Source organism: Rhea pennata, chromosome 5 (genome assembly GCF_028389875.1).
Source record: "Rhea pennata isolate bPtePen1 chromosome 5, bPtePen1.pri, whole genome shotgun sequence".
NCBI lineage: Eukaryota > Metazoa > Chordata > Aves > Rheiformes > Rheidae > Rhea > Rhea pennata.
Window position 1 is genome coordinate 42,987,603 of NC_084667.1, and position 137,163 is coordinate 43,124,765.

General features: G+C 50.4%; 10 protein-coding genes, 1 long non-coding RNA gene and 1 pseudogene across 16 annotated transcripts; 6 read left to right on the top strand and 6 right to left on the bottom strand.

The window, feature by feature from the left end:
* Window positions 1–2,624: 2,624 nt before the first annotated feature.
* On the top strand, window positions 2,625–40,958 carry CTNND1 (catenin delta 1). Of its 6 annotated transcripts, XM_062577727.1 has the most exons (21): window positions 2,641–2,703; window positions 4,234–4,363; window positions 22,897–23,015; window positions 23,883–24,199; window positions 25,257–25,328; window positions 25,629–25,787; window positions 25,989–26,521; window positions 30,558–31,021; window positions 31,133–31,316; window positions 31,610–31,727; window positions 32,371–32,524; window positions 32,927–32,944; window positions 33,190–33,258; window positions 35,082–35,209; window positions 36,348–36,498; window positions 36,775–36,967; window positions 37,080–37,194; window positions 37,904–37,991; window positions 38,342–38,389; window positions 38,521–38,618; window positions 39,047–40,958. In XM_062577727.1, exons 4-21 carry the CDS (start codon window positions 24,005–24,007, stop codon window positions 39,056–39,058), a joined length of 2,799 nt encoding a protein of 932 aa, XP_062433711.1. In that variant the 5' UTR covers window positions 2,641–2,703; window positions 4,234–4,363; window positions 22,897–23,015; window positions 23,883–24,004; the 3' UTR covers window positions 39,059–40,958. The 6 variants fall into 6 exon arrangements, with proteins under 6 accessions (XP_062433712.1, XP_062433711.1, XP_062433715.1 ...); XM_062577728.1 differs by lacking the exon at window positions 4,234–4,363 and having other exon boundaries at window positions 2,625–2,703; XM_062577731.1 differs by lacking the exons at window positions 2,641–2,703; window positions 4,234–4,363; window positions 39,047–40,958 and adding exons at window positions 6,771–6,927; window positions 38,773–39,038.
* A 1,288-nt stretch (window positions 40,959–42,246) lies between these two features.
* On the bottom strand, window positions 42,247–45,439 carry LPXN (leupaxin). The gene is made up of 9 exons (XM_062578034.1): window positions 45,343–45,439; window positions 44,738–44,844; window positions 44,538–44,593; window positions 44,210–44,315; window positions 43,967–44,122; window positions 43,703–43,876; window positions 43,542–43,623; window positions 42,915–43,063; window positions 42,247–42,784 (listed from the first exon to the last, which is right to left on the bottom strand). Exons 1-9 carry the CDS (start codon window positions 45,353–45,355, stop codon window positions 42,518–42,520), a joined length of 1,110 nt encoding a protein of 369 aa, XP_062434018.1. The 5' UTR covers window positions 45,356–45,439; the 3' UTR covers window positions 42,247–42,517.
* A 977-nt stretch (window positions 45,440–46,416) lies between these two features.
* On the bottom strand, window positions 46,417–49,468 carry LOC134141671 (uncharacterized). The gene has a single exon (XM_062578032.1). The coding sequence runs from the start codon at window positions 49,201–49,203 to the stop codon at window positions 47,251–47,253; it is 1,953 nt and encodes a 650-aa protein (XP_062434016.1). The 5' UTR covers window positions 49,204–49,468; the 3' UTR covers window positions 46,417–47,250.
* A 782-nt stretch (window positions 49,469–50,250) lies between these two features.
* Window positions 50,251–70,847, top strand: ZFP91 (ZFP91 zinc finger protein, atypical E3 ubiquitin ligase). The gene is made up of 11 exons (XM_062578033.1): window positions 50,251–50,606; window positions 51,305–51,330; window positions 61,129–61,344; window positions 61,596–61,632; window positions 61,983–62,072; window positions 62,548–62,670; window positions 65,213–65,263; window positions 65,745–65,823; window positions 66,165–66,279; window positions 66,810–66,909; window positions 67,254–70,847. Exons 1-11 carry the CDS (start codon window positions 50,296–50,298, stop codon window positions 67,762–67,764), a joined length of 1,659 nt encoding a protein of 552 aa, XP_062434017.1. The 5' UTR covers window positions 50,251–50,295; the 3' UTR covers window positions 67,765–70,847.
* Window positions 70,848–71,774: 927 nt separating this feature from the next.
* Window positions 71,775–74,036, top strand: CNTF (ciliary neurotrophic factor). The gene is made up of 2 exons (XM_062576189.1): window positions 71,775–72,246; window positions 72,408–74,036. Exons 1-2 carry the CDS (start codon window positions 72,133–72,135, stop codon window positions 72,882–72,884), a joined length of 591 nt encoding a protein of 196 aa, XP_062432173.1. The 5' UTR covers window positions 71,775–72,132; the 3' UTR covers window positions 72,885–74,036.
* A 2,381-nt stretch (window positions 74,037–76,417) lies between these two features.
* Window positions 76,418–79,093, bottom strand: LOC134140667 (uncharacterized). The gene is made up of 2 exons (XR_009958472.1): window positions 78,981–79,093; window positions 76,418–77,108 (listed from the first exon to the last, which is right to left on the bottom strand). It is a non-coding gene; the product is annotated as an uncharacterized LOC134140667 (long non-coding RNA).
* DTX4 (deltex E3 ubiquitin ligase 4) lies at window positions 78,347–86,330 on the top strand. The gene is made up of 9 exons (XM_062576188.1): window positions 78,347–78,801; window positions 79,701–80,391; window positions 81,390–81,451; window positions 81,613–81,774; window positions 81,864–81,925; window positions 82,060–82,212; window positions 83,080–83,241; window positions 83,589–83,678; window positions 84,421–86,330. Exons 1-9 carry the CDS (start codon window positions 78,591–78,593, stop codon window positions 84,652–84,654), a joined length of 1,827 nt encoding a protein of 608 aa, XP_062432172.1. The 5' UTR covers window positions 78,347–78,590; the 3' UTR covers window positions 84,655–86,330.
* A 375-nt stretch (window positions 86,331–86,705) lies between these two features.
* MPEG1 (macrophage expressed 1) lies at window positions 86,706–89,209 on the bottom strand. The gene has a single exon (XM_062576187.1). It carries the CDS (start codon window positions 89,175–89,177, stop codon window positions 87,063–87,065), a length of 2,115 nt encoding a protein of 704 aa, XP_062432171.1. The 5' UTR covers window positions 89,178–89,209; the 3' UTR covers window positions 86,706–87,062.
* A 7,993-nt stretch (window positions 89,210–97,202) lies between these two features.
* Window positions 97,203–97,973, bottom strand: LOC134141416 (olfactory receptor 5G29-like; annotated as a pseudogene).
* A 6,272-nt stretch (window positions 97,974–104,245) lies between these two features.
* Window positions 104,246–105,190, top strand: LOC134141417 (olfactory receptor 8D1-like). The gene has a single exon (XM_062577654.1). It carries the CDS (start codon window positions 104,255–104,257, stop codon window positions 105,188–105,190), a length of 936 nt encoding a protein of 311 aa, XP_062433638.1. The 5' UTR covers window positions 104,246–104,254.
* A 5,387-nt stretch (window positions 105,191–110,577) lies between these two features.
* Window positions 110,578–111,522, top strand: LOC134140720 (olfactory receptor 5J3-like). Its single transcript, XM_062576274.1, has one exon. It carries the CDS (start codon window positions 110,587–110,589, stop codon window positions 111,520–111,522), a length of 936 nt encoding a protein of 311 aa, XP_062432258.1. The 5' UTR covers window positions 110,578–110,586.
* Window positions 111,523–120,392: 8,870 nt separating this feature from the next.
* Window positions 120,393–121,334, bottom strand: LOC134141644 (olfactory receptor 2D2-like). The gene has a single exon (XM_062577977.1). It carries the CDS (start codon window positions 121,332–121,334, stop codon window positions 120,393–120,395), a length of 942 nt encoding a protein of 313 aa, XP_062433961.1.
* Window positions 121,335–137,163: the final 15,829 nt, after the last annotated feature.

The window sequence follows — 137,163 nt, forward strand, 5'->3', positions numbered from 1 at the left end:
GAGACGGAGAGCGCGGCTTAGAGGCTGCCCTGTTCTGTCCATGTGCAGTACGTCCCCAAGGTTTGGGAGGCTCTGAGGCCTCAGGATCTGGCAGAGATTAGGCTGCAGATGCCTTGGAGGGACAAAGTCACGGCTTCAGAGGCGGTAGTTACACTCCCGCTTTGGTAAGCAGCTCCTATGTGACCTCCCGTTCTTGCTGCTGCTGGCCAGGGAACAGGAAAGCAAAGCGTTAAAGGGCAGAGTCCACTCTTTCTGTGTGAGCCTCCCAGGCCAGCAGAAAACGTCCTTCGTGTGGAACCAGGCACAGCACCTTGGGCTCCGCCATGGTTTGCAGAGACAGACCCCAGCGGCCCCATAAACTGTCCTGTGTGTCTCACAGTGGTGACTGGGATGGGACGCCCAGTGGTCGCAGTGGAAGGGGCGAAGTCACGTTTCCCGTGGCAGAAGGAGAGAGCACACAAAGCAGTCAGGGTGCTGGCAAACTGGGCACAGGACACTTTAGGCCAGCAGACAGAACTGGCTGCCTTTGAATCACGCTCATTATTCACTGCCTGCATGACTCAGATGGGTGCTCTGGCCTGGCACACTGACAGAGCCGCTTTCAGATGGCAACAAAAAAGCCAGGGTCCAGCACAGGTGACAGGCCCTTTGGTTTGAGGTGTTTTCAGTATTTTGCAAAGGCAACAGTGCTAATCCCTGTCATGCAAAAGCCCTCAGAGCCTCACCACCATGAAACTCCAATCATAGCAGCCTCAGTGCTACCTCTCCCTCCTCTCCGATGGCCTTGTCTGCCCTTAAAAAGTTACTGATATATGATCTGGCAGTACCAGCAAACACTCCCATGGTAGATACAGCCTGCACACAAAAGAGGCCTTTTATTAGTGTAACTTTTACCAGTACCCAAAGCCAAATAATGTTCACTGGAAAAAGCACCAACACCCTCTTGCCCCATGGCCCCCTCTCTCTGTGTAGCCATATGCACAGGGCCAGAATCTCAGGCTAAATATACATGGCTCGCAACTCTCATCGCCATGCCACCAAAATGCTTAAGACTGATTCTTTCCTTTAGGTGTCCAAAAGTTAATTATTTGAGGTTGTACCTAAAACGTGGGATGCAGGAGCAATCCCTCGCTCCTGGGAGCAGGAAGGCACCCCACCTATCCCCCAAACCAGACTGGGATGAGATCCATATCTCTAGCAGTGCCCCACTTCCTTCCTAAGCTTTACTTTCTATGGAAAAAAAAATGCAGTAACAAGGCCTGGAAGATCGTGTTGGTGTGCCCCAGCCAGCTCCCTACTTTGCTCGGCCAGGACTGTAGTGCCTGTGTCCTCTCTTGTGTCTGTCTGCGGCCTGTGGCTGAGCAGAGCCCAGGGGACTCAGTGGATCGGGAGAGTTAGCTGGGTTTACCTCCTCATGGGACTCAGAGGGGGTGGGAAGGGACAGTATCTCTGTCTGAACATGGCCTAAGCGTAAGCTGGTTATCCAGGCTCTGCAGTTGATGGGTAGAGAAGCACAGGGTAAGTCCCGTCTTCCCCATATTGCTTAAACCCTTCAAATCAGTAGATTCTGGGCTACTTTCCTTAAGAGAAAGGAAGTTCTTAATCTTGAGTCTCACAGTCATGATTGTCTTCAGTAATGGCCTCTTTTGTTTTCTTTGATAGACTCCAATGCAGGAGCTACCTCTGTTTCCTGTTCTTGGGAGGTTTCTCTGATTTTGCTGCTTCTGCCATGGAAGGGAGAGGTGAGGGCTGGGGTCCATGGTGGGGGGAAAAGGCTGAAGGTAGAGAGAGGAAGAAGAGACTGTAAATAGTGGCATATCAGTGCAGGACTGGGAGGGGAGGAGATTTCTGTGCATGCTTCAGTCATTCAAACATTTAAGGGAAAGATGTAACAGGAACTTGATGGTCCGAACGCACAGTAGGGTGCAGCCAGGTCAGATTTCAAAGGTTAGCAGGAGGCATGGGAGAGCTTGGGCACAGCAGGAGACAGGCGGGATGCAGATACCACGCTTGCCTCTGACTCAACACCATGCAGGGTGTGTGGAGCTGCTCGGTGCTGCCCAGGAAAGATACTGGGATTGACTGTGCTGAAATTTGAATTGCTTTCTTGCCTGGTATGTTAGAATTAGGGCTGAAAAGCTAAGGCAGCCGCAGCTTCCTTCGTCTGTTTAAAGCTGCTTTCTGACGGATGAGGCATTTCAACCTCCCCGGAGCCGCACTTCCCTTTTGCAGGGGGAAGACAACAACCTGTCAGGATTCCCATAGGAAAGGGGCTGCGGAAGTGCCTCGTTATCCTGATTTAGAACAATGTAGGCGTTCTGAATCTTTCTGAACTGCCTGCTCTGGACTTGGAGACAGCAGCCTCATCTTCCTCCTGCCCTTGACCACTGTGGAGCATTGATCTGTCTTGTAAACAAGTCGTCTTGCTCTATTCCGGTGGTAGTTGCGTTTTCTGGGCGTCTCGTCTGGATAAGGCATTGACAGCACGGTAGGATGAAAGGGGATATGTAAGATGTTATTACACGTAATTACTGAAAAAAAAGGGGGGGCAGAATTTCCCATGCTACTAACACATCTTTTCTGTCCTTCCCAGGAAGTAGCGGGATGGGACTCATCTGCCACAGTACTTATGTTCAAACAAGAGCATTATCTGCTGCTGGTTGAACTGAAGCCGGAGGATCAGGATTCAATCTGCCTTCAAAAGTAAGTATGCATTAACTGGGTGTTCTGGCTGCTGCCAAGGGACTACTGAATCAGGACTTGGAAATGAAAATGCTCTATTAGACCCCATCCATGTCAATCCTGTAGCCCTCAGGACAGCAGAGGCACTCATCCAGGCTTCAAAGAGGTCTGACTCTAGCTGCAATTCAGAGCTAATGTAGGTGTGTTCACCATGGTGCATTTCTACTATTTAATCTTTGAAAAAACTCTCTAAAGACTTTAAAAGCTGTTAATTTTGGGGGGCAGACTGAAACAGCAACAATGCAGCCATGTATCAGGCACGCCAGAAGGATGCCCCAGGCTTTCTGCACTGGTGGCCGCTTACCTGTCGTCCGTGTCAGAGCAGCCATCTGCTGTGCATGCTACCTTGTCATGTGTCAGGTCATGCTGTGTGTGTGTCTCGTGCTTTTTCCCATGGGTAAAGCCTAGCATGATTTGTGAACCCTGCTCTTGGCCACCCACTCTTCTTAGGGGCAGAGGTGTGTGTTGGATGACCTAGCTCTCCCCATCACACAACTAGGGCAAATTCGGGCAGTGATGAGGGAGAAAGAGGGGCACTGGAGGCAACACTTTAAATTCACTTGTGGATTTAAATAATTTGTGAGCTGGTGTGGAACAGCTCCATCTGGTGACTCCCACCATAACAATGCTGTAGACTTCACTGCTGGCTTTTTAAGCCTGGCTTCCTAAGGGCACAAGGTTTGTGTGATCATGCCTGTGCCCCAGGAAGCGAGAGCCTGTTGTTCCTCCCCTTGTATCTTTGAACTCCCTGGCCAAGTCTAACCAACCTGGACAGAGGCTCTTAAAGGCATGTCATAGCAATCAGTGCTGGGATGGAGTGGCAAGGTCTCCTTGATGCTTTTACCCTGAGGAAAAGCTGCCTTCAGAAATCCCTGAGACAAACAGACCAGGCCCTGTATCCCCCTTGTTCCCAAAACAACTTGTGAGAGCATCTCCTCTCCCTCCTTGCTGAGTCTCGGAGGAAAAAGGTGCCTTCCTCCAGAATGCAGAGTGGCTTGTGTGGAAAAGAGGAGGGCAACGAAGGATTGTCGGTGATCCAGGAGCAGTCCTCACTAAAGCCACAAGGCTGAGGGGGTCCTTATTCTGACTTTGGGAGACAAGGATCAGGCAGGGGTGAGGATGAAGATGGCATGAGGAGAAGGTCTCCGTTTGCCTGCACTGCGGGACAGAGAAACCTCTTGCTGTCTGCTGTTTGCCTGTTTTATTGATGTAACATCAGGGAGGGTTTGGGAGTCCTCCACCCTGATAATCTCCCTAAATGTATCCTTCACATTGATTTAATCCAATTTCTCCTCATTACGCCTTTTTGCACCAACCTTGGCAATCCCTGCCCCAGGCTGGGGGATTACCTTCTTCAAACATTTGTGGGCTGCTATCACATCTCCCCCACCTCCTCCTTGCTTAACCAGGCTATGCATATTTACTCCTAGAATCACTCATCCCCACTCAAGACATTCCTCAGCTCTTTTCCTCTTGTCATTATCTCGCTAGTAATTTGGCAGTCAGGACCAGGCAGGATTCTCCTCCAGCCCCTGAATCTAGGCAGCCCAGAACCAGAGACGAGGTGGATAAATGTCACCTTCGAGGAGTCTGGATCTTCGAGGATCAGGACTTCTCTCAGGTGAGTGGCACTTAACCTGGAAACAGGCAGGCTCTGTATGATTTCCAAACCTTTGTAAAGAAGAGGAAATTCTCCATTGCTGGAAGAGCAGAAAAGTGAGTGCAAGAGTGCTTACTGCAAAGGTGAGGCTGCCAGTCTCCCATTTAAGCTATCATTACAGACTCGATTCAGCTCCCATATAGTATCAGTGGCGGAGCCTGGGCCGTGGGAAGCGGCGCCATTTCCTTGCCAAGATGAGTAACCCTTCTTTGTGGAGTACGGCATTTTGGAATTGTATTTCTCCAGCTGCATTAGCTGTAATTATTAAATCTGATGTTGCTATTTCCTGCCCTGGGTCTCTGTATCTACTCAGATGCCCTTGTATTATTTCTGTGACCCAGCAGTGATTGCAACACTGTTTGATTTAGTACCTTGGAAATGGAGCAAAACAGAATTAATTTAGCTGGTTTGCTGTTTGCATTTGATTTCTTCCAGGTCTACTGTGAAAGGCGCGATTAGCGTAGTACCTCCTGAAGACCCTGCACCTTCCCCCCTAGACCCCTCCCCATGGCTTATCTTATCTCCACTTTTATCAAACTCGTAACAGCCATTCCCTATGTTTGCAGTCCTTCAGCTGTCCACATGGCCTTGGCCACACAAGGGGCCTTCTGAAATCGGCCACTGCTCCCCTCACTGGTGACACGCATGCTGGTGCTTGGCCTTCTTGTCACCCACATCTAGACTGTGCTTAGCCCCAGGTACCTAAACTGTGCTCCTCAACCTGTGGTCTCAGGGCGTCACACCCTGGCAAGGCAGCCCCCCATTCCTGGTGCAGGCTGTCTCGGTTCCTTGCTAGCCACATCTTCCCTTACTCGGCTCACTGTCAAACCCTTGATTTTGTCAGGGTGGAGGCAGTGGCTGGGGGGAACCAAAAGGAGCCAGGATGGAGTAAGAAACTGCTGAAAATTTTAATGGGAAGACCAGTCCCTGGAAGTGTTCCTGAGCCAAGGATGACGTAGGGGCTGCCAGAATGCAAGCCCATGGGGCAGGGCACTGCTGCATGCAAATTTATGAGGGCAGCAGAGAGGATGCAGCGGGGGGCCTGATGCCAGGATGGGAGAGAGACTCTACATGGGATGAGCTCCTGGGCTTCGGAGGCAGCCTGTAGGGATAGCGGTGGCTCACACAGAGGAGGATTTGTGGGCTCTCTGGGGAGGCAGCATGGTGTCAGCCCCCCCCCCCCAACACGTTTTGGAACTGCAGGGGGCAAGGGTATTGCCCCTGGGGCAGGGTGGGTTCGTAGCCCTTCTCCGTTTCCAGAGCCCCATGTCCAAGGAATTTCCCTCCCTGATTACTGTCACATTTCTTCCTCTGCTCCTACCCTGGGGGGCTGAAGCGCACTGGTCCCACGTCCGCTCCTTCCCCTGTGGGGCCCGTGGGCACACACGCCACCCCAGCAGGTGGGCACGGCCAGGCCAGGAGGGGTACGTGCTGCTGCTCCCCGAGGAAGGAGCTGCGGAACTGGGGAAGGGCCTTGCCCAGTCGCCCAGAGACCTCCTTGCCCTGCCGCTCCCCCGGGGCGGACCCCACTCCGGGGAGCGGTGGACCCCCCCCCTTGAGGGCAGGCCCCAATGGGACGGCAGATCCCCCCCTCCCTGGGGGCAGATTCCTGCTGCCAGGGGCAGATCCCCCCCTCTGTGGGGGCAGATTCCTCCCTCTGTGGGGGCAGATCCCCCCTCCCTGGGGGCAGATGCCCCCTCTGTGGGAGCGGATCCCCCCTCCCTGGGGGGCGGATCCCCCCTCCCTGGGGGCAGATGCCCCCTCTGTGGGAGCGGATCCCCCCTCCCTGGGGGGCGGATCCCCCCTCCCTGGGGGCAGATTCCTCCCTCTGTGGGGGCGGATCCCCCCTCCCTGGGGGCAGATGCCCCCTCTGTGGGAGCGGATCCCCCCTCCCTGGGGGGCGGATCCCCCCTCCCTGGGGGCAGATGCCCCCTCTGTGGGAGCGGATCCCCCCTCCCTGGGGGGCGGATCCCCCCTCCCTGGGGGCAGATTCCTCCCTCTGTGGGGGCGGATCCCCCCTCCCTGGGGGGCGGATCCCCCCTCCCTGGGGGCAGATGCCCCCTCTGTGGGGGCGGATCCCCCCTCCCTGGGGGCAGATGCCCCCCCACCAGGGGCGGATCCTCCCCCAGGAGCAGCCACCGCCTCGGGACAGGCCCCGCCCCCGCCATTGCCGCCCGGCCGCCCTTCCCTCCCCCCCGCCATGGCGGCCGCCATTGGCGCGCCGGGCGGCGCCGGGGGCGGCGGCCATTGGCGCGCGGCGCGCTGACGTGCGCGGGGGCGGCCCCGCCGCGCCGCACCGCCCCGCCGGAGCAACTTCCATTTTAGGTGCGGGAGCGGCGCGGGGCGCACGGCGCGGCCAGGCCCGGCCCGGCCCCCCTCTCCCTGCCGGCCTCGGCCCCGCTCCCGGCCCCGCTCCCACCCCGCTGGCCCGGCCCGGCGGGGCACCCGGGCCGCCGCTCCCGTGTCTCCTGGTCGCCGCCGGAGCGGGGCGCGCCACCGCCCCTTGCCCCGAGGAACCGGCCACGGTAAGTCCCGCTGCCGCCTCGCCGCCGGGGCGAGCGGGGCCGGCGCCGCTCGGCCTTCCCCCTCCCCGCGGGGAGCGGGGGAAGGAGTGGCGGCTGCGGGGCCGGCGCCTCCCGCGCAGCGCCCAGCCGCCGGGGGGGAGGAGGGCACGGAGCCCCCGCTGGGCTGCGCGGGGGCGGCGGCGGCTCCCGCTTTCCCCTCCTTCCCCCCCCCCCAACCCGGTGCCCCCAGCCGCGGTGGGCGCCGCGTCGCGCGTGTCGCCGCTGCCCGGCTCAGACAAAGGGCGCGCGTGTGCCAGCTCCCCGGGGAGCCCTCGCGTGGGGGCGCGGGGCGGCGGCGCGGCGTTGGCAGCCGCGCGGGAGCGCTTGGGGCTGGCCGCGGGGGGCCGGGCCGGGAGCGGGGAAGCGCCGTCCGAGGCGCCCTCGCGCGCTCTGCCTGGCTGGGAGCTGTCTCATCTCCCCTCCTAGCCTGACTCCTGGTATCTCGTTTGTCTGCGCCTTTGTTCTAGGGGACTCTTGTGTCTAGGGAGGGTCAAGTATGTGGGGTGGAGCAACCCCCCGCCCCCCCGAACGGGTCCCGGGAATAGAATAGCACGGGCCTTAGAGCATAGGTGGATCCGCCTCGGTCACAGGCTAACAAGTGACACCACAGCGCTTCAGGGAGGGGAATGACTCTGCTGCGGTCAGCTCCCCGGGGGCCCGGGTTCGGCAGGCCGTTTTTCTTCAGCCCCCGTTGGCCGCACTGTCGTTTAGCAGTAGATCTGCTTCCTCCTCCCACCCTCCAGTGTCTTTTGTGCTAGGAGTCGATGACCTTCTCTGATACCGCCTTCTCTTGCAACGTGGGGGCTCTGGCTCCTCTGGGAGTCTTGCAGAGAAGAGACTTATCTGGGGATAAACACAGTGAAGTTTCGGTGGCCCTCAGGTGGGGACAGCGGCAAGAGAGGCACAGGCGCACTTGCCTCCCCTGCGGAAGGGAAGCTTGGCGTCTCGGTTCTGCCCCCGGTCTTTGAGTGAGGGAGCCTGGACAACAACAGAGCTTCCTCTGATTGTTAGCGAGAGGGTGGATGTCCTGGAGGTGCCTCCCTCATCACGAAGGGCTCCATGCCCAAGCTCTTGTGCAAAGCTTGTGGCAAAATTGGGGCTCAGAGATGGGGGGGGAGTAGGGGCTTTATCTAGAGGGCTGGGATTATCTTTCCTACTAGGAAAGAGTCTGCAGCCTGCTCGTGGCAGAGCTGAATACCCTGCTCCTGGGGCTGTGGCACCTGGCCTTGTCCTGTGCTCTTCTGCCTGGCTCTTGGAAATTAAGAGGGGAGAATCTGGGCACACTGCCAGCTATCTGGGCATCTGGAGCATTGTGGTAGTATCTGAAATACAGCTGTCTGCTGCTTGGTCTTTTACCTGTTGTCTTGTCTGTGTTGTTGGACTTGGCTGCTATGTGGAATTGAAAACAGGCTTTTCCTCAGCTTTGCAGGGAGCAAAATATTGAGGCTTGGCACCACCAGGATCCAGGCACCATGGGAATCCCATACTCAGTGTTTACAGCTCAAGTCTGAGGTTTCTGTTTCAGTGCCTTGCTCTTTTTTTCCCCTGAGAGGCTGCTGTGGATGTGAGGAGATAAGGGGGAGCGGCTGGTGACTGTCACGGGGTTTGGTGGTAGAAGGTCTTGCTCTCATCTTGCTCCTGTCTCCTGATGCCTACAGTGCATGTTTCTGTGTGTCATGGAGCCACACAGCCTGCTGTGGTTCCTGCTTTCAGCTGGAACTGCAGGGCAGTGTTCCTGGGCTGGGTAGGAGAGCTGTGGAAAGCTGTGTATCAGAGCCCTAACGGGATATTTTAGGCTTTGCCAGTTACCTTGTCTGCACCATCCTGCTCTCCACACTTTCTGGAGGCAGGTTCTCTTACTTGCTTCTGTTGCTGGCTGTTTACTCATGCCCTTAAGGAGAAGGGGGAAGCGCGCTCGCTCTCTCTCCCCCTCTCTGTACACTTGATTGAATTTGGCTGGAACTCTATTGCATGCAAATGACTATCCTTCATGATGTGCAGCATTTGCTGGAATTTTTCAAGGAGCCTTCCTGGAAGGTGTGGGAAGATGAAAGTGGCTTGCTTAGTGGAGCGTGCTGGACAGCTTTCCTGGCCTCCCTTGGGCTGCTGCAGTAGGGCGAGCCTCTTCCCTTCCAATTCTGAGGTCAGGCCCAGATCTTTGTGGTTTGGTAGCCCTCAAGGTCCTCCCTTCTCTAAAGATGGGCTAAGAGTTGGAGACAGATGCCCAGACTGTACAGCTTGCAATCAAGTGTTCCTGGATTGTCTCTTATGTTCTCTCCCTCCTTCAACCTCTGTCATAGAAGTAAGACCTTGATCTATTGTATTTGTATTGGGGTGGTTTAGGACACTCGAAAGGTAGTGTAACTTGGATCATGCCTGGAAGACTGAGTCCTCAAAATAGTTTACTGGTGTCTGTAACCTTAGGAAAGAATTCTGGTTAAATCTCTTGGTTTCTCTTCCCAACAACCAGTCATAACTGGCATTTACCACTGGCAAGTACAGAGCCCTTAATCAAGATTGTGGTGGTGATATTATCTCAAGGGATATACAGAACTCTTGTCCTGGCTTTAACCCCTCCCAGTCTTGCGTTGTTGTTGTTTTTTTTTTTTTTTTTCCTCTTATTTCCGCCTTGTTGGCGGTTAGGGGCAGAAGCACCAGGCTGGGTTGGGTCCATAAAAGGCAACAGGTGTTGCCTGGATGAGGTGACAAAACCAAACCTGTTGGGTGATTCAGGCAGCTTCAGAGCTGTGTGTGACACAGGGCTTAGCTGGTAGAGGAAATTGTCCTCTGGCAGAGAGTGCAAAAATGTGTCTCAACATGAGGCTGTTGGAAAGGGGCTGGATTTACAGGCTTTAGACCAAAGTCCTGGAGTTTCCCGAGGTGGCCACAACCTACTCTTTTTATTTTTCACTCTTGTACAGGCCTAAGAAGCTATTTGGAAGAAACTACTTTTTCAGAGCTAGTGTATTGGGGACTTTGGCAGCCAGTTGATAGTTGCTGCTTTGTATTGTGAGTCAGTCTGTCTCCTGCTTATCTTGTGCCTGTTGCTAATCTGCCTTGCTTCCCACCCAAAGCTGAGGCCTGTGCTGCACTGCTGGCTGCCACTGTGGGTTCAGCATAGGGATGCAGATCTCTGGATTTACCTTGTCTAGTGACTAGTATGTGGGGGCAGACTGATTGGGGCAGCTGACCAGTGGCTTAATGAACTCTTGTGTTTTCACATGACCTCAGCATGCTGAGTGATATTCAGGACAGTGGTGGGTGCCATGTGACGTTCCTGGAAGAACTCTACTTCTCCCTGCCCCTGGTCCCCTATAGAGGAAATGGGGTGGAGAGAGGCTTCCCTATGAGTGTGAACCACTTCCTCGTTGTGGCCCATATCAAAACCACACTGAGGAGAGGGGTGAGACAGGGTGGCTGCTGGGTGTGGGTGGCGGGATAGTCAGGAAAATCAGTGACTAAATGGCACAAGCTGCCAGGCAGTGTGCCAAGACAGATGAAGCCTTACTGAGGTGCCCATCATCTCTGCCTTCACCTGCATTCCAGCCTGGAGCAATGAGCAGCATAGATCAGGTACCAGGATGTCCAGAGTGTGTTCCCTAGGCTCTTGCTATGCTGGATGGGCAGATGTGTGAGTTTGGGCTGACAGAAGTGGGAATGGGCTGTCTCAGCTACTCTGGGCAGCCTCTGTGCAGGCTTCTGCCTTGAGGGAGAGGCTTCCCTGGGAGGGGACAGAGTGCGCGAGCAGGTGGTAACTGCAGAGCAGCTTGTGTCAGAGAGCTTATCCCTGTGCCCATAACCTCTTGCTGTTGTTGCACAGTGTTTTGATGCTGTTGCGCTCTTGTTTGTCCACTGCAAAAACGCTTGTGCCAGCTGGGGCTCAGGATCCTGATCCAGGCGAAGTGTTTACCCTGCCACGTTTTAGTTTTAACAGTGATCTGGTTCATTGCCCCAGTGCTTGAGCTGATGGGAGGGCAGGATGTTTTTTGCCAGCTAGGCTGGACTAAAGTTGTTGTGAAATCCCAGCACTAGCCTCTGCGTGGCAGAAAGCATGGGTGGCTGTGGAGCTAGAGAAATGCTGTTGGTGCAGGCTGGTAGGTGTTTAGGCATCTTGCCTGGCCTCTGAGATTTAGCAGAACAGTCTTGGGGCTTCTCCAGGCCGGGAGTGACTGGCTTATTAGCGTGTCATGCCAGGCTGGGAGTTGTCTGTGAGCCTTATGGAGACAGGAGGAACAGGCATCTCTGGTAGCTGCTCTGTGCCCTAGTGTGGGGACTGGAGCTGATCTCTTGATTTCTACTGCCAGGACATGGCTTCCTCAGCTGTCATGCTCCTGCTCAGCCTTGCTGGTTGTGTGGCAGGGAACCGCACTGGGAGCCACAGATTAGCCAGGCCAGGTCTTGCGTAGGGCAGCTGCTAAAGTAGAGGCCTAAGGAGCTGGGTGAGCAGATGGGAGTAAGTGTGCCCAGAAAATAACTAATTCTCAGCCTGGCTGGAGCAGCAGTGCAGGTCTTAAGCACCTGTTTAAAATGTCTGTGACTCCAGGACTGGCATGAGGGCTTGCTGTGTTAGACCAGTGCTGGGTGGGCTGGCTTTGGTGGAGGCAGTTTGCTGGGTTTATGCGTGCAAGGGCAGGAGCTGTTATCATGTCTCCATCCCAACCTGACTGCTCCTATTCCTCTGGGCGTTGGCCTCAATTAAAACAAACGCTGCTCAAAGTTCACCAGCTTCCCACTGCTGGCCCATCTTGAGCAAGAGGAACCTGGAAGCTACGTGTGCCTTACCTGTGTTTGCCACTTCCTTGAGAGTTGGGAGTGCAGACAAGGGTTGCCTGTGTGATCCATAGGGTGGGCTGGAAGGCAGCTAGGATGTGGGCGGGGGTAGAGGAGGGAGTAAGCAGGCAGCAAGACAAGTTGAGTTGCTGTCCTGTTACATGCAGCTTTAGCAATTGCAGAAGTACCTCCTCAGTAGGAGAGTGATTACCTGGGGCAAGGGGGATGGGCTCCCTCTCAGAAGTGCAGTGAATTAGTATGGGAGTTGAATAGCCTCAGAGTAGGCGAATATGGAGAACTGATTCCCACCTTGGTCAGAAGGGGGAAGGCATCTCTGTCCTCAGCTGATGCATTTTCCTCTCGCCCCAATCTCATGTAGTGCTCTGGCTGCTCTTGTCTGAGGTTAGCTCTGGGATCTCTCCACTGCTTCCCCTCCAGTGCTCCCAGAATGTCTCCTGCTGGCTCAGTAGCAAGGGGGAGATGGTGGTGCTGCTCTAGCCAGGCAGATTGTGCATGTGGGTTGCTACGATTGGTGGGAGGGAGTGTGTCGAACTGCAAAGACAAGTTTTTCCTACCTAGAAGGGTGGGTCGCTGGTCGTGTTTGCTTGTTCCTGGCAGGCCCCTTGCCCAGTGGAGTAACACATTCTTCTGAGCATGTTGCTGCATGCACAGCTGTTTGCCCTGCCTGGCTCTGGCTTCAGGCAGGCTGACTTGCTTCAAGGTGTGTGGGGGGAAGGAGGAGAGAAAGAAGGTTGGGGGGGGGAGAAATGTCATCCTTCGTGCTAACTGGAATCTGACAGGAAAGGTGGGGGACAGCCTGGGGATGTTTCTGAGAGAAATCCTTTCTGATGTGGGAAGGCCTGTTCCAGGACTGCTCTGTAACTTTCCCTACTGTGTTGCTCTTCTGTTTGATGCTTTTTACCTGTAGGAGGGAGCTCCCAGGGTCCTGTAGCTCCAATTCAAAAGGACACTGGCAAACAGGGAGCCTGCTCTCTCTCAATCCCTGCCTCTATCTCTCACAGTTGGCTTAGGTAGAAAAACATTTCCCATTTCCGTTTTCTCCTTTCTTTTGTAGCAAGAGGAGCAGCCCTGGGCAAGCCAGATGAGCTGTGGCTGCCTGGCAGGTGGATGGGAACAAGGCTGTGAAGCAGCCTCATACCGTGAGGGGCATTTGCAGCACTGCCTGCCAGCAGAGCCGCACTTGGCTTCCTGGGCCTGTCCTCATCCTGCTTCCTTGAGCCTTGGAAACCGTCTAGTGTGAGGTAACCCTTTGCGTCCCTGTTGGACAGCAGGCAAGGTTTTCCGCCTGAATATAAGGAAGAACTTAAGTGATTCTGTGAATGCTTGTGTCCAGCAGAGCTGTATAAAGGAAGAGGGTGAGATGGGTGAAGGGAGGCTGGGGAGAAGCAGCACACCCTTGCTAACAGCCTTGGCGAGAGGATGTTGTGCAGGGAGCATGATGCTATTCTCCTCTGGCGGGGGATCTCATCTTTTGGGCCTGCTGGGTGCAGCCAGGTCCCCATGGGAGACTTCCAGGGGTGGGAATACAGCCTCTTTCACCCTCCCTGTCCTGGGTGGGAGCAGCAGATAGCTAGTCCTCATGCATGTTTTCTGGAGGTAGGATGCTTCCTAGCGAGATGGTGTGCTTGTGGCAGCTGCCTCCTTCCTTCGGAGAGCTGGCTGGATGCCTGGTCTCCTGGATGGACAGTGCTGACCTCCTCGCTGATGGGGCCAGCTGAGACAGGGTGGCTGCTGCTTGGCACAACCTAGGCTGGTTGGGAGGGTGGGGGGGTGCTTGTGGCTGGTGTTCCCGGCCTGGCTCCAAGGTGGGAGCGGCGCTTGGCAGGACGTTGTGTTTAGAAGCTTACGGGAAAGGGAAGTCACGATGTCACTTCCCGTCTCACCAGGAAACGCAGGTTTCCTTCCTCTTGGCCTATGCAGGAGCCTGGGAAGCCGCTCCCTGGCGAGTGGGGGGATGGGGTGGGGAGAAAGCAATGTCCAGATATGGTGCTAGGAGGCAGTTCAGACAGGGGCGAGGAGATGAAGTCCTGCCTGTCTGAGCATGGGCCTGGCCTGCTGTCTTGTCTGTCCTGTGCCACCTGTGTGGCACCAGGTCATGGCAGCCCACACATACGCTTGGGCACCTTACCCTTTTCTATTTGACTATGGAGCACTGTACGGAACCTCCTGGTGCCCTTTTATAGCCCTGAAACAATGCAGTAGCCCCCTTTTCACACCCCCCAGGAGTGAGTCAATCCTTGGCTCTTGCCTGATGCTTCTCCCATGGCTTTCCTTTACCCACTCTGAGAGAGAACTTCTCAGCTTAATCTCGGCAATTCCCTCGCCACTCCCATGCTAAACATGACTTCACCACCTGCATGTTTGCTCAGCGTGGGGAGATGAGGTGTGTGACTTGACTGACTTGAGGATTCATGTAAGGGATGGGCAGAGGGGAAAGGGCACCTTGTCTGAGTTAAGGGGAAAGGATGGGAGCTACCTCCAGACCCTCCTGCTTTGTGTCTGGGCAGGGATGGATGGGGAGATCAGTGGGATGGTGGGGGACCCTTTGCAGTCCTGGCATTTGTTGCTTGGTGACTTGAGGCGCTCTTGAGAGAGAAAAGTGTGGTGGTGAATAATGCAGCTCGGAGTTCTGGCTGGGTGCTGTCTGGACAGGTCAAGTGGTGTAATTACTGCATGGCATGCACAGTTTGTGGTTTGATTCCCAGCTAGTCCTGCTATGCTTCCAGTTCCCCATGCCTTTGTGCCTTGGTCAGCCTTTGAAGGCACAAGGAATGCAGAGCTGAGACTGGGCTGGATATTTGAGGTCTTAGTCTGGCCACAGGTGTTGAGAGAAGGCATGATCTGAAGTGGCTTTAATGGAAGAGGGGCATGTGGTTGGAGCAAGGGCTCTGTTACAGGAACATGGGTATGAAAGCCATGCGTCTGTGTGCCAGACTGACACAGAGCTGGCCTGCAGCTCTGTTGCAGGTGTTACTGGCAGGGGCTGTTTGGGTGGCCACTGGCTGTTGATGCTTGCACCTGTGGCCTGTTGGAGGGCGGTTTCCTGTAATCCTGCTGGGAATGCTGGCCCCTGGGCTGTGGCCCCTCTGTTTGGGGGCAGCTGTGAGCCCTTGGCAGAGGGATTGGGGTTCAGTCTGCCTCCCCAGAGGAGCTGTCAGAGCAGTTCTGCTGTGTCTGCTATGCCCTTGTCTCCTTCCTAAGCTTGGTGAGAGGCAGCGCCTGTGATACTGCAGCCTCAGACGCTTAACTGAGAGGGACTTTGCTCCCTCTGCTCTGCTAGCACTGCCCTTATCTCTGCAGCACCAGGGTGATGTTTGTTTTTGCTGCAGGAGAGAGGCAGCTGAATGGGAAAGTTCAGCCTGGCAGTGGGAGGGGGAAGAGATGGGGTGAAGGCCGGGGACGCTGCAGGGGGGGGAAGTGGCAGCAGCCTGGAGCAGGACACCATGAGGTCCGGCAGGGGCTGTCTCATGTGCATCTCACTTCACCAAAGTGCTTGCTGTGTCCAGAGTAGGCGAGCAGACAGTGAGCTGCCCTGCAATTCCCCTGGCTCATCTGCCTCCCGTTGAGGTGGGGGCATCAGGCTGGGACAGTGGAGCCGGGGGCTGCTCCTCCATGGCGCCCAGGAGCCGCCCTGGTGAAGCGGGAGGCCGTTGGCCGCCGGATTGCGGCCTTCCCTGGGAATGTGCTGGCCTTGTTCCCAGAATCCGGCACTTGGTGTTTGTTTGTTGCTGAGCCCCTGAGGTCTGGTGCTACTGTGACAGGAAGCGGGAATGCGGGGTGGGGGTGGGGGGAAGGGAGGCCGTCGCCCGGCTGTGGATGTGCCTCTGAAATCCCTTTGTCCCTGGAAAGCTGCTCAGCTGCAAATTCCCACAGAGAAGAGAGCTGCCTTTGTGCTGCTAAAGGGCTCCCAACATGTGAAACTCCTGTGCCCGGGGGCTGGGAGCGTGAACAGTGGTGCTGGTGCCTGCCGGGAGAGGAGGCCTGCTTCCCCAGGGTGGGGGCTCCTGTGGGGGTGCCTGGCCACCAGGTTGCTGTGGAGAGGCTGGATCCTGTGGGGTGCTGCTACTGGGAGGGGGGTATGCTTGCCCCGTGGCTGTCCAGCTTGAGTGTGTGTGTGTAGGGGAGTGCTGTCTGCCTGGAGTATGGTGGCTTGGCTGCCTGCCTGCTGGGAGGGCTGCTCGTCCTCTCCAAAGGTGCTGAGGGAGGCTCTCAGTCTGCCTTTATGTGCTGGGGTGGCAGCTGCTCCCTCTGGCTGCAGCTATAGCTTTCCTGCCAGCAACCAGTGTTTCCCTGGCTGGTGCCAACCACGGGGTCAGGGTGGAGAGTCTGCAGCTCTCTGGGCCCCCAGGAGTGCTCGTTCCGTCTGCACCGTCTCCATCAGGAGCAGCCCCCGGGCACACAATGAGCCGGCAGCCCCTTGCGTGCACACAGCCCCCACCTTTGAGTGCCCAAGAGGACAGCTGCCCTGGAGCTGGATTGCTGACATACCAGCCCAACAAGCCTTTCTCTCTGCGGCCAGCTTCACGCTGTTCCTTTCTCCTGCCAGCCCCGCTTGGCTGCGCCTCCCTCTTTGGAGGGAGCCCTAATGCCCCGTTGGGGTGTGGAGGGAAGAGCTTGACTTTGACCTGCTGGAGTAGCAAAAGGCGCTGCTTTTGCGATCTCAGCTGAGCAAATGTATGCTGTGCTCCCTGGCTGTGGGCCTGTCCCTTCCCTGATGATAGTCTGCTGTGGTTTCCCAACCGCTGGCTATGTGTAGACCTGTCCTTGGGACCTGATCCGTATCGCTGCATTCTTGGGCCCCGCTCTTGCGGGGGCGTGGGGGTCGTGTCTACTTCCTCACCTTCTGTCTGGTGCACTAGCCCCACCCTGCCCCTTATCTCCTCCCTCCTTATCATCCTCCTTTGGCTGCTGGCCCTTTCCCTTATAAGGTGTGGTGTTGTGTCCCTGCTTGCATCTGCACAGGTAACTCCCCCTCTCTGGAGGGAGTCTCTCCTAATTTAAGTATGTGGCCTTCATTGCTGTGGGAGTGGAGGCAGAGGTAGACCAGGCTGTGATCCTGCTGTCAGTTGGACCAGTTGCGTGTGACAGCCTGCAGTCGGAGGAGAGCGGTTCTCTTCCTGCTGCAGCCTGAGGCTGGTGCTCCTTGTAGTCTGCCCTCCAGCCCAACTCTTGCCAGGGGCTGGTACTTCGGGCCTGGCTTTTGGCTGATCAGGGTGGGGTTATGCCAGTGTGGGTAGACACCTAAGACAGTGTCCAACTAGGCATCCACTGGGACGGCTGCTGGCTCTGTGCCAGCATGTCCAAAGTCCAATGTGTGTGCTTTCTGCAAATTGTCTTTGTGGAGAGCCACTGGGCTGGGAGGGGTGGTGGTTGTGGGGCTGGAAACAGCAACTGAAGTAGCATCAGGATTGTGGAGCACTTGGCAAGGAGGGAAGAGAGATCATCTCATAGTTGTAGCTGCTCTTGGCAGGAGATGGTGTCCTTGAGATAAGAATCTAGCTGGCTCTGATGGGGCTTGGGCAGAGTGGGCCCAGGATCCTAAGCCCACTCCTGGCTTACCCAACCTAGATGCCAGGAAGCGTCTGTCTGGGCAAGTGGGTTCCCCCTAGATGGTCTGGTCTGTGGTCAGAGCCATTAGCATGAAGTATGGGCATGTTGCTGGGATGGTGGGTGAGAAATAGGTGTAGTTGAAGCTCTCCTTTCCCCTGAACAGGGATGCAGGAGCTGTTTCCTGGGAGCTTCTGCATAAACTGTTATGGTTTCCCTGTGGCTCTTCTGTGCCACTAGGGTCCTCTGTGTTGTGGTGGGAATGGAGGATGTGTCCAAATGAGATTGCTGTGTGCTTTTCTAAACAGAATGTAGAAGCAATGCAAGATGGGGCTGGGAAGAGCTTGGACTTCACCTGTTACCATGCTGATTTTTCTGTGCCTTGGCTAGGATTAGCATTGCCTCCTCAGGCAGGGTGAAGTTTGAGGATTTATTTGTGCCTACTTGTGAGCCTGGGCTCTGCACTCAGGGGTGTGGAAAGATGCCAAAGATGTTGGTTCATTTAGTTTTAGTTAATTGGGACTGACCAGGAGCCTGTGATGAATTAGCAGGGATATGAACCCATACAGAGCAAGCAAGTGTGATGCACTGTGAGTGCTCGGACAGTTGCAGGCTTGAATTATTGATGGGCTTTATGTTTTTACTAAGTACATCAGGATATGCAATTAGAACCTGGAGAATTTGTTGCTTTCTCTTGAGAGAAGATGAGTCTGATACTGAGAGCTGTTGACTATTCCCTTCTGCAGGGCAGCCAGCCAGCTGGTTTTCCTTTGTCCCCCAAATAGATGGGGCAAGGCTAATTACTTGAGTGATTTTGCTGCTTTTCTTGTTTAGTAAATGCTGGGGGTTTTATTGGAGTGGGAGCAAGTTCTCTCTCTCTCTCTCTCTCTCTCTCTCTCTCTCTCTCTCTCTCTCAACCTTTAGCCTAGCAGGTCTGTCTGGTTGGCCTGAGATCTGTGATCTCCTCATGTCCCTACAACTTATCATCTAGCTGTGTGATCTGAACCCCATCAAGGGGCTGTGTCCACCCTACACTGCCAGCAGAGATGTGGCTCCTGTCTCACAGCAGTGTGAGGGCTGCAAGTGGTTATCTTGCAAGTGTTTAACAGGTGTGGGGGCGAGGGGGAGGAGGGGGTGGTGTGAATGAGTGGGAAAGCCAGGGGAGTGCTGAGACCCAGCTGTCTGTGCTGATGCAACTCTGTTTGTCCTCTCACCAAATGACAGAGGGCTGTTATGAGCACCTGATGCATCAGAGCTCAGCAGGGATGATGCAGTGGAGGTGGATTCTGGCTTTGAAGGTGTTTGGACTGAACTTTGTCCAAAGCCCTCTGCACTGAGGGAGTGGCTTAAACACAGGCACCTTGGGACCATTGGGTAGTAGCCATCCAAAGGCGTTGGTTGAAGGACTCTTCAAGAGCTGGTCCAGCCCCACACTTGTGAAGACTCAACCACAGGGCTGTGCGCTCAAGTTAGCTGGTGCTCTGTATGCTGTGGCAGATGCTGCCTATCAGGCCCCCTGCCTGCATCCTATCTGCAGGATCTTGTCTGTCCTCTCTGACCTGGGGTATGATTCCCTGTCTGCTGGCTCTATCATGGCCAGTGGGGAAGACTTCAAGGGTTGAACTCCCATCCTCCAGCAGAGGAGGGTGCAAAGGGAACTCTAGATGGGCTACAGCTGTGGTCTGGTCCTGAAAGTTATTTTTCCAGGCAAGAGATTTGGCTTGGAGGAAGGTAACTCCCTCGGACACAGAGGAAGGGGGTCTAGGAAGAATGCTCTGCCCTAAGGCTGCCTCCAGGGGAAGAGCTCTGGACTGCTTGGTTAGGGTGAAAAGTGGGGTTTTTGGCTATTAAGGACTCATTCTTTAGTTTACCCAAAGGCTTTTGTGGGTATCTGCAGTGGCTCTGTGCAGGCAAATCAGCTCATGGCCTGCCTCCCTAGAGACAAGGGAGAGAGTCCTCCCAAGACATCATGTCTTGGACATCTCTTATAGGCATGCTTTAGCACAGAAACCTCTGGGCTCAGCACAGGGGTATGCTCATGCAAGGAAGTTGGGAGATAAGGCTAGATAAATTGGATATAAGGTTTTCTGGATGGTTGTGTTGGTCACTGGGGTCCCGTCTTGCTGACAGTAACAGGGGAAATGCTCTGATGCCTCTTCTGCCTTGAGGGGGGTAGAAGCTGCTCTTGGGTGTGTTTGTCTCTAGGCTTTTTGTTTTGCCCTGAACCAAGCCAACTGGAATATTTTTGACTTGCTGGGGTTTTTAAGTAATGGGTGTGTCAGCAAGTGCCTCTGTCATGATGAAAAGGCTTTCTTGCAGCCGTCCTCAAAGATGGTCAGGGTCTGGCTCTGGAAAAATGCTCTTCAGAAGCTGAGGAAGGAGGGAGGATAGGGGACGGGCTCAAAGCGATCCCTGGAATTTCCCCTTCTGCCTTGTGGGATCCAACTTACTTGGCTTTGAGCTGTCATAAGTCATTTCTTGGTTAGTGTGATCAAACTGAGTAGCTGGGGGTCTTCTCTCTCCCTCTGCTTTTTCTATTGAAAATGACCAATGCCTTGAGCTGGCATCAGGAGGTGGTGAGGGGCTGTGCTTTGTGCAGGTCTTGAAATGCTGGCATGTGTGCCCAGAGGGGACAGGCTAGGGGGATTTGGAACAGATCCTCTGCAGCTGGGAGGGTGTAAGGCTGTTTGGGGTTTGTGTGCAAGCCAGCTGTAAGGGTGAAGACTGTGCTCCAGCCTGCAATTGTGCTGGCGTGTGCTTGTGGGCAGAGTTAGGGAAGGCTCTTGCTAACCTCTCTGGACCTGGCACTGCCTCATAGCAATTAGTCTTTAATCCTGAATCGATGAAGACTAGATGACTGGGATGAGAATGGAGGGAAGTTGCACATCCTCGTGGCAGAGGCTCTGAGGAGGAGAGCTATTAGAGCCCCTCAGACTGTTGGCATCATCTGGCCTTGCTGCATTCCATGCTTGCACCTCCTGCCTGCAGTGAGAACTGTGCTGGGCAGGAGTGACTTGTGCAGATGAGGTAGGCTTGAGCATGCTCACAGGGTTGACATGGGTTACAGGATGATCCTGTGGACAGAGCCTCAGGTGGACAAGGAAAGACTCTGGAACAATCCTCTGGCATTAATGGATCTGCAAAGTGTGAACTGAAAGCTTCTTGGCTCCCCTCCCGAAGGCTTTCTACTCTCCCCTGGGGACAAGAAGAAGGAGGACTTGTGTATGTCTCTGCATGTCCCCATGCCTGGACTGGAGGGGCATTTGTGAGTCCAGCGAAACAGGGAGAGGTAGCAGGTGAGGAACTGGTCATCCTGTTCCTTCCCTCTGCTGCTGTGTATTTAGTCCCTGTGGAAAGAACGGGAAGGAAACAGCCTCATGGCTGCTCTAGCCCCTTATCTGAGGCCCTCAACGGCCCTGTGAGTTTCATTGTTAGTGTCTGTGTTCTCTGGGCCATGTTCCCAGGGGATATGTGGAGGTGGGAACCCTGGGCTGGAGAGGCATTGCTGGCTGCCTGGGGCCTGCCTGGCAGCCGTGCAGGGATGGAGGAATCTGCTGCCCTTGCTGCCTCTCTTCTACATGCCTTCCTGCAGAGGCGAGGCCTGCCAGCCCCTGCTCACTGCTTAATATTGAGGCTACTTGTGTGCACATTAGACTATTCACAAGATCTAGGAGAGCTGAGATGCAAAGCCACATTGGATGGAAGCCAGTATGCTGGTGTTGTGTCCTAGTGCACCCCTCCCTCCGCCCCAAAAAAGCTGCTACTTCTGTGTGGAGTTAGTCATGGAGAGGCTGGGGAGCTGTTAGATGGAGCGGTGGCATAGCTGTGTGGGCAATTGTGTCACAGGTAGAGGATTCCTTCTCTGTCCAGCAGCGTCCCTGTCTTCTAGAGGGCTTGGCAAAATAGTACTCTAGAAACAAACACTCCAAATTGGAACAAGCCAGTCTGGCTTCTGGCTGGGACTTTGAATGCCCCCATTGGGGGTCTGGATGGTAGGACTGTCCTGGCCTGCTGAAAGAGCCTGGACCTTGAGATGTGGTGAGGAATTCTGCCCCCTCTTGGAGAGAGGAAGCAAGCTGGCTGGCTGGGCAGTTTGCCCTCAGCACCTTGCTGGCTAGATCTCCTGGATGTGAGGTTGCTTTCAGCACAGCCTCTTTCCAGCAGAGTCTTTGGGGTTGGGGTCTGCAGATCTGCTCCCATGTCAGTGTGGGTTGTCACTGAGGTTCAGTGAGTCCCTAAAGACTGAGTAGCTGTGTCCCTGCTCTGCTGGGTGGATGCCTATCAAAGGTGGGGAGTGTTTGACTCACAGGTGAGAGTTGGGATGCATCAGCACTCTCAGGGTGGCACCAAACCTCCCCTGCAGAGAGAGGATCTCTGGGAATCTATGAGGCAGGTGAGAACTTGGGGCAGCAAGGGTCAGAGCTGACCTTACACTCCCTTACAAGGCTTGGGGAGACTGAAGATGCCTTAAGGCACAACACATTGCAATGCAGGATAAATGGGAAGCTGTGTGCCTGAGCCAGGAGCAGTGTCTGGGAACATCCGAAAGCCTGCTCGGGCTCCTAAATCAAAAGGTGGTGGGCCATGTTTCTTTGCTGGGTGGGGACTTGGCCAGTGAGCATCCAAACCCACATGGGCTGGGGCAGAATGCTGGGATCTGAAGCAAACTGGTGTGTGTGTGCAAGAGTCATGGCTTCATCTCTGCTGGGCACAGCATTGGCATGAGTAGAACTGTATTTTTTTTAATTGATGAAGGCAGATTACAGGGTGGAGGTGACCAGATGTTTACATGTGCTGCAGGCAGCCTCCAAAGCAAATTGAAAAAAAAAATCTACCCTGCTCTGCTGGACTTAGTGCCACAGTACCCAATAAAAACCAAGGCAGAGTGGTGGTGTGCTACCTGTACCCAGCAGAAGCCTTGGGAGCACTAGAGCCACAGATGTGGAAAGACATGCTGGATGTCTTTGCAAGAGGGGTTTGCTTATGGGTTCATTTGGGATGGAAAATACCTGCTTTGAGTTCCTCTGAGCTAGCATCTGCCATGGGCTGGAACTGAAGGTCCATGGGAAGAGCAGGGCTGCCAGGGATTGCAGAGCTGTTGGAGATGGCTGATGCAGAGCCCTGGAAGGGCAATGCTCTATGTGAGCTGAGTCCTGGTCCCAGATCACTGTTACAGCCACCACTGGGGCAGCAGTACTGCTAGGGGAACGGGCAGAGCCGATGCTGTGTTGGAGACCGTGAGAAAGCAGCTTCTGTGCTGGCTGCCTAGCTTGAACAAGCTGCCACAGGCCTGCTGTGACTGCATAAGTTTGGGAAAACCTCTTGCAGGCTTGCTGGGACTTGACTGGCCTGTGCAGCGCAGGTGGAGGGCTCTCTGCTCCTGGGCTGTTAACTTACTGGCAAAGTGTCGGGGACACAGTGCCGCATCTACGACCATGCCAGCTCTCTCTGGACAATGCCCTGTTCCTTGTAGGGATGGAAGAGTTGGCTGTGGAGATGAGCCCCTTCACCAAATCTTGATGTGCCTTTCCCTACCTTCTATTTCAAAATTGCTTATGTAGTTTTGACCCCACTGTCCTGCTGTCTCTGCAGCTCTCTTCCCTCCTGCTTCCTCACTGTGGTGGCTGGGCTGTTTCTCCCATGACTCTCTGCGACTAGACCTGGCTGCCCTGTGCCTTTGCCAATCAAACCTGAACCTCCTCCTCTAACAGGTCTGTATGAAACAAAATTGCCTTTCTCTGTCAAAATATTGATTGCGGTGCTCTCTTTTGTTACTTTATTTTGGGAAGGGATACCTGAGGTCCAAGCCACTGTCTGCCCCTGGACTGGTGTGCCAGAGACCTCCTGGGAGGGCTGCAGCATTGTGGGAGCCCTGGCAAGGACCTGGAGGGTGGTGGGTTTTGATAACTGGCAAAGAAGCTTGTGGGGTCCCCTTTAGGGTGATCCTGTTCCACTTCCTACCCTCTCCTAGATAGGAGGGAGATGTGGAGCCTGGCAAACTGAAGCTGGGGTTGTCCCCCTTCTCCTCCTCCCTGCCCCAAACTTTGCATTACATCTCACTCTCCTCACTCAGGGAAAGAGGGAGTGGGGAAAAATAAGTCATCTCCCTCCGTACCTCCCCAAAGGAAATAGTGGAATTTGGGTTAGTGTTCATTCTGTGAAACAATGTCCTGTGCTTGCCCAGGTCTGTGATGTCCCTGCCTCTCCTGCTAGCAGCTGTGTGGGGCTCTTTCCACGTAGGAGAAGGCTTCCCACAACTTGATGGAGGCTATTACTGAGGAGCACACCCTCCTCATAACAGTTCTCCTGAACCTAACTTGACCCTGTATCTTTTTAGGGGGTGCAGGACCTTCTGCTGCCAAAATGCTAGTTCTCCAGGCTTAGATGCCAGTGGGAGCTGTTTGAGCCATGCCTGGAGCTGTGCTGCTCCAAGACTACCTTCCCGCACTTCTACTGGGTGGAAGTGGGTGTTACTGGCATAGGATTATTTTTTCCCCCTTGTTCAGAGAATTTGTCATAATGAAATCTGTCTCTGACCTCTTGTCTCTCCTCCTTTCTTTTCCATAAATCATATGCAGTGAAGAGTGGCTCCCCCGTTCTGGGTTATTTCTCTTCCCCTCACCCTGACACCTAGCTGCCTTCACTTGTGCCTCCCTGCACCCTTCGCCCCTTCCCTGTCCACCCCGGGCACCCGTCACCCATGGACGACTCAGAAGTGGAGTCGACCGCCAGCATCCTTGCCTCTGTCAAGGAGCAGGAGGCGCAGTTTGAGAAGCTGACCCGGGCGCTTGAGGAAGAACGGCGCCATGTCTCTGCTCAGCTGGAACGAGTCCGGGTCTCCCCGCAGGATGCCAGCCCGGGCTTGGCCAACGGCACACTCACCCGGCGGCACCAGGTAAAAAACCCCTTTGGCAGAGGCGGGTGTGGCGGCTCCTGGAGCCCCCATCTGTGCTGGTCCTGCCTCAGTGGGGGTAGCCCTGGGCCAGGCTCTTCTTCAGCCTTCCTAGGATATGTGATATGGAAGAAGGCTATGTTGGTCTTGCACTTGTAATGCTGACAGTGCTGCATGTGTGTTGGAGCTGAAGGTGATCTAGGGATGTGCGGATTGACCTGGTGATCAGTCTTCCTGGGATGATTTGTGAGCACTTCAGGCTGGTTGCATTTAGTGCCTGGGCATCTTCTCTTCCCGCTGCGTTCAGCTTCCTGGAAGGTGGCCTAAATGCAGGGACTGGTGTATAGTTGTGGGGATGTCTGTCTCCTTCTCAGGTGGCAATGGTGAATCTCTGAAATCTTGGTTTATCCCCCAAATGGCCAAACCGGGGCTGGGAGAGGCCTCTTTCCTCTATAGGAGGGGGCACTCAGAGGGCTGGCATGCTGTGCCACGCGGAAGGTGGTTAACTCTCTGGCTGTGAAATGTAGTGCTGCTAGGAGAGATGTGTAGGTCAGGCAGGAAAGGAAAAGGAGAGTACAGAGGGGAGTGTAAGCAAGTTAAACTAGTGCTCTGCAATCAGCTGTTGAGCATCCACACTATTCCCTCAGCCTGTGGGGGCTATCCCAGTAATACCTTCTCTGGGATATGACTTGGAGTTCCTGCATTGGAGGATGGGGAAGGTCTCTGGGGTAGTGTTGGAGAATGGGGACTGCTCTTGGCCTGTTTTGTCAGGGGACTGGATGTCTGCAAGCTGGATGTAGATATAGTGGGAGAACTAGGGTGGGTTGGGTGGTACAACCTTTGTTTTGCCAGACTGGACAATGGTTTGCTGTGCACTGCACACTTCTCTGGGCAGCTTGCTGTTCCTGTGGGAGCAAGATGTTGGGCATGTGTTGGTAGGATGCTGGAGATGGCTTCCCCAAAGGCCTAGGGCTAATGGGAGAGGTAGGTTTTACAGGATCCTGGGAGGGAGAGAAGTGGCAGCCCAGTAATGGGCATGCTGTGGTGATGTGCATTTCAGAACGGCCGTTTCTTGGGCGATGCTGACCTAGAGAGGCAGAAGTTCCCAGATCTGAAACTCAACGGGCCACAGGTAAGGGGAGCTGAGCCATCTGGGTGTGGGCAGCCTGCCTGCTGGGGGATGAATGTCCTGTGGGGGATGCTTGGGGCAGGGCTGGCAGTGTCTCAAACCTGGTCTGGAGAGGGAGACTTATTCCCAAATGTGTCCACCTTGGACTAGAAGGGTTGGGACAAGAGTAAGTTGATATCCTCCTTCATGAGTGGGGGCAGCAGAGCTTCCTGGTGGGTGAGAGCTTGTCCTCTCTCAGTCACCTGGCCACAGGGAGGGCTGTGCTGGCAGTGGAGACTGACTCCCTCCCCCTTGCTCCCCCAGGACCACAGCCACCTCTTGTACAGCACAATCCCCAGAATGCAGGACCCAGGCCAGATTGTGGAGGAGACGTACACCATGGAGGAGGACCCAGAAGGGGCCATGTCGGTCGTGTCTGTGGAGACATCAGATGATGGGACGACTCGGCGCACAGAGACCACGGTATGAGCCTGGGGCAGAGGCATGGATGGGATGGGCTCTGGCTGAGGTGTTATGGCAGCGATGACTGCCACTTACAGTGCCCTGAGCTGAAAGGAGGTGTGAAAGCATGGCAAGATGCAGTGCGGGAAGTAGAATCTGGGGACACAGGTGTAGTAGGGGACAGGACTTTGATTGGAGTGTGCCCAATGTCCATCCCTCCAGGTGAAGAAAGTGGTGAAGACTGTGACCACCCGGACAGTCCAGCAGGTCCCCATGGGATCTGACGGTTTACCCTTGGAAACCTCCCCAGTCACTACCAACTATGTCCAGACCATGGACAGGAACTTCCGCAAGAATGGCAATGGCGGCCCTGGTGGCTACCTGAGCCAGCCAGGCACAGCCACCCTCCCTCGTAACTACCACTACCCCGATGGCTACAACCGCCCCTATGAGGATGGCTACCCAGGCAGCGATCACAGCTACGGCAGCCTGTCCCGTGTCACCCGCATTGATGAGCGCTACCGTCCCTCCATGGACACCTACCGGGCCCCCAGCCGCCAGGACATCTATGGCCCCCAGCCTCAAGTGCGTGTTGGGGGCAGCAACATGGACCTCAACCACTTCCACCCTGAGCCATACGGCCTGGAGGATGACCAGCGCAGTGTGGGCTTTGAAGATGTGGATTACGGGCTTATGTCTGACTATGGCACAGCCAGGCGGACAGGGACCCCATCCGACCCCCGGCGTCGACTCAGGTATTGGGGGACCAGGCGTGTAGCAGTAAGCATGAGGGTGGGGAACACTAGCATAGAATCTCTACAGCTTCATCCTCCTCAGAAGAGATGGTGGAGGCAGTACAGTGAGCAGAGTCACCTGTGGCTTGTGCAGGAGAAAGCTTGCATCTGCTCCTAATTGTGTGTTTAATTGGTGGTTAAAACTTGGTGCTAATTGAGCTGGCTGTCCTGAAGCAAGAAGTTCCACAGGGCAGTTGGATGTAGCTGCAGGCCCTTCTCTCCTGTGCTGCCTGTTCTGCCAGGATGATTGCAGGCTTCCAAGGGAGAAGGCAGCTCTGTGGCTGGGTGGGATTGGGCACTGTAAAATTCATCGTGTCTTGTTTGTCCGGCTGGGAACAGCACCTGGTCCAGGCTACACAGCACAGCTCTGTGTTTGGAGCAGCAGTAGCCTCGCAGTTGCAGCCCTGACCAAGAAGGGAGCACTGGCCAGCCCCAGAGGAGCCTTTGTTCTGAGCTGGGGGCTGGCGTGAGCAAGGCTCAGCCCTACAGCGCCCCAGGGAGCGTTCTGGCAGCGCAGTCTTCTTGCAGGGCAGAAGAAGCTGCTCAACCTGTTTGGCAGTGAGCAGCTTCTCCCCCTTGTTTGGCTGTGGGTGATCACCTGCTCCTCCAGCTTGACTGCCAGAGTGACTGCCCTGCTAGCCTGCAGCTGCCCGGGGGATGCCAGAGGAGGTTCTTGGTAGTCCTTCCACTGCCCTTTCAGAGGTGCGAGCAGGTGTCCCAGGATGTTATGTGCCTCAGGCTGTGACTGCTAGACTCCAGTGTCCTGTAGCAAATGAACACTGATGATTTAAGCCTCTTAGCTTGCTCTGCTTGCTGCCTATGCAGTGGGGTGAGGACTGGGAAGAGGCTAGCAGCTGGATGGTGGGTGGTAGGAGTGCAGCAAGGGACTAGGCCTGGATTGCAGAGATGGGCAGGAGGCCGTGTCAGGGAGCTGAGAGGGATGTGTCTGAGAGTGCTGGGGAGGGCAGGACAGACTGATCACAGGCTCTCTGAACTCCTAGGGCATGTACACAGAGGCAGGAGGGAAAGGAGGTGCACACCAGCACCTGCCCAAGATCTGCCAGTATCCAGATGTGTACTGTGAATCCACAGTAGCTCTTGGCTGCTGCAGTCACTAAAGGAGGAGCTTCGTCCTTTCGGCTGGTGCCAGCACAAATGTTACTGTTGCTGTGTTGAACCAGTCTGGGCGGTTATTTATGCGGGTTGATTCCCCAGCCTGCCTTGCCTCATGAAGCTTGTGCAGCTAGAGGAGAGAACAAGGCAGCTGCCCCTGCTGCCTGCACTGAGTCAAGTGGCTCTGAAAAGCCAGCGTTAGCAGTTTTAAGCACGTGGCTTTCATGGTCGGTCCCTCTGTGAGTAACTTGGCAAGAAGGGGTTAAACAGGCGTGCCTGACTTAGGGCTGCTTTGCTCCAGCTTCAGGCTGTGGAGGGGAGCAAATGCCAAAAGGCAGGAGTCCAGCCAAGACGGAAGGCTCCAGCTTGCAAGCCCTCCCTAGGCTCGTGTCCTGTCCAGCGTGTGGAGGCAGGAATCCTCCCTCCCTCCCTCCCTCATCTGAATGGCTCTGCTTTCAAGACCCCAAGGTCTTGCTGCTGGGCTGAGTGGCAGCTGTTTTCCTTCTGTCCTTCCAGGCCTGGAAGGAAAGGAGTTGGATGAGCTGGAGGTGGAGCCCAGGCATAGAGGAGAGCCACAGCTGTGTGAGGGTGTAGGATCCTCAGGAACTCAGCATGTTTGAGGGAGAAGGCGTCATCTCTGAGCCCAGCCTGACAGGGCACAGTCCTGGTGGAGCCTGCCACCTTGTCCTGCAAGGATGCTGCCAAATACAGGGAAGAGCTCTTCCGCAGCCCCATAGCCAGGCTCTCCCTTCCCACACAGGCTGATAATCATCACAGCAATCTGTGGAATCCAGGCGCTGTTGAGTTTGGCTTGGCCCCTGCCTTCTCAGTTACCATCCTCACTCAGCTGCCTGGTTTGTAGGAATGAGAACAGGCGAGATCAGCATCCCCCCTGCCTCTGAGATGTTTGTCTTGAGCAGGGGCCTGGCTGTTAATGACTTCCTTCAGGGAGGCAGCTTGCCAGGCGCATGGGAGACAAAAGAGCGCGTTGAGGCGAGAAGCGCAGTATGTGCTGGCCGTGATCTGCTGTGAGTGTGTGGGTCCCTCTTGTGTGGCTCTTTTTGGAGCTCCCTGCCTACCCAGGAGGTAGAAGGGAGCTCCAGCCGTGGTGGAGGACATGCTTCACCCACCTTTGCTATCTCCATCTGCTCTTAGATGAGGCTACAGGGCAGGGTGGAGTCTGGCACTGACTCACCTCTACTCTTGGGCAGGTGCTCCCCTTCCAGCTGCTCAAGCCTTGGTTGACCTTGATCCTGTGCTGTGGTCTGTATTGATGAGTGTCGGGTGGCTTGCTTGCCATGCTGGCAGTGATGAGCTTTTGGCTCCTGCCTCATTCTGCTGCCATCTGCAGGGGCCTGGGGCAGTCCTGCTGGTCAGCACAAAGCATCAAGTGCAGTTCCTTGCAGTAGCAAAGGACAACTCCCCGGAGAGGCTGGACTCCTCAGCATCTCTCGGTAGCCAGGCCATGCGACTGCTGCCCTGGCTGGCCGTGTGTTGCACTGCTGAGACACCTTGAGGCCAGCCTGGTGGCATGCTGCTGCCATGCATTCTATCCTCCCTTATGTCTGACTGTACAGCAATACCTGAGAATGATGTGGCTGCAGAGTTTGTGTGTTTGTTTTGTTTTTTGGTAAGTCCTTCACTGGAGGCTGTAGCATGAGTGGTTGGCATAGAGAGCAGAACCTGTCCTTTATTGCAACCTATGCTGCCTACTTGATGGCAGGAAGCTTCCTACACTTGATCTTGGAGTTAAGAGGGTGAACCTGAAGATGGCTGAGTAGTCTCCTGGGCAGACAAGAACCAGAGGACACTACCTCACCTTGGACCCCCACAGTGCTTAGGAACAGCACCCTGATGTAGCAGATTTGCTACTGCTGCAATTAGGCCTCTGTTTCCCCTCCCATTCCCTTTCTGTTGGAAAGTGCTGAAATCCTCTCCCTGGATGGGGGAAGATTGTATTTAATAGGTGGACTTACTAGTGAAGACAAAAATGAGGCAAGAAGCAGAATTTCTCTTGTGTGCATGGAGTGGCACTAGGGATGTCTCCTGTTGCTTGGGTAAGCCTGTCCCTTTGTGGTAATGCAGCCGCAACATACCGCTGTAGTAAAGTGGCCACAGCATACTGCTGGCCCTCTGCAGGCAACAAACTTCAGAGCCTCATCCTGGAGGAAGTCTTTGCTTTAGATGTGATGAGGCAGATGCTCTGAAATACTTGAGGCAGTTTGGTAAGGCAGCAGCTTGTGTGCCTGGGACCACCATGGGGCAGCTCAGATGTCTGGGTACAATGTTACTTACAGGCCAGACAATGCAGTAAAGAACTGGTGGCTTGAAACCAGACTCTGCTCTCTTGCTATACCCACTTAATGATGGTGTAACAGGCTGTCTAGCATGAACCACTTAAGCTGACCAAAGCCCTGGGGAATTCTTGAGCTACTTTTCCTGGCTCCTTTGATGAACTTGCCCTCTAGTGGCTACAAGCCCAAATGTTTATTCTAGCCTATACGTGGGCTGTGATTGAGCCTTGGGACTGGGTCATGCCTCTGTAGAGCTTCTGCAGAGACCAGATTTTGTGTCTAACCCAAAGCTAAATCCAGCAGGGTGGGAAGGGAGCAGATTTGCTGTCAGGGCTGTCTCCTTCTGCTGTGGAGGCTCCTGCTTTCTGAGCTGTCCTAGCGATGCTTCATGGTGTTGCTCCTGCAGGGAAGGACGTGCCAGCTCTAGACTCAAGCTCAGACCTATGCACCTGTGCAGGTGCAAAGGGAGCAGGAAGGTGCCATGAGACTGTTCTGCAGCCTGCCTCCATCCCATCTTCTGATGGGTTGAGGTGGGCACAGCATTCTGCAAGTACAGGGCTTGTGCTGACAGTGATTGTCCCCTCTCCTAGGAGTTATGAAGACATGCTTGTGGATGAAGTGGCCCCTGACCGGTACTACTGGGCCCCCTTGGCTCAGCATGAGCGGGGCAGCTTGGCTAGCTTGGACAGCCTGCGTAAAGGAGCCCCGGCCCCAGGCAACTGGCGCCAGCCAGAGCTCCCGGAGGTAATAGCCATGCTGAGCTTCCGCCTGGATGCTGTAAAGTCCAATGCAGCTGCCTACCTGCAGCACCTCTGCTACCGCAATGACAAAGTGAAGACGGAGGTGCGCAAGCTGAAGGGCATTCCTGTGCTGGTAGGATTGCTGGACCACCCCAAGAAAGAGGTGCATTATGGGGCCTGTGGTGCACTTAAGAACATCTCCTTTGGCAAGGACCAAGACAACAAGATTGCCATCAAGAACTGCGATGGGGTACCTGCTCTGGTGCGCCTTTTGCGAAAGGCCCATGATATGGACCTCACAGAGGTTATCACAGGTAACTGCTCCAGGGAAGAAAGGAGGGAGTGATTCTTTGGGTGAGGGGTGCACAGTGTAGGTCTTGCATCCTTGTGGTCTGACCAGGTGCCTCCCTTGTGTGGCATTGCAGGAACACTGTGGAATCTGTCCTCGCACGACTCCATCAAGATGGCCATTGTGGATCATGCATTGCATGCCCTGACTGATGAGGTTGTCATTCCCCGCTCAGGCTGGGAGCGGGAACCCAATGAGGACTCAAAACCTCGCCATATCGAGTGGGAATCTGTGCTCACTAACACCGCTGGCTGCCTTAGGTACAGGAGGGGGTTGCATCTCAGCTGAGAGCTGGTGTGGATTGGGGCTGCTGAAATGGTGCTTTCTGGAGTGGGAGGTGACTGCTTCTGGTAGCCTTATGGGACTACCATACTGTCTGTGGAGGAGCTGCTCCTCTAGGATGGCTAGTGATGACATAATCCTTGATAAAGGAGAAGTTTCCCTCTGTGGGGAGGAGGTAGAGGAGTTCTCTGGTTGGAGCTCTGCTGGGTGGGGGCTGTTCCTTTCTGGCCCCCAGTGATCTTGCCCATGACGAGTGTCTCCTGCCTGCCAGGAATGTGAGCTCAGAGCGGAGCGAGGCCCGTCGGAAACTGCGAGAATGTGACGGGCTGGTGGATGCCCTGATCTACATCGTCCAGTCGGAGATAGGCCAGAAGGACTCGGACAGCAAGGTACCATGGTGAATGGAGTGGGATCAGGGCATGTTGTGATCTGTCCTTGTCAGCTAACGTGGTGGCTGCAGATGAGCTTCCCTCAGGAAGGACAGAGAATGGAGGGGGGAGTCTAGAACTTCACTTAAGAAGAATTTGAGGTGACAGGGCTAGCTGGAAAACCCAAGCCAAGCTCACATCTTTCTCTAACCCACTTGGGAAGAGAGAAGCTCTATGGGGTGAGACCCAGGTGTTTTGCCTGGATGAGTCTAGCTGTCAGGCTGCAGTTGACAATAAGAATACTTCTCTCTATTGTGAGCGTTAACAATCCTCTTTTCCACACTGATGTCCCCTGATTCACAGCTCTCTAATCTGTCTTGACCCACTGCTGACTTGAATCTTCCCTAGATCTTTTACTGGACCACTTTGCTTTTGGCAGAGATTTTTGGCCCAGCAGGGTATGAATTTAAATCAGCAGGACTGGCCATGCCTTCTGTGGCATGGGGTCTGCTTCAGATCCACCTGAGATAGAGCTGCCTGGCCCCAGTTCAGCTGCACTTGGTCTACCTCTAACTTGTAAGCTGTGGTTGAGATGTGGCCCTCACCTAGGCACATGCGGGCTGAGAACGTGCTGCTCTGAGCCAAACTCTTTGGCTCTCTCTAGCTGGTGGAGAACTGTGTGTGCCTGCTGAGAAACTTGTCCTACCAAGTCCATCGTGAGATCCCCCACGCTGAGCGCTACCAGGAGACACCCCTGGCCCCTGCCAACAACACTGGGCCCCATGCTGCCAGCTGCTTTGGTGCCAAGAAGGGCAAAGGTTCGTTGGGTGGTGGCAGCATGGAGGGAGGTGGGATAAGGACAGATCTACTTCAGTGGGGCTTTGAGGGTGGTGTGGGGTCTCTATGCTCCTCCTCTGCCATCTCTTACATAAAGGTTAAATTGCAGCTTTCTCTGGAGCCGCAGTGGTTTGTGCCTTCCTTGGCTTTGGGAGTTGCTGCTTGCCTTGTCCAAAGCACTTGACACAAGCTGATGGTCTCCTGGTGGGTTTCTGTGGTGGTGGGATGGTGATGGTTGGATCTCCACTAACTCCACACCTTCTCCTCTCTCCTGTGTTGTCCCTGCCCTTTGCTTTCTTGCCAAATGATCTGCCCCATGATGCTGTCGGCACTTCTCCTCCTGCCTCCCCTCTCTCCTGTCCTTCTCTCCGCTTCGCCAATAGACGAATGGTTCTCCAGAGGTGAGTGCGCTCTTGGTTTTAATTTTTCTGTGGTTTGATCAGATGCTTTCTCTAGCTCTGTTCTACCCCAGCTGGGCACGTGCTGCCTGCACCATGGTTAATGCCCTTGTTGTCTTATCCTGGGACATGCTGGTAGCTTAGGTTCACTTTGCTTCTGAGCTTATTCCTGTAGCAGGTGGCAATAAGCTGTTGGGCTTGGATGTGTGGGAAGAGGTGTCTTATGCCTCTGTGCTTGCTCTTTGAAGGTAAAAAAAATCCAGAAGACCTTGGTGCTGATACAGTGGATTTCCCTAAAAGAACAACTCCAGCCAAAGGTATGTTCCTTACTGCATTTGTGCAGGGTTCAGGTGCACAGGCTGCTTTTTCCCCAAGTAGCCCTGGAGAGGGGCTGGGTTGACTTCATACTAAAGTGAGCCTCTCAAATGGATGGAAGTTTGGCTTGCAAGTGGTATTTTTGGTTCCCCAAATTCCTGTTAAAAATAGTTCTTCCATGAGCAGCTCTGAAGCTGAATCCTGCTGAAAGAGGCCTCTCGTTTGGCAGAGGTCAGTGCTGCCTGAAGCTGTGTGTGTTAGGGCTGCTGAGGGAGCTGTTGCCTTGGGGACTGAGGATGCAGCCTTGGGAAGGGTAGTGCTCCTCCATGTTGCAGACTTCTCAGTGTGGCTTATTCTCTGGCCTGCCCCTTTCTTCTGGTCCAGAAAGCACTGCACAGAACAGTGCTCTCCAATACAAAAGTGAGGAAGGATTGTTGTGAGAAGCCTTCAGGAACAAAATTCTAGCTTCTGAGAACTACAAATCCCTCTACACTGGCTAAGCAGTGGCTGAACTTGAGCCCAGGGATCAAGTTCCACTCCTTGCTTTGCCTCAAAACACCCTTGGCTTTCTGGGATGACCCTGGAGCCTCTAAAGGAGCACAAAGAATTGACCTGCACTGGAAGAATTGCAGGAAAGCTAAAGATAGATTTGACCTTGTGAGCAGCTCAAATATGCAACTGAGCCCTAGGCTGACCTGAGCTGTGGCTGGTGAGACACCAGTCTTTTCAGCATGCAAGCGAGCCATCAGACACAGCCACTTCACACTGCAGGGAAAGAATCTGCATCTATCTCTGTGGGGAAACCAGAGGAGCCACTTGTTAGGATGGATGCAAAAGGATGCAAAAAGGATGGATCTTACTAATGCCTACAAGTACCTTAAGGGGGAGTGCCAAGGGGATGGTGCTAGACTGTTTTCAGTAGTGCCATGCAACAGGACAAGAGGCAACAGGCACAAACTAAAACACAGGAAGTTCCACCTGAATATGGGGAAGAACTCTTCCTGTGAGAGTGACAGAGCATTCAAACAGGTTGCCCAGAGAGGTTGTGGAGTCTCCTTCTCCAGAGAGATTCAAAGCCTGCCTGGATGCAACCCTGTCTGACATGTTCTAGGTGACCCTGCTTGAGGAGAGGGGTTGGACTAGATCTCCAGAGGTCCCTTCCAACCTCAACTATTCTGTGATCCTGTCCCTGCCTGGCTGCTAGGTGGTAGCTGTAAATTAGAGAAGGTGAGAAGCAAGCTAAACTGTTCTAGAAGCCACTTCTCGGCATGTATTTGCATGGAAAAGAGTTGATGCTTGGAGGCCTCGTTACTGTCTAGCTGCTAGGGGAACAGGAGCTTGGTACTGCAGAGATGTGTTGCACTCATTCTTTGAGGATGAGCTGAACCCAAGCCCCTCTCAGCACAGTGCTGAGAGCAATGGGCAAGCCTTTTGCCGCAGTAGTACTCAGCTGTTGAGCTTGCAGCCCCACCACATGCCCTGTCCTGGATTTGGTACCTTTCAGCTAGGTGTTGGACTAAAATTGAGGATACTCTGCTGATAGTAGTGCTGTGGCTCAGCCTAGAACCTCTTGTCAGCTGCAATGTGTCTTAAGGATCCCAGGCAGCAGCCAGTGTCCAGCCTGACCACAGTTGGTGCTGGAGGTCTGGTTTTTCCATGTTGTGGGGCAGTCTGGCCCTTGTGCATCCAGCTTCCAGGAAGCAAAGAGCCTGGGTAAAAGCTTCAGGCCTTGGTGCCCAGTTGGACTCCTCTGAGCAAGTCAGTTGCTTGGTCTCAAGTGCTGGCAGAGCCTTTGGGTAACGTCTGCTTTGTGTCCCTTTGGCAGGCTATGAGCTACTCTTCCAGCCAGAAGTGGTCCGGATATACATCTCTCTGTTAAAGGAAAGCAAAACTCCAGCTATCCTAGAGGCTTCAGCAGGAGCCATTCAGAATCTGTGCGCTGGCTGTTGGACGGTGAGTGCTTTGTGAAAGTGAGTGTGTTTCAGTTCATCAGCAGTTCAGGCAATGGGGCCTTGAGGAGCAGGGAGGCATCACCTTCAGGTACCAGCAGAGCTGTAAAGGGCCACAACTCAATGCTTTCAGGCTGATCTTGTCATGCATGACATCATGCCCAAGAAAAAAAATCATTCAGCAGCACAGTTTGAGTATTGGCCACGTAGATCCTCTGCTGTTAATGGCTTTGTGCTTTTTGCTAGCTGTATTTTCTTGAGGACTGCCTGTATGTCTCCTTGCCTGCAGCCTGGTCCCTGTCACTCCTTCAGCTGTCTAGGCTGGGGAAGGGAATGAAAGCTTGAGGCCGATGCCAAGAGCTGTACAGTCCTGCTCTTCAGCCTTTGCTTATATGTGTGAAAGAGACCAACTGGGAAATCTTACTTGCCTGGCCTGCAAGAGGGCTTTGGCCTCAGACTCATTGCTGTGAGTCAGCCCCTTCCCATTCACAGACATAACCTGGAGGTTACTGGGTTACAGGTCTGGGAACTAGAAACAGCTAGGCTTGGATTCAAACGCCGTTTTGATTATTTGGGTCTGGCACTGTGCGGTGCCAGGAACTCAGAGCTTGCCAAGTGTCTGGGTCTGCCCTGAGCAACCACTTCTGTGCAGTGTCATGCATACAGGGTGGAGAAGGTGGCTGTCTATCTTCCAGAGCATCTGCTGCCCAGCTTTGCCCTGTCAGAGCCAAAGGTCCAACAGCATAAGTGGCAACTGATTGGTAGTGCCAGAGATGTGTATCCTTTGGGTCTAGCACTGCTATGGGCCATATATCCCTTGGATGCCATAGGGTAGGGCTCAGTACTGTTTACCTCCGTTTGCTGTGTTACCAGACTCATGTCTGTTTGGGTCTAGGAGAGCCTTGGAATGGCTCTCATGCGGAGGGTGACTTCCTGCTCTTGCTGAAGGCATGAGGCATTTCATCCTCAGGCAGGAATGAAGCCCTTATAATCTCTCTCCCTGCTAAGCTGAAGCCAGAGATCCTTGTTGCTAAGATCAAGGGTGACTGCGAAGCTTCCAGTCATGTCCCTGTTGCCAGGAGCAGAAAAAAGCTGTGCCTGCCCAGGTTACACCGTGGTGCTCTACCCTCTCTCCCCTGCAGTATGGCCGATGCATCCGTGCAGCACTTCGTCAAGAGAAGGGGCTCTCAGCTATTGCTGAGCTCCTGACCAACGACAGTGAGCGTGTTGTGAAAGCAGCATCTGGAGCCCTGCGCAACCTGGCTGTCGACTTGCGTAACAAAGAGCTAATAGGTGAGGGCTGTGACATGCCTGGTGTGGTAAGGGCTGGTCATGCTTTCCCCATCTACCTGGGGTAGGCAGGAACCTCCTCTCTAGATCCTGGGCCATGGAAGTGTGTAGGCCTGGCATCACCCACACACATCAATGGCCAGGGTCTGTCCTCTCCGAGTAGCATGTGATGGGCTCCATTGAGAGAAGCACCAAAGCTGTTGGTGGTTTGCGATCCTCTTGCAGTGACTTGAGCCCCCACTTTCCTCTCCTGTTCATGCCCTGCTTTCTTCTTCTCAGGTAAACATGCCATCCCCAACCTAGTGAAGAACTTGCCTGGAGGCCAGCAGATGCCAGCCAGAAATCTCTCTGAGGACACAGTGGTGTCAATCCTCAACACCATCAATGAAGTCACTGTGGACAACCTTGAGGCTGCCAAGAAGCTGCGAGAAACGCAGGGGATTGAGAAGTTGGTGCTGATCAACAAATCTGGGTAGGCTCTGTGGTATGAAGGCGGAGAAGGAGATTCTCTTCACTTGGCTTCCCCAGAGGCTTCCTCAAGGCTGAGAGTATTGCCAAATATCTCTTCCCTTGCATCTCTCTAGAAACCGCTCTGAGAGAGAAGTCAGAGCTGCTGCCCTCGTCTTGCAGACAGTCTGGGGCTATAAAGAACTGCGAAAGCCATTGGAGAAGGAAGGCTGGAAGAAGTCAGATTTCCAGGTACGGGGATGGGTGAGAGGAAAATGGTCTGTTGCAGGCTGAGGCAGTGGGTAGGATCTTGTGCCAGGAAGAGTGCTACAGGTAGAAGGGTGGCTCTAGGACTTCATTCGTAGCAGTGTGGGATTTTACTTCCTTCTCTCTCATTGGTGGTACTGAGGTTTCTTGAAATTGTCCTGTCTACTGCTAGCCGGTGGATGGCTGATAGAAAAATTTTCTGCTAAAGAAATGCTCTGCAGAGCTGTAGGCCCCTGTCCTACACATGAGCATTCAAATTTGCAGTCAAGGAAGTATGCAGTGTTAATGCTATTGTGACAGTGCTGGAAAACAGGGTGCTTAGTGCTCAGTGTCTTCCTCAAAAGCTGGGACTCTCTGCCTCTTATGTGCTGGGTGCTGCCATGACCCAGCTGCTGACAAGCTCTGCCTTTTTGTGTGGGTGTTGTGGGTGCACCTGAGGGCTCAAGTAGCTAGTTTCCTTGCTCTTAGGGGAAGAGAGGTTCAGCATCCAAATCAAAGCCTATTTAATATTCTCTGGTCTACCAGGCCTTGGAGGATCCAGAGCACTGTCTGATTGCTTTGGCCCTTGCTCTTGGGCTGTGGAAGGGGTAGTGTTCCTTGGTTCATCCTGGTTTTGGGGGGGTGGAGGGGCTATATTCTGCCATGGGAAAGGGGTATCTGCCAGTATCTGAGCAGTAATTATCTGGTATTCCAGGCGAACCTAAGCAACACATCTCGGACCCAGGGAGGCAACTCTTTTGATGACAGCACCTTGCCTCTCATCGACCGCAACCAAAAAGCAGGTATGCTTCCTCTTTAGCAAGGGTCTTCTGGGCCATGGGAACATCTGTCTGCTCCCCCCCCCCCATTTTCTCCTAGGTTGTGGGTACCCAGAACTGCCAGCCTTCCTTCCCTCCCTGCTTCTCACTCCCTGGCTTTCCTGGGAGCTGTGGCTACTTGCACAAAGCTGTTGGCCTAGGCTTCATATGATTTTCTCACTGCTAAAAATGATGGCCAGAGTTTACATAGGTCCTGTAACACCTCTGGGGCAACAATGCAGTAACTTGGTCTGTGCTCAGGTGGCTGGGGGGGTCCTAGCACTGCTCTTGGCTGCTGGGGCAGTGTCTGACCTGCTGTTCTTCCATCCTTCTAGAGAAGAAATCCTCCCGGGAGGAGATCCAGATGAGCAACATGGGACCAGGTAGGAGAGGGGCTGCAAGAGGGATGCTTTGCTTGCTCAGTGTACCAGAAAGGGGCAAAGCTTGCCTCCTTGGGGAAGATGCAGGCTCCTGTCAAGGTGGTCCACTCTGACTGTCTTCTATCCTGCTCCAGACAACTATTCCACACTCAATGAGAGGGACCACAGCAGGACATTGGACCGATCTGGTGACCTTGGAGATATGGAGTCAGTGAAGGCAGCACCGCTGATGGTGAGAGGCTCTTTGTCATGAGAGGAGAGTGAACTGGGCAGGGGTGGGTAGGAGGGATGACACTGTCCTGGCTGGCAGGAGGAGGGGAGAACTGGGCTCCTGCAACTAACCCTCCCTTGCTCCGTTATCCCTACTAACCCCCCTGTGTCTGCAGCAGGAGGAGGGGGAGGAGTCGCAGCCTGAGGTAGAGGAGGCGGAGGAGGATGTTGCCATGTCTTACCCTGTGTCGGTATGTCCCACAGTGCCCTGCCCAGTCTGAACAGCGTTGACAGATCCTGCTGTGCTTTCTCAATTAGGGGTGCTTTGGCCAGCCAAATTCTGCTCTGATTGTTGCTGCCTACAATTGCTGCCTGATCCAGCAGTGGCTGGGATCACACATCTCTGCTTGCTCTCTAGGCATGCTAACATCTCTTCCTCTCTCTCCACAGCAGAAGATCTAGCTGCCGTCCCTGCCTCCACTCAGTTTGGGTTGATAATATATTATATATAATAACTCCTCGTGGTGGAATGGACTGATTTTTACCTTGTCTTATTTTTGGTTTTTTGCTGGACTGTTTGTGCCAACTAGCCAGCCAAATGATGGCCTGGTTGCCACTGGGGTGGGGGCAGCCCAGGCCTCTCTGCCTCCCCTAAACAGCTGCACCTCCCTGTTCTGAGACGTTTTTATCAATTTCTTCCTCCTTGTCCTCCGTCACCTCCTTCCTCCAGGGAGTAAACGCTCCTGCCTGACTGCGCCGGATCAACTGGCGTGGATGCTGCAAAAAAGACTCCAGATCTGCCTTCACCAGAAACTGCCTTCTCTCCCATGCCTTCCTTCTGGCTGGAGAGATGCCTGCATGACCTGCATTGAGGGGCAGGGACTGAGACCTTCCCTGCAACCTCTTTTTGTTGCCTATAGGATATATTTTTGTGCGGGATCACCCTTCAACCAAGGCTGTGGGGACAATTGGAGCATCCCTCCCTGGTGGTGATGGGGCCTGGGCAAGGGGGGGCCAAAGTTGGGAGTCAAGGGGGAATGTGGGGAAGGAAAAACAGCAATAACTTGTCTTGCTTTGCTCTAGATGAGGTTTTAGGGATGTGGGAAGGAATCTGGTTCTGACCTGTCAGCCTTGCTCCGGATCAGGGGAGTGGAGAGGCCTGGATGGGGTCACTGGCCCCTCCCACCCAGATGACTGCATGAGGAGGGATCCTAATGTGGGCAGACAGTCCGTGCTGTGGGAGCGGGATGGGCCTCCCCGTGTGGGAGGGCAGCCAGGTTCCTCCTTGCTGAAGGAAGGGGTGCGGCAGGGCTCTTTGGGGAGAGGTTTCTTAGGGACTGGCTCAAGTACTGGTGTGCCTTGTGCTGGGTGGGTGGAGCAGGCACTGGCAGGGCTGCAAAGGTGGTGAGCAGGTAAAGCCAGGATCCACCCCCTTTCGTCCCCACATCCCCCACGCACAGGCTGACCGCAGCAGTGCCCCTCTCACTTTCTCTTGACACGTGCCTTTCTTTGCCACTGTGAAGTAGCTCTCTGAATCGTACTGCCCAGCTTAGCTGGGACAAGGTGTTTCTTAGGTGTTGGATAGGGCCGAGCGCTTCCCTTCACTGCCTGGAGCCTTAGCTGTCTGCAGGTAGCTGCTGCTCTTGGCTGATGGGAGCAGGGGCCTCACCTGCCCCCTGGAGAACAGACTGTCACAGGAGCTGGGGAGCCATATGCCTGTCCCCTCTACTTGTGGGGGTATACTACTTAAGTGCTGCAATCTTTTTTTTTTTTTTGGGGGGGGGGGGAGGGAGAGTTGGGGAACTTCAGGCTCCCTCTGCAACTGGAAGCCTTGCAGGGCTGCAAACTGTAGCTGGAGCCCTTCCCAATTTGTAGCTCAAGGTGAGGACCCCCCCATTACGGGTGCTGTCCTCCCTGAGAGCTCGTGCACACTGCACAGGGAGGGGCAGGCGGCTGTGTGCGTGAATCTGTGCCTCTCGCTCTTGTCCTGCTCCCCTCCCTGAAAGCACCTCCCTACTCTGTGGCTGTGAGTCTGATCTGGCTCTAGCCTCATCTCAACTCAGTTTGGTCTTGTTCTGGGGTCTAACTCTTCCTTCTTCTATGTATGTAAAACACTAATTTTTTTTATTATTATTTTTAATTCCAGATGAACCAAAAAAGAAAAGCTTCCCCCTTCCCTCTTCTGCTCTGGCTCTCCCAGGGGCAGTGTGTGTCCCAGCCTGGGGTGGGGGCAGCTGGCTGCAGGGGGAGGAATGAGGGGAGCCAGGGGGAACCTGCTGTTCATTGTCTGATTCCTGTGCACACTCTTGTAACACTTTTAAAACAAATGATTTTTTTATATAAATAAAGTTTTTAAAGTGTGTGCAGTGAGTTGTGTGTGTGTTAATGAGTAGTGAAATGTGCCAGGCTCTTCAGAGGGCTATGCTGTTCCCTTGTTTTTATCTTTCATTTAGTTTTCAAGACAAGATACTGCTGCAGATCTTACTCATGACTCTCTGGCTTCTGCTTAAACTTAGCTTTAAAACCTTCCTTCTGTTCTCATTTTGGAAAGATTTCACTGGGGCCTTAAACCAATTCCTTTTGCTCTGTAACTGTGGGCTAAAATAGGAAATGGGTTCTTAGTGTTGTGTTTGGGTGAAACTGGTTTCAAACATCCTGTGCAGCGACTGGTGCTTGAATTGCAGCTGTTTCCCCCCTCCCCTTTCCCCCCCCCCCCACAAAAAAAAAAGCACAAAAAAAATGCAACTATTCTGGGTGAGAAGCATTAGACTTGCAGTTCTCCAAAAGGTTCTCTAGCCCTCGTCCTCCTCTCAGCCCCCTGCCTTACTGTGGGGCAATACGGCCATGGATGACAGCTGCAACTATTGCCTTGTTGCAAAGGCCGGTGCTGTTGCTGCCTGGAAACCCTGAGTTTCTTGGGGGCTGCCAGTGTGGCTGAATCTGGGAAGGATGCGGGAGTAGGGAGAGGATGAGCTGTGTGTGTGTGTGTGGGGGGGGGAGGGGGGGATAACCCTTCCTCAGCAGGTGGGTGACTTCCAGAGGTGGTGGTAGGAGCCTGGTGGGGCACATCCTGGGGAAGTTCTCTGGCACGCTTGCTTCAGGGCAGTGTCAGGGTGGGAGGGAGCTGCTGAGGGGGGTTGTGCGTGAAGCAAGATGCAGAGAAGGCTGGAAAAATCTCCCCCTCCACGCCCCTGCTAAGAGCTCCCAGGCGCTGCAAGGCAGCCAGCCTGCTTCCTGCACCTCGCGTGCGGAGCTGCTCTCGAGCCACCCACCGGAAGGCTGGGCACAGCAGCGCTGCGTGGGCCAGAGCCCCTGGGAGATGCTCTTGGCTCCCTATTGAGCCTTCCCAAAAAGGGGGCAGTGACCCTTTCTTGGAATGAGATGCTCGGGCTGGTGACTGTCTGGCGGGGCAGGATGGCCAGGATCGTGGCTGGGGAGGTGGGAGACACAGGGAGGCAGGTGGACAACGTGAATAGTCAGGTTGTAACCTGTCCGTGGGGGAAGGAGGCAGTGTTTGGGTGGGCTCCAGCCGCTGGCCGTCGTGTGCTGAGGCAGGATGAGGCCTGGTCCTCCTTTCCCTGGGGCCAGCCTGGCCAGGGCACCGAAAACCAGCTGGCCCGAGATCCCAGTGGAAGGAAGCGGAGCAGTGGTAGAGCCGGGCTGTTTATTCCTTTGCTGACAGCGGGGAGGAAAGGGGACAGGACAGGGACGACGTCAGGCTGGAAAACAAGAGGGGCGTCCCATGGCGACGGGGAGACGATGCCGGAGATGCCTGGCTGAGGGGATGATGCTGAGGCTGTGGGGCAAGGCCCTGAGGAGCAGTGCAGGGGCTCAGGGCCGGCCAGGGCAGGGGGTGCCGTGTGTGCGTTTGGGGGATGGACGGATGGACACACCCCCCCACCCCCCCCCCCACTGCGCTGGTCACAGGAAGAGCTTGTTGTGGCAGGCCTGGCAGTACAGCTTGTCACCGCGCTCGTGGAAGGTGCCCTTCTGCAGCTGGCCCAGGCAGTAGGTGCAGATGAAGTGCTCGGGGTGGTACTTGCGCCCGGCGGCGGTGATGCAGCGGCCGGCCACGGGGCGCCCGCAGCTGTGGCACATGCTGCCCTGGCGCTGGTGGAAGTGCAGCTCGCAGTAGGGCCGGCCCTCCAGCTCGAAGAAGGAGCCGCTGGCGAAGCAGGCCAGGCAATCCTGCGGGGGGGGGGGGAGAGACGGAGGCAGTGTGTGTGTGGGGGGGGGGGGGCACAGCACCAGCCTCCCCTCTGGGAAGGCGCCCAGCGCCCCCGGGGCTGGGCTCCCCAGGCACCCGCCGCCCGCTCACCGCGCACACGAAGCACTCGGGGTGCCAGACGCCTTGCAGGGCCGACAGGTAGTCGTCCGTCACAGGGCGCTCGCAGCCCTGGCACTTGGGCGCGAACATGGCCAGGAAGTCCAGGCGGCAGTAAGGCTTCCCGTTGCGCTCGTGGAAACCTGCGTGGCGGCGGCACGGGCGCTCGGGAGCCTGTCCACCCCCCGGGGATAGGGGCAAGAGGGTGCCCAGGCTGGGGAAGATGGGCTGATGGGGGTGTCCAGAACGGGGGAATGGCAGTTCCTGGGATGAGGGGTGATGGGGATGCCTGGGATGGGGGTGCCTGGGACAGGAGAGTGATGGGAAGCAATGGGGATGCCTAGGGCTGGGGCAACTTGGGTGCCCAGGATTGGGGATAATGGGGGGGGCAATGGGGGGCACTCTGAATGGGGATGATAGCGGCTGCTGGGACGGAAGCAATGGGGAGCGATGGGGATGCCTGGGACAGGGGGGATGTGTGGGGCGGGGCGACAGGGATGCATGGAATGGGGAGAATTGGGGCCCAGGATTGGGATGATAAGGGGGGTGCCTGGGACGGGGGCGGAGGGGTCGATAGGGACAGGAGAAGATCAGAACTGAGCCCTCCCGGCTGGTTCGCACCGTCGTCTCCAAACAGCTTCCCGCAGTGGGCACAGAAGAAGTGCTCCGGGTGCCAGGTCTGGTCCAGAGCGGTGAGGACCCTCTGCGGGGAGAGGCGAGGTGGGCGCGAGGTGGGGGGCAGAGGGGGGATGCGCGGGGGCTGGCCCTGGGGGCTGCCCTACCTGGCGGATGGGCGCCGCGCAGTAGGCGCAGCGGGGCGAGAAGGCCTCGTGGTAGTCCTCCTCGCAGTACGCCTGCCCGGCCCGCTCAAAGAAGGGCCGCCCGGCCAGCTCCTGGCCGCAGCGGGCGCAGGCGAAGTGCTCGGGGTGCCACGCTCTGCCCAGTGCCGTCAGCACCTGCGGGGACGGGGGGGGGGGGCAATGCGACGTGGGGCTGCGACGTGGGGCTGCGCGGTGCCGAGGGAGGGCGAGCGCCGGGGGGCCCACCTTGCCGGCGATGGGCTTGCGGCAGGCGGCGCAGGCACCCTTGGGGGCTGCCGTGATGCCGAGCTCCTGCAGCTCCCGTGTGAGGCCACCCAGCATGCCGTCCAGCGAGGCGGCGTCCCCCGCCGCCGCCCCAGCTCCTCGCCCCGCGGCCGGCAGCTGCGGGGAAGGCACGATGGCGCGGTGAGGCCGGGCTCCCTCAGGACCCCCCCTTCCGCCCCCCCCACCCGCTGGAGCCGAACTCACCTCGCCCTGCATCTGGCCCAGGTCGGCCAGGAGCTCGTCCAGGTGCCGGGCGGCCGCCGTGGGGGCTGGCGAGGGCTGCGGCGGCTGGGGCACTGGCATAGGGCTGCTAGGCGAGAGGTGGGCACAGCCGGGCGCCCCAGCCCTTCAGCATGGGGGGCTGCAGCGGTGCGCTCTGGGGACCCCCGCCCCCCCCCCAAGCAGTGCGAGGGGATGAAGGATGCGATGCCACCCACCCCCCCCCCAACCCTGGCTTGCCAAAACGCTCCGGTCTGGGGGGCAGGAGGAGACGCAGGAGCGCCCGCAAGCCGGGGGGCACCGCCACGCTTACCTGTAGACGGTGCCCACATCCGGCCCGGCAGGCTGCACCCGAGACGCCGGCCGCACCTGCAAGGCCGGACCCGCGCGGCTGACGCTGTCCCCTGCCGCTGCGGCCCCTCCGTGAGCAGAGCTGGGCCAGGGGGCGAGGGGGGTGCCTGGCACCCCCATAACTGCGTCACGAGCGGCGCGAGGTCTCAGCCTCGGCGTTACCTTGGGAGCTGCCGAGGCGAGCGGCGGCAGGCCAGCGCGGGCTTGGGGCTTGGCGGGGGCCTCATCCTGCCCGGCCGAGCTTTGCTCCAGCTCAGCCAGCAAAGCATCTGTGGGGACAGAGCCAGGTCGGGGCACAGTGGCTGCCGAGCGGGTGGCCTCTCCGTCCAGCCTCTGCGTCCCAGCACGCAGCAGCTCAGCGTCGGCGTCGCAACGGCCCTGAGTGGCCCCATCCGGCCCCCCCCCCCCACCAGCCCCAGAGCCCTAGTGATGCTCAGCCTGGGACCTTGGTCTCCGCCTGGGGTGTGTTGTGCATGGGACTCTTGCCTGCACCTAGGCTAGGGGTGGCTCCTCTTCTGGATGGACCCTGGGAACCCCGGGACCTTTGCTGCAGCTTGTCTCCAGCCCATCTCCTTGTGCCCCCATGGCGTCCCCGAGTCTGGAGGTTGACACTGCTCATCGCTTGTTGTCCGAGGGGGTGCCAATGGCTACCAGCCTCAGCTCTGCTGGAGCTTGCTTCCTGCCTCTGGGCGCTCTTCGCGCTGCCTCTCCTGGTGCCTGTGACTGCCGGGGCCCTGGCCGCCCCCCCTGAGGTGGACTTCACTTACCCAGATCCTCCATTGCAGATAAGCAGGGCGGCGGCGTGGGGGAAAGGCGCCCGTGGCAAGGGCTGCGCTGCGCACGCACTTTCAGTTCCGCTCCTGGCTTTGCTTCCTCTGGGGTTTGTGTTGCTCAGGGTTGTTTTCGTTTTTTTCCTTTTTCTTTTGTGGGTCGCGAGTGCTGATGGGTGCTCATGTGCTGGGAGCGGGGTGTACTGCAGAAGCCCCCAGTTTTGGTCAGTGACCCCCAAAGGCAGGTGTGATGGTGCCCTGGACCTGTCTCACTGAAGGCTGAGACAAGCCCCTTCCTTCCACCTTCATCACCTTCATGGGGTCTACAAAATTCTCTCTAATCAACGTGTCCGAGGCGCTGCACCACCTCATACAGCTGAGGACTGAACACTTCTTGCACAGGTCAGGTTGACGGGTTCTTGCCCACCCGTTTTTGCAGGCTACTGAGCTCATTGGCACCATCAGGGTGGGAGAGGGCTGCTCTAAGCCCTTTTTTAGCAAGCTGTCATGCTGAGGTTCGTGTTTCATTACCAATGCTCGCCATGCCAGCAGCAGCAGCTCTCTTGTTATCTGCCCACAGCTGGGACATTCAGCAGGGCTCTGTCTCAGTAAAAGCCTCACAGGAGGCTGAACCCAAAGTCCCGTGACTTGTTTCAAGACGGGCAGAACCAAGAGCTACCTGAAAGACGAGCAGAGGCATTGCTTGTGCTGCTCCCCTACTGATACTCTGAGATAAAGACCATTGCTTCAGACATATCCTATCTGCAAATTACACCCTGCCTATGGGGGATTTGGGTTTATTTTAGACCTCTCAGTGATTTACTCCCACTCCCAGTAATGATGTGAGCTCTGGTGTAAACAAGCATCCAAAGCTGTAATTTCCTATTATTAAATTTCATGTTATAAGACACAAGCCCAGAAGCTGCGAACAGCCAAGCTGTGTTCTAAGCTGGGCTCTACTTCAGTGCAGTAGATTAACCATGGCATTTTAAACAACCCCACGCCTTAGCGACGAAGGAGACATAAATCAAGATAGCTACCCTGAGAATAACTTCCCACAGCAAGGCTCTGTAGTCTGAAATAAAATTGATTTTATTTAAGAATAAATGTAAAGTCATTTCACAGCAGAGAGTACGGGTTAACTGCAGCAGAACAGTTAGTTTGGAAAGTTATGCCAATCAATTTTCCATCCAGACATATCCTCGGAGAGAGAAAGAATTTTTTCATCCACGTCTAACAGAATCAGCAGTAGCAAACGTTACCCAAACTTTTACTTAGATTTCCGTCTTTAGAAGGGAGGGATACATTTTCATTGAGACAAAATTAACAGATTGACGTTAAGCTGACAAAAGGAAGAGCCAGCCTCTTTGATGAAAATGAGTCTCAAACAACCAAGATAACCAACTCTGGAGAAACTTTGCAGATCACCTTTTAAAAAAGCTTCTGCTGATAAACTACCCTGCTGTAGCATCTGCGGGAGGCTGCATCAGCAGCCTCTTGTCTTAGTCTGGGAGGGACCCAGAATCCCTGGGTGAGTATCTTGAACTTTTTTGTTCCTGTTTTTTAACTTTTCCTGTTAGGCTGTATTCCTTCTCCCCATGGCCTGATCCCTTTGCCAAGAGGAATCAGACCCTATGCTGCTTTCCACAGTGAGATGGTTTATCAGAGCACTCTTAGGAGCCGAGGAATGGAAATCTGTATGCATACATTTGTTTTTAAGTGTGATTTTCTAGCCATACATAATGCTTATGACTCAACTCAAAAGCTATAGAGGAAAAAAAAGAGAACGAGTTATCTTGCTAATGAGTATTGGCTTACTGAATGCCTGCTAAGTGTGTTGGGCTCTTCAAACTCCCTTTTATTTTTGCCGTCTGTAGAGAAGGGGATCAAGAGCACCTCATCTTGCTACTGCAGTGGGGCACCCTTCCCAGAAGGGCACTGCACACCCTTGAAACCCACAGTGGAAGTGAAAGCTGGCTTGTGGAGTGGAGCTTTCCCTTTCCCAACCCCACTGCGGGGAGCCGAGGGGCAATACACAGACCTAAGGAAACGCAGTGTGGCCTGCCTTTCTTTGGCTCTTTGTAAAGTAGCTTCCACCTGTTCCCCAAAGAGATTCTCCCCTGTGTAGGGCAAATTCTCAAGCTTCGTTTGGACCTCCTCATGGAAGCCAGAGGCTTGCAGCCAAGCCGACCGCCGGGCATCCACCCCTGACGCAGCAGCTCTTGCCACTGTTTCTCCCGCATCAAAGGCTGCTCGCACCTGGTGCCTTGCCAAGTCCATGCCCTCGAGAACAATGTTCTGGAGCTCCTGCTGCTGATCCCTTGGAAGAGGCTTTGCTAGTGCAGAAATTTTCTTCCAGAGCTCAACTTGCCCTCTGGCCATGTAGATTTGATAATCCACGACCCGCAGGGCTGCGGCTGCTGACTGGTAAACCCTCTGGCCAAATGAATCGAGGCGTCGCAGGTCTGGGTTCTGGGGCGCAGCACTGTGCTCGCAGCTGGTCTTTTCCCTCGCCATTGCCGCCTCAACTACCATGCTCTCGTGCGCGGGTTGAGAGACGTAACCAGCTGCATCCTCCAGGAGGATGTATTTTCTCTCAATTTCCTTGGACACAGGAGGAACCGTGTGGGGTGTCTGCCACACCTTCTTTACCAGCTTGTCCAAGATAGGATGTAAGGGCATGGCAACTCTATTGCAGGAGGGCTTTTGATCCAGATACCGATCAATGAGGCTCCCTGTAGACTCCTGGAATGGAATTAGATGAAACCCAACAAGTTTAGCCAGTCTTTCCAGGAACTGGGGGAAAGACAGATTTTCTGATGTGGAAATGTTATCTTGACGGTCTTCTGCTCTAAAATGGTGGCTAAAATCAATCAAATCATCCTCTCTGGAGGAAATGCAGCAAGAGTCATCATCCCTCAAGGTGACATCTGGCTTCCAGCTGGACGAGTTGCAAGATACCGATGGGGAGGTGGGGTGAGAGGACACTGACTCAGAGGGGGGTGACAGCGGCTGTGCAGGCACCACTGGCAGAGGGGGCATAGGAACAGAGATAGCCACTTTGTTCGGTGAGTGGGTCGGCTCTGGGGGTCCAGACACAATCTTCGGTTCCAAAAGCATCCCAGCTGCACTGGGACTTACCAAAGGTTTGGTAGCAAGTTCTGGGGGTGGCTCTCCGGTTTTTGAAGCAGCCTCAGCAATTAAGAGGATGGATTTGGCCAGGTCTGAGAGCATACGCTGCCACTGGGATTCTCCAGATTGGTGTTCTGGTCCCAACACTGAGTGGAGGGGATGGAGTTGTGACTTGGACACCAAACTGCCTGAAGGTGGGGGCTTCAGCGTTGGTGGGCTCAAAGCTTTCAGGTTCTGTTTAGTTCTTGCTTGACAGTGCTTCTTCTGGGGGGAGCACGTGTTGTCTGGTACATCACAAGTTTGGCTATGTGGAGGTGACTCAGTTTGCAGAGATAACAACACAGGGTCCTTCAGTGGGGCTGCCTTTCCAGGCTTTGCTGGGGGGCAAGGCTGCGTCCCCGGCTGAAGCACAGGGAAGGAGTCCTGGCTCTCGGCAGGGAAGGCGAGCTCACGCCTGCGCTTGGCAGATTTCCCCTTCGCCGCCCCGCCGCTCACCTGCCGAGGGGGCAGGACTGCACCCCCGCCGGGATGTGCCTGCAGCAGGGAGTGAAGATGCTCCTGGCGAAGCCGCGCCGCGTAAGGGGCCATCCTGGCACAAGCCCAGCACCCACGCAGGCTGTGGCTCGCCCCCAAGCAGAGGACGCAGCGCTCGTGTTCGTCTGTCACTGAGATCCTCCTGCCACAGGGGCACTGCTTGGGCCCGCGGAGGGGCCTGTCTCCATCCATGGGCGCGGGCCGCGGAGGGGCGGCCGCCCCCCGAGCAGCCGCCCCCGGCCCCAGCTAGGCTGGGGAGAGAGTCGCTCCCAGCATGCTCCCTGGCCGCTTCCGGCCAGCCGCAGGCGCTTCCGGCCGGCCTCAGCCCGCCGTCGCGGGGAAGGGTGGGGGGGGCGAACTACAGCTCCCGGCAGGCGCTGCGCATGCGCGGGACAGACACAGCGGAAGTGGGGAGGCAGCGGCTCCAAGCCCCGCCCCCTTTGCGCCGGCCGCCATTTTGTCACCGACTTTCACCCGCCGCCCGACGGGGCTTTTTTTTTTTTTTCTTAAAGGAGAAGCGACAGCCAAAACAAATCCCCCCCTCCACCCGCCCCAAAGCCTCGCCGGGACCGCGAGCGGCGCTGCAGCCCTGCGGGAAGGGACTGGCCGCGCGGGAAGGGGGAGCCCAGCGGCTGCCTTTGCCCGGCCTCACCCGCCAAGCGGAGGGACTCGGGGGGAGCCCGAGGGGCCCAGGCGGCGGCGGCGGCGGTAGGACGGCGGCAGTGCCCGGCGGAGCCGCGTCTGGCGGCGGCGCGGGCGGGGCGGGGGGCTGCGGCGCGCGGGGTGGCAGTTGAACGGGCTGCGCTCGGAGAGCAGGGAGGTCGCGCGGCCAGCGGCGCGGGGCGGGAGGGGGCGGGGGGGGCGAGCGCGCGGGGCAGCCGCGGCGGCGCCTGCGCGGCCTGGCGCGCGCGCGCGAGAAGAGCCAGGGAGCGGCCTCCTGGTTGGTCGCGAGGAGGGGGAAGGAGGCGAGCCCAGGCTGCGTGCCGGGCCGCCGATTGGCCGGGCGGTGCGCGAGCCGCTGGAGAAGGGCGAGAGGGCGGGGGCCGGCGGGGAGGCGGGGCCGGGTGGGCGGGGCCGCCCGCCTTCTCTGCGCCTGCCGCCCGCGGATTGGCGGGCGCCGGGCGAAGGTGGGGCGGGCGGAGGCGCCGCATGAAGCCGGCCGCCGGCCGCTGATTGGCTGCGGCTGAGCGGGGGGTGGGGCGCGCCGGCGGCGGCGAGGGGAAGGCGGGTTGGCGGGAGGAGCGCGGGGGAGTAGCTGTTGCGGCCCCTCCGCTCGCCGCCCCGATGCCGGCGGGCACGGAGCAGCCGGGGGGCGCCGAAGAGCAGCCGCCGGCACCGGCCGAGAGACCGCCCTCGGGCCGCCGCCGCCCGCCGCCGCCTGCCGCCGAGCAGGGGGAGGAGTCTGCGGGCAGCCGGGTGCTGCGGGGGGGCCGGGAGCGGAGCCGCGCCGCCGGGGGAGCCGCCGCCGCCGCCGCCTCCCGCCGCCGGAAGGCCGAGTATCCCCGGCGCCGCCGCAGCCCCGCGACCCGGCCCGCCGCCGAGCAGCCCGCCGCCGAGACGCCGCCCGCTGCCAAGAAGGGCGCCCCTCGGGCTGGGTGAGTGCCCGGCGGCCGCCGGGCCCGGCCCGCCTCGGGGAGGGAGGGGAGGGAGGGCGGCCGCGGGCCGGGTCGCCTCCCCGAGGCCAGCCGGGTGTTCCGCACCTCCGCGGCGGTGCTCAGCTAGGCCCATTTCACCCGCTCCTGCCCCGGCCGGGCTCGTCCTGCGCCCTCCTGCCTGGCGTCCGCTTTCGGGTGCGAAGCGGAGCTGTGGGCGCCGTCGGTGTGAACCGCCCCCGGGCACGGAGAAACGATTGCTGCCGTCGTGCTCCTCACGCCGTAGGCAGCGCTGGAAGGATGCGACTGAGTGTGTTGTCCTGCGGGGAGCTGACCACATCTCAACGCAGTTTTGTTTCTGGATCAAGAAGCTGGCTGTGCGCACGTGTACGCCCAGAGCACTTGATAGTATAGTCGGGGTTGTACAAATGACAAAGCCCCATCAGATTAAGACATAACGGATGTGTGTATGGCTAGGCTTTTGCTGATGTATTATTATACATCAGTTTATTGCCGCTTCCTCTGGATGAAATAATCCATGCTGATAAAAAGGGTTGAAGTCAGCATTTTGAGAAGGAGGAAACAGGTCTGTCCCCACAGTGTGGAATTAGAGCTCATTCTCCACATGTGAATAACTCATTTTTTTTCTGCTGCCATACTGTAGAAGCTGTCTCTTATGTTTTACTCTTAAACTTTTTCAGGTGCACAGATAAAGCAGCTGGTAAAGGTAAGAGCTGAATTACTTATTCATACTGTTGTGTTCCTTCCAGAAAATCAGGGCTTTCCCACAAAGGTAGCCAAACAGCTGTTGGATCTTCCTTTTAAAGAATGGCTGCTTGGTCACTTACAGTTTCTTTCCAAGGTTCTTCTTAAGACTGTGGGACTGTGATAAGCTGCTGTTGATGTTCATGTGCCAATGTACAAAAACTTATTCTTCCAAATAACCACTAGGGTATTGCTTTCTCTGTGAAAAAATGAGACCATGGTTCCAAGTAGTTTGACAGCTCTTGTTAGCCAGTGGTCCTGAACAGGTTACAAAAGCCAGGTCTGCCTGTGCCTCTGTGGCTGTCACATTGCAGGTGCTAGTCCACAGAAGATGTGAAAGATATGTGGAAATAAGTGCATTCAAATATTTATGTTTGTTCTTGTCTAGCCTGTCTGTATTTAGTGAATGGTGGGTTCCTTATGCTCATGGCTTCAGGGGTGAACACGAGATGTTTTTGTGGGGGGAGAGATGGCAGTAGCTTGCTGGATCTAGTCAGGAAGGCACTAGTTGCAGGGTATTGTGGTAAGGAACAGAACTTTTGTTCCTGCAGTGCAAACTCTGTGAATCCTGTGCATCCGTTTCACAGCTTCCCATAGAAAAATAGTAGGCTTTGCTCCTTCTCTAGTAACTTCTGAAACAGTTCCAAAAAGTGGGGGGGTGGGGGGGGGGTAAGACTTTGTGATGGTGTTTTTGATCTGTGCTGGGGAATTCTCACAGGATAAAATAGCTAGGAACAAGGTTATATACCACACAGATAAATTCATTTTTTTTTCTGCTGGAGCTTTTCAGTTCTTATTTGCAGGCTTTTGTATCTTAAAACTTGAAGGCAGCTTTTATACTTAGGATTCTCTAACTTTTTAACTTCGTTTCTCTGATTCTGTAACTTCCTTCCATTTAGGTGTTGCAATCTGCCACATTTCTGCCTGGCAAGGTGTATTTTTGCAAGCCAAAACAGAGAGCTAACTGATGTATGTTTAGCACAGACCCCTCCACTTATGCATATTTTCTTTTTACTTGTAAAGTGTCTAATGGGCAGAGTATTGTTACAACTTCAACCCCCTAGATAAAGTGAAGTTGCTGAAATGTGTAAAAAGGCACGAGGTTGCTGTTTAATGTATGTACAAAGATGTGTTACCATCAAATATTTTATTGGTAACTCCTAGTGTTTTGAGTACCCTTAGGTAGAAATGCTTATGTGGTAGTGCTGGAGACCTGGCAGAATAGTCTCTCTTTTTTTTAACTACAATTTCTTGGGTCTTGTTTGGAAGTGGCAAATCTTAATCCATAGTTTCCCAAGTTTGGTGTCTGTCTGCCTTTTTGAACTTTGGGCTCTGCATGATTCAGCTGCCCTTAAATGCAAGAATGGAAAAAGTATTTATTGAATTTCTTGTGTTGTGTGTGTGGTGTGTTTTTTTTTGTTTTTTTTTTTTGTTTTTTTTTTTTAATGATTAGCCTCGTAGTTGAAAAGGATAGCATCAATGTATGCATGAAATCTGACATTACTGAAAAATGAGTAGTTTTATTCCAAACATCTGTTTTGGTTGAGTGTGTCCCCCCCATGCTACTTAAAATACATTGTAAGTGGGAATGGCACTCTTGTGTCTGTCCCAAGCACATGCTAGATGGAGTTCATGCTGCACACTTGGGCTTATTTAGGAAGATGTGGAAATGAGAGTTAATAAAGGTGTCTGCTTCGGCACATGGGTCATGCAATATGCAGACGAAAACCCTGCCCCCAACCCCTTAGCCATTCAGGATAAAATGCTTAAAAAAAGTCTAGTCAGGTGTTAGCAAGCAAGCTGCAACTTCCCTTGCAGGGTTTTTGGTAGCTAGCAAACCTCTGGAATTCTGAAAAGGAAAACACAGTTTATCTTTTCACCCTTGAGAAGAGCTGGATTGAGGAAGAAATCCAGTAAAACTGTTGATCTGTTGAGGGGTTCTGATGAAATCTTTGAATTTAGTGTTAGGATTTACTGACTTGGGTTCTGACATGGAATTTAATTCTCTTTCCACGGTTTGCGTAATGATTTGCATTATGCTGTTATCCTGTACTATAAAATATTATATCTACTTTTGAATATTAAATTTACATGAGCTTTGCCATTATCAGTAGCCTCTGTCTGCTGGACAAATAGTTTATGGAAGTGAAATGTATCCAGTAACATGGATGCACCATGACATCCTGTTTGTCCATCAGAGAAATGTAAACCTTAATGCATCAAAATTTGTTCAGTAAGTTTTGTAGGTAGTTGCCTTGTGCTTAGAATCACATGTTGATGTGAAATCACCAGTGCTGCTGTTGCTAGAGGAAGTTTATAGGTGATGGGTGCAGTAGCGACTAAATTGATGCTCTTGATTGTAAAAGAACTGCTGTAACAGTGAAAGTGACTCGTCAAGTTTTATGTTCTTCTGTACAGAGTTGTGGGATCAGAGGGCTTTTTTGCTCATTGACTTCAGAGCAGTGGCACAAAGGTCCATCTGTGCAGATCTGATGGTAAGATTACAGGAAGGTTAAAGTCGAAGGTGTGTATTGTGTAGAGTTGGAATGATTGTTACCCATTGGCGTGCAAGAAGGCAGTTGCAAAGTCAGCCATACCTATTGTATTTCCTGCTTTATCTGCTTAGTCAGGCAATTGCTGTGTTTTCCTAATGTCGTTCTATAGAAATATTAATTATGTAAGTAGAACATTTAATATTAACTTTAGCTACATGAGTTTGTTTTTAAACCGTGTAATATAATTCATATTTGACTTCCTACAACATTACATATTCTTGTGGAAATAGTTTTCATTTTAGTTAGGCCTAAATAATATTAATTATTGGATTATAGGATTAATGAATATGCTTCAGGTCATGTCCTTCTAGAACTGAACTTACTCTGACTCTTGAAGTTATGTTTTGAAGCAAATGAAACTTACTTCTCGGATTTAATTTTACACCCAAACAAGTTTCTGACTGGATTCACTCGTAACATTTTACCTCTCCTGTTTAGTAACTGTATTTAAGAGATTGAATGAAATCTTTCAGTTGGTTATGGTTTGAGAGGTCATTAAAAAACAGTAAAATTAATTGTTTAACTATTATGGAAAGAGTTTTGGAATTGTGGCTGACTTATGTGGCAGCTGAGAAGAGAGAAAAATGCTTGTCTGAATAACAAAATTGAAAATGTGAGCCATCAGAATTAGATAACTACAATACAAAAATGTAAAGATGCTAGATTTGTGCTTAATGGTGGAGTCCCTGTTCAACAGTGTTCAGAAACCATATGCTCTTTGTCTCCAAGGTTTTAGAGCATTTTGGCTACAAGAAGATTACTTTTCCCTGTAGTAAAAGAAAAGGGGTGGGGAAGAAGCATTTGCACAAACTTAATAGGCCATGAATGAAAACTCAGATTGCCAAATCTCTGCATTTAATACTGCTCCGTTCCTGTAACACAGGTGGAGCATGCTTGGTGTGGATGCTTGCTGCAGGCAAGCTATTTTTGTTGCATGTTTTCATCATAGGACTTTGAGTTTGTATTGATACTTTCCTTGCAACAGTAAGAATTGTATCCAACAAGATTCTTTAAATGCTGTTAGGTGTGCAGCTGCATAACAATGTACTGTTGAAAGGTGGAGAGCAGACTTAAGTAAAACAGAGCTACGTGAAGCCTTTGCTTTAAGCTGTGAGCAAAAGGATACTTAGTGGTATGTGCATGGAGAATCCACATCCTTGGAAGTGAGCTGTCAAAACAGAAGTTTTTTTTGGAGATCTTTGTTCAACCTCTTTATGCACAGCCTTAACAAAATTTAGAGGTGAATGTGGAATTCTCACAGTGACTGAAGTCTGAGGCCAGTGTGGGCTGGAGGACCATTCCAGCAGCATTTATGTACTTCAATTTGTGGTTATAGAAAGTGTGCTTTAAATGAGGGGAAGGAGTTATGCATGAGGAATACTGTTTTTAGATGCTCACATATTTCGGGAATTGTCTTGGTGATTTGTTTCTGGTCTTTTGGTACAAAATTATTGTAAATTGTACTTTGGGCATCTAACATTTTGGTCGTTCTTCTACCACAGAGACTTTCAAGCTGTGGTTTGAAGGCTCAAGGGGAGAGAGGGAAAGTCACAGAACTGTTTCTTCAGGGAGTATGAAAGTAACTGAGTGGCAAATACAAGCTTACTTTGTAGTAGTCCATTGGGAAAAACTGAAGGTTTCACAATTTTTTTTTTCTTAGAAAAGGAAAACTCTACGGTTGGAGTTGTACAGAATAGTCTTGTAGTATAGATAACTAGCATTATATTATATTGCATTCTTAAAGCTTCACGCTTCTTTGATAATGACTGCTTGTCCTTAGAAATTTGTCTTTTTTTTGAAAGAGAAATGTCATTAAAATCAAACCTTCTAAAAATGTGCTGAATTTGAATAACTCAAATTGCTAAAATTTATTTTGACTTCAGTGAAGGTTTTTCCTGTGTCCCATGTGTACAGTTTTACAGCTTTTCTTAAGGGAAGTGGTTCAGATAAAGGTTTACACTAGAATTTTTTTTCCTGAGTTTTGATTTTTGGCTGTACTGTTTATAAAATGCAATGTTTAATGCCTTGTGTGTCCTATGGGTACTGTGTTAAATCTGAGTCACAGTCTAATAGCTATATATTTATTGTGATGCAGTTCTTTTCATAATAGTCATGTTGTAACTTAATAATGTATAGTTGATTTATTTTCCTTTCACTTCAGTGTGCACAGGTATTTTCTGAAAGTATCTGATGTGCAGGGTTAGCAAAAAGCTTTCAAATATTTTGTAAATCAAAATTTAGAAAGTTTCTTATATGTAATGAAAGAAAAAAAATGAAACCTTTTCTGTACATCAAGAAGTAGGAACGGAATAGATAAAATGGCATGAGTATTTCTTACTATTGTAATGTCAAAAAGAGATGAATATTCTATTGCAACAAGCTTTCTTTTGAGCTCTAATGAAGGCTGTTTCAGGCTGAAAGTGGATTTATACGTAAAAGCTCAAACATCTAAACCAATGTGGCGAGCAGAAATAACGTGGAGTCCCAAACAATTCCCTCTTCCATTTCTTAGGGTAATAGAATGGATACTCGAGTTGCCAATAGAGCAAAACTGGTGCATAGCAATGCATGGCACCTCTGTTGTAAGCTCAGCATAAACCAGCCTTTTATAAGTTGTGCAGTCAGCCAGCAGAAGTAAGCGAGACACACTGCTTCTGATGGCTCCACATCTGCTGTCCCCCAGCAAAACCTGAGGCTGGTGGTATCTCCAACTGGTGCTGCACATGCTGGATAGCTAGCAGAGAGAGCTTCACAAAATGGCATAGGAACTAGCATTATTTCTGTGCCCCTTTCCTGTAGGGAAGGGGGTAAGTTGGGTCTTGTTCTCTGGCTACCTGCTTGCCTTCCCCAAAATGCGTAGCAATGTAGACACTAGATTTGCAAGGTATTAGAGGAATGAGGATAGAAGGAAAGCAATGGACACAGCATGATCAGGCAGGTCCTAAAAGTTACTTCCTCTTACTAATTTTTCAGGAGATAAATGGTAGTTGGTTTTGGCTTTCCCTGCTCTTTTTGATGAGTAATTGATCTGGGACTTTGTTTCTGTTTTTCTTTACTGCTTAAAAGGCAAATTGAGATGTTGGCTGTCAGGTATGCATATTTACTGCTCAGGCCCTCATCAGCTTGCTGCCTGTTATCAGCCACATGCTTAACACTTCTTATGTCTAGCGAGGTAAAAAGAGGCAATAAGCACCCTGTTCTGCTAAAGAAAGTGCTGTGGCATTAGGGAATGACATGGCTGCAAATGAAGAAAGAAACAAAGCATGAGAAAGCAAAAGTAGACCAGTCTCTGGCTTCCTGTGAGTCTGCAGTTTGGAACATAGATTTATGATATCAGGAGGAATTGAGATTCATAAGGGTGCATTTATGCCCAAGTCTGGAAAACAGCAGCTATGCTTTGGTGTTTAGCCCTTTCATTTTGGTTTGTGGCAACTTTAGTATATATAAGAAAATATGATGTGGGTTTTGAGATAGGAATGTCTTCTCTGGTACAGTAACTTTGCGTGCTGTGCTCCAAAGGTGGAAGTATAAGGCATGGATGGGAATACATCTGTGTCGCTTGCCTGAAATGCAAATCTGTGATGACCAGCTAGGTTAAGATTGAGCATCACTGGGGAATGCTCTGAGAAGCAGAATGGCCTCCGGAGCCTTCTTTTTCTTATACAAACACACTCCATGACAACTCTGTACCTAGATTCCTCTCAGAGGTCCATCTTTTTTCCCTTCCTGACTGACATTTTCTTCACAGACCACTGTATTAAGGCAGCTCCTTCACTCTAATTTATAAAGTTTTCTGCACTGGACAATAGGGTGTTTCATTTAAAGGCCACTGTGAGGAATTGGTAGAATGGCAAAAGTAGCTCGAAACAAAAGCTAATTATCAGGAAGTAACCTGATTAAGGGATAGTTAAGTGCAGGAAAAATCCAGAGAGCCAAAAGATCAGAAGGACTGGTAGGACTTTAAAAAATGGATTTTCTAATCTCTCTTGAATGATTTCTCGTAAAGATGCAGGCATCCACTCATTTCCTGAATCTAACTTCTGCAGAGGATACTGAATGAGGTAGGTAGGTAATGATGTCAGCATCAGCGAGTTGCAGAGGAGTGTGAGCATGGAGGTGTTTCTTGTTCTGTTAAGTCATAGCTCCTGTTGCCCCCTGTGGAAGATCATTCAGGCAAGAGGCAACAGTGGAGAGCCTCAACTTGAGGCTACATGTGCTGATTGTCCAGCAGACAGCTGCCAAAATGAAAATATAATTTGTTCTGCAACAGCTGATCTGAAAAGTGAATGCTTGTTGCTGCTTTTTTCCTCTCACTGGGAATGCCTTGCTACCTGTCCTTGCATCTCGCGTGTTCGTTAGTCCTCCTGGAGGTCTGAGTTCCTATGACCTGGTGTCCGCCACTGCTGTTGGCACTTATAATGAAATAACAGGATGTTGGCCTACAATCCATTTTCTGCCTGTCTTCTGGGAGGACAGGAATCTTCCTCAGAAATTGCTACTAGACAGAGTTAGTGGTGTTAACAAGTACATGCAGTTTCAAATGCAGATTCAAGTGCAGTCTTTTGAATGGAGAGTTTTTCTTTCGGTCTCGAGAGATTCAACAATCTTTCTTGTTTGAAGAACAGAGCCTGATCATCTGTAATAAGCTTCATGGAATAAATATTATTTCTCATGCTTCTTGGTGCCACTAGCAAAATCCTGCTATCTGAGGAATGCGGCTTTCTATGTCAAGATGTTTGTGAGAGGAAAGTGGTAATACTGTATTCATCCACGGGGCTTAGATTCAACTATGCTAAGTGTGCTACCCAAGACAGGATTGAAAATGACTGTAAGGTCCCTGTTTAGTCAATTGAGAGAGGTGGGCATCTCTTGACTCCTTCCACCGGGGAGAGAGAGACAAGGACACAGCTGCCCAAATCTTCAGTGAGAGGATTGAGGTTAGGTCTAATGTTGTATCAAGTGTGTAAGAAAGAGAATAGAGGAAGGAGGTGTTGCTTTTCTCTCAAAACCTGTTGTCTCTGGATTTAGTCTTTTTTTAGGGGCAGCGAGGCCCTCCCCCTTCCCCCCCCCCCAAAAAAAGGAGTTGTGGGAAAGAGATGTTAAATTTATTTTAATTAAGGTATTAAATCCCTAGATTGAAAATAAATTTTGTTTTGCAGTCTTGGGTCTGAGGAAAAGTCTTAGCGAACACTATGGTTTCACCTGTTACTGCAGCTGAATGCTTTGCAGGTGTAGCTTGCATGGTGCAGCTCTGACCCTTGCACAGGCAGCTGTGTCTGTGCCCACTGTAGGTGAAGTCTAGGACTGTAGTGATTTTAAACTACTACTACTTTTCAAATTTTGTTGCAAAATAAATATTTTGTGCTTCTCCTAATTATGTTTTCTTGGAGGTACAAAGGTATTCACAGCATTTTCTTCTTTTTTTTAAAAAAAGAAAGAATTTTAGACACACTGAAGCAGAGGAGAAAGTGAGAAATCATGTAGGAAGGCTTACTTAAACACCTTCGCTTCAGAGAAATAGAGCACAATTGCTAAGTTAGTGGTGCCTTGGGTGTACTTTGAAATGTATTCTGAGGAAGATCTTTCTCATCTCTGTTCTACGTTTAGTCTGTAAGATATTACTTTTTGCTAAGAAGCCAGCCTTATGCCTAGATCTTCCAAAGGCATAAATGTTTTTCAAGAGCATCAGTATGTGTTAACACTGATAGAATGGTAGTGGTTGGGTAAATGTCTAGAGAATGGTCCCAGAGTGTCTTTGGAGGCTTTGATTTAGCACTCAAACTGAGGATGCTCATGATTGAGACTAAAAGAGTAAAGCAATCATAATTCACGTTAAGATTTGCAGAACCACAAAGTCAAAAAGTCCTAATTCTGGCTCTGATGATGAAGCTGACTTTGTATCAATTGAACTTGATTGTTGTTTCACACTGAGCTTGCAATACCTCATATCCTATAGTCCAGGCAGGTTTTTCAACCAAATGCTGGATTATTCCAGTTTTGTTAATTTGGGCTTGGGGAAGGAAGGAAGAAAGAAGGGAAGGCTTCAACCCCCCTACCATCTTGGTGATGGTCCCTGATAGACATGCTCCAGTTTGACACTCTCCTTGTCATAGGAGGCTGAAACTGGAAGGAGTACCCAAATGAGGTCTCAAGAGTGCCAAGTAAAGGGAGATAACCTTGTCCCTCCTCATAGTGACGGTGCTCCTGTGGATGCTGTTGCCCCCCCTAGCTGCAAGGGCACACTGCTAGTTCATGATGCGTAGTTTGCTTTTCACCAGGAATCCCAGGGTCTTCCCAGCCCAATCTTAGAGGACTTTGCCCAGAGTTTGCCAGCAGATCCATTTGGCACTGCATTACATCTCAGCTGTGTTCTCTGCTGATGCTTAGGCAACTGAATTCCACCTGGAACTAGCTAGTAATATAAACGGACGCAAGTAAAATGGGGTGGGTCATAGTGCATCAGGATTTGTGAAATATCAAAAGGTGCTTGGTTTGTTAAGGGCCAATGTTATGGCAAGTGAAAAAAATCAAGTGAACTATACATGGAAATCTTAGTTTTCAGAGGATAAACTTGCTCACATAGACATTTCTAGCCAGTCCTGTTTTCTTGCCAAAATATGTCTGAAAATCAGCCAAAAAGCAAACCATCTGTAGAAACTAGAAATGAGTGAAAATGCCTCCAGTTAACAGTGCTTGTTATGCTTTTTGCCTTAGCGTGGTATCAGAAACATCCATCTGAGATTCCTCAGGATTGTTACGAGGTATACGTTTTTGATCAAATTTATGTTTGGGAGATTCTCCAAACATGACTTTTAATGTGGGCCGACTTCGAAGCTGGTCTTTCAGAAAGCAGTTACAAAAGGTTTGTGGTGAGTGTCTGTTTTGCAGTGCTTAGGGGAGATCAAAGCCAGCAAATAATCTTAAGCCTTTATCAGAGAAAATGCAAGCTGTTTTTAAAATATTTGCCTCTTTAGTTAGAGGCAGTAGGAAATGTGATCAGCCTTTTAAATGAAGGCTTGCTGAGGTAAGGTCCTGGAATGTGTCCTGTCTCACTTGTCATAGTTGGGCTCCAAATAGTAGATAGTGGTCTCCCGTGTCAGAATTAAGAAGGAAGTTCTGCAGTTCAGCAGCATTCAGCAGAGAAGGATGTGAATTAATGATAGGCTTTATGATTATTATTAATGAGATTACAATGAATGTTTCAGATCCCAAAGAAGAGAAAGAAGAGGAGGAAGTCTCCAGTGCTCTTAGCCACAGCTCTCCTGTCAGCACGGCCAGGCCCAGCAGAAGCTGGCGCAGTAGCAGATCAGCGACTGCTGCCCGCCAGCGTGAAACGGAGAATTCCCGTGCCTCCAGATCTAAGACTGGTTCTCTGCAGCTCATCTGCAAGTCTGAACCAAACACGGACCAGCTTGAATATGGTATGTGGGAAGCCCTGGCGTGAAAGTGCTTTGAGATAGTCAGGTTTTGGGAGCCTTTAAAAACCCTGTCTAGGGGAGGGAGCTGGACAAGGGTATAACTCTGAGCTGTACGTGACTGTGGCTGGTAGAGGCATGATGCCTCTTGGTCACGAGTAGCTTCTGGTGCTGAATGTCGGCAGAGGGTATCTTGAGACAGATGAGCTCACTGTAGCGAACACAGGTTGAAATCTAATGGTGACTTTTCCTTTCAGAGATCACAGAAGAGCATCAGTCTCCAGCAGGAATCAGGTAGGAGGGTCTTACTTTGTGATATTCCTTCCTGTGAAGTGTTTCAGGAAGGGGAAAATATAGGGTTGGGGGTGGGGTGTGTGGTGTTGTATTGCCTCCCTCCCCACACCTTCTGCAGTAGGTGCTGTAATTGGGTGGGTTGAGGAGAGGAGACTGCTCTGCCTAGCCTGTTTGTTTTGGCTGTCATCATTTTCCTTAGTTAGTGCAAACCATCAGCTTTCCTCAGTTACCTTGGATGAGAAAAAGCTGTGTAACAGTGACTTTCCCATCCTGGGAGGTAGTACATGCATGCTCTTCCAAGAGTCCTTAAGCTGCTGCTGTTAAACTTGTCTGTTCTCTTTTACTGGCAGTGATGAGGAGGAGGAGATGCTCATCAGTGAGGAAGAAGTTCCCTTCAAAGATGACCCAAGAGATGAAACCTACAAGCCCCACTTAGAAAAGTATGCACTGGATTATGTATTTACTGGATTTTTAGACCAAAACAGTTGTGGTAACTAGCTTAATGTGACCCAAAGAACCTATGCTAGTTGCTGAGGTAAAATAGCTCCCACTGGGCATAGTGTCCCCATTGCCTACAGCCAACAGGATACTTTTTTCACTAATGGACTTAGGCCTTTAGACTCCTGCTGGCTGGCAGGTTCTTCCTTAATCCTTGTTTGTACTTGTCATTGGAAATGGCACTTGATAAGCAGATGCGAATTCTATTCTTTTTTTAATTCCTTGTAAAAAGCAGAGGACCAGAGGAGTATGGGAGGGGAGAAGCCCTCTGTGCTAATACAATGTTGAAGAATCCTTCACAGCAAGCCAGAGGTATTTAAAAGAGACCAAGAGTAGGAGAGGGTGTTGCAGCATAGATGCAGCTGGTCTGGAGATTTCTGCTCAGTGTTGGTATACGTTGTGTTTGTACCTTTGCAGGGAAGCTCCAAAGCAAAGAAGAAAAGCTAGCAAGGGGAAGGAGGAAAAAGAGAAACAGAAAGAGATTAAAGTGGAGGTGAAAGAAGAAAGTGAGTTTCAGGAAGATGAAGAACCACCAAGGAAGTGAGTAATATGCACTCTGCAAATTAATTGTTCTGAGCAGTGTATGTTTTGTTGGCTTCCCTCTGTCTTTCCCTTAGCACTTTAAGTAGGAATGATGGAATTTTTTTGACCTTTTAGGCCTTAATGGTAGTAGGGGAGAACTTCTTGTTTCAAGTCCTGCTTTCTGCTATCTTGCCCATGTTGGGTGAGGAAAATAAAAACTGGTGTTTTCATTTAGTTTAAGCTGAGTTGTTCCGTCCTGTGGTTTAGTCAGCCTACCTGCATAAGGCCACAAAACATAAAATACTTTGGTGAATTAAAAAAAATGGCTTCAGCTGTGAGGTCTGAAGTCTGTTAGACTCACAGAAAGGCAGTCTGGGAAACGATCTCTTCTGTTGTGCACATAGAGGCAGACCTGGGAGTGCTTTTTACATATGTTGCATGGGAAGTGTCCCTTTCTTATCTTTGGGACTGACATACTAGAGCTCAGGAAAGAATAGCTGTGTTGTGGCTTCTTTTGGAGAATTGAAAAACAAATAACTACCTCATACTACCCCTGTTCTGTGGGTGGGGCCTCAAAATTCTAGGTATGTTGTCACTTGAATTCAACACTGAAGCTCTCCTAGCAACTGAGGTAAATTGGACTGATATCCCTGTATCAAAGCCTTTCTTTGGGATAGTGTGAAAAAGCAGTTTTTGTATTTGAGCTTCTCTGTGAGAAATGAAAGCAAGTAGGGCTCCCTCTACTGGCTCATGATGCTTTGCAGCCTTTTTAAGGCTCATGCGGTTTCCGAACTGCAGCAGGGCAGACTTACGTTGGAGAAGCATAAGGGCATGGATACTTTTGAGGTGTGTGGTTGTTTTTTGTCGTTTCTTTTCTTTTCTTTCCTTTTCTTTTCTTTTTCTTTCTTTTTTTTTGTTGTTGTTGTGATGTCTGTGTCCTTTCCTCCCCGCTGCCCCCAGTGAAAATGATGTTCTGGGGCTTAATGTTCTGGTTTTGGATCAGATGCTACTTTTGTGCATAGTAAAACCCACTGCCTCTTCTGAAGGCTTGACTTGAATTTTGAGTGCCTATTCAACTTGTTACTGTTGTGGCCTTACAATCAATAATGATACTTCAGTGCACTCTAGAAAACCTGATCTCTGCTGTAAATGTCTCAGTGCAGCAATGTGATTAAGCAGACTCACTGTTTCGGGAGGTGCTCACTGCTCAGGAGGGTGACATTTTACATGTAAACACACGTCTGTCTGCTCAGAGCAAAAGGTTTTGTTTTGACAGTTAATTCAGAGGTAAAATAGCTTTTAGATCATTTAATCCAGTTCTTCCCAGCCGCAGGATGGTATTTTGCAGAGGGTACAAAATATTACTGAACAGAACAGAGGAAGTAAGAGGGCGCCATCAATTCTGAACTAGGATGGCAAAATCATGTGTTTAGAAAAATGCATTAGGAAGTGGGAAGGATTGTGTGAACTAACTACATAAAACATTTATGTCTTAAATGTTGCCTTCCTCTGATCTGCATCCAGGTTACACTTGACTGATTTTTTTTTTCTAGACCTTGCAGTTAATGAAGCATTAGCTTGCTAACTGTCTGCAGCAGTAAATTATAAGGGCAGATTCTCATGTGCTGATATGCAGCCAAGAAAGAGCTGAATTTTATCACAAGATCACCAACTGTTTGGACAGTTCCAGGTTTAAAATAAAAATATGAAGCATGTGACACATGGTTGAGCATTTTTTGTAATAGCTGTTCCTCATTCCATTGCAGCAGGAGAGATGGTAATTTTTAATTGCAGCCTGTTGGGCCTGTGGTTGTCTGGTACCTGTTTACTGTTGTTTGCACAACTGTGAATGGTGGACTGAGAAACGTTTGAATTAATTTCTCTAAGCCAGTGCTGTTCAAAAATGTGCTGTATGCTAGACCCAGTAGCTGGTCATGCAGCCACAGCCCAACTGTGTTAGCAGGGGCAGGGAGGTTTGTGGTATGTGGCATACCATCAAAAGTCATGTAGGAAAAAGTGTGACCTTGGGATCAGAAAGGTGAGAATCACTGCTCCACGGGGGGTGGTATTCTGTGTATAATGCTCAGGGCTCACAGAAACAGCTTGCATGAAGGCCTGGCTAATTACCTTCCTTAGGGAACCTGCCCTCTTCAAGAGCTTTACCCTAGAAATTCTTCTGATGTTTTGATCCAGACCAAATGGCTGTTGAATTCTGACCTGCTGGGTGCAATGTTATCTTTCAGCCTTAGAGTCTGGAACAGTTCTTTAGTATTTCTTATAGCATGGCCCTCTGGTACAGTCTCTGGATATTGTATTGTATTAGGGTCTGGTTGGTTGTGTTTGTACGCATAAGACCTAATTCAAAATCCATTGTGATAGTGAAGAAAACTTATTCTCCTCCTACATGCATCCTTTCACTTGTGCTTTCTTTTGCTTTAAACTGGTAATATTTTCTTGTAAACAACACTTTACTCAATATAATATGCTCATGTTTTTCAACTCTGCCTGGTACCTATGTAGAGAAGCCTCTTTCATGCTTTTCTCTGTAACCCTATCACAGGAGAGGAAGAAGGAGAAAGGATGACAAGAGCCCCAGGCTGCCTAAGAGGAGGTAAGTGATACCCTCTACTCATTTCTGTTCTGAAGACCTGCTTCCCTACACTGAGATATTAGCTGTCTCAAAGCCATTGCTTTTGCACATCATAGAAATCTCCATTTAAAGGGAGCGAAAACGCAGTAGCATGCCTTGACTTTCCTGCTTTTCTTGCCCTCTCTTTTCCAAGGATATGGTTTGGTTTCTTTCAACTGAGCAATTTTTTTCCTTCTCACTTGGTGCCTAGACTGGCAGCATCTGGGGGGAAGTGGCTTGGAGCTCTGTCTGTGCTGGGGTTTTCTTAGGGTTCTGGTGAGAGCCCTTGAGTGGTGCTGGGAGCAGAGAGGTCCCTGTCAGCACTGCTCACATGGGAATATTGAAACAGCAATCCCTTGCTCTCACATCACTGGTGAGCTGCCGGTGGTCATTTATCTTCCTGCTGCTCTGGCTTCAGACATGCCAGCTGACCTCTTTGCCTGTTCTCTTCCTGACTTCTTAGGAAGAAGCCTCCAATACAGTATGTCCGCTGTGAGATGGAAGGCTGTGGCACAGTCTTGGCTCACCCACGTTATCTACAGGTTGGTTGAGACTTTTCCACTTCTTGCAAATGGCAGACGTGCCTTTCAACAGGCAGCTGATCTTTCTCTGACACAGAAATGCTCCTTTCTAACCCTGCCTTTTTGACAGACATCGTTAGTCATAGCAAACTGTGACCAAGTATGGCTTTGTGTCTGCCCTATTGCTAGATGCCCACATTTGGTTGGCTTTTATTTTGCTTTTATTGCTGAAGGTCCAAGCCTTTGTGGTATGATGGTGTCTTGTCAGTGACTGGAGTCTGGCCTGCTGAGATGCCATCTGTGATAAGTATATCTTAGCCATGTAAAGAGAGAGCTTACAATCTCTTCCACTCCTTTTTCAGCATCATATAAAGTACCAGCACTTGCTGAAGAAGAAATATGTGTGTCCCCATCCCTCCTGTGGTCGACTTTTCCGGCTCCAGAAGCAGCTCCTGCGGCATGCCAAACACCACACAGGTACAGGGAGGTGGGACCTTAATCCAAGCTCCTCATCTGGTCAGTGAATAGAGGAGGGAAGCGGGGGGCGGGGAATTGAAAAGCCTCCAGGCCTTCTGGGGAAGGTAAAGCTAAGGCAGATGGTATTGCTTTGCAGCACGGTATTATTCCCTTCTGGGTTACCATGTTTTAAGGTGAAGAGTGGAATGGGCTATAAAGGATTTTGTTAACTTTTTGACAGGCGTCACTTAGGGATTCTATAGAGGGATAAAACAAGCCAAGTTTTATCTTAACTTGCTAGTTCTTCAGTATTGGTCAGAATGGATTGTTAGCTCTAAGGAGAGTCTTAATTGCCTCTTAACTCCAGATCACTGCTCTGGTGTCTTGAGAGGCACCTCTTCCTTTACTGTGTCTGCTGGCCTCCTAGCACTTCTGGTTCTGGGATAGCTTCTGGTTCTAGCTTTGTGGGTGGCTTTACTGATGATGTGTGAGCTGGGGGAAAGGGAGCAGATTTGCAGGCAAGTAATGCTCAGACTGATGTTGCCTTTCAGATCAAAGGGATTATATCTGTGAATACTGTGCCCGGGCATTCAAGAGTTCTCATAACTTGGCAGTGCACCGGATGATCCATACAGGCGAGAAGCCCTTGCAGTGAGTACCTCTCCTCCTTTGAGTAACCCATGGATAAGCCCATTCTTAGACTGCACCAGGAGCAGCTGTGAAGATGGGGCTGGAATCTGTTCTTGGAGTGCCAACTCTCTTTAAACACACGCCTGTAGGAGTGTTTGAGCTGCTGCTAGTTGTTTCACCTGCTCCTTGAGGCAATGTCTCGGTAGAGATCTGAGGAGCATGAATAAACCCTCTGTAAATACACTGTGGTGACATGCCATTTTTGTGAGCCTTGCTGTTTCCCTGGGCATTCCTCCTTGCTAATGCTGTCCACAGATGTGTGCTGATGCCCCATGTTGTGACCTCTCCTTTCTTCACTTCTCCAGGTGTGAGATCTGTGGGTTCACCTGCCGGCAGAAGGCTTCCCTGAACTGGCACATGAAGAAGCATGATGCGGACTCCTTCTACCAGTTCTCCTGCAATATTTGTGGCAAGAAGTTTGAGAAGAAGGACAGCGTTGTGGCCCACAAAGCCAAAAGCCACCCAGAGGTGCTTATCGCTGAAGCGCTGGCTGCCAACGCAGGTGCCCTGATCACCAGCACCGACATCTTGGGCACTAATCCTGAGGCCATTGCGCCACCCACCGATAGCCAGGGCCTCCCTCTTCTTCCTGACCCCTTGGGAAGCACTGCCCCAGCAGATTGCCTGCTGCTGAACCCTGACGGGATGCCGAAGACGTACTGCAGTGGGGCAGAGCGTGTGAGCCTCGTGGCCGACGGCAAGCTCTTTGTGGGCAGTGGCAGCAGTACAAACCCGGAAGGGCTGGTCATGAACACAGAGATCCTGGGAGCCACCACAGAGGTGCTCATTGAAGATTCAGACTCCACCGGACCCTAGTGGGCGGGGAGCAATGCAGGTGCTGGGACAGTTTGGACTCTATATTTAAAAGGAAAAAAAAAATGGAGAAACTTATTGAAAGAGAGAAAAGTTAAACAAAACTTAAATACTAGTAAATAACCGAAAGGTCTGCTCCCCTCCAGCGTGGATCACAGCACATCCTCTTTTCTCCCAGCCACTTCTCTCTCTCCTCTCTCTCTCTTTCTCTCTCCCCCCTCTCTCTTTCCCTCCCCTTCCCCCCCCCCCATGCCCCTTTGTAGAAAGGGGCACACGCTGCCATTACCAGAGCAAGCTGGATTGAGCAACGGATTTCTCCAAGGGAGGGGAAACGGCCAAAATCCTTCGCTCTGCCCCAAAGCAGATGCCTTTCTGGCTCCTTGACGCAGCCCACTTGCAAACTAGGAAGCATTTGTGCTCTGAACGAGTTTCTTAGCGCTCCCTCCTCCCTCTGTGGTCCCAGCTTCTATGCATCACTGCACTCTGGTCCTTGCAGTCTCACTCTTCCTCCTGGGGCTGGGAGTTTGGCTTGGCACTTTAGGTCCCTTCAGCAGGGTGAGTTGTAAAACAGCACATGTCCCTCTGCACCGCACTCCTCTGCTCCGTCTCTGGCAGAAAGTCTAGGGAACGCCCTGGCTTGTAGATCATGTTTGCTCGGAGAGGCCTGGGGGCTACGGGAGTCCTGCGTGGGAGAGGCAAGGAGGAGCATCCCAGTTTGACAACAGTAATTTGCACTTTGAACGTGTTTCATTTTTGTGTTGTGGTAACAAGATTCCTTATTTATTGATAAAAGGGTCGATATTTTTTAGTTATGCTCTTGGGGGAGGGAGGAAGGTTTTGGGCTATTTCCCAGTAGGCTCCTTTACACTAGTGAGTTGTAGGGAATGAGTTGTGCCATTGTAACAGCAGTGGGAAGAACCGAGGTGAAGAAAGCATTCTGAAATTGCAGCTTTTCCAGAGTAGAACAAGAGCCCTTGGAGAAGAGCCTATTTGCAGTTTCTTTGCAACAGTGTTTTAACTGGGAGGATGAGGTGAGTGATGGAACAGCTGGCTCTTGCCTTGCTCCCTTGCGGGTCGCACTGAACTCCTTGCATTAAATGCCTCTTCTTTTTCTTTTGCCTCATCCCTGCTCCCTAGCCTTGCAGGGAAGAACATCATTAGCCAGGAACTTGTTCTCTTGACTTAGGGCAGCTGTGAGCAGCTTACTGGTGCGGGATGTCCTGCTCTTCATCCAACTCTGCCTCCACTTTCTGGGTCTAGACAAAGACACAGATGCAGAGGCTGGATATGGTTGTCTCAGACTTGTTTATCCAATGTAGAAACTGCTGGCTTCTCTTCCTGCTCTGGTTTGATGGACAAGGGGTGTTGTGCAGCCCTGTTCTCCAGAGGCACAAGCACCTCTATTTTCTATGAAACATGGTGGTTCAAATAATACCCACTGGTGTAGTTAGGACAGCTCTGCGCCCTTGGAAGTGTTTGTGTAGCATATGATGTGTCTCTGGTATTGAGGCTTGTATCTTTTTGCTCTGTTACCTGAAACTTTATGTAGAGACTCAGTGGCCTTGAATTCTTAGCATTTTTGGAAGAGGTGAAAAATAACCTGGGTGGGTTTTTGTTTACCTTTGTTTGTTTGTTTGTTTTTGGTCAGGTTTATGTGGTTGGGAATAGAGCTGAAATATCTTCTCTAAGCACAAGATCAGCTAAATTGGTCTGTAACACAAAGCTGCTAGGCAAAATCAGGTATTTGGTGTTTGGAGAATGGCAGCAAAATATGGAATTTAATTGGAAGCTGCCTTTTTTTTTTTTTTAATGAAAAACTGACTCTATCTCCCATGCTACCTGAAAATCCAACTGTGGCTCAAACCAGATAGCTTTTATTGGGTTGTTTCTCCCTCCCCCCCTTCCCCACACCCCTGTCCTCTCATTGAAATCTTTGTTAGAGCAAGTGGAAACACCTCTGGCATTGGTTGGAGTGGTTCATTGTACAAGCCTGCAACCCTGGTGTCTTACACTCGGGGATGGGCATCTCCCACTCTTGCACTGCAGGAGCATTGTGCCTTGCTTGCGTGAGGGAGATGCATCCAGCTGGGAGCCCATTTTGGAGATGAGCATGAGGGCTGCAGTGCACCCAAGCATGAGTTTCTTGGGGCAATGCAGTGTCAGGTCTGTGGCGGTATGGCATCAAACTGAAACCGCTTTCTTCAGCTGGGAAGATCCAACCTCTTTCTTGGATTGCAGGAGGCCAAAATATTGTGATTTCCAACTAGAAGCTCTTGGGTGGCCAGCCAGCCCCTCCCCTCCCTCCCTTCCTTCCCAAACAGAAGCATCCTGCAGCACAACATGTTGTGTTCAAACACAGTTCTGACTGTTTTACCCCAGTGGCATGGGGCTGCTGTCCGGGGAAGCTTGGGGCCAGCCAACCCATTTTTGCGCAGCGATGTTTCTCCTAGTTCGGATCCCAGCTGCCAGGAGTAGAAATGCTCTTGTGCTGCGGGTTGGCTGTGCTGTCACTGAGCCAGCTGCTGGTAGCTCTGCTGGAGCTGCCTTTCCTACCCTGCTGCTTCACCCGGTGGGAAGTGTGGAGCAGACAGAGCCTTGCACAGAACACTAAAAGGAGCGCTTAGGCTTTTGTTTTCTGAGGATGGCACTAAAACGCTTTTGGGTCAAGAGCTTGCTCGCCTGTGGTGACGCAATGCTTGGCACCCGGTTAGAGGCAGGGGAGGCCGCAACGTTCTGCGGCCGTCCCCAGCAGAGCAACGCCTTTGCTGTTGCTTGCGTTTGTGGGACATAGGGCGAAGCAGCAGTTTTGCCTCCTGATCCCTGCTGCTCCATGCATTTCTCCCCCCCCCCCCCATAGCTTTCTTTTTTCTTTTTCTGGTCTCGGCCAGTTGCCTGTCTGTCCTCTAACTACAGCCTGCTAACCCCTAGTGCAGGAGAGACTGGTGTAACTGCCTGCTCCTCTTCCAATCCCTATGACTGACACAGCCCTCCTGCTGCTCCTTCTCTCAATGTCTCTCCTTCACTCGCATGCAGTTTGCTTCAATAAATTATTGTAGTAGTTTGCAATAAACCTTTTTTGTATTTTTTCCCTGTATTTTTTTTTTTTTTTTTTTTTTTACGTTGTGGGGAGGGAAGGCAAGAGGAAGCAGAGTTAGGACACTTGTCAGCGTAGCCCTTAGCCTGCCTGCACCCCCAGGTGCCTCTGTCTGCAGCTCTGTGTGGTGGATCCCGTGTGCTGGGCCCTCTGCGGCCTCGCGCCTGACTTAGGGGAGGTGGAGGGTGAGGAACGAGGAGCGGGTGGCATCCTCGCCGCCCCTCGGGGGGCTCCCTCGGGTGCAGCAGCGCTTTCTGCAGTAGCCACCAGGTGGCAACGGTGCTGTTCGGTCGGCAACCTTGCTGGGATCCCAAGGCGGGGGGGCTAGTGCCCGGTGGTGGGAGGCTAGCAGCTGGGCCTGGGGGGCAGCAGCTGGGGGCTCCCACCTGGGCAAAGGCTTGATGTAACATAATAAAGGGAAATTTTGCTTTTCAACTCCTGTTTTCTCTTAATCTGGGTAATACATAACTAAAATAAATGTATTGAGGAAAAACCAACCAACCAAAAAGGGAATAGGCTGTTTTCTTTCGGTACGTGCAGCTCACCGGGGCAGCCAGGGCCTTCTGCCCCTGCTGCAGCAGGGCCTGGGGACAGGCTGCTCTGGGGAGGGGAGGCTCGGTACGAGGGCCTGAACCCATGAGCCCTGTGGAGGGATGAGGGGATGGGGCTGCGACCTTCTGTGGCCCACAACAGTTTGGGTTAAGGGGTTAAAAGCAGCTCGGCCTGTGTATGCGTTTCCAAATTCGGGGCTGCCCTGGCTCTCTCACTGAGGAACCCAAATGCTTTGGCCGCTTAGGCCTCAACCCTGTGGCCTGACCTGAAATGTTAAGCAACTTCCCGACTTTAGTTGCCTTTTCCCAGCAACCCTTTCCTGCTCTCAGCCGCAGTCCAGGGGGTTGTGTTAAGCTTCAGGGGCTAGGCAGGATTTAGGCAGCCGCTAATCTCACCGTGTCGCTTTGCAGGAAGGGAGGAGCGGATCCAAGCTGGGCTCGGGAGGCCGCTGCCGCAAGGAGAGACTTGTTTTGGGCAAGGCGTTCGGCGCGGCAGAGTGCGGGGGAATTAGTGAAATAATCTGTCGCTGTTGATCCCAGAGGCGGGAATTTGCAGCTTCGTGCCAGGCCCCAGGCACGGAAGAGGGGGAGAGCCGGGCAGGCGAACGCGTGAGCAGAGAACTCTCTCGGCTGGAATGCACCAGCTCAGCAAGGGATTTTCCTCTCCGGGCCGGGGCACAGACAGTGCTGAGTGATCCCAGCGGCCGGGCCAGCCGCTCGGGGGCCATGGCAGCAGCGGAGACCCCCTCGAGCACCCTCCGGCGCCACGACCTGTGCAGCCGTGGCATCCGCCTGGCCAGGAAGATGCGCTCGGACGTCGCTGACCTCCTGGACGCCTACGTGAGTTTGCCCTTCTCCCCTGAACTGAGCTCAGCGGTCCTGGCGGAGGCGTGCTCCCCGCCTAGCGGGGCTCAGGGCTGAACTGCCGGAGGGATGGAGGTGCCCTGAGGGGCCCTGAGTGGGGGTCCCCGCTCCCACCCCGACTCCTCTTGCCCTGCCAGGTGGAGCGTCAGGGCCTGGACGCCTCAGTGAACGTGGCGGCGCTGGATGGGGTGCCAGCGGCGGCAGCAGAGCGCTGGGGCGAGCAGACGGAGAGCCAGCGCCTCCTTGACAACCTGGCGGCCTACCGGGCTTTCCGAGCGCTGCTGACAGAGATGCTGGAAGAGCAGCGGGACCAGGCGGGCCCTGCAGACGCGGCTTTGCACGAGGCCCTGGCAGCTGTCCTGCTCCAAGTCTCGGCTTTCGCCTACCACCTCGAGGAGCTGCTGCAGCTGGAGAGCCGCGGGCCCCCCGGCGAGGAGGGCGCCAGGCCGCCCGCTGGCCCCCACCTTGGCCTCTTCGAGAGGAAGCTGCGGGGCCTGGGGGTGCTGCGGGAGCTGGCCCAGTGGGCTGTGAGGTCTGCCCGTGACCTGCGGCAGCTCGCCAAGCCTGGCCCTGGCGGCGCTGCGGCCCCGGCAGGCCAAGCTCAGAGCCAGTGAGGCTGGGCACGGGGTTGGGGGGGATATGCAAGAATCTTTTGCCACCCTTATGGGGTCTTAGAGCAGGTTTGGAGGGAGAAGATGGGCCACATGTGGCAAGGGGTGGCCACCGACTGGCCCGCTTTTCCCACTGGGCAAGCTGAGGAACAGGCTGGCCTTCCCCCCGACCCGCTGCTGGAGGGAGAGGAGAGCTGCCCCTTTCCCTTGCCTCCAGCGGGGCGGCTTGGCAAGCCCTGGGGATGAATTTGGCTCTGCGTGCTGGGGAGGGGGTGTTGCAATCCCCCTGCCTGCAAGCAGCTTTAATTTATCCACTGGGACCCAGCACCAGAGCAAGCCTTGCTGCATTGCTGCCCTGGCACAGACCACGACACAACGGCATTTTTGTTCAAAAATCAGTTTTCCGCAGCCTAGTGCTGCCGCAGGAGGAAAGGAGGCACGGTATGGTGCCCACAGCTGCCGAATGGGACATCTGGGGAAGCTGTCACACCCTGGCGCTCGCCGTTAAGCCTGCTGAACTCCAAAGATGCTCTAATGTCCCTATGCTGGGATTTCCCACCCGCCTTCCTGCAGATGTGGGTTCCAGTGTGAGTAGGAAAAATAATTAATTTTTAGATGGAAAGGGCACCTATTTAAAGGAGATGTAGGAATTGCCCTGGTAAAAAGCTGCCCCTCCCCTCCCAGTGGGGAAACTTGAGGAAGTTTTGCCCATGTTACACAGTCCATTTTGTCTCCCTGCTGCAGCTCTGGCACAGCTTGGCCAGGCTCCGATAACGTGACCTTTTCTGCATGTCGAATTTCTGCTCTAACTGCTTTGGGGCTTTTTGGGGGGTGGGGGAAATGAGTGAATTTCTTAACATGCCAGACAAGGTAACAAAAAGGATCTTTTAACTGAAGGCCATGATTTGGAAGACCTTCCACAAGAAGGTTTGAGCCCTGCTCCCTGGTGCAGTGAGGGGTTATTTTAGGGCTGGAAATGGCATGGAGAAATAAATAGCCCCAGCTTGCCTTGCCTGGTCTGCAAAACAGGGAGGGGGCGGGGGGAGCTGTGAGGTTTTTCAGCTGCTTGGGATATTGTTTTTTGTTTTTTGTTTTTTTTTCCTCTGCATGGACGTGATGGCTGCTGGCCACGGAGAGAATAAAAGGGCTGGGTTATCTGCTGGGTTGGCCTGACTTCTTGGGGGAGGTGAGCGTGCAGGGGCTGAGCCTTCCTGGGGCTCTTTCCAACCATGCTAGAGCTTGCCCTGCTGTCCCAGCACGGAGCTCATGGGCTCTGAATTGCTCCTTGGCCTTGGGGATGCGCTGGGAAGGGGAAAATGAGGCACAGCAGGGTGTTGGTGAAGCTGCTTGGCGTTGCGGCATGCATGCTTGCAGCAGAGGGAAGCACTGTGTTTCTCCTGGCTGGGATCTCTTCTCATCTGCCGTGGGGTCTGTGTGGCCTCTTGGGGCCCCCCTCAATCACAGCCCCCAGCCTGCAGCCTTTTTGCAGCGCTTTTCCCCCACTTGGCTCTGGACTCAGGCTCCTTTTGCCACAGTAAGCCCTGGCATCGGATCTGACACTTTGGAGAAGACAGTGTAGCTGGCAATGAAGGAGGTGGCAAAGGCAGTGGGAGATACGGAGGCTGGTGGTGGCCAAGGAGGTAAATCACTCGGGTTGTGCCCCCATGCAGCCTGCAGAGCGAAGGGAACGCGCTCCCTCTGCGTGGCTGTGTGGGCAAAGCGAGGCCTGAGGTGCTCTGTCGCTTTGCATCAGGAGAAGGGCTAGCGGCATTGCTCCCTGACCCAGACACCGCAGGGTGTCTATCCCAAAGCGAGTGTTCTGCTCGCTGCCCGGCAAAGGTTGGGAGCTCTAGGCATGGGGCTGTGTATGGCCGGCTTTTGGAGAACAGCAAGCCCAACCAAGGGTGGTTGGCTGGGGTGGATGCCTGACAGCACGAAGCAAAGCCGGGGACGCAGTCAGTTGGCCCCACACAAAGCGGGCTTTGTGCTGGTGGGTGGGCAGCGGCGCCGGGCTGGCCCCACCAGGGTGCATGGGGTTGCGGGTGCCCTGGGGATCCAGGGCAAGCGGGCGATGCCCAGAGCGTGCCTTCCTCAGTGCTGACTACTGCCTAACCCATGTGCTGCAGGGTGTTGCAGGTCGAACTGGATAATCAGCAGGTTTTGTCTTCCTCACGCTTGTGAATAACAACTGCTGGCCTTTATTTTTTTCAGATGTAGTCGAATGGCATCTTAGCCAAACCAGTCCTGCTTGTCTGCTTCATGCCTTTGAAGACCTCTTCCTCTCTCCCCCTCCCTCCCCCCTGCAGGAGAAAAAGAAGGACTTTTTCTCCCCTTGTAACCTGGACAGCTGGAAACTGTTATTTAAACTTTTCCTGATTATTTTTTCTGGTGCAGAAGATAATGTGAGGAGTGGTCTATGATAGCCTCAAGGTGAGCCAGACTCCACAATGGCTTTTGCATGTGCAGGACGAGCAGCACATGGACAGGATGTGGTGGATAGACGTCCTCATCAGTGGCAGGCTTTTTAGCTCTTGTGAGCTAATGAGAACCAGTTTCAGTACATTAAACTGTGAATCCTTAGCTTGCAACAGTAAGAGCAGCTGTATTCGGGATGTGGCAGTGACCCTTTCATCTGAAGGAGATGCCAGGTTTTATTTGATGAAATGGAAAAATCAAATTGTGGTCACTAGTCGTCAGAAGTCTTGTAACTTTGTATTCCTGCTGCCCCTCACCTGAGATACTGTCATGTTACATTTATTCTAATGGGCTTATTTTGGAGAAAACCAGGGATGGTTTAACCCATTATCCCAGAGCATTTTTAACTGAGAGAGACCTCTGGGATATCTTCCAGGTCAGTCCAATCTGCTCAGGGCCTTGTCTGGACATGATTTGAACCTCTTCAAGTGGGGAAATGCTGCCAGCTACCCTGCAACCCTGTCCCCAAGCTGCCCCCTCCCCCAATGAATCACAGAATTACAAAATCAGTAAGGTTGGAAGGGACCTCTGGAGATCATCTAATCTAACCTCCCTGCTCAAGCAGGGTCACCTAGAACATGTTAGACAGGATTGTATCCAGGCAAGTTTTGAGTATCTCCAGAAAGAGACTCCACAGCCTCTCTGGGCAACCTGTTCCGGTGCTCTGAAATGTTGCTCCTGCATCCAGCAAGCCATTCCTTTGTGGCATCCTGGGTCTGTTGCCCCCCTCCATTCACTGCTGACCTCTGAGCAAGATCTGTCTCCTTTTTTTTTTCCTTTGTTGGTTAGTTTTAACTTGACCACTCCCTCCCCCCCCCTTTTTTTTTCAAATCAAAGATTGCACCTGGTTGCAGGGAACTAGAAGAAATGGGCTCTTTCCTCCAGTTTGTGAGGTCCCCCTGAATTTGCACAAATTTGCACTGAATTTGCACAAAGCAAATTAGCAAGGAGAAAAACTTTTGACAGTGGTGCTGCAAGCTGAGGTTGCTCAAGCAGTATTAACATGTTGGAATTGCACTCTGGAAATGTAAACAGAGAAAGGAATTTAACATGGAAGAAAAGAAACTGGGATATTCAATTGTATTTACCCATAATGCCTTTACACATCATGTTTTTGGACATCATTTAGCAACAGCTTTAAAGATGAACGCCGGTGCACGTTGCATGGTTTCTGCTGGTCTTGACAAATTAATTTCGATGCTTCCTTAGCAATGAATTTGGTAAAAATGATGCCAAAGGACAGCATGAGGTGTTGAGGCAGGCAGCAGGGGAGCAGCCTGGCTCCAGTGATGTGGATGGTGCACCACCACTATATGGGGCAACACCAGGTCCCAGAGAGCCCCCGTGTTCTCCACAGCGTGCTGTGAGGCTTGGGGTCCCACTTGCCTCCAGCTTTTCCATTTTGCAGCTGTACTCCATGGCGTCCTACTCTCTGGCTCCCTGATATTTGGCCCTAAACATGACGTCTGGATGGTGTGGACCTCCACATGATAATGATATTTTTTCCCACGGTTTCCTTGTCATGAGCTCTCCCACTGCCCTTCCTGTTCACGCCGCAGCAAGGAGCGGAAGGGTTTGCAGATGTGGGCATGCCCCGTGAAAAAGAAGCCTTTCCGGAAAGAAGGGGAGGTGGTGAAAAGCTGACACAGTGGTGTGAGACAGTGGCGTCCAGGCAGGCTGGGATGGATGCTGGCCTCCAAAAGCATGTCCTGATCTAGGGAAGGGGAGTGTCAAGCTCCAGGCCGTCAGGAGCTGCAGAGACAATATTTTGGTAAGGCTGCAAGGATCAGGTTTGCAGCCTTCCTGTTTTTCTCTCCTCCCTATGTTCCCATCAGTGCAGGGCAGTTTTTCATTCGTTTGCCCCTCAGCAAAAGCCAAGGTAGCCAGTCTGGTGATGCTTTAGAGTGGGAAGTGGTAAGAGGCTGGAAGAGGTGGGGGTGGCTGACTCTCATTGGGGTGCCTTTCCCTGGCTTGGCACCCTACTGTCTTGCAGCCTGCCCAAACTAGAGGATGCCAAGGCAGAGGATGCAAATAATAAGCAAACATTTACCAAAGCCTCTGCGGTCCCACTGGCTCATATTTTCTGACAACTGAGCAAGAGGCTTGAAGTATTAAGCCTGTACCACCAATATGCCCCCAAAGTCCAATACAGAGGTGGTGACTTCTGAGTCTGCTTTTTCTTAAATTGTTTTTCAGCTGAAGCCCAGAAAAAAAATTGCTAGTAAACTAATTTGGAAAAATTCGTGTGCCTGACAGACAAGATCACTTGCTGCTGGGGGACTCTCTGAACTTGCATTACTACAAGTGTGAAATTAAATTAATGTGGTTCATAGTGAGGTAGGCGCCACTTAACCTGAATTAAATCAATGTCATGCTTCAAATTAAACTTCTGCGGTGCACTCCTGTCATCGAGGGCTGAGCACCATCTGGAAATTAAAGACTGCTGTTGGCACCCGGGGCTTGTAACTGGAGGACAGTAGTGGGATGGCAGGAGGTCACCGTGGTGGGGACCGACCCAAGCTGCTTCCCACCCTTGGCCTTGTCTGCGCCCACAGCCCACCGGCGCCTCGTTTCCCTCTTCGGCGGCAAAAGGCCACAAACGTTTTTCTCGGCTGGGGAAGCTTCTCCTCCAGCCGGAAGGGCTTCCCCGGGCAACCCCACCACCGCCAGCCTCCGCGCCGGCCGACGGTCACCCCACGGAGCCGCAACGCCGCCGCAATGGTTCAGCCCAGCGGGGCCTCCCCCCAACCCCCTGCCGCAATGGTTCAGCCCGGCCGGGCGCCCACGGCACGGCGAGGTGGCCCGCACCCCCCCCACTCCGCCACAGCGGCAGGGTGACGTCAGGGGGGCGGGGCGCGGGCGAGGAGCGCGCGGGGCGGTCTGTGTCGCCCCTCGCGCGCGCGCGCGCGCGCGTGTCGGTGCGCGCGCGTCGGTGCGCGCGCGCGCGCGCGCGGGTATGTGTGTTTGTGTGTGCGTGCAATAGTCGGGAGGGCAGCGAGCCGCCCGTGCAATGGGGAGCCGCCTCCCGGCGCTGGAAAGGCCCGCTCGCCCCGGGTGAGGCTTTGCATCGCGCCGCCTGCGCTGCGAGCTCGCCTCGCGAAGCCGGGCAGCACCCCCCAAAAAAAATAGAAAAAGAAAAAAAAAAGGCAAAGGAAAAAAAAAGGCGCCGCGGCGCGCGGAGCATGCCGCCGCTGGGCGGACGGCGGGGGCTCGGCGCCTGAGGCGGGGGCGGCCATGCTGCTGGCCTCGGCCGCCGTGGTGTGGGAATGGCTCAACGAGCACGGGCGCTGGCGGCCCTACGGCCCCGCCGTGAGCCACCACATCGAGGCGGTGGCCCGCGCGGGGCCGCGCGCCGGCGGCAGCGTGGTGCTGGGCCAGGCCGACAGCCGCCTGGCGCCCTACATCATCGACCTGCAGTCCATGCACCAGTTCCGCCAGGACACGGGTGAGTTGAGCCCCGGCCCTCCCCCCCCCCCACTCCCACCCCCCTGCCCTGCCCGCTGCTCTGCTCGCTGCTACTGCCCGAGCTGTGGGAGCCGCGGTTCCCCTGCTTGCTCTTGGCTTGCATGTGCTGCCAGGTCCTGTGGGTTTGCATCGCCGCCGTGCTGCATCGCGCTGCCTGACCTGGGCTGGGTTGCGCTGCGCTGCCTTCCTCAGCTCCCTATTGCACTGGGCTGTCTGGTGCTGTGTTGCATCCCGCTGCCTGGTCTGGGGCCGCCCCGGTATCGCGTTGCAATGTGTTGTGCGACTCGGTGCTGTGCTGCGTTGCACCGCCCGATGGGGAACTGTGGTGCATTGCACTGTGCTGCCCGGGCTGCGTTGTGCTGGGACGTCCAGATTTGCATTGCACAAGCCTGCCCTGCTCCAGCTGGAGTTGCACTGCACGGGCCCTCGCAGTCCTGTCCCATCCTGCATCGCTTCACGCTGCCAGTACTGCCGGAACCCACGCTGCCGTGGCATTTCTGCATCCCGCTCGGTCCCCGGGCGTTTGGCCCTTTTGGCCAGGCGCCGCTGTGAGGACCGACGTGGGGCCCAGGCGCTCACTCTGCCTCTTGCCGGGTTGCCGGGGCCGTTGGTATTTCGGGTGGCCGAAAGCAGCTCCGCTGCAGGAGGGGGTCATGGCCCTGCGCGCCCTGAATAGCTATTGTCCCTTTTCTTCCCCTGCTGAATGGGAGGCTGGCGGCGGCGGCGGCTTTCCCACGGCGCCGGGCCCGCCAGATGCCGCATGCCATCGCGGGCCCCTTCCCCGCCTGGGGACGCGCCGGAATAAATTACTTGCTGGGGCAGTGCGTGGCTGCGAGCTGAGCGGCTCGAACCGCATGTCCCCCTCCCTGGCTCCGGCAGGCACCATCCGCCCCGTGCGGCGCAGCTACTACGACCCGTCGTCAGCGCCAGGCAAGGGAGTCGTGTGGGAGTGGGAGAACGACAGCGGCTCCTGGACGCCCTACGACATGGACGTGGGCATCACTATCCAACGGGCCTACGAGAAGCAGCACCCCTGGGTGGACCTGAGCGCCATCGGCTTCTGCTATGTTATTGACTTCGCCACCATGGGCCAGATCAACCGCCAGACCCGGCGCAAGCGCCGCGTCCGCCGCCGCCTTGACATGATCTACCCGCTGGTCTCCGGCGCCTTGCCCAAATCCCAGTCATGGCCGGCCAGCCCTGGGGCTGCCGCCTCGCCGCCGGCGCCCGCATGCACGTGTCCCCAGTGCCTCCTGGTTCGGAGCGTCAAAGCGGCGGGTGCCCCTGCGGCCCCGCAGCAGCGCCGGGCCGCTGCTGCCGCGCCGCCCGCTGCGCCGGCCCCGGGGGTGCTGCACGGTGCAGCCGGGGCGCCTGGCGCGCTCCAGGCTCTGGCCTCCCAAGGGGGCCGGCGGCAGGCGGCCAGTGCCCCGGCGCTGAGCTCCACCGGCTTGGCGGCTGGCCCCGCTGGGGCGGGTGACGGCAAGGCGCCTCGCCCGGGCCTCAGCACCCTCAACCGCAGCCACCTGCAGCGCTTGGCCATCGCCCAGTCCCGGGTGCTCATTGCCTCTGGGTGAGTCCGGCTGCGTACGAGCGAGAGGGTAGCTGGGGCAGAAGGCACAAAGCGGGAGTTCGCCCCTTTGCTGATCGTGGTGCGGAGGGCCCTGGACGCGGGTCTCGACCTCCCAGGGGCAGCCGGGGCACCGCGGGGTCCCTCTTGCTCTTCCCGGAGGTGCTCAGAGCCTCAAAGCAGGGACGGGGCAGAGGCGAGGCGCACGGTCTCCTCTTGAATCTCAATGAGGGGGCCAGGGCTGCTCTTTCTCTTAGTGGCAGAAGATGGGTGGCTCGTATCGAGAGGCCTAAAGAAAAGCTATTCAAGCCCTATGAGAAGGGATCCCTCCAGCCTCTCACCCCTAGAAGACACTTTTTTTTGGGGGGTGGGTCGCATTTAATCAGCCTGTTTCTCTCCTTTGTCTGTCTCTAGCTGTCAGCCTTCTGTCGCAGCCTGGCCCCTTTCCTCTCCCTCTCCATCTCCCCCCCCCTTCACTCTGTGCTCCTGACCCCTCCGGGAAACTTTCCCATGGACAAGAGCCCCGGAGGAGGGGAGGAAACAGCCACAGCGACGTGGCTGTGGCAAGGAAAAGGAGGAGGAAAAAAAAAAAAGCAAGAAAGCAGCAACAAAAAGAGGCTGTGAATAGTTTGGAGATGCAGGCGGGGTTTCTAAAGAGCCAAAGAAAAGGCTTTGGGGAGGTGGGGGGGGCACGTTGTTAGATTAGGGAATTCTCTATTTCCCAGCCTGTTGCTCAGGCAACTATTGTGCGGCCGGCCCCGGCCTGCCCTCCAGCCCGGGCTGCCGCTGGGCCCTCTCGCCTTGCCGGCCCCCCCGCGTAACCCCTGGCCCGGAGCAGCAGTGGCTCGGCCGGTGCTGGGGGGGGTCCGAGGTGCCCCCTCGTAAGCTTTTCCGCCTCCGTTTCTTGCCCTGTGATTGCCCTCAATTGCACGGTGCTTTTTTTCCCCATCTGGGATTTTCTCTGGGAAGAGCCCTTACCGCCACCTCTTACTCTCCCCCAGGGTCCCCACCGTCCCTGTGAAGAATCTCACTGGCTCCAGCCCCGTCAATCCAGCGCTGGCAGGTGAGGACGAGTCAGTGGTGGGTGCTATGCTGAGGTGGGGGCATTTCTCTGCTCTGGGATGTCGATTTGGGCAAGGGGAGCATCCTGGTGTTGGGAGCTTTACTGCGGGGGGAAGGAGGCCGAGCACCTCTCCAGTCCCCTTGCACCGTCTGCCACCCCAGGGATCACGGGGATCCTGATGAGCGCTGCTGGGCTGCCCGTGTGCCTCACGCGGCCCCCCAAACTGGTGCTGCATCCACCGCCCGTCAGCAAAAGCGACATCCAGGCCATCCCTGGCATCTCCCACACCTGCCGCAAGACCACCAAGAAGCAGGCCAAGAAGGGTAAGCTCCGGTTCCTGCCTCACCTGCCTCCGCTGCGCCATCCCGTGCAGCCCTCCGCACACTGACTGCGGCTTGCCTCTCTCCTGCAGGTAAAACCCCAGAGGAGGTCCTGAAGAAATACCTGCAGAAGGTGCGGCATCCCCCGGACGAGGTGAGAGCAGTGGGGATCGCCCTCCCGGGGGACGCCCCCGGCTACCTGCGCTTGCTCAGAGCCTGGCACGGGAGGGTTTTTTTATTATTTATTTTCTTGCCTTGCCCTGACCCTTCTCCTCCCCTTGGCTGCAGGACTGCACCATCTGCATGGAGCGCCTCTCCGCACCCTCCGGCTACAAGGGGCCCCAGCCAGCCGTCAAGCCTGACCTGGTGGGCAGGCTGGCCAAGTGCGGGCACGTCTTCCACCTCCACTGCCTGGTCGCTATGTACAACAACGGCAACAAGGTGCACGGCAGCGCCTTGGAGTGCGGGGAGGGCTGCAGCCCTCCTGAGGCGGCGGAAGATTCCTGATTTTCCCAAAGTGGTGCACTGGCGGCAATTCAGCAGGGGTTTATAGGATGCTACGGTGTGCTAGGGGGTTTGCTGTGAAAAAGGTGTTTCACTGCCACAGAAGGCTTTTCAGTTTTCATCTCCCTCCCTTTCTGGAAAGTTAAAATTTTATCAGAAGCTGGTGCTTTGCTGGAAGCACTGAATGGGAAACCCAGGTTACATGAGTGTTTTTTTTCCCCTTTCCTTTTCCTTCTTCTTCTTCTTCTTTTTTTTTTTTTAGCTCTGCATTTAGATAGTTTTATGTCCTTGACTTCACTTCTGCCCCTCCCCAGGTTAGCAGTGGTGAACTTTGACCGGTGCATTTGAGCAGAGGTACAAAACACCCTGTGTCAGGCAGCACGTTTCCAGCCCCAAAGGGCTTTTTGAATCTTCCGCAAATGAATGTTTTACTTTGCATACCCAGGGAAACGAGTTCTGCGGTGTTTGGGGGTTTTTATTATTTGCAAAAAATGACTTGTAAAAAAAGAAAAGCAAACCCAAAATAGAGGCAAGGAAAGAAGTAAGGACCATCAAACGGATGAGGAAGAGAAACTCAAATGTTTGGTTAAAGCTGATTCACAGCAGCAAATTCTCCCAGCCCTACCCCCTGCTTCCTGCAGTTTTGAAACGAATGTGTTTTTATGATGGGAATAGTGTTCAACACTGTTCAGGGACAAAGTGCCCTGAGCAGGCAGTCTAGTTCAGCACTGGAGGTGATGCTGGGAAATACTGATTTCATTTTTTTTTCTCCTTTTTTTTTTTTTTTTTTTTTGCTGCTCTCAGGATGGGAGCCTGCAGTGTCCGACCTGCAAAACCATCTATGGAGTGAAGACTGGGACTCAGCCCCCTGGGAAGATGGAGTACCACATTATCCCTCATGCTCTGCCCGGCCATTCTGACTGCAAAACCATCCGCATCATCTACAACATCCCGCCAGGGGTGCAGGTGTGCCCTGGCCCTATACCGGTGGATGGGTGGTGAGCTCTGCCCACGGCGGGCTGGCAGCCCTCATCCTCGCTATGTCACCCCTGGGGCTCTTCCCAAGAGCAGCACAATGAGCCTGCACTCAGGGATCCGGGTTCAGCAGTGTCTTGGGAGCTGTGTGTCCACAGGGATGCTGTGGGAGGATTAGGGTGGGTCTGCATGGCAGTGTTGGCCCCATCTGCTGGGTGGCCCTCAATGCCACCATCCTGGAGTGTAGCTGCCCCAAGATGAAGGGACACCTTGCCTTGTACCCAAGGTGTTTCTGAACTGCAAAACTTTTAATTTCTCTCCCATTTTGCATGCTCTAGGGACCAGAGCATCCAAACCCTGGGAAAAGCTTCACTGCCCGTGGCTTCCCACGGCACTGCTACCTGCCGGACAGTGAGAAGGGCAGGAAGGTGAGAGGGGCTCCTGTGGGTGGCTCGGGCTGTCTGAAGTGTGTTGGGGGATGTATTGAAGGGGTGAAGACTAGAGCTCAGTGGAGAGAGCAGCTAATTTGGAGAAAGAGAAAAGCAAATTGGACTTAGGCAGGCAAGAATGGATGGAAGTTCTAGTCTCTTGTCCATCCGGTATGCCCTGCGGGACGTGCAGGAGGCCCGAGATGTTATCATGTGCCGGGGAAGCTCTGCAGCCTACCCTTGCCTTTTTATTTTGGGTTAACCATCCTCTGTAGGACCCTGTACTGGTATCCATGACCTGTACCGGTATCCAAGAGACCATCATGCTGCTTTTTTTTTTTCTGTCCTGTCTCCATCTCCTGCCCAGTGTTTTCTCCTTGTCCTTCCCCTGCCACCTCTGCCTGCCCTGGCATATTGGAGTTCATATACATATTGGTTCATATGCAGCCTGGGGTGATGTGGGGTTCAATATGAAAATAAAGCTTGCCTCTGCACAAATCAGCTCCTAAACAAGGAGTATTGCTCTGGAGATGCTGGGGTGCAAAAGCTTCCCTGGGAGAGTTTAGCTTTGGGGAGAAGGAGGGGGCGGTTCACAAACATGGCCTATGTAGGCATGGATGATCAGGTATGCCCTAATTAAACAAGGTACTCCCTTTGTCTGGCCTCCCATGGGTCCTGGGCCAGGCTCCCTGCGTTCAGCATGCGTTGACCTTGTGGCCTGCTCTGTCTTCTGTCCGTCCAGGTACTGAAGTTGCTGTTGGTAGCCTGGGACCGGCGCTTGATCTTTGCCATCGGGACCTCTAGCACCACAGGCGAGTCGGACACCGTGATCTGGAATGAGATCCACCACAAGACGGAGTTTGGCTCCAACCTCACTGGCCATGGCTATCCTGACGTCAACTACCTGGACAACGTGTTGGCTGAGCTCGCGGCCCAGGGCATCACTGAGGAGAGCTTAGCCCAGGAGAAGGACTGAGACTGTGGTGAGGAGGCAGGGGAAGGGGCGCCCCATGGATGGCTGCCCTTCTGCCGCCCTTCAGCCCTTGGTATCTGCTGCTGCCTTTCCGTGCTCTGGCTCGCTCCCACCTCTTCCGTCCCACCGTATCCCACTCTGAGGATAAAGCCAACGGAGAAAACTGACCAGGGCTTTGCATGGAGGAGCTGGAGACCTTCTGTCCCTGGTGCTCAGTCACTGAGAGCATCCCCATGCTGGGGCCTGCTGGGGAGCTGGGAGAAGGTCATTTTGGAAACCCCTTCCCTTCCCTGGAAATTAGTTGGCCTCAGTGGTGGCCCCAAGGTCTGGGAGGGAAAGTGAAAGGCTGAAGTCTGGAAACGATCTCCCTTGTGGCAGCGAGGGAGATGTCCTGCCCTGCAGAGCTGGGCTGTTGGAGCTGCTGCATCGGCCCCCCTGGGGGCCACGAGGATTCAAACTAGCCCCGGTGTTTTGTCCCGGCTGGTCACCGTTTACATGTTGTCACGTCCTTGCTGGTGTCACGCCAGGAGCTGGAGAGGTGCCGGGGCCAGGCCAGCCCTGTCCTGTCCCTCTTCACCTGTCAGGATGTGCCAACCTGCCCCTGTCCCCCCCTGACTCCTCTCCTCAAAACTTCTTGGGGTCAGAGGGCTGCGGGGTTGGTCTGTGGGTCCCTGGGAGCAGCTGGGGACACGTTCCCCCCTGCCTCACTGCCCCCCTCAGTCTGGCCTCGTCCTGCAGTCATTTGTTCGTTCATTTGTCCTGTCCAGCGCATTGCAACTGGTCTCCTGCGTCCATGGAGGAGGGTGTCCCGTCCGTCCGTCCGTCCGTCTGTACACCTGTCTCGGCCGGCCCTGGTCCGCGTGTGCCCCCCGCTCTCTGTTTGGCCGTGTCCTCAGCTCTGCCTTGCGGGGTCGCCTTGTCCCAGATTTGCATAGGGACCAGCGGCGCCTTGGGGCGAGTGGAAGATGGGGCGGCAGTGGTGATGGTGGGGAGGTCCCGTTCCCTTGGCCCCATCTCCCACCCCTCCCACAGTGGGTTCTCTGAACCGTTCGTATGGGGCGTCCCCGCCTTGCGTTTTATATACCTCATGTTTTGGGGGTGTGTCGTATATATGTACATAAAGGTTGGGTCCTGCTGGGGTGAGGAAAGGCGCTCGAAGGAGGCGATGCTGAAGCCAGACCCTGGGGCTGAGCCTGCTGGGGGGTGCTGGAGGCCAGGGTGGGGAGGGGGGACAGCTCCCTTAAAGCAGGGCTGGTCATACCCACCTCGTTGCCCTGTGAGGCATCTTGGCCCCCAAGGCCCCCTCCCCATCTGACCAGCACCCAGGGGATGGTGAGTGTGTGGGGGCTCAGAACCCACAGCTCCCTGCCCCCCCCCCGCCGCCCCAATTGCTCCTTTGGGGATCAGCTCCTCATAGCCCTTTGGTTTCATCCCCTCTAGGTTTTCCTTTGCGGGTTGAATTTCCCCCCATGCCTGGGGGGCCGTGGTGGGTGCACGCGGGGGGCCGGGCCGGGGAGGGTGGCGCGCGTGGAGGGCATGTCCTGCTATAAACTGTTGTGTCGTCGTGGCTGTTTTTCCTTCCCACCTGCTCCTCCGTGTGTGCACGGTGCTGCCCCGCCGGAGGGGACAATAAACGGCTGGCGGGGGACGCTCGCCGTCTCTGTGCCGCCCGTCCCGTCCCTTGTCTTCTGTCCGTCTGTGTGGCCGGCCTGGTGGGGGGACCCCCAGGGCCCTCCCTTTGCACTGCCGGTGCGGAGAGGGGGCGATTTGTTCTACCTCGGAGAGGGGGACCCCAAAATCTCTTTTCCCCAGGGAAACCCTCCTTTTTGGGCAGCTTTGCAGCAGCAGCATGGGAACGCGGTTTCTCCTCGGCCCTGAGCCGGGCGGCCGCCACCGTGCCCCTGTTGCCAAAAACGCAGAGCTGGAGCTATGCAAAACCCTTGCGGCCCTGGGGAGCTGGGGGGAGAGCAAGGGCCGAGGTCCCCAGCCCCAGGTGCTGGATTGATGCCTCCGCTATGACACAGTCTTACTTCAACATTTTTTTTTAATGCCATATTGCCTATGCAATTAGTTGCTGGCTGAAAATAAAATTGCTCTGTGCCTCTTTGCATGTGCGTGTATATCTATGCAAATAGATATACGTGAAAACACGGGGGCTTTCTGCCCACATGCTCAGCCAGGGGCACACAGCAGCAGCCGACCTGGCAGGCAGCATCGCGGCAGGTGACGGGGGCAGACAGGGTCCTGGGGAGGCTGAACGTCGCTGGGGCCGCCCGCGCCGGCCCCAGGCGTCCGTGAGGGACGCTGATCGCACCCTCGTCCTCTGCTTCTGCGCGCAGCGAGGCTGTTGGCAGAGCGCCGCGGCTCAGGGTGTCGAGAGGGTTGGGGGTGTGCGGTGGCAGCGGGGGCACTCAAACCGCTGGCTGCTCCTGGTACTCCCCGCTTGCAGCAATGCCTTCCCCGTCCCCCATCGCCTGGTACCCCCTCGCCTTGTACCTCCGTCGCCCGTAGGCCGCCACAACCAGCACGCCGGCCAGCCCTGCCACCGCGGCAGCGGTCACGCCAGCCACCTCGCCCCCCGTCAGCCCCCTGTCCCGCACTGCTGCGGCGGCCTGCTGGGCCTCGGCAGGCTGGGCCAGGCGCCATGCGGGGCTCCCGGCCTCCTTGACCCAAGAGCTGGCGCCGCTGCTCACCAGGACAGTGTCAGTGGTGGAAAGCGTGGCGGGGGGTCGGGTGAAGGGCGGCAGGTGGGCGGGCGGCAGCGCGCCCCCCGTGATGGCGCCGGCCCTTGCGCAGTAGGCCACCTGGCAGCTGTCACTGATGAGTGCCAGGTGCTGGCTGAAGCCGGCAGGGCAGCCCTTAGCGTAGAGGTCCCTGGTGGCCTCCTGCTCCCCCCTGGCCAAAGGGTTGCCTGCCTGGCAGCTGAAGAAGCCCCCGAAGGGCACTGCATAGCGGCTGCCCACCTCGTAATCCCCACTCACGCAAACCCTCAGGTCATCGAAGAGCTTCAACGCTGAGTAGCCCAGCGGGCACGACTGGGCACCCGTGACGGGGTTGGCACCACGAGTGCTGAAGAGCCCCCCAAAAAGGTACCCGGAGGCCGGGGGTGCTGGGCCACTGGCAGCACACCAGTAAGCACTGAACTGCACCCGTGAGAGCCAGAAGACGTCGTGACACACGCGGTGGCAGAAGATGCCCAGCACGCACTTGTTGTGGCACTCCAGGTGGCTGTAGCCTTCCTCACGCTCCTGCACAGCCAGCCGCACTGGGGTGTAGGCGTCAGGGCAGGAGAAAGCACCTGTGAGTGGGTTTCTCTGCTCCAGACCCCGGCACAGCGCTTCGGTGTCAGGGCCACTCAGCCCTGTGCACTCCTGGAAGATGCCACCCAAGGTGAAGTTGGCACTGGCACCCTCACATGAGCCGTCGTCAGCATTGGCGTGGAAGTTGAAGTTGGGTGAGGTGGCATCTGTGCAGCCTGGGTAGGTGTTGAAGGTGTAGTAGCGGTGGATGGCCATCTCCACGCGCCTGGCCAGCCGCCTCACTGTGGGGGTGGGCAGCTCTGGCAGGGCACTGGGGCTGATGAAGAAGTACAGGGGTAGCCCTGAGCGGTCAATGGCCACCAGCTGGTTGCTGGTGCCCTCCTGCCATGTCTTGAGGGTGATGCCTGGGTAGAAGGGTGTCCCGCCGATGCTCTCAACCCTGGAGTTGGTGCGGTTCTCCAGATACTGCCTGGTGAAGGCAGAGCTGACATCCACGGAGCCCTCAGTTTTCACGTTGATAATGCTGTGGAAAGCTATGCCAGCCGAGGCAGTGACCGTGCTCCGCGTGGCCCAGCTGTCCTTCAGGAAGCTTTCCTTGATCTGATCCTCCTGGACCAAGGTGGCTCCGGCATCCACAGAGGTGATGGTGTGGGTGCCGTAGTTGAGCACCAGCACTTCTGCCAAGAAATCAGCCATCCGTGTCTGGTTGTTCTCCAGGTGGCTGGCAATTGTCAGCAGCTGCTTCTTGAAGCTCTTGTCCAGGGCTGCTCCTGGGTCGATTTTGATGGTGTAGACCAGGTTCCTGACCTGGACTCGGGTGGTGACTGCCTGGTCCTTGACTTGGTGGGTCTTGGTCCGATGAAAGTCATGTGAGAACTTGCCATTGATGGAGGAGAAGAGCGACAGCTCCACATTGATGGAGGCAGAGGTGATGCTTTGGTAATCCTTCCAGGACTCGATGATCTCTGAGTTGATGTCCAGGGTGCTCTGCTTGCGAGGGACGGTGAAGATCTCATCTGGGATGATGTAGGATCCATCTTCTGTGGTTTTGCACAGTGAGTAGCCCAGGTTCATGACTCTGCCCATGTCCAAGTTCCTGAGGTTATCCCAGCCCCCTCCAGGCAGGACTTCCAGGCTTGGGAGCTTCAGCGCCTTCTTGCACTCCTGAAACCCCTCAGGGGATGATGGCTCCTGGGCCTGCTGTGTCCCTCTCACCTGAGCCACCAGCCCCCAGGCGAGGAGGAGCCCCCAGAGCGCCCGGTTCATGGCTGAACCGGTGCCGGGACCCTCTCAGATGTCTGAGCAGCAAGGCGGCAGCCAGGGAAATGAGCTGGCTGTGGGTGCAGCTGCCGACTGGTTCCCTCTTTAGTGGGTTGAATTAGCAAAACGGAAAGGAGAAGTGCAAGCTGATGAATGTGGGAAGTCACTAGACAGAGCTGATACAGGGAGGGCCTCCCTCTCATGAACGCTCCCTCTCCCTGCAAGAGCCGCCTTCCGGGAGACGGGCGGGGAGTTACTGGGACTTCTCCCTGCTGGTGCCCAGGCAGTTCCGCTCTACAAATCCCCGCTGGCGGATGCTTGTTGGAATCTCCTGGATTTCTGCTACTGCATCTCCCTGCAGGTGACCCTGGCTCCTTTGTGACATGCCAGGGCCCTGGTCCTAGCTCATGAGGTCCCATGCATGGGCTTCGCTGCTGCCTCCTCCCTCCTGGAGGCTGGGAGAGCTGTTGGCTATGTGGGGAGGGAAAGGAGGGACCCAGCCCTGATAGTGTCATTTCACAGTGTGTGTGTGGGGGGGACAGTGCAGGAGAGGAGATGGTCATGTTTCTCCCCTCTCTTTTAGGGGGAAAGGTTGCTGGAGACCCTGGTGCAGGTGCTGGTGGGTTTTGAGGGCTGGCCTGGCTAGGGCATGGCACAAATGTCATCCCCCCCCCCCCCCCACGATCGCTATTGGGGGTCTCCTCTGCCCCAGAGCCATTCTTCCCCTGGGGTTGGCAGCGCTGCCAACTGGGAAAAGCCACTTCTGGCTGAGATCACTGAGCTGTGAATTGACTCTGGCCTCCGGGTGCCAGTCTCAAAAAGTGCTGAGCTGACTGTGCCCAGGAGCGGCTCGAGTGCAGTCGGGCAGTGATCTCAACGGCAGCAAGCAGACACTGGGATTTTTTTTTTTTTTTTTGGTGTAATAAACTGTTCAAGCAGCTTCTGCTACGAAAGTTGCCAGAACCAGCTGGAACAAAAGTGAATCTTCCCATATGGCTGGGTTCGTTTCCCCTATTTCAGCTGGCCGCTTCCCCTTGCCCGCACTGATTCGGGAGAGGAGGCCAAAATGATTGCTGTGGTGGTGACCGAGAGCTGCAGATGTATGGGTGCCTTTTTGCCAGGATAGTGCCACTCGGGGTGGGGTGGGGGGGGACACGAAGCCATCAGTGGGGGAGTTGGGGACACTGGGCAGGACTGCTGAAGAACTGGAAGCTCTTTGGAAGCTCTTTGTCCCCGGCTCCACTTGTTCCTCCTGCACCAGACCCTCGGCATCACCCTCCAGTTTTGCCAGTACATTTTGCAGGTTTTCCTCCCAGGAGCAAGAGTGAGGCAGTGATATTCCTACCTTGTGCAGTAGCATAATGCTGGGGCTCTGCCATGGGTTGGGATTCTGGTAGTGGTGTCTCTGCCCCCTCCTGCTCATTCCTGGCACCTGGGATGCCAGGAATAAATTACTCTGGGAATGAAGCATGGTGAAGTGCTCTGGATGTGCACAGTGGTTTTTATTTTTTTATTTTTTAGGAGAATACCTGAAGGCTGCTGATAAATAAATCAGTTTGTAGTTGTAGTTAGAGATTGTTACTCAATGAGCAGAAAAACCACAGATCACAACTGCAGAGTGATATGAGTTGGAGACTAACTACTTGGGATCACCGCAGATTGGGAATGAGTGAGGTGCACCTGGGGGACCAGGATGGGGGGCAATGAGAGGCAGGTGCTGAAAATAGGTTATTTCCAACAGAAATGCAAGGCTGATTCTGCAAGCCAGCATTCAAGGCAGCTGGGGTACATCGTAGCTGGGCTGTGCTGGTAGGTGACTTGTCTGCAGCCACGAGATGGCCCCATGCACTGGCTTGGCTTGGGGACAGAATTGTTTAGGTTGGCAAAAAAACTATGTATATGTCATGCTTACAGAGCTGTATATAGAAAGTTCTGTATGTATGTAGATACATATTTATTTGTTAAAGTTTTTTCTTAGGTAAACAAAAACCTGAAAGGGAGAGGGATACTTTTGCACCAGAATTTAGTCAACAAGAAACAATCCTTTTGTCCTCATTGAGATTTTGTTTTTAGGTAAAGTTTAGGGAATCCTGCAAACTGCAGAGATATCAAGCCCCTGATTTTCTTTTCCCATCTTCTGCTACTTCTGCAAGGCAGTACTTGTGCATCTCAGTTGGTGTGGTCCAATCAAAGCTTTTTTTGTTGCAGTCCCTTTATAGCACCGGAGGGAGGGAGGTGATTAGGGGAGTGCTAATTATTGCATCTCACTGGGAGTCTAATTGCAGTTGTCACCATCTAATGAGCCCTCTAATGTCCCCAGGGGCCTGATGCCTGCGGGGGGGAAAAAGTCCGTTGGGCAAAAACCATGATGCCCGAGTAACCTGGACCACCACCTTAGCTGCCATCACTTGCTTTGGAGCATGTGAGTCTCAACTGTGGGCCAGCAAAGCTGTCTTCTGAGTGTGAACATCGTTGCTGCCTTTCAATCGTCTCAGGAAGTCATGGGCACTCTTTACAAACCTTCTAAAATATAACCAGCTATTTCGAGGTAGCGTGCAGAGAGAGAAAATGATGCTGATGCACTGGGTGTTTCTACAAGGGAAGACTGTTTCTACAGGTGCCACTCACAATGTCAGGTTTGCTGAACATTGCATAACTGATATTGGATCATTTGGCTCAGGGAATTTCACTTGCCTTTGCATTGTTCATAAGTGGTGTTTTTCTAGGAAAGTTGATCACTAGCATTATTTTTGGTGGGATATTCAGAGCATTGGATAGATACTTTTGCTCACTTGGCATTCAAGCAAAGGGAAGTAGCTCTATGCCAGAAAGACCACTTGGAAGGTTCATTTCAGATTTCATTTCCCCATGTTATAGTCACTCAGCTCCTGAATGGCTGAAACAGCTCTAATTTCTGTGATCACACTTGTTTTATTGAAAGGAAAGACTTTACATGATGTAAAAAGTCATGTAGCTATGTAACTATGACCTGGACGAAGGCACAGAGTGCCTCCTCAGCAAGGCTGCTGATGATACCAAGCTGGGAGAAGTGGCTGATACACCTGAGGGCTGTTCTGCCATTCAGAGAGACCTGGACAGGCTGGAGAGTTGGGCAGAGAAGAACCTCATGAGGTTCAAGGGCAAGTGCAGAGTCCTGCACCTCGGTTGAAATAACCCTAGGCACCAGTACAGGCTAGGGGCTAACCTGCTGGAGAGCAGCTCTGCAGAGAAGGACCTGGGAGTGCTGGCGGATGACAAGTTGACCATGAGCCAGTAATATGCCCTTGTGGCCAGGAAGGCCAATGGTATCCTGGGGTACTTTAGGAAGAAAGAGTGTTGCCAGCAGGTTGAGGGAGGTGATCCTGCCACACTACTCAGCCCTGGGGAGGCCTCATCTTGAGTCCTTCATCCAGTTCTGGGCTCCTCAGTACAAGAGAGACATGGAGCTACTGGAGAGATTCCAGCGTAGGGCTACAAAGATGATGAGAGGGCTGGAGCATCTGCCCTATGAGGAAGGGCTGTGAGAGCTGGGCCTGTTTAGCCCGGGGAAGAGAAGACTGAGGAGGGATCTTATCAATGTCTACAAGTACCTGAAGGGAGGGTGTCAAGGGGATGGGGACAAACTCCTTTCAGTTGTCCCATGCAAAGGGACAAGAGGCAATAGGCACAAACTGAACCACAGGAAGTTCCGTCTGAACATGAGGGGGAATTTCTTCCCTGTGAGAGTGACAGAGCACTGGCACAGGTTGCCCAGAGAGGTTGTGGAGTCTCCTTCTCTGGAGATATTCAAAGCCCGCCTGGATGCAACTCTGTCTACCGTGCTCTAGGCGACCCTGCTGAGCGGGGAGGTTGGACTAGATGATCTCCAGAGGTCCCTTCCTACCTTACTGATTCTGTGATTCTGTAATTCTGTAAACTGGCTTCTTTTAAAGTTATTTGGGCTTTGAGGGCAGTAGCAGGATTTAATTGCCCCAAGCAGCCCTATCGAGACCCCTGCCCTGGCCCAGGAACCCCATTTGAGCCCAGACCTTGGCCCCTCTCTCCAGGATGGACCCTGGACCTTGCTTATTGCTTGCAGTGCCTGGGGCTGGTAACAGACCCCACTGCTGGCCCCAGCTCTGCTCGCTGTGTCCAACCCCACAGGTCTGTCAGGCAGGGCACTACCTAGTCCAGGGTCTCCTCGACTCCCAGCTCGTTCCCTGTGGTGGATAGCCCTGCTCATGTGTTTCCCTGGCAAACGTGGCCAAAATAATCTGTATTTTCGCCTTTATAGAGATGCTCTTTTAGCGTTAACAGCACTGTGTCACTATGTGGGGATGTGTGTGTGGGGGTGGTGGGACAGAGCACCCCCCCTTCCCTTAAAAAGCAAGACAAATTTGGATTTGAAGTACTGTGGGAGTCTTGCTTTAGGACAAGGACCAAGACCCAGGTTTGCCTTTTCAGCTGTGGGATCTGGGCTTTTGTTGTTTTGGGGGTGCTTCTGGAACTTAATGTTATTGAGATGAATCACAGTGCTAATTAACGAGCTAATATCCACCAATAATTAAATGCTGTCACTACTGATGCAATTAATTCTATAGCTAACTAATAATGATTACAAAGATTAATTATTCTAAGGATTTAATGGTTCTTTCCTCAGTGCTTAGAGAAGGGTACAGTGAGATGGCTTAAGCACAAAATTATTTTGGCATCCATGTGCAGCAGTTCCTTTTCCTGATCAGTACTTTGGCCAAAGTAATCCTCTAACACTTCTTCCCCTCCCTTCCCATTCCTGGATGTTGGTAAAAGTTAACCCCAAGCAGTCGAATTTGGCTGATGGCTGGGTGAGAGAGAGCTCAGGAGCACATTGGGACCCCTCAGTACAGGCCAGGGCTTACTGGCAACAGAAAGGAGGGCATTTTCTGGGGATTTGGAGTTTCTGCAGAGCTTCTTGCAATCTGACAAGCTGTGGCATTGTCGGACTGAGATTAAGCCTGGACACAAGGATCCACCCGCAAGGACACAGAGGTGGAGGGAGAATTTAAACAGCCCCTTTCACTTACTTTATTTCTGACCTAATCACTAGAAATTGTCTGTTTTTGGAAGGATATATTGTTGCTGTTTATAATCTTCTGAGGTTCAAAACCTTTTTTGGGGACACTCAGTTGAAAGAAAAACTCCATATGAGGCCAAATCAAAGCTTGGGCTGATCTAGGACTCCACTGCAAGAAGATCTGGAGACTTATTTATTTACTTATTTATTAAATTTTATTCCTCAAGGATGTGCAGAGGACGCCTACAGCAAGGGAACCGGGAACCATCTTGTTTCTTCCCTGGGATCTCCCTGCATTAGAGGCTTGCTATAGATTATCTGGTGCCCCATTGCAGAGCTGGGGAACAATATTCTCCTCTGAGGGCCCAGGGACCTCCCCTGAGGACCACACTAGGTCTACCAGCAATCAGAGCAAAGATCTCCTGCTGAAAAGGCCCCGGTGCTGCCGCTGTGCTAGGGCGCAGCCTTCCTGGGCTTCATGTAAGCAATGCATGCATCACTGGTTTGGTCATGGCATGTGGTTGTCAATACTTGCAATTCTTCTGCCCCTTTTTCTTCTAGAGGTGAATGTTTCCATTCCTGCTTCATTCTCACTGATCTTAACACAGTAGCCTAGTAAATCTGATTTTTGTCCACTGCTAGGAACATTGCAGCCCTCCCAAGCAGAGACCTCTGGGTGCTGATGGCTTGTACAAACTGTCTCTGCAGAAGATGCCCAGAAATCCTTATTTCTCTGTCAAGCTCTGCTGGCAGTTCTCAGGGCTTCTCTCCCAGAGCACAAATGAAATGGTAGCATACCCTCCAGGAAGTTTGTTGGGGTGGCTTCTCAGCTAACGTCAGGCACTGACATTTCACTATATCCAGTACTGTTTAATGAATTAACCTGTGGAGTGTACACTGTGCTGAGAGACACCATATATTAAGGAAGAAGTAGGATATAATCCTTATGGAAAACACTTGCTTTCTGCTGTGAAATGAATACAGTATGATTCGGTAGCAAGAAGTTCAACCTGTGGAAACATCAAAAGAATGGATCAAGCAAAGAAATTCCTGAGCAGGGTAAACTGACAGTTTCTAGTTTCTTCTAAAGCAAGCAATTAAGCTAATGAGAGAAACAAGTGTTAGAAGAGGGTCCAAATTGCAGTAATCCAAATTAAGTCATGAGATTATGCAAAACATGAGGATTTGGGGTTGGGGTGGTTCGAACCTGTAGTGGAGAAAGAACAGGAGCTAGACTACAGTGAATGTGCAGATCTGAATGTCTGATATCCCTCAACCCAGCCTCTGGAAATTTGGTTTACAGTTTAGGATAGTTTGAGGTATTATTTCAACATGAAAGCCATGCTGGAGGCATAGCTGAACACTGTGATACATCCAGCTCCTACCAAGCTTCACCCATCAACTTCCATCATCTCGAAGACCTATAATGGATGACTATGCTTTTGAAATCTGTCCCTTAGGTCTCCAGAGATGTCTCATGCCCAAGAGAAGCAATTATCAAGTATGCTGCAATTTTGTTTTCCTCATTTCCCCCCCACACCCAGGAAGGTTAATTACACCTCAATGTACTGTCATATGAATGATCCAAATTAAGGGCAAGAACTATGGGGTGGAGGGGGACCCCCAGCCATAGTACAAAAGAGAAAATGCCTTTCTTGAACAAAACAAGAGGAATTTATCTCACCTAGGCGCCAACATCTTAAGAATCCACACAAGCCATTTCATCCTGAATCAGAGAGTAGTAGCTCAGCGATGGACACATGAAGTTAAATGGGGTGAACCTCCTCCCAGAGTAGCTAAGCTAGAGCAATTTCCAATTTTTTCTGGCTATGTCCTTCAGGGCTGTGTGCATGCACCCCTCCCCAACCTCCTACACCCCAGACATAGCTGCAGCATTATTTCCCAAAGAAGCCAAGCTAATAAATACTGCATCAGACAGTAAAGGAAGGGATGTTTGAAGTGCCAAATTTATTTTGCTACTGCTATATGGCCATAAAGTTAGTGGGCCTATTTCATATGAAGTATGAATTCATAATTTTAAGTGATAAAAGATTCACATAAAGTGCATATTTCCTACATGAAATGCCATAGAAATAGCAAGCTCATTCTGGTATGAGAAGCCACATTTGTGGTTACCTCTACATTTTAAGGAAGAATATGTCTTTTTAGAGTAACACTTTGGAAAGAAGTACTAAATAGACTGAATGAGCACAACGGGAAAAACTTCAAAAGAAAATAAAAATATCCCTTGTCAGCAATGTTGTGTCTTTGTATTATGAGCCCGTACTCTCTAAAGGTATTTGAAAATTAGCTTAATGTCAGCTTCTGCTGACAGGAGCCATGTGCCAGAGACAGGCGTGTGTCTCTGGTGAGTCTCTTTCAGGAGACAAGTTTGAGGGTAGCAGGTTATTCCTGCAGCTTGCATTATACTCATCCCAGCATCTCATCTGGGCCCTCTGCTCTTTGTCCTTCTGTCCTGGTGGCTCTGATCCACATGAGCCATTTTCTACAGTCATTGCCTATTACAGGGTAAGCACAACCTGCTTCTGTCACTGCTTATCACTTCTGCCACTGCTTTGTATAGCAGCATGACTCCCCAAGGCTGCACAGGGGCTCACACCCTAAGAAAAAGAATATCGATCTTCCCACATACTGTGGTGCTCCATTATACCGGCTGTACTCTTGTACATCTTACTGTTGTAAATAAAACACAAAACAGCATTGATTTTCTGCAGACAGAATATACAGCCAGAAGAAAATTACAGCTGGCCTTCAGTCAAGCTCTGTCTTGTGTCTTGGTCTGCCCTGGTATTTTCTCTCTGCACGTGATCTCGGACAGCTGTCCATGGAGTAAACTTCCTCTACATATAAAATTGCCTCACAAGAACAGCAACAGCACAAGTTTGCCCCCAAGACAAACATTACTACTTGTACATTAGTGCACACTCTTCAAAAAAACAGTGGTGTACCCACATGGGTTGGTGCCTGCCACATTATATTCACAAAGAAAACGTTCTCCTCTGCATCAGCCTCCCCAGCACAGCCTTCACTTCCTTGTTCCTCAGGCTGTAGCTGAGAGAGTTCAGCATGGGGATCACCATGGCATAGAGCACAACTGGCACTTTGTCTTCTTCCTCTTAGAAGTGGGATCTGGGGATGCACATAAGTAAAGAAGAGGATGAACAAGGTGAGTGCAGTCAGATAGGAAGTGCATGTGCTGAAAGCTTTGCACTAGCCCTTGATGGAGTGGATCTTCAGGATGGCTGCAAGGACATATATGCAGGGAACAAGGTTAATGCTGCTAGTCAGTGTGCCAAGTATGAAGGACAGGGTGAAGAGCACCAGCTTGTTGGTGTGTGGGTGTTTGAGGAGAAACAGGAGATCACTGTGGAGATATCACAGAAGAAGTGACTGATTACACTGAGTTTGCAGAAGCATAGCAGGAAAGTAAGGCTAGTGTGTGTTATGGCATTCACAATCCCCATCATGTAAGGGCTAATGATCAGCTGGGCATCCTTTTTTGGGGACACGATGACAGTGTAGAGCAGATGTTTGGAAATGGCCATGTAGTGGTCATAGGCCATTGCTGCCAGGACGTGACACTTGGTAGCCACAAAAAGGCTGAAGAGCCACATCTGTGTGGTGCACTGAGAAAATGAAACTTTCTCAGCTTTCTGCTGAGCAAAGAAATTGGCCAGCATCTGTGGGGTGACCACAGAGGAGCAGCAGAAGTCTACAAGGGACAGGTTACTGAGGAAGAAATACATTGTATGTGAAGTTGAGGGTCAACCGAGATTAAAAATACCATCCTGAGATTCCCCACTAATGTGATGATGCAGCTCACCAGAAAAAACAAGAATTCCTCCCCCCAAAAGGGGAATCCACAATTCCAGGCAGTTTGAAAAACCCTCAAGAATGAACTCTATCACTTCTGCAGTTTTCTCCCTTCCTTTATTCCTAGCTTGTATGAAGAAAAAACAAAGACCAACAACAACAAAAATACAACCTATGGACTAGTGTTAGATAACTCAGTACCCATGCCCTGGTCGTCCTTGGAGATAATCTCATGGGATTGGTGATTGCTTTTCTATAGAAATGGGATGTAGGACTGGAAACACTTCTGAACCATCTTTAGTCCTTGTGGGCAGCTCTACCAAATCCTTCTTTTCAGGAGCTAATCCACTCCTTCACGAATTAGTTGCTTACCACTTATTTTCTTACTGCAGAGTTCAAATCAACTATGCTGTGCTGGGCCAAAATGTTTCCTTGTCAGATGGTGTCCAGATACTATAAATGATACTAAAAAAAAAAAAAAGACACAGGTGCCCACCTGCCTGGGAAGATGCTCTGGAGGAAAGGGGGCTGCTGGCTCTGGGAGGAACTGAGCATGTATTTGGGGGAAATGGCTGGCTCAAGGGGAGCTGGCTGGGAGTGGCAGGGAAGCAGACCCAAGGCTCCAGGAAAAGACGAAGACTTCCCAAGGTCTCTGGAAAGCCTGAGGGATCGGTGGACTCCAAGAAGGTGTGAAATCTACCTGGAGTGGAGACACAGGCTGGTAGAAGTCTTGCCCTGCAAGACTGCTGTGATGGGCAATAAATTTTTTGTTCAAGTCCTCCCTCACCCAGCAGGGCTTGACACCTCCAGCCACATAGTTTTCTTGTTCCACATTGGTATTTTGCATTCTTACAGAGAAAAACTTTCAGGACTGGAGGCTTCCATGTGCATCACTGTGCTCTTTCCAAGCGAGAATGGGGAAGATGGCAGTCCCAACTCAAGGCTTGGGGTTATTCATATTGTTCCTTGTGAATTCACAACCAGTCTCAAAGTATATTTTTAAAAATCATTGCCAGCAGAGACCTTGAAAGATCACCTAATCCATCCTTTGAACTAAGACCAGTCCAGCTTGGCAGATGTTTTCCTGCAGCTTGAGTGTTCATCCAGCTGCCCCAGCAACATTGCTGCACAGTCACAGGCTGATCACCAGTTGTGAGCCTACCTGTTACAGAGGATGAAGTCTTCCTCACCATTTGGGATAAGAAATGAAGAATAGGAATAAAATTTCTGCCTCCTCTTCCTTTGATCGAGGAGCTTCAGCACTGCCTTATCTTGTCTGTTGTGCAGGGTGAGACACCCCACCAAACACATGGTAGACCAGGCAGCTGTGGAGCTACCCTGAGCTTCAGCTTTTCACTGGTGCAATTTCACACAGACTCCCAAAGCAGTTCTGGTCTGCTTGCCCCACTGTCCTCTAACCACGAAGAACCTCTTTTTTCTTAAATCCTCTCCCTGAGAGAAGAGATTTATCCTGCCACTAAGTATCTCTTAAAAAAAAAAAAAGGTTTGTGTGTGTTTTGAAATGATGCCAATTATTTTCCTGCCTTTGGGACTGAAAATTATATGTACTTTCAGTTAAACTTACTGTGCTCTGGGACATTATTATCACCTTGTTTTCACTTCCATGTAGTAGAGGAGCACATTCCTGGGGAATAGTGGCCTCTGTGATGCTGGATCAATACCTCTGCTTTGCAAGTGTCCCAGTGACCTCAGTTCTGATTGCAGTGTCTGTTCTGGCTTAGGTTATCCTCAGTGTGGTGGAAAGAATACTAGGTGAGTTAGTTCCTTTCCATTTATACATATATACATATATATGTACATTTGCCTCTGTTTATATATATGTGTGTGTGTGAAATAAAGAAGAAACACTGAAAAGTGCATTTCTATTTAATGCAGTGTGAAGTTTATTTGTTTGCAATTTACTTAAGCCAGTTAAAATAAAGATCAGTCTTTAAATGAAAGGTGCCCTTTCATAACACAGATGAGAAGGTCCAAGCATATGTGCCAAGATGGTATATTTTCACATCCAGTAAAGACCATCTTTCTGAACTGGTCAAAATGCTTCTGTTTAATGCCTTCTCTATCCCTCCTTGGATGGGATTCACTGCGCGTTTTAGTGCCCTGAAGGCAGCAATGGGGCATAATAGTCCTGACCAGCCTTAGCTGGACTCCAACTCACACCACCCTGTCCATGGCCCGGGAGCCCTATTTAAGCTTCATCGTCTTCCTGAGCTACCTTGTAGATGTGCTTGTCTCCAGCCTGGTCTCTGCCTCCTGGATGGACCCCATTTCTTGCCATGTCTGCGGCTGCCAATGGACCCTGTTACCAGCTGTCAATGGACCCTGTTACCAGCCCCAGGCTCCGCCTGCCATGTCAGTCCCCATGGGTCTGTGCCCTGATGGGAAGGGTATTGGCTGTGCTAAGGTCCCAGCTGGCCCTCACTGCTTCCTAAAGCTTTTTCCTGAAGCTATTCTGTTTCAGATTTTTGTTCATGCATGGTGGAGATGGAGTGCACCCTCATCAAGTCTGTGGGTGATGCCAAACTGTGAGTTGGTCCAGCTAATAAGCTTGCGGACAGGGTGGCCGTGCAGAGGGACCTGGGCAGGCTGGGGGAATGGGCCACTAGGAATCTCATGAACTTCAGCAGGGACAAATGGTAAGTCCTGAATCTGTGATAAAATAGTGTGTGCTGGGGAGCATCTCCACTGTGAGACCTACGGTCCTGGCAGGCAACCCTGAGCCAGCACTGTGCCCTGGCCTACAGCATCCTGGGCCACATCCCCAGGAGCACAGACAGGATGTGGAAGGCTGTGGTTATTCCCCTTTACTTGGCACTCTTTAGACCACATTTGGGTACCTCCTCCAGTTTTGGCTTTCCACAGCAAGAATAATGTCTACAAACTCCAGCAAGTCTAGCAGGGATAACCAAGATAGTTGGAAGCTGAAGCACATCATCTGTCAGAAGAAGCTGAGGGAAAAGTGCTTGCTTAGCCTGGAGAACGGAAGTCCTTCAGAGGACCTAAGAGCAGCCTCACAGTGCCTACAGGTTGGTTATCAAGAAGCCAAAGTCAGGCTCTGCAGAGGTGCACAGCAGGGAGATGAGGAGCAGTGGTCATAAATTGTAATGGGGACATTTGACTGGATGGAAGACTGTTTTCCCCCCCAGAGGACAGTCAGGTACTGGAGAAGGGCCCACCAAGGCTATGGAGCCTCTGTCCTTCGAGATTTTTCAAGACTTGACTAGAGAAAGCCCTGAGCAGCATGATGTGAATTCAGCATTGAACCTGCATTAGCGAAGAGATTGGACTAGAGGCCTCTTAAGGGCCTTTCCCACCTGGGTCCATGATTAGTCTGATTCAGTGATCCCCTACAAATGTACTGAAGAGCCAGGACCTTTGAGCAGACCTCATGGATAGTATGTGATGTGGAGACAGTAGTGCTCAACTAGCCAACATGTTGAATGAGATATCCCGTTTTTTCCAAGCATCCTTAAAATACTACCACTGCTCTCTACTGGGATGAGTACAGCAGAGCAGCTTGTGAACATGTCTTAATCATGGTGGATGGCATGTTTTACGTTTATGACACCTCTTTCCTTTAACAGATGCTCTCATATGCATCCCTTCCCCAGCTGTTTGCAGCCAGTTTCCATTCCCACCTGCAAGCAAATCACTGCCACCAGTGAGATTAAGTGTACTGCCTCAGAGTCCTTCACAGCTGAGCTAAGGGTTAGATACCTGCTCTGCTTCTCACACCAGGGCCACAGGCATACAGAAAAGGAAGGAAGAAATGCCACAAAAGAAAAACACTAGCTGAATTGCCACCTGTGACACTGTCAGGGCTGTACGATCAGCTCTATGTTGGCATCTATCAAAAGAAAGGCTGCACAAGGCAGTAGTCTCCTTGGAGGAACAAACTGGTCTCCCATGGCCAAGAGCATCTTGTGGGGAGCTGCCCCAAAGGAGATGAAGGGCTATGTGCTCAGCACACGGCTGTCTGTGGGCCTCTGTTGTGGTACTGCCCCTGGGCCCCAGCGCAGTGATCAGATAGTTCCCATGGCTAGAGCGGCACCATTAGTCTTGGTGGGTTAAAGGAGTCCCCAGACTGAGCTGGGCTGGGGCACACTGCTTCTGAAGGGAACAGGTATCTCTCTTTTGCCCTTTATGCTCTCTACAGGTTAAACTATCATTGCAGAATTGGATAAACTATGGTGCATGAGATACTGTGGGGAAAGCCAAATCTGGTCTTCTAGAAATGAATGCATTTGTGAGCAGAAAGAACCTCAAGTAAACTAGCCCAGAGGTGTTTATTTTTTTTAGACACCAAAGTTAGAGTAAATTCCAGAAAGAATGACCTAGTAACAATAAATGTAAACTCAATGAAAGTGAACTCAGAGACTTGGTAAAACAGTGCCCTGGTTGGGATTCACCTACCTAACTGCAGATGTTGAAAGGTTCTTTGTGTAAGTCTGGCCATGTTGTCCAAGTGTCCTTAATATTGTACAGTGAGAAATAGGTGCTTCTGGTGAGTGGTATATCCTGGAGAAGTGTCCAAATCTAGCTCAACACCTTGGAAAGACTAAGTAAAGAAGCTGATACGGCACCCAACCAGAGGAGAACCCTGGTGCACAATCATATTAGAAAGGGCAATATAAAACTGCAAGTTATCTTGAAACTGGAAAAGTGAGAATGGTAGCAAACTGATTTCTGTATTTTGGTATGCTTTTTATTTAATGGATGCACATTCAATTCAAGCAAAAATGTCCTACAAACAAAAGTAAATTTGACCTAACTTGCCATGACAAAGCTTAACAAATTTCCTTAAACTGATACATTAGTAAGAAGTTACTGTATGTGTTTCTCTAGAAAAAACAGGAGGAAAAAGTTCTTCTAATTCACATCCTTTCATAAAAATGCGTTGTCTTGTGTATAGTTTCTCCTTGCAAAGTTAAGTACATAAGTATAATCACTTATCCTCTGTAGACATTATTTCTGGTATGTTTAGGGGATTTGCCAAAACACAACCCACAGGGAGAAACCTCTGCATGATGCAACTGTAGGTCATCAGGGGAAGCTCATTCTGTTTTCCAGACGCCCTGGAGAACCTGTGATAACTTATCCCATGAGTATGGGATCAGTGGGACATCATTCTGTTTTCGTAGAGACTGACAGAGCCTATATTTGGGCTTCCACTCAGTGCTCACTGAGTGAAGATCTGCCACTAACTCAGGAGACCATTAAGTGGAGTAAACATAAGTGAATTTCAGAGACAAAGAGATGCTGGATGGTGAGATGTTGACTGTCCTCATATGTCTCTGTTAAGAATTTGATCACTTTATGCCTAGGCAAAATCCTCCATCAGCACCTGCCTGATGATACTACCTGCTTATAGTTTAACTGGGACGGAGGAGAACTGTGAAGAACTGCAGGAGTGCCAGTGTAAGGTAGAAAAACTAAGGATCTTAGCAAGAAACTACTGATAAAGAATGCAGTAAAGATGCAAAAGAAGAGGTAGGAAATGGCAGTGCACATTGAATAATGCTTTTATAGATGGTGTCAGATTAATCTTACTAGACCTGTGCTGCTCACAAGAATTCACAAGCAGCAAGAGTGTCATAGTAGACAAGCAACCCAGCAAAGATGGATTCTTAAGTTAGCACTGTGTTTAAGTCAGATGTTAAAGTTAATTTTTTCAAGTCCCAGAATAAGGGGAAAGCACAGCCATCTTTCCCCAAAACTTTAAATTCCAGGATATCCTTCCACATTCTGATCGGACCTTGTATTAACTGTAGCCTTGATGGATCTACTTAGGTAATGTATTTGCTGCATCAAAATACAAGAAAAAATGAACAAGGGTGCCTGATCCCTAGCTGTCATCATAATTACAAAACATTTAATGAGCCCCCCAAAATCCACATGTAGATACCGGATTTGTGACTGGAAGGGAATTATGGGTCAAAGGACAGATTGTGCAAACCTGCTTTCTTTGTTGGATGATTATGGAAAAGAATTTCTGAGAACGGCCATTTTTTTTTCTTTTGAAGATGTTACTGTCACTGCAATAAAATAATAATTTCTTTTACTTTTTTTCCTTTTCCATTTAACCTCAAAGGCTGTGTCAGCTTTTCATATTAATATTTAAGAAATGGAAATTGCATCCCGCAATTTTTCACTCCCTTCCTTCCAGGTCTCTCTGCAGCGATTAAGGACAGTAAAAATGGCTGATGAGAACTGTACCAAGGTGACACACTTCACCCTCTCAGGACTGACAGAGCACTCACACCTGAAGCCCGTCCTCTTTGCCCTCTTCCTGGGTACCTACGTGCTGACTCTGGTGGGAAACCTCAGCATCATTGTGCTGGTCAGGGTCAGCCCCCAGCTCCACACGCCCATGTACTTTTTCCTCAGTCACTTGTCCTTCTTAGACATTTGCTACTCGTGTACCATCAGCCCCCAAATGCTGTTGGACCTTTCAGAAAAACACAAAGCCATTTCTTTTGCTGGCTGCCTCACGCAGTTTTACTTCTACGCTGTTTTTGCCACGGCTGAGATTTACCTTCTGGCTGCCATGGCGTATGACCGCTATGTGGCCATCTGCAGCCCTCTACTGTATGGAGTCGTCATGTCTCCCAGAATCTGCATGGGCCTGGTTGCCGGGTCCTACCTCGCAGGGCTGCTGAATGCCCTCATACACACCAGTGCCTTGCTCCAGCTCTCCTTCTGTGGCCCTCGGGTCATCAATAACTTCTACTGTGATGGGCCCCCCTTGTTTGTTCTCTCCTCCACAGACACGTGGCTCAATGAGGTTGTAATGTTTGTGTTTGTGGGCTTCAACATGACCATCACCAACCTGCTCATCATCACCTCCTACGCCCGCATTGCAGTGACCATTGTGAAGATGTGCTCTGCTGAAGGTAGGCGCAAAGCCTGCTCCACCTGTGCCTCCCACCTAGCCGCTGTCATGATGCTCTGTGTGAGTTTTGTTCTCATGTACCTACGGCCCAGCTGCAGTTCAGCAGTTGATGAAGATAAGTTGGCCTCAATTTTCTCTGCTGTAGTGATACCTTTGTCAAATCCTATGCTTTACAGCCTGAGAAACAGGGAGGTGAAGGCTGCTCTGAGAAGACTTCTTAGGAGGAACATAGGCCCATGATTTTTTTTTAACCTTCATGCCTCTGTCTTATTCGTTGCTAGGTATCTTCTATGTTCAATCAGATGTGACCAGGTTGGGATTCTATTTAAAGTGTTCATAGGGCCAGGGAAGAGCGACTTTTCTTTGAGCTGGTGACCTTCTGTCACAATCTGAATATCTGACTGTGGGTCTCAAAATGGATTGCACTAGGTTTCGTGATACCCCGCAGACAAATAAAGGTGAAGTCAACACCAAGCGACCGATAAATCCAATTAAAACTTTTTCTTGACTAAACGAGAGGAATGACTAAGTGGTCAAGAGTGCAATCCTAACTATTTTATACCATATGTTATACTACACAGGCAAAACGGAACTTTCTCTACCGTATGTTATTGGCGAGTTAGAAAAGGCTGAAGAAGAGAAAAGGGGAAAAGGAAAGGAAGAGAAATAGAAATGATAGGAAAGAGAGAGATCACCACCCTAGGTTCCAGCAATCTCTTGTCCAACTTTGTCCCTGACTCGAGGTTCCTGGATGGTGGGCAGGCAGCTACCTGCCTTATCTTGCACCTCTTGTAGGTTCTCATTTTCCGAGATCCTCCCATCAGGCAGAGTTTTGTCAGAAAGTTTGAGCAGGGGTACAGTGTCATTCGGAAAGTTCTCCAAGTGGGTCTGAGAGTGCAGGGAGTCCTGGTGGTTGACTTGTCCTCTTTATTGCCATGACTGTAGTATGACCTTTCTGTGCGTATGCACCCTTAATCTTTAGTCAGAATGAGGGAGTTAATGCAGGAGACAGCATCGTCTTGCCTACACAAGACTTGCTGTCTCCCACCACTTTCCAGCTCTGAAAACAGCTTGTTTAAGGCATATCTCATATATCATGTCCATGACACCTTCATACTCAACATCTTGCTCAACAGCCTAAAAGTAAATAGGAGATAGTTTCCCTGAGCAGAAGGAGGAGGAGAAACTGTTTCCCAAAGCACTTGTCAGTACTACAGAGGATGTGTTCATTCTTTAGCAAGTACATAAGGGAGATGCAATGCATCATCTGAATTGTTATACTAACTTATTTCCTAAGTTCACAGCCACCATTAGTCTCCATGATCAACCACGAGGCCTCCAAACTTGTTTGTGGTGATTGTTCTAGCCCTGAAGGATCCAGCTGGTGTTGAGGAAAAGAAATTCTGGCTGCCAAGTGGGAGTACTCCTGCTCATTCTCTCCCTACAGAATATAACTTGGGGCACTTGGTTCTGAGAAGTGTGGGACCAAGCTGTGAAAACCAGCAGGGATTTTGCAGAGGGAAAGCCTGAGCTCCACGTGAGTGATCACAGATGACATATCATACTTGCACTGCTCATTGCAGCTATCCAAGGCCCATGATGTGACTCTGCTCTCTACTGATGGCCAGAGCTGTTGGCCATGTGTAGCAGGAAGGCTTTTCTGCCCTCAGATTAGCTTCCATCACACCCAGGACTACAAAGTTGTCCTTGTCAGGAAGAGAGGGAAGAGAGCCTGACGGCTCTGCTGTGGTAGGATATAATTTATTAGGGAGAGCAACAGAGGGTTGCCCTTTCCTTCTCCAGGGCCCTGAAGTAATGGTGGAACAGGTTGCCCGGAGAGGTTGTGGAATCTCCTTCTTTGGAGACATTCAAAGGCCATCTAAGCACAATGCTGGGCAATGTGCTCTAGGTGACCCTGCTTGAGCAGGATGGTTGGGCTAGATGATCTACAGAGGTCCTTTCCAGCCTTAACCACTCTGTGATTCTGTGGATGAGGTGATAACAACCCCTCCATCTTTTTTAGTGGCATCTTTGCTTGACTGTGTTTACCTTTTCAACAGGTATCATTGGATATTGGCCTTAGCTCAGATACATTCAGGCAGATTTTTAGAGCAAAAAGGAATGCATAATCCAAGCTGAATAGTCTGGAAAGGTGCTCTGAGAGCACCTTTAGAAAACAGTGGGCTATGTCACATTCCCACAGCCAAGGAAAAAATCCTCTAAGCTTTTGGAAAAGACATGTCTACCTCAAAGTAACTAAAAGCCAAAGCCTGTCTTGTGCTTACACATATGGTAGTAAGGGGCCAGGGCAGAACCTCGAGTACTGACACAGATCACCCAGGCTGGTTAAGCGGTCTGACACCTTCCCTGCACAACTTTGGATCCTTTCTCCCATCCTAGCAGGATGAGCTCAGTGTGGCGGTGTCATCTCCCGGACTGTTTGCTGTCAGCCCTCTGGACCAGGCTGTGCTGTTTTAGCCTGCTCCCTTTGGCACAGCCCTACACCATCCCAGGAGGCCCGGTGTTGCTGCTCTCTGTCTCCATGCACTGCTGCCATTCCTCTGCCTATGCTCTGCGTATCAGGACCATACTATGAAAGTCACCATAGGTGGCTTTGTGAAGCCAGGCCACAGGCAGAGCTGTTCAAAATGGTGAAAGTGTCCATGAGGGTTTGCACGGTGCTGGGCTTATTTTTGCAACGGGACTATTTAGCCTGGAGAAGAGAAGACTGAGGGGAGATCTTACCAATGTCTACAAGTACCTGAAGGGAGGGTGTCAAGAGGACGGGGACAAACTCTTTTCAGTTGTCCCATGCAAAAGGACAAGAGGCAATTGGTAGAAATTGAACTACAGGAAGTTCCGCCTGAACATGAGGAGGAATTTCTTCCCTGTGAGAGTGATGGAGCACTGGAACAGGTTGCCCAGAGAGGTTGTGGAGTCTCCTTCTTTGGAGAAATTCAAAGCCTGCCTGGATGTAACTCTGCATGCTGTAGGTGACCCTGCTTGAGGAGGGGGGTTGGACTAGACGATCTGCAGAGGTCCCTTCCAACCTTACCGATTCTGTGATTCTGTGGGAGAGGATGGCTGGCCTTGATCCTGGTGGAGGCAGTGTAGGAGCTTGGGGGTTTGGCTGGAGAAAAATCTCCCTTTGACCTACGCAAAGATACCATCTGCTGGGGGAAGGCAACCAGCTAACGATGGTCATGCAGTGATATGATCAATTGAAAAAAAAGTTGAATATGGCCTACAAGCAGGTCCAGGGCACAGACTGCCCTTTTGGTCCATTCTGTGCAGATGAGCTGGACATTCATCTGGTCAATAATTGCAAGAGTGCAATCCCAGCCCAGGCATCACGAGTCCACTAGCTGATCCTCCTCCTGCTTGGTCATCAAGGTCAAGGCTGAGCACACAGCCTGGATGTTCAGGGGAGATCCCTTGTCCCTGTTGTTGCTTTTGTCCTGTCCATAGCTCTAGTGAGTGTCAGCTTGCTTTTAATTCTTGGTACCTGGGGAAGGGAAAGGCATGGGTGTATTCTGAGATGACACCAGTCAGGCTGTAGAGAGTCTGGAGATGTGTCCTGGGTGATGGGGGGAGAGGAGGAAAGAGAGAATCATTCATGTCTTCAGCTATGAAGTCCCTACAAATGCTGTAGGAGACAAAGTGGTGATGGCTGGGAAATGGCTCTGCTTGGAGTCCTGCAATGTTGTGGTGCAGATTGCTGCCTCCCATGCCCATGTGGTGTGGATGCAGCCAACTTCATCACATGTTTACTGCCAACCTCGATAGGACATATACATGTCCACATGCAGGCACATTACCTTTGCAGACACCTTTCTCTCCTTGGCCCAGTCAGAGGAGGTGGCACCATTTGTATTTTAAGCCCTCTGGACCTTGATTTCGAATCTCATTCCTGTTCCAAAGGGAGGTTTGCCACTGAAGCGAGTGGCCAGCCCTGGAGAAACTACTGAAAAACACTGCTGAGGAGCCGTGAGAGAGTTCATAAGCTAAAGCTGTATGAACTAAAACAGGGACAGAAGTCAAATTGTTGGGATGGTAATGCAAACTCTGGTGCCCAAGAGGAAAAATACTGACATGACATGTTATAAAACCTTGAGGGGAAAAAGTAGAAAATCAGGAGAGGAGGAGAGTAAGATGCCAGGCAGATGAAGGCTCAGCCCCTTCCCAGGCGTGAAAGATGCTAGATCTTTCCAGCTTGGCTGATGCCCACCTGGCAGTAGCCTCAGTGGGATGAGAGCACAGCAATTCCTACCTCAGTAGCCTGCTGGTCTTAGCTATCTTGTGTGTGTGTTAGCTAATAAATAATTGCTCTGTACTCTTAAGCTGTGTGTAACTTGCTTGCAGAGTGTGCATTGGAAAAAATAACCAAGCAAAATCAGCCCAGTAGAGGAAGGGTTATAATCATGCAAGGAACTGGTTGGGAGGACATTAAAGCAAAGCGAAAATCTCCTGGATGATACTGGAGATTGAATATTAGAGTAAGTAAGCCTGTTTCCTGTTCAGCTTCTCATGTGATATCACCAGTAAATCATTGGCAGAGTGAAGAGAAATGAGGGAGACGAGCAGGAAAACGAGAGTCTGTATATGGGATCGAGTGAAAGGACTTAGAAGGGCTCCCTTCCTCTTCTGCTGCCTGGTTACTCTTGATGACTCAGAGTCATAAGGTGAGAAACATGGATGCAATTCAGCATGACTAAGGCATAAGGCTGATGTCCCATGCTAACATTTTCTGTCCCTGAAAAGGAGTTTCTCTGAGTTTTAGATTTTGATATCAGACTCAGTCTAAGGGGAAATGGCAGCTGCCATGGGAAATGCAGAGGTATTATTTAATTGCTTCTCCCCCTGCTGAGCTCCTGCTGTGCTCCAGGGAGGATGACCCAAAGCTACAAGTGTCTCATGTCCCTGTGCAATATGTGCTAAAGACTGAGGAGATGTTGCTGCTCCCCAAGTGTGTCTGGGTATCTTTTATTTCACTGCACAGTTTCTTTACTCTGTCCCTGCTGCCATGGCTCTTGCTGAAGTCCAGACATCGAGGTGTAAGTGGCAGCTGCAATATCTTAGAGGAAACTCGATACATGTTAACTAAAGCTTGGGTCTGCCTTCCACTGTACCTTGAAGTTCATTGAATTCTGATTCCTGCAGCCAGTGAAAGGGACTATAGGGTAGCATGGCGTGGACCTCCAAAAGTAAAGCTGTCTGACAATACAAAGCAAGGGACAGCTCACCAATGTTGAGACTGTGAGAGAAAAAGGGCAAAGGTAGGTGATTTGTGTGCTGATAAAATCTAAGGTTGTCCTTAAAGATGTGAATCAAATCTCCCTAAGCTAGATAGCTGGAATATGTTAGAGGAATACAGGCTCAGGAGAGCCTATTTCTCTCACCTTTGATTGAAAAGACAGCCTGGAGAATCAGGTGAGATGAATTGCTGTGAGTTTGTCGGACTTGTGTTCGCCAGGAGAAATCTGCATCTATTGATTGTCCAAGGCTTCTGCTCACACTATTTCAGATACTGAGAGAGCTTTCTCAAGGCAGACAACAGGGAGGATGTTAACACAAATTTCTTTCACTTTTCACTCCCTTCCTTCCAGGTCTCTCTGCAGCGATTAAGGACAGTAAAAATGGCTGATGAGAACTGTACCAAGGTGACACACTTCACCCTCTCAGGACTGACAGAGCACTCACACCTGAAGCCCGTCCTCTTTGCCCTCTTCCTGGGCACCTACGTGCTGACTCTGGTGGGAAACCTCAGCATCATTGTGCTGGTCAGGGTCAGCCCCCAGCTCCACACGCCCATGTACTTTTTCCTCAGTCACTTGTCCTTCTTAGACATTTGCTACTCGTGTACCATCAGCCCCCAAATGCTGTTGGACCTTTCAGAAAAACACAAAGCCATTTCTTTTGCTGGCTGCCTCACGCAGTTTTACTTCTACGCTGTTTTTGCCACGGCTGAGATTTACCTTCTGGCTGCCATGGCGTATGACCGCTATGTGGCCATCTGCAGCCCTCTACTGTATGGAGTCGTCATGTCTCCCAGAATCTGCATGGGCCTGGTTGCCGGGTCCTACCTCGCAGGGCTGCTGAATGCCCTCATACACACCAGTGCCTTGCTCCAGCTCTCCTTCTGTGGCCCTCGGGTCATCAATAACTTCTACTGTGATGGGCCCCCCTTGTTTGTTCTCTCCTCCACAGACACGTGGCTCAATGAGGTTGTAATGTTTGTGTTTGTGGGCTTCAACATGACCATCACCAACCTGCTCATCATCACCTCCTACGCCTGCATTGCAGTGACCATTGTGAAGATGTGCTCTGCTGAAGGTAGGTGCAAAGCCTGCTCCACTTGTGCCTCCCACCTAGCCGCTGTCACCATCTTCTATGTATCTGCTGCTTTCAATTATATGCAACCCAGTTCAATGAACTCAATGGAGAGCAAGAAAACTGCATCCATCTTTTATAGTATTATAGTCCCCATGCTGAATCCCTTGATTTATAGCCTGAGGAACAAGGAGGTGAAGCATGCCATAATCAATATTTTCAAGAGGAAAATGTACTTCTGAAAGTCATTTTTATTTTATATTGTTTTCCTTTCCCCTCCCCTCTCTTTAAAGAGAATTTTTCACCCAGGTCTGTGAGACTGCTACTTCCAAAACTGTTTGAAACCTCATGGATTAGGACTAGAAAATTAATTAAGTCAGCTATCAGTCTGATTGTGGCCACTGACATAGCTATGTCTTTTTTGTCTGAAAAACGAGCTTTTGTCCAGTTACTCTGTCCCCCACCATGTAATATTTATATTGCCACTGTGCAAAACAGCAAAAGGTAAGTCTATGAGCTGGAGATGGTGATGATGTGGATTTGCACACAAAATCACAGAATGGTTAAGGCTGGAAGAGATCTCTGGAGTTGTCTAGTCCAAGCTCTCTACTTAGAGCAGGATCAGCTACAGTGGGTTGCTGAGGACTGTGTCCAGTCAGGCTTTGAATGTCTGCAAGGATGGAGATTCCACAACCTCTCTGGGCAATCTGTTCCAGTGTTTGACCACACTTACAGTAAAAATATTTTTCTTATATTTAAATAGATTTTTTTTATATTTCATTTGTCTTTTCACTGCACATCATTGATAAGAGTTTGGTTCCATTTTCCCTACCTCCCCCCATCAGATATTTATACACAATAAGATCCTCCTTGAGCTTTCTCTTCTCAAAACTGAACAGTGCCAGCTCTCAGTATCTCCTCATATGAAAGATGCTCCAGTCTCTCAGTCACCTTCACAGCCCTTCATTGGACTTGTTCCAGGAGCTCCATGTCTCTCTTGTACTGGGGATCCCAGACCTGGAAATAGCACTCCAGGTGTGGCCTTGGTATAAGTCCAAGTATACTTGGACTGAGTATACTCTTCTGTATATATAAAGAACACATTAAATGAGCTTTTCAAATTCATATTCTGAGTCTTCCCTTAAAGTGAATTTTCTTCTCTAGACTATATTGAGAACCAGAGGCACTTTTTCCATTTCCTGAACTCAGCATGGAATGTGAAACAGTGACTGAGTACAAAATCAGGGGCTCTGAGCTGAAGTTAATGTTCTTTATTTCCTCCTGTGCATTGCTTTATATATAGGTACGCTGAATTTCATTTGCCATCCTCCTGCTCAGCACTTTCTTGTGTGTGGCTTCTCTGAGAGCACCTCGGGGTGCAGGTCCCAGCACTGTACTCTGTTTCTTGACTCTCCCCATGCCCACACTGGTTAGCTCTGGATTGCATTGAGGAGCGGTCCTGGAGCATGCGCCATACACCCCTCCTACAGAAAACAGAGCTGAAAATCATGTGCTGACCTCAATCATCAGCAAGGAAATCAAGGACTTTTAAAACTGTCAAGAAGAGAAATCCAGGGGAAGGTTTTCCTGCAGGGTCATCCTGCAAGGCTTGCACTGCTTCCCTTATCCTCATGCCCTCTGCATGCAGCTGCTGGAGGAACTGGTCCCCATTACCCTGGTGGAGCTTGAGGGCTCACTTGCATTCTTGCTGAGGCTGACAGAGGCATCACTGGCAGCCCCTGCTCCTGTGGGCAGGGGAACGTTGCCTGCCCTGGGCAGCACTGCCTGTGCACCGAGCGTGTGGCTCAGCTGGACACGGGCTACCTCTGGGTAGGGTCTGATGACCGGGCTTGAAGGGGCCACACAATCTCTGTTGACTCAGGTAGGTGCCACAATGCCATGAAGTTCTCTAAGGAAAATCAGGTGCTAATTCCCCTTGTGAGTCAGAGGTGGGAGATTATTGACTCCGTGAAGCCTGCCAAGATATAGGCCTCTGTGAATAGCTGAATTCACTAGCACTGGTGGTGCTTTTCACATTGTTTAGCATTTTTTAACACGTTAACCACATTTAATACCATATCAAGTGGTACTGAATATAAATACCACTACATATAATATATTACATATTTTATATACATTACATATATTACATATAACAATATAAATACCATATGAAGCGTTGTTACACAGCTGCACATCTCAGAGAGATGTAAGGTTGATTGCACCAGCAATCAACCCTATGTTGGAGAGGACTGCCATTTGACATGCACTGAAGAGGGAGGGGACAGTAAAACATTTGGATGACCCTGGGATTGCTGCAGATCAAGCAGTGCTTTTATAGATAGAAATGGCCGTGGAGGAGGCTACATCACAGACTTCAACCCCCTCAAGCAGCAGAAAACCACTAAGAATGGCCAGCACAGTTAGCATCCATGAGGTGGGGTAGTAGCACTGTGTGGGTCAGGGCCGTGAAGGCAATAATAGGCCTTGATGGCCCTGAAGAGCCTCACCTGGACCTCCACCCAGCCCATAGCCCAGGAACCTCATTTAAGCTCAGCCCAGGGTGTTCAACTTACCTCTGAGCTGTTTTGTAAGTGTGATTGGTTCCTTCCTTGTCTCTTGGATGGACCTCAGACCTGTACTGTAGGTAGTTTTTCTCCTAGATGGACTCTTTGAATATATGTTGTCTCTACCTCTAGCTTGCTTTCTTTTGCTGCTGATGAGTCCCTGGATGGATTTTGGACCTGATTCATTGCTTGTGGTGTCTGGGGCTGCTGATGGACCATGTTACTGGTCCCTGATGCTTGTTTATAATGTGTTGTGGAGTTTTTCATCCTGAGTTTTCTAGCTCTACATGCTGCAGCCCCTGTGAAGTCCCAAGCACTTGCTGCAAGGTGTTAAGTAACTTCTGCCAACCCTTGGTGGTCAGGGGAAGCTGCCTTCTCAGCTGTTGGTGGCAGGGTGTGTGGACTTGTTTTCCTTCAAATGCTGGTGGTAACCTCTAGGACCAATGGAGTGGAGGATGAGGGAGGCATATGCCAACATACTGACCCACAAGCTCTCTAATCACAGACTTCAGGGCCTGGAGTAGTTGTGCCAAACCAAACAGCTTTAGAAGTGCTTGTTGTCATTAACAAATAAGAAAGTTTCCTTCTTGATAGTTTCTTTGAGGCTGTACCTTGGTGGCTTGTTAGGAAGAATGAGATAAGCTAACTGTGAGCTCTCTGAGAAGATTTCAGGGCCATTAGAGACTTTCTTCCTAATGCCCAGAAGGGCTTGTTAAGCTGATGGCTCCTGGAAGTGTGGCTGGCCCCTAGAGTGAGCTCCTTGTTTGGAGAAGGAGAGCAATGTAATTTGTGATAGAAATAGATTTAACCACCTAGTTGATGAGGGTTTGGAGTTCAGGCTAACTGAGAGGCTTCCAGTGGGTCAAGCTTTAACTCTTATGTCTGTCTGCTGCTAGACAAGGACTCTTGTTTGGTCTCATTAAAGAATAAGGCATCTCTTGTTCTCACTGCATGTGCATTTGGTGTCTTTCACTAATCAGATGCTTCATCTTTGCCACTCCATAGGAAATGAAACACAAATTTAAGTTCTTTAGATATTGTGGGAGCCTGGGTTGGCCTAGGAAAGGCTCGTGTATGTCTCTGGCTGTAGTCCCCCTTTTCTGGTTTACCTTGTATTAAATAATTTTGCATTTGTCTCTGTATATAGCTGGTAAAGGACTCATCTATCCTAGGGACTTCAACTGTTCCAGGGGAATCTATGGGAGATGTAGGTTTCTCCAGTACATAGGCCACCTGATTCAAAGTTAATTCTTCTGTGCCTCAGCTGACATAAACTGAGGCTAGCTAATGTTCCTGCTGGGCAGCTGGACAGTCTTGGTCTGGGACAGGCAGAGTGGCACTGAGCAGTAGCAATGCCTGCCAACTCTGCATCTCTGCCAAGGCTGCAAAGAAAGGCTCATTCATGGAAATGCCAACAGGTCATACTCCAGCAAGGGCCTGTGCCAGCTGTCAAAACCCAGTCTTTCACCTGGCCACGATCAAACATGGCATATGGCTGAAGAAACCCAGACAATCTGGAGCTTGTTTGTTTATTTGTTTTCTATCTTATAGGGCATAAGAGATGGACAGCAGCTGAAGATACATCACCAAATGCCAGGATTGTGCTCTGGGGTTTCTTTTTGTGCCATAGTGAGAAAGGTGAGAGCCACAGCTGGGGAATCACAGTAGGAGAGCCCAGACATGTCTCACCAGGGCTCAGGCTGTCAGTACCTGATACAGCACCAGGAGCCAGAGTTGGGGTTCTCCTTAGGTCAAGTCCTCTCCTGTGCAGGATGGGGCTTAGTGCTGCTCACTTCTGGTGCATAGGATACTAATGAGCAACTGCAGTTTCCACATCTCTAACCTCCAGGCAGAGTCAGGATGCACCAGCCTCACTCAAAACATTTTTCTAATAGCTGTTTATTCAGCACTGTGATCTTCCTTAGCCAGAGCCAAGGCCACTAAAAAAAGAAACAAAACACCCTCTCCCCCCAAAAAACAACAAAAAGTCAACAAAAAACCTTTACTTGATTCTGGGACTCTTTCAATGAGCTTGCAGAGGAAACCACATCAGTACGAATGCTGCCTATTAAGACTTTTGCTTTGTTTTGTGTGGGCAAACATTAGAATATAATGTACACCATGAAAGTTATAATCAGAAATTTGTGTATCTGGAATGACCTCTATTTTTAGGTATGTTGTTTAAAAAACCCAATCATTTGGGGTGAGGGGAAGGGGGAAAGTGTTTGCATACCTGGGAGATTACAGATGCAAGTGTGCTTGTAACGACTGTAATTCAGCCTACCTAAGTCTTGCAGTCTAAAAACTAATTGTTTAGCCTTGTCCTAAAATAGGTGTCTAAATTGAGCCAGTTTTCCTGGACAGACAGAAAGGCAGAAAAATAGAAACAAATACCACATCACAGATGCTTGTAACAGCATTGTTTGTATTTTACTTTCCTTTCTTTTTTTTTTCTTCCCTCAAGCATATTTCCATTACTAGTTTTCTCAGATAAATAAGATTAAGATGAGAACTGTTTTCCCAGTCTTTCATTCACATGTAAAACATCCAAACTATGTATTCCTCCAGCAACAGCTGGGGTCTGGTATGTTTTCTTAGTACAGCTATAAAGTTCAGACAGAATGTCCTCAGTCTCATGCTGCCCATGAAGGAGCCGTTTTGTCCAGCAGCTGGACCGTTTGGAAAATAATGGGCTATGCTTCCCAGACCTGCATCTGGCTAACTAGTCGGAGGTAAGCATTGTATTCTTCATGGATATGCCCTCTCTGCACCCTTCTGAAGCTTTTGTACACATCTTGAAGCAGGTTAGGGAACCCTTTGCTTTGCTGTTTTATATCTTGGGCAAATAAATTTCTGTCTAGCTTTTGAACTTTGAGAATGGCTTATGGAAAATTCACTGCTATTCAGATACTTATGGTTGCATTGAAAGAGTTTTCTGCCTATTGACTGTAGAGGGAGCCCACAGAAACACCTCAAGGCCTAGGGAGCTAGCTTGCACTTGGATGCTTAACTTCATTTTTTTTTTTTTTTTAAACAAATGAGATGAATCTCATCTTTGGAGAGCAAAAAGTCAGCTGTATCCCACTGTGCTTTGTTATAGTTTCCATAAGCTTAATCCAGTTTTCCTGACACATTCCTCAGAGGCTTCTGGTGCTAGTTGCTTGTTAGGGATTGGACAATGTGTTTGATGGACTTTTGATCTGGCCTAATATGGTGACTTTTCTATTTCCATTCATGCAACACAATGATAGACAGTAGGAAAACAGGATGAGGCTGGAGTAAAATTAGTTTTCTTTAGGGCAGCTCTGGTTAGGCACTGCCTGCTCCCCCCAAAAGAAAGAAGCATCAAAATTTCACTTAAGAAAATCCCTGGTTCTTTTCAGTGAAGATTTGGGCAATGGCAAAAATAATCGTACAAAGACATAACAATGATGGGTTTCAGCATGCCAGAGCTCTCAAAATAAATGGAAAATACTTATGTAAACCATTGCATGACCAGCAGAATTGAAATTCCTGTCTTCCCAACCACAGTAGGACCTGCTAGTAGATACCTTTTTTTTTTTTTTTTTTTTTTTTTTTTGTCCTTTGTACTCATAGAGTTGTCTAACACTGCACTGATTAGAGATTGCCAGAACAGAGGCAACAATGTGTTCCCTGCAAATTCCCTCTGCTACCTCACCTGGCAAAACACAGTAAGCAGATACTTTCTCACCTTTCCAAATGTTTGCATCACAGGGCATTTGTCCATTCTCTTGTTCTGAGGATCCTTTCAGACCTGGTCCCTGGTATTTTGGCTGCTCAGTATGTCGTTTGGATAGGACAGAATGTTTCTGGCAACAGTTTGTTAAGTAAATAGATGATTGTGCGCACTAGTTAAATCTTATTTTGTCCATGCATCCTAGAATTAAACTTTCCAGAGCTCTCCTGGCTTTGCGTTCTGTGAACATATCCCATCTTTCATTTAATACATCTATCTTTTTCAATATAGTTTTGGAAGAGGTAGGAGTTGACCAGAGAGAGGAACAGCAACTACAGCCACAGTTCTTTGAGGGGAAATAATGATGGAAACAAGTATGAGCTAACCAGGCTATCTGAAAAAAATCTGTCAGAAATTTTTGTGGGTGTTATGGAGGCAGAGAAACTATTCATTTGCCTCTTGTATACACGAGAGGACCAAACATGGCTACCTTAAATTTCACCTAAATTCAAAGTTAGATAGCACTTGGGTGCTTAAGTCACCTGGCTGTTTAGCTTCTGTTTTACCTCAGATATCTCAATTGACAGACCATTCTAAAAATTTCTAAGGCCCTTAAAACACACTTTTCTTTGTTCCCTCGAAAGTAGAGTGGTGTTAACACCTATTACTCGCACAGTAGCAGAATTGCACTGTGACAAAGAACAGTGGGTTTTACAGGGGTTCAGTTTTCCCGTGTGACGGGACAAGAAGCAATGGGCACAAACTGAACCACAGGAAGTTCCGTCTGAACGTGAGGGGGAATTTCTTCCCTGTGAGAGTGCCAGAGCACTGGAACAGGTTGCCCAGAGAGGTTGTGGAGTCTCCTTCTCTGGAGATATTCAAAGCCTGCCTGGATGCAACCCTGTCTAACGTGCTGTAGGTGACCCCGCTGAGCGGGGAGGTTGGACTAGATGATCTCCAGAGGTCCCTTCCAACCTTACTGATTCCATGGTTCTATGAAATAAGAAATTGATTGTCTAGGCCCCTTCTATGGGAAGACAGCTGCATTATTGGCAAACACTGACCTCAGGAATAACAGATTATTTTAAGAGATCCTCAAAGAAATTCTCACTGACTGTACTGCCCAAAACTTCCAGCAAAATCATAGTACTTTTGAGGCATGTATTTATAGAGTATCATAATTGACTGTGACTTAACATGTATTGCTGAAGAAGAACTACTGTTCAAAACCTTGGTTTTAGGTGAAAACAACTACCAAAAAAAACAACCAACCAAAAAAAAAAAAAAAAAAAAACAAAAAACCCCCCAAAAAACAATCTATCTAATGCTCAGTATCACTTTGTCTTGCCCAGCCTTTGAGGTGAATTGAGGTGGGATGATGCCATTTAGGTCCTACTCACAGTCGTAAATTTTGGCCTATGTGAATTTTTGGCCAACATGTAGGTTGCCCTCCAGATCACCTACTAGCAGAGTATCTTTCAGGCAGATCTGTGCCAGGCGATAACTTCTTAAAGAACACTTTTTGTGAAAAAAATTGAAGGGAGAAGATAGACAAGATATTTCTCTTAAAGATACTATATCTGCTTTGATGGTACATGTCTCAGAGATGCCATAGGGATTTGTGCTTCCTTTTCTTTTTCAGCATTGGTTTATTTAGACTTTAAACTCCATGGGGCAAGAACTTTCTGTAGGTTCCTCTATGTTTGAATTGTTCCCATCTATGTTTAATTGTCGAAGTGATATGACTAAATGAGGAAGGCTGATTACCAAAGAGGCAAATCCTATAGCCAGTGGGTAATTTAAATCCGAAGTTGGAATAACTTTGCAGGTCTGTCTTTAGAGTGGGCAACTCCTAATGTAGGCATGCTGTGGCACCCAGATATTGGCTATAATGTCACTGAGTAAGAAATAAATCCACACCATAGAAAGAAGGAAGCACAGTTGTTGCTAACTGAGAAAGCCATTGTGTGTGTGTGGGGGGGGGGAACACCAGTTTTACAGGAATGAATGCAAAGCACATCTTCAAAAAGGCTAATTTAACTGCCAGTAACTTCAGGGGTATTTTGAAATATTCTTTGTACTGCCGGGTTACCTGAAACCTAAAGAAGATCCGTCTTGAGTTCAAGAAAGAAAACCTCTCTCTGACACTCATGTCTGATTCTATCCTACTCAGATCAGAAAATGAAAAGCTATTGATCAGCTGCCCACATGACAGTAAAACTGAAGGTTCTTGCCCCAGCAAGATTCAGGGTTAAACCAAAAGGCAACAGAAATTAAACAGGCGAAAATCAGATGCAATAGTAGCAAAGTTCGTTGCAGGAAGTGGGTTGAGCAAATACTCACAGCACAAGGAAAAAAAATACTAGTTGCAAACACCTGCATCACTTATTGGAGAAGATGGCAGTTTTTTTTTGCTAACCAGCAAGAGCAGTCTTCAACCAAATTTTGAAATGAAAAGTGAGGCTGTTAATCTTCCTTACACTTGTGATAAAACAATGAACAATACAATAGAGGCTTACTAATCTGGAAGTCTGAAGAGAAATCACAGCAGTAGTTAATATTAGCACAGCTTGCTTTTGCTCATATTTTTTATTTCTACTTTAAATGAATTATTAGATTGAAATAGGCTGAACTCAGTGTCTTTATTTTTTTTAAGTCAAATTCCAGAAGCTGTTTAGAAAGTTGTTTGTATGTAACTTATGTTTGTTAGGCTCTGTTGAATTTAGCACATTTTTCTCAGTCTTTGTAAAAGAAATCTAAAGCAATAATTGCAATTATAGTAATAACCTCATCTGAGCACATCATTCACCTCAGAGCTAAATGAATTACGACCACTGTTGTACACTCTTTAGATAAATAGGCATTTGGGTCTACTGATTGCTCTTCTCAAAGCAAGCTTCATGTCCTTGTTCCTGAGGCTGTAGATCAGAGGGTTCAGCATGGGGGCCACAATAGTGTAAAACACTGCCACCACTTTGTCCCTGTCCTGTGGGGATCTTGCTTTAGGATTCATGTATATGCAGGTGGCTGTTCCATAGAATACGGTTACCACCATCAGGTGGGATCCACAGGTGGAGAAGGCTCTGGATTGCCCATGGGCAGGCCGAATTTGCAAAATGGTCAAAAGAATTCGGCCATAGGAGATAATAATCAGGAGAAAGGGGATGAAGATGATGAGGACGCTGAAGGTGAAGACCACCATCTTTGTGAGGGTGATGTCAGCACAGGCCAAAGCCAGCACAGCTGGCACTTCACAGAAGTAATGGTTCAAGGTGTCAGGCCCACAGAAAGGCAGCCTCAAGGTGAGGCTGTTGATGACCATGGAGCTCAGTAGACTGCTGATCCAGGAAGCCACAACCATCTGAGCGCAAAGCTTCCTGTTCATGATGATGGTGTAGTGCAAGGGCTGACATATTGCCACGTAGCGGTCATATGCCATGACTGCAAGCAAAATACACTCTGTCATGCCAAAAGCCAGGAAGAAATATATCTGAGCAACACAGCCAGGGAAAGAAATGGTCCTCTTCTTGGTCAAGAGGTTCACCAGCATCTGTGGGATGCTGGTGGAGACATAGCAGATGTCTAAGAAGGATAGATTGGCAAGGAAAAAGTACATGGGTGACTGCAGCTGGTGACTGGCTCTGATCACTGTAATGATCATGGTGTTCCCAACCACTGTGAACAGATAAAAAACCAGGAACACTATGAAAAGAACAGACTGTGTCCTTGGTTGGCTGGAAAGGCCTTGAAAGATGAATTCTGTCACTATGCTTTGGTTTTCCTCGGCCATTATTATTCCAACAGTTTAGCTGTCAAGATAAGAAACAGTAAAAAAGTCAGCTCCAATCTGCTGCAAGAAAAGTATAACAATAGCATGTATTTTACTCCCTAAAAAGGGAATAGAAGCTGCCATGGAAAATCACAAATCACAGATGCGGCACAGCATCCATTTTATATCATGTATTGTGTTGACTAGAGAAATGAAAACAAAATGTTGAAATTATCTCATGGTAGCTCTAGCTGAATACCAGTTCATAGTGGTTGTGGTTTAATTACATTTAAATGAAGAATACCTAATTTATGAATTTTAATTCCCAACAGACTGAGTCTTTTTTAAAAAAAATCAAAATTTTGTATTGGAGCAAAAGTTAGTGTTAAAAGCTTACCTCATAATGTTCTTTCTTAATGTGGGAGTAAACATGAAAGACTTCTCCAGTAAAACTGGCATTCAAACACTTTCATTATGGCAAAACTTTACATTTTCAGACACATATGCCTAGATTCTTATCCTTTCTCTGCAACAGAGCCAAAATATTCAGCATATAGACCATACTTAAAATTATGTATCTAGGATTTTATGGCATTCTCATTACTATATCTTCTAATGTTCATTTTCTGTCTTTCCACTATGTTTTCTGAGATGTACTTAAGCATTCATTATGATCTGAAAGTTTCAGACTAATATATGCTCTTAACTGTTGAATCTTGGATCTTTGCACAATAAAAGGAGAGCAGCAGAATGCCTGCAGTAATAGCGCTGCGGAAGGTACTAATAACCTCCAGCATATCAAATAGCATTTATCTGAGGCATCTGCAGGTGCCTCATTAGGACATTAGGTGTGATGCACGGATGTTGGGAGACTTGTGCTTCTCTGGAAGGAAAGTTGGACAAACGATAGGTCACACCAGGGTATCGCATGTATCACCAGACAGCTAGGATGCCAACTCAGTACTGTCAACGGACTCTGAGGGGTGATTCAGCCGACAGTTAGTAGGTGATACCTTTAGGTATCAGCTGCCCCTGAGAAGTTGAGTAGCCTCCTGGACTCCCTTGAGACTTGACTTGTTCCTCACTAACTATACTAGAAATTCAGACGTGTAACTCACATATGGATGCCTATATAGATGCCTAAATCTGAAACATTGATCTGAAATTGAATACTGTCCTTTGTGCTTAAGACCAAAAAGACTTGAATTAACAAATACACTGTCAATGGAAAGTGTTGATAAATGAAGCATATCTGCAAGGCAAACTGTTCTTGTGGGGAGGCGAACAAACACTTGTAAGAAGCTCACATCTAAGGGGTAGTTTAGCTCAAGCCCAGGTTCAGCATCTCAGGCAGGTGAGGCAGTGGCTGAGCTACTATCCCACTTAGCACAACCAGAGGCCTCTGTCTCCACTGCAGCCTGAGGGGCCTGGACTGCCCACCACCTATCTTGCAGTCAGTGAAGGGCAGGTGCTGACTTTAAAGGTGGGATTAAGGTGCTTCAGCACGGATGCCTCTTGCCATTTTAGATGTTTTATGGTATGCAAGACATCTGTATGGGACAGGCAGATATGATACAAGCACTGCAGGAGACTTTCTGTTATCTGGAGCTACTTCTGGATCCCAATGGGATGTTCTGTGCTGTCTAAAGTGACAACAGATGCCTGAGTCCAGGATCCTATACAACTAGATCTGAGCCAATTGTCCAAGCTCCTATTATGGTCAGTGAAGATGTAGTCAATAGAGTTGAAGGAATGATTCCTCTAGCACTTTTAGAAAGAAACGAATTGTTCTTTAGACTCTGTCCAAGTTGACTAGATTTTCATTGACAACTATGCAAACGTGGCAAGCAGCTCATCTCATATATAGACACCTAAAGTTAGATAAGGTGAGTCTGATCCCTGATGTTTAATGAGATTAATCCTAAACAAATCTGATTATCCTTGTTTAAGACATGAACTCTCTAGACTAAGTGGGCTCTTTATCAATTTTGATGCCAAGTACAAGAACTTTAGTGTGGAATTCAGTATCTTAACATTGGTGCAGAACTTTCAACATGATCTCTCTCTCTCTCTCTCTCTCTCTCTCTCTCTCTCTCTCTCTCTCTCTCTCTCTCTCACACACACACACACACACACACACGCACATTCTTTTAGGCATGTATACACAAAAGCTTTTTAAAGCTTATGCCAATGAAAACAGCTACATTCAACTTCTCACTGTTTAGGCATTTACAATTACACCTCAACACTGTGTAGGCACAGAACAATTAAATTTTGCCCCCAATAAACAAGTTATGATTGTGTTTCAGATGTATATCATACCACATTAAAAAAAAAAAAAGAAACTCTCAGGTTTTGAAAACTATGTAAGCCTCTGAATGGGGAAAGAAATCTACTCTAGCATTAGTATAAATGACTAGAGTGGATTTTTTTACTCCAAAGTATTTAGAAAATGAAGGATGTGAGACTAAGTGGCTCACAAGAAGAGGTACCATCCACTTGAGATTTGCACTCCTAAGGCACTTACCAATTTTTGAATATCCTTTCCTTATAATATACTATTGACATGAATACATAGCAGCCCTGAAATTTTAGTCTTTTGATTCTGAAACACTTTAAAGGATGAGAGTCATCTGTTTTATAGAAAAGGAAAATACAGGTAAAAACAAGGTTAAGTATTCAGCTCAAAGTTAAAAGATGTTTTCTGAAGTAACTATCACCTCATCATGGCTTATCCACCATCAGTGACAAATGTACACTGGACCTATGTGAATTCTCATTAGATTAAAATATGCTGAAATCATCCTGACACATCTCGGTGATCAAGGTTTGTAGAACTAAAGAATGATTTTTTCTATACCTGAAAACGCCCGATCTGCGTGAAGGTTGAAACCCATCCATAACAGGAGTACTGATAGCAAAGTAATCAAAAGGAAATCACACATGCAAAACCCCAACCAACCAACCAACCAAACAAAAACCCTCAAAAAGAAATGTGTCAGATAGTTGTAGATGAGAAATAAATGTGGAGTGGCTTGGTCTTTCCCAAAGATTTAACTCATTGAAGTGATAGCAAAGTAGTGGAAGAACTGAAATCACATAATTTCAAAACTTTCCTACTGAGACACACACAATAATTTTAATGCCAAAGGGAAGCGGTCCCAGAGGCAACATTGCAATTACTTCTTGTAAGCATGAACCCAGGTATAATTTTATTTACATCACAAACAACTGTAGTTTTGATAAAAGTTTTTAAAATTGCTTCTTTTCTGTTCAAGACTTTTTGTAAACTGTTTATTACAGTGAAATTCTTAAAAGACCAAATATTTTAATACATTTGTAGATTTTTATGTGGAGAAGATTGTCTAAACATGGAATTTTTTCCAGGTATTCTATCTTTGAGCCCAGTGACTTCTGGAAGGGTGAAACACATCAATACTTGAGTTTTGGTCAGAAGATATGTCATATAACCACTAAGGGATGACTTTTTTTTGAACATCAGGCGTTTCAACTGCAAAACTTTGGACTTGGCTTCCAGGTTTGCTTCACGACGCATTTTTGATCAAATGTCAGTTCTGGATGAGTTGTGCTACAGGTTTGCTCAAACTTTTGGGGGCCTAAGGAGAAGTGAGAATCCCTTCAGTGCGATCACATCTGCCTCAGTCATTTTGGAGAGGATTCATCCTACCTTTCTTTGGCATGTAGAACTGAGTTTTCAAAGCGTAAGCTAGTCTTTTATGCTACCCAGTAGTCAATAGAGAAATCCAAGCACCTGTAGAGATTGATTTGTTGGATCCATTGGACGTAAGTCCCATTAATCTTAAAAGTGTCTGCATCTCTGGGTTAGCCATTTAGGCTCCCTGTACTTGAGGAGAATTAGGTAGTTAGAAAAAGAGCTTGCAGATGCTGTAATAGTGGGAACAGACATTTAATGCAGACAGTCATTTCAGTCCAGTTTCCCTTAGGAATTTAAGCATCTCCAACCATGAAGAGGTGCACCTATCTTTGAGGAGAAGTGGCCATCTTTGGAGCTAAGAGCCAGTCCAAAGCCTTCCTCAGAAAATAGACACCTGTTCTCTTTGTTGGTCTTGTGACCAAGTGGCTACCACAGTAGAAAGGGGAATGCTGTTCCAGAGCTGTGATTTTGTCCTGTTTATTTTCTCACTCAGGCTGGCAATTCTTTGCCCTATAAACTGCTGGTTGTCAGAGCAGGAAAAGTACACCAGAGGTTGATCATATGTCACTCATTCACTTTCTTATATTCTTTCTCTGAATATCTACTGCTGTCTAAATAGATACCCCTGGACTAACTGCCTGGTGTCCCACTACAGAGCTATTCCCATACTCCCAAATGTGGGACTGCCCAACCAGAATAGCAGGATGAGGATACAGATAATGCTGTCACTGAATGGACAGCTGAACGAGTGGTAAAATGTTGGCAAACTCCGTTCAATGAACCTTTTTTCATACTACTGCTTTGGGAATATTTCCAGTCCTGATTTCTCTACAGTTGCTTGCTCACATCTTTGCAAATGCAGTCTTCTCTGACATGCTTTTTTTTTTGCACCAGGAAAAGCTGGATTTCTGGAACCAGTTTCTCTCATAAAAAGTCATCCCTGTAGTTGAATAAAATAAGAAGGGTTCAAAATAAAGTGAAAAAAAGAACCCTATGTCAATGAAATCTCCATGCTAATCATCATTGGAAGGTATGCACTTCACATTTGCCATTAAAAATCAGACTTCATCTATTTTCATATATGGCTACTCTCATATAACTAATGATGGATGAAAATGAAGTATTTGCATTTGTCTAATCCCATATATCAGAGATTCCTGAAATTCTGGATGAGCCTTCAAAATTTTTTGCATGTGTCTCTGCAGTTTAACTTCAGCTGACATCACCACAGACATCAACTTTTACTGCTTAATATAATAACATAGAACAGTTGTTGATTGTTTAATGTCTCCTGAGCCACTCTGAAAGTTGCTGCTATAATTCATTTCTCACATCAACGCCTTGTATTCTCAGAAAGTGTGTTAATCAAAATGTATAACTAGAACACAAGAATAAAGCTAAGTTGTGAACATTCATCTCATGGCTCACTTCTCAGTGCTTTTGCTGTGGAGAAGGGAGTTTCTTAAGATAAAAGAGATTTTTTTTTTCCTCAAAAAAAATATATTAGAAATGTATTTTTCTTTATTGCTTACAATGCAACCAGGGCAGCATTTCCTGTTTTTTGTGTGCTGTCAGATTTAAAAATGCACAGTGGGGAAGAAGTTATGAGTGATATATTTTGTTCCTTAAAATTACAATCTGGTTGTGAATTCATGTTGTGGTATAGTTCTGACTATAGAGTTATTCCAAGACTTTGGGGATCAAGAAGAGTTAGGTTCAGTGTTTTAGTGCTGTTCTCTCCTTCATTTCCTCTACATGTTTTACATTCTGTATACAAAAACTGCACCTATCTGCCATGACCACATTCTTTATTTACACGGAGGACTACAAATTTGAAACCAAAGACATTCAAAACTTCAACTGATAGCTTGTTTCATCCAAGTTTGCTGTTTTCCAGAGAAAGTTTTCATTTTCTTAAATACTTACATGCATAAGAAATGTGAGATGAACTGTTTAGATGCAGTGCCTGGGTGCAATTCATAGAGTCAACATATACAAGGAGATTAAAGACTAATAAGTAACTATCATTCACCTCGAACTGTGCACATACACACATGTACACGTGCACACACACACAGAGGACCGTTTATTACTTTGTGATACTTTGCATCTTCATATATTATAAAATATATTTCCTCTCCTTAGGAAGCTGTGAATCCTTGAAGACTTACTATCACGTAAGATAGACATTTCTAGTGATTCAGAATGAGGTTTGCGGTTAACTGGGAATGCAAGAGGAAGGGGTTAAATGCCCCAGGACAGCCCTTGTCAATGAAGTCTTAATCGATTCCTTGACTTCTCTAGAAGGATCACTCCTCTTACAGAGATTGACTCTCTTGCTAGTACCACTCGTTCAAAACTCAGGTTTCCTGCTACTATTTTCTGACCCAGCTGGAAGTTGTCAGGGCCCTGAGGGCATTAATAATGCCCCTGACCAACCTCACTTGAGTCCTCCTGTCCATAGGTCTAGGAGCCCTATTTAGGCTCAGCTCAAGGCATTCAGACCCTTCTGGAGCGGTGTCACAGGTATGCCTGTCTCCAGCCCTCTCTTTGCCTCCTGAAGGGGCTTTGGACTTACACTGCAGTTAGCTCATCTCCTGGATGGATCTCTCAGACATATGTTGTAGCTTTGTCCCTGTTTTTGGTCCCTGTTCCTTTTGCTCCTGATGAGACCCCCTAAATGGACCCTAGACCTGGTTTATTGCTTGCCATGCCTGAGACTGTCAATAGACCCTGTTACCAGACCAGAGTAAGCCTGCTGCATCTGGCCCCGTGGGTCTGTGCTCTGTTGGGAAGGTTACTGCTTGATCTGGGGTCCCCTTGGCTCCCTAACCTTTCCCCTCCCTGACAGTAGCATGTGGACATGTTGCATGAATGCACCTTTATTTCTAAATGCCTTGAATGCTGAAGGAAAACACAACTTGGCCTGTCTAACTCAGGCAGGAAATATCCCTGAATATCTTCAGTATTAAGTCTCTCCCTCGCTCCCTCCCTCCCTCCCTCTTCCTCTTTCCCTCCCTACCTCTCTCTCTCTAACTTAAAGCTATTTTCTTTCTATTTCCAGCCTATAAGATACAGTATAGAAAAACAGGAGCCTTGATGCTACTAAGTGCATGCATTTTCTGCTGTTCCTGTATAGACCTTTGAATAGACGGTTTTCATTCATTTCACTGTCCTAGCTGACAGTATGGTAAAATAATTGCATTGCTTATACTCAGCATGTAGTCATTACTGGATTTCTTTCCCATATCTCTCAGCGCTAAGTCCCAGCTGTTAGCAGAAGTAGTCACAAAGACAAGAGGTTACCTCCATTTTGAAATGAGAACTAACAGTCATGAAACGAACATAAAGTCATGAAAAGAAAGTTGCTCTCTCTTTACGTGAGAGAGCAACTGGAATGCATTGAGCTCTGCCTAGTGGAGGAGGAGGAAGCTGAGAGCTTGTGGGTAAAGATCAAAGGGCAGGCCAACATGGGGGACACTGCTGTGGGTGACTACTACAGGCCACCTGACCAGGAAGAGAAAGTTGATGAGGTCTTCTATAGACAGCTGGAAGTAGCCTCACGATCACAGGCCCTGGTTCTCATAGGGCATTTCAACCACCCTGACATCTGCTGGAGGTGCTACACAGCAAGGCACAAACAGTCCAGGAGGCTCCTGCAATGCATCGATGATAACTTCTTGTCACAGGTGGTGGAGGAGCCTACGAGGAAGGGTGTACTGCTGGACCTTGTCCTTACCAATAGAGAAGGACTGGTTAGAGGTGTGAAGGTTGGGGGCTGCCTTGGCTGCAGTGACCATGAGATGGTGGAGTTCAGGATCCTGCAGGAAAGAAATAAGGCAACAAGCAGGATTGCAACCCTGGACTTCAGGAGAGTGGACTTTGGGCTCTTCAGAGACCTAATTGGTGGAGTCTTATGGGTTAAGGCCCTAGAAGGAAGGGGGGTCAAGGAGAGCTCGCTAGTATTAAAGCATCACTTCCTCCAAGTTCAAGAGCGGTGCATCCCTATGAGTAAGAAGGGCAGCAAAAGGGGCAGGAGACCTGCATGGACGAGCAAGGAGCTCCTGGCCAAATTCAGACAGAAGAAGAAAATACATAGAATGTGGAAGAGGGGAGAGGCTACTTGGGAGAATTATAGGAATGCAGTCAGAGTATGTAGAGATGCAGTGAGGAAGGCTAAGGCCATGTTGGAATTGAGTCTGTCAGGGGATGTTAAGGACAACAGGAAGGGATTCTTCAAATACATCAGCAGCAAGAGGAGGACTAGGAAAAATGTGGGCCCGCTACTGAATGGGGCAGGGGCCCTGGTGACAAGGGATACAGAGAAGGCAGAATTACTGAATGCCTTCTTTGCTTCAGTCTTCACTGCTAAGGGTAGCCCTCAGGAATCCCAGAGCCTGGATGTGAGAAAGAAAGTCTGGAGAAGGGAAGACTTTCCTTTGGTTGAGGAGAATAGGATGAGAGACCTCCTAGGCAGGCTAGACATCCACAAATCCATGGGCCCAGATGGGATGCACCCACAGGTACTAAGGGAACTGACGGATGTTGTTGCCAGGCCGCTTTCCATCATCTTTGAAAGGTCCTGGAGAACTGGAGAGGTGCCTGAGGACTGGAAGAAAGCCAAAGCCAAGCTGGGGGCTGACCTTCTAGAGAGCAGCTCTGCAGGGAAAGACCTGGGAGTGCTGGTGGATGACAGATTGACCATGAGCCAGCAATGTGCCCTTGTGGCCAAGAAGGCCAATGATACCCTTGGGTGCATTAGGAAGAGTGTTGCCAGCAGGTTGAGGGAGGTGATCCTGCCCCTCTACTCAGCCCTGGGGACGCCTCATCTAAAGTACTGCATCCAGTTCTGGACTCCCCAGTACAAGAGAGACATGGAGCTACTGGAGCGAGTCCAGCATAGGGCTACAAAGATGATGAGAGGGCTGGAGCATCTGCCCTATGAGGAAGGGCTGCGAGAGCTGGGCCTGTTTAGCCTGGGGAAGATAAGACTGAGGGAGAGTCTTATGAATGTGCATAAGTATCTGGAGGGAGGGTGTCAAGGGGAATGGGACTGAACTCTTCTCTGTAGTGCCATGTGAAAAGGCAAGAGGCAATGGGCACAAACTGAACCACAGGAAGTTCTGCCTGAATGTGAGGGGGAATTTCGTCATTGTGGGAGTGACAGAGTACTGGCACAGGTTGCCCAGAGAGGTTGTGGAGTCTCCTTCTCTGGAGAGATTCAAGGCCTGCCTGGATGCAACCCTGTCTAACATGCTCTAGATGACCCTGCTGAGGAGAGAGGTTGGGCTAGATGATCTCCAGAGGTCCCTTCCAACCTTACTGATTGTATGATTCTATGATTCTGTGAACAGATTAACTGGACTCTTTCAGTCCCTGCTTTATTTTGTAGCATAAGTGCAGTATAGAGAATGGTCTTTCGAGGGATATCCTTGACCTGAAAACAAAACAAAAAAAATGGAGTAAAGTCCCAGTTGTTTCACCATCTCCCTCGGTTTGTTGCCTCACAAGTCTCTTTCTTTGAAATACTTTTTGGAGGGCTGGGTCCATTGGGTCTTGGGACCTGGGCAAGTTCTCTTTTGAACCTGCTCGAAAGGTTGGGAACAGCTAGGCTGTTCCTAGCTCCAACTGGTAGTAAGGCCAAGCACAGATCCCCCAGTGCATAGTCAGGAGTGCAGTTTTATAAGAAGATGGGAATGGCTGCAGCAGTCAGGTGCAGGGCTTAGCCTGACAAACTGACTGGCAGCTGGTCCCTTTTAACCTCCTCTCTCTTTCAGGATGCTGGGATAACCTCTCTTATCTCCATTTTCCCCTGTTTGCTCTTCTCCAATCCACAGTAGTGCCTCAGTTTCTCTACCATTGCCTCCTCCCAAACACTCCCCCTCTATTGCTTCTGGTTTTGCTACATCTGCACCCAAATCTACTATTCCTGATACCATAACCTATGTAATCTGGGCTTTATATGGTGTTACTGATACAGTTCCTAGGAATTGCTGGCCTTGTAATGATAACAACTAGTCAGACAAATCAGACCTTCAGAGTCAATTGACATGTTAAATAAAAGCATATAAAAATGTCAATGGATGATATAGAAAGGGAAAAAAATGTTATTATCCCATAACTCCCTTTTCACTTCTCTTAAATGTTGACTTCAAGACAAATGCCTCTCATTTTCAGATTATGGTCTTGTTTTGGTATTTCTTTTTAGATTGCTGTAGAAAACGAGAATTGCTAATTGCCAGCATATTAAATGAATGCCTGAGTTAGCATGAAGGTACTACTTAGTGAAGTGCATGAATTATGTAAATGCCTTTTCAGCTGCTGTTGTTTGTATTGTATTCCAAATAACTAAGAATGCACTTTGAGGTCATTACAGTGGTTCAGCTGGTAAGCAGAATCTTGCAGAGCCCAGCAGCATGATTGCTAATGAAGTGTGCTCGTAATTTTCTGTGCTGTAGGGAATTCTGTACAAGTCAGTACTTTTAGTGACCAGCACTAAGTTTGTATCACCTCTTTATGCTGCTAAATGATTCTTCTTATGCCTTATCCTCTTATCCTCTTTTCTTTTTTTTGAGGAATTCGGTGCTCATCTAGCCTATAGTGTAGCATGAATTTTGGTGGTTTGAGATTAAGATTTAAACACAGTTTATGAGCATATTCTGAACAGCTCTGCATCTGCTATAACCACAGAGAACAGCTGATTTGCAGCTATTGCAAATCTGCCTTGGCTGAGGGTAGAGTCTCCTGTTGCTTTGTATTTGCCCAAATGCCATTTGTTATTCTAAATAAAAGCCTTCAGGAGCAAGAGCCCAAAAGCCTCCAAGTGTGCTAGGAAGAAAAGTCACAAAGACACGTGCTAGTATTTGTCCTCCTAACTCCTAAAAAACAGGAAAAAAAATACAGCTCAGGCCAAAAGCGTTCCTCTTTCTGTGGCTGAATTATTATTGTTGTTATTATTATTATTAACAAGATTCTACTTTTAGCATTGCTTTATATGGAAGCTCATTAATGACTTTATTCTTTTACTGTTGTGTACATGAGCACAGGCTGCAATTTTGTATGTTCTATGAGTGAGCAAGATTTAAAGAAAAGAGAAAGGAAAGAACAAAACAGTGACACAAGTAGATGATCTATATACAAATAGATATGTTTCTTACCTTGGAAACTAACTTGTTAGAGAATGTTACTTTCTTTTCCTCTGAAAAAAAAATCTGCTGGAAAGCTGGACCCAATGGCATCTAGAGAAGCCCTGAATTACCGGGTCAAGTAAGCTGTTGGTATGTTCTAGCTCTCCCCTTCTGGCATTGACTAAAGATGAGATGATACACATAGTCAGTGGGGGAATGTAAACTCCTGATGATCAACTTCCCTTAAATGCTATATATGTTGTGGGAGGATCCTTCATTGAGTGTGTGACGCGATGGTTGCAGAATGTGGAGGTCTTGGTTCACGAATCCAGAGCTCATTAGGAAAAAAAAAGGTGGAAAAAAAATCTAGAACATAATTAGAGGACCCGTACTCATCTCTAGGTAATGCTATCATTTATTTTGACAGTAAGTTGGTGCTTTCCTTTTTTTTTTTTTTTTTTTTTTTTTTCCTGACATAAATTAAATCCTCCTTTGGCCATGAATCATCATACATACACGGGTTGTACAGAACAAAAAGTAGCAGATGACTGCTTATCTCATAAAGTGACCAGCATTTATATGAGAACTTGGAAAAGTTGACATGAAAGGAAGGTAATAATCTCAAATCTTTGCTGACTCTCAAGAAACAAGGCTAACACTTGCATGACCGCAAGGTGGGCAAGAGAGGCTCAGATACTGGAGGAAAGAGACACTCAAGGTTCATAAGGTGTTAAACAGGAAAAATTTAATAAAGGACTTTTACACTACAAGCTGCACGGGGAGCCCTGGGAACTGCGAGGAGGAGTCACCAATGGGAGGCTGCTGGAGGTACAGGTTGGATGCACAGGTCAGATGCCCAGGCAGAACTCGACTTACTGTTCATAAGGGCCCCTTAAATCTACTAGAACTATTTCCTTGTCTCAGCTGTGCTAACCTTGAGCAACTACTGCCCAGGAAGCAGCTAGACATTGTCAACAAAATGGAAGCTGCATGTCTGGCCCTGATGGGAATTTGGTCAGTGTGTAGTTCATACACTGGGCTTGTCACCACATCTTGCCAGTCACTGACTCCTCGCCAGATCTTCTGCAGGCGTTCTCGCTACCATATGCAAGCTGAATTCCAGTTGGCATTTTCCTTGTTGGATCTAAAGAAGGTTTGCATCACTTGGCAGTCTTCCTGATTGACCAGCAAAATTTATTTTTACTGACTTGCAGTCTGTGGTCATCTGACCCACCAACATCAAAGGAGACAGCTGATTAACATTACACATGTAGTTGGTCCTTAAAAGCATAATTGAATCAGAAGAGACGTATGCTGCCTGAACACAGATAAGCAATGTTCACAGTAATCTATGTATAGATGTTTGTACCATGAATATTTTCTGGGTTTTGAATGATGACTTCCCTACACAAATTAGAGTGGTCATCTAGAAGTTAAGCCTAGACAGGTAACTTTTAATTGCTTAAATTGGGTGATGAATCCCATACTAAGAAAATCAACTAAAATATCAAAGATATGAATAACAATCTAAAAAGAATAATTTTCCCATTTTCTCTTGCAGGGCATTTCCCACATCACTCCCCTAGAACCAGTGCATCCATTACATCCCTCATGTGTCATGGCTTAGTCTCTGCTCAGTGTTTCAGACAGGCCACGACCACCCATCACTGGCTATTGGAAGCCTCAGTGGAATTTCTCCATCTCTTTAGACAATTTTTTGAAATGGTATGAATAAAAATCAGTTTGGCTGCTTTTTTGGCTCCCTTTCTATACGAATGTTTTGCTGATTACGCAGGGTCTCACCTCAGGGATGTAATCTGTAAGTTCAGAGCCCAAGAGCTTCAAGCTGTGCTCTGTATAAGTGCTGAGGGACGCAGTACAGTGCTAGGAAAGTTCAGATCCATTTTATATAATTTCAGGAGTGCAAAATGTAGCTGTGCAAGTCTAACCTCACTGTCTGGGCTTATTTTACAGTCAATGTAGGGACAGAGAAATATGCAAAAAGTAATACAAGTTATTTTCCTTACAAACTTATTTTAGGATGGGATGAGGCATTCTCCAGTACTGCTTATTTCTTGCCAATGGCAGGTAAAAGAAACCAATTGACTTAGACTACCAACTTCTAGATGTTTAAAATTCAGATGAATTTCACTGTTACACATTTATTTTGGCCTTCTCCAACCTCCAATCTTTGAGAGCTAGTTTATTTGTTGCCCAACACAGACAGCCTCAAAGTTGCCCTCATCATCATTTAGATGCACTTGGAGACCACCAAGAGGAATGGCTCAGTTTCAGAGCCCAGCGGCATGCATCCATGACTTCAGATCACAGCTTGGGACTCAGTTTTGTCAGAATATCCACCTTATTTCAGCACCAGTTTGATAGCCTTTAAAAACACTGTTTATCTGCTTATAGTCAAAGGAAATATTAGAAACATTTCCAATGGTGCTTGCAATATCTTTAGAGCATATTATTTCATGAAGGCATTGTCACACTGAGACAGCACCAGTAGCAATTTAATTGTTTGTTCTTCAAACAATTTCCTTGTGAGCAGCATGATCTCCTGTGTCCATAGAGAGAACATAAAATTTGTGTCACTTCCCAACAGAAACATTTTCCACGTCTAGGAAAGACCAAATATTTCCCTAGTGGGTAAGTTTCCTAATAAGTTAAATTTCTTTCCATTTGGTGAGCTGTGTAGAAGTTGTTCTAAATCTAATCCCTTGTTGACCAGATAAATTTCAGATGCACTGCATCATGATATAGAGAAAGAAAAAAGTATTATGAAAATATTTTTGAAAGTGTAGGAGAGCTTAACTTTTTTAGTTTTTGCACCCAAAATATTGATCTGAGGCCTGAAATCTCTTGCAGCTGTGCATCAGAAACCACTGAATTGCTAGCAGGTGTTAGTGTTTTCACATCTCATTGTCTGAGGATGATCAAGAGCTCAAAAAAAGGAAGAAACCAACAGGTCTATATAACCATGGCACATTTTTCAGGGCAGAAGTGTTATTTTTGTTTTTCACTAAAATTCTCACAAAATTGCCTGGAAGACAATGATAGTGTGAAAATAAATTGCCATGTTGCACAGTCTCTGTGTAACTGGGCTTGGCTATAAATAAATTACAATTAAAAGTCTACGGAACTTACCACCTTATTCTAGGAGTGTAAATAGGGGACCTAATTCATAACCTGAGTCACCCCAGAATACTTCTGGAGTAAACAGTCACATCCAGAAAATGAATCAGATTTTAGGATGCACCAAGTTTTCACTGAGAATGGAGGATCTTGAAAGACTATATCAGACCAAGCTATCTAAGATGGGATTCATCTCAATCAATTTTAACTATCTAAAATTTTGTCAGTGGATCTGTGTTGGTCATCTGGACTTCCTTTCCCATCAACTGACTGACACATGCATCCAGCAAGAGATGCATCCCCATATCCCTCTGTAATGGTTACAGGTGGAGCCTAAGATGATCCCCTCTGACCAACACTTAGCTAAATATAGGTGTGATTCTTTGCAACTAAAGTGCCTGGAAATACAGCTGGGAACTGAAGTCCTCCTTTCTGAAACCCCAGACTCTTAACCCTTCATTATGGTCTTAACCATTCATTATCCTATTTGGAATGGATTGGCTTTTTTTTTAATTATTTTTTATTTTATTTTTTTTTAGGGAACATAGAGGTTTGTGTTTTACCTGTGTCTTTTTCTTCATAGCATTGCTATTAACAGGGTTATTTTACTGAAATGTCAGTAGTTCTTTCATTAGATTTCCTTTGGTCCTTTTGTAATTTCATTACATCGGTCTTTCATTACATCTCCTGTAAATGTGTGGGTAAGTGAGATGTTGCTGTCCTGCCTAGAGTTTATACTTGCATCAGCAGAAATGTCTTTACTTTTGCGAACTTAAACTCTGCATTTTTTCTAGACGTGCAACGTTAGTACCCAGAATCTTCTGTATGTATTTGGAAATATAATTCAATATCAATTAATTAATTGAGCTTCATCCAAAACAAATATGTGAAGATAGTTGTTTTGAAAATAAAAATATCTTTCAGCATTTAAAAATAGTATTGATTTCTTCTTTTCAGAACGTATTTTAAACTAAACTATCTCAGGAGAAAAAAATCAAAATATTTTGTGAAGAATCCCATAATGAGTTGCAACATTTTATTTCACTTTTTGAACTTATGTTTATTCCTAGTTAATTTTGCCTTTTGTTTTTCTTTGTTAAAAAAGAAATCTGTTTCAGCATTTCCATCTATTCTTTTTCCAGTGTCCAATTTTTCTGTTCAATCAGAAAGGTCATTATTAACCTCAAACTCTGCATGAATTCTATCATATAGTTCACTCAGATGAATGCATACCAGTTATTATATGTTAAGTAATACGTTTTTTCCCAAGTGCTGTGTCATATAAAAGACCCTTTTATATCTGTGCTATGTTCTAGCTCTTAAATAAAATGCCACCTGAGGTTCTATTTCAAACACATCATTTAATATGTCTGATACACAAGAAAGAATTGCATGTAGAAAGTATGTTTGTAAAGCTCTCTCTGAATGTCCTCCTTATAGGCAGGCATCATCCAAGTCACTGGCTTCCCCCTCTGATGTTGGGTAAGATGCTCACGTTTCTATTACCTTTCTACATGGTGATGGATGAAATTGTGTTTGTGTTGCTTAACTACTAGGACTGACGAATCTTACCAAGAGGAAGCTAAACACAAAGTAAGGAAAATGTCTGAAGAAAACCACGCTGCAGTGACTGAATCCATTCTCTTGTTTCACTGACCATCCAAAGGTGGTGACCTCATCTGTGTCATCACTTTGTTAGGGAACACTGGCATCATTTTTCTTGGACCTTAGCTTCTCATCTGCCATTGTTCCCAAGATGGTAGTGAATCTGTTAGCATAGCAGAAGACCATTTCTTTAACTGGTTGTGCAACATAGATGTTTCTCTTTGCCTTTGCTGATGCTGAGTGCTGCCTTTTGGCTGTGATGGTCTATGACCACCATGTGGCCATACATCATCCTCTTCTCCAT

Excerpts from the sequence above, each read along its gene's own strand:
- CNTF (XM_062576189.1), top strand. The coding sequence starts at position 72,133 with ATGGCAGCAGCGGAGACCCCCTCGAGCACCCTCCGGCGCCACGACCTG. Across the intron at positions 72,247-72,407 it reads CTGACCTCCTGGACGCCTAC|GTGGAGCGTCAGGGCCTGGA; the intron begins GTGAGTTTGCCC and ends TTGCCCTGCCAG.
- CTNND1 (XM_062577731.1), top strand. The coding sequence starts at position 24,005 with ATGGACGACTCAGAAGTGGAGTCGACCGCCAGCATCCTTGCCTCTGTC. Across the intron at positions 26,522-30,557 it reads GACCCCCGGCGTCGACTCAG|GAGTTATGAAGACATGCTTG; the intron begins GTATTGGGGGAC and ends CCCCTCTCCTAG. Across the intron at positions 35,210-36,347 it reads TGTGCGCTGGCTGTTGGACG|TATGGCCGATGCATCCGTGC; the intron begins GTGAGTGCTTTG and ends TCTCCCCTGCAG.
- DTX4 (XM_062576188.1), top strand. The coding sequence starts at position 78,591 with ATGCTGCTGGCCTCGGCCGCCGTGGTGTGGGAATGGCTCAACGAGCAC. Across the intron at positions 81,452-81,612 it reads CGTCAATCCAGCGCTGGCAG|GGATCACGGGGATCCTGATG; the intron begins GTGAGGACGAGT and ends CTGCCACCCCAG. Across the intron at positions 83,242-83,588 it reads ACATCCCGCCAGGGGTGCAG|GGACCAGAGCATCCAAACCC; the intron begins GTGTGCCCTGGC and ends TGCATGCTCTAG.
- ZFP91 (XM_062578033.1), top strand. The coding sequence starts at position 50,296 with ATGCCGGCGGGCACGGAGCAGCCGGGGGGCGCCGAAGAGCAGCCGCCG. Across the intron at positions 51,331-61,128 it reads AGATAAAGCAGCTGGTAAAG|ATCCCAAAGAAGAGAAAGAA; the intron begins GTAAGAGCTGAA and ends TGAATGTTTCAG. Across the intron at positions 65,264-65,744 it reads CCCAGGCTGCCTAAGAGGAG|GAAGAAGCCTCCAATACAGT; the intron begins GTAAGTGATACC and ends CTGACTTCTTAG.
- LOC134141671 (XM_062578032.1), bottom strand. The coding sequence starts at position 49,203 with ATGGATGGAGACAGGCCCCTCCGCGGGCCCAAGCAGTGCCCCTGTGGC.
- LOC134141417 (XM_062577654.1), top strand. The coding sequence starts at position 104,255 with ATGGCTGATGAGAACTGTACCAAGGTGACACACTTCACCCTCTCAGGA.
- LPXN (XM_062578034.1), bottom strand. Across the intron at positions 44,316-44,537 it reads GATGTGGGCACCGTCTACAG|CAGCCCTATGCCAGTGCCCC; the intron begins GTAAGCGTGGCG and ends CCTCTCGCCTAG. Across the intron at positions 42,785-42,914 it reads CCGAGTGCTTCGTGTGCGCG|GATTGCCTGGCCTGCTTCGC; the intron begins GTGAGCGGGCGG and ends CCCCCCCCGCAG.
- LOC134140720 (XM_062576274.1), top strand. The coding sequence starts at position 110,587 with ATGGCTGATGAGAACTGTACCAAGGTGACACACTTCACCCTCTCAGGA.
- MPEG1 (XM_062576187.1), bottom strand. The coding sequence starts at position 89,177 with ATGAACCGGGCGCTCTGGGGGCTCCTCCTCGCCTGGGGGCTGGTGGCT.
- LOC134141644 (XM_062577977.1), bottom strand. The coding sequence starts at position 121,334 with ATGGCCGAGGAAAACCAAAGCATAGTGACAGAATTCATCTTTCAAGGC.